The 144,179-nt window shown below is 35.9% G+C and overlaps 2 protein-coding genes, 1 long non-coding RNA gene and 1 other non-coding gene across 10 annotated transcripts; 2 read left to right on the forward strand and 2 right to left on the reverse strand.

The window, feature by feature from the left end:
- Positions 1–25,874: 25,874 nt before the first annotated feature.
- Positions 25,875–27,625, forward strand: LOC136209999 (zinc finger protein SHOOT GRAVITROPISM 5-like). The gene is made up of 3 exons (XM_066001657.1): positions 25,875–26,141; positions 26,219–26,618; positions 26,808–27,625. The coding sequence occupies exons 1-3, from the start codon at positions 26,051–26,053 to the stop codon at positions 27,502–27,504; spliced, it is 1,188 nt and encodes a 395-aa protein (XP_065857729.1). The 5' UTR covers positions 25,875–26,050; the 3' UTR covers positions 27,505–27,625.
- Positions 27,626–64,715: 37,090 nt separating this feature from the next.
- LOC136210156 (small nucleolar RNA R71) lies at positions 64,716–64,822 on the forward strand. The gene has a single exon (XR_010677864.1). It is a non-coding gene; the product is annotated as a small nucleolar RNA R71 (small nucleolar RNA).
- A 14,536-nt stretch (positions 64,823–79,358) lies between these two features.
- LOC136209064 (uncharacterized) lies at positions 79,359–110,952 on the reverse strand. Of its 7 annotated transcripts, none has more exons than XR_010677382.1 (7): positions 110,591–110,952; positions 110,284–110,419; positions 109,179–109,261; positions 109,021–109,105; positions 104,985–105,117; positions 104,644–104,738; positions 79,359–79,812 (listed from the first exon to the last, which is right to left on the reverse strand). It is a non-coding gene; the product is annotated as an uncharacterized lncRNA (long non-coding RNA). The 7 variants fall into 7 exon arrangements; XR_010677381.1 differs by lacking the exon at positions 79,359–79,812 and adding an exon at positions 100,874–101,197; XR_010677380.1 differs by lacking the exon at positions 79,359–79,812 and adding an exon at positions 104,280–104,525.
- Positions 110,953–130,627: 19,675 nt separating this feature from the next.
- LOC136209888 (CASP-like protein 4D1) lies at positions 130,628–131,320 on the reverse strand. The gene is made up of 2 exons (XM_066001510.1): positions 131,012–131,320; positions 130,628–130,938 (listed from the first exon to the last, which is right to left on the reverse strand). The coding sequence occupies exons 1-2, from the start codon at positions 131,279–131,281 to the stop codon at positions 130,678–130,680; spliced, it is 531 nt and encodes a 176-aa protein (XP_065857582.1). The 5' UTR covers positions 131,282–131,320; the 3' UTR covers positions 130,628–130,677.
- Between the last annotated feature and the right edge of the window lie 12,859 nt (positions 131,321–144,179).

The raw sequence follows: 144,179 nt of genomic DNA on the forward strand, positions 1-144,179 counted from the left end.
TGACTTTAAATTCTCGAGTTAAAATACGTTATAAATTAGAAGGATTAATACCGATATTTGTTAAAATCTCATATAAAAGTAGTAGAATAGTTTAAATATAAAATTAGGACGAATATACTTCTAGTAGTTAACGATTCTAATAGTAATTCGGTTTAGAATTTTTGTTCGGTGATCGAAAGTAGTCTGATAAGAATAATTACTTTTATCGATATTAAATTTTATCGGTACAATATTTTGAGCTGTTTAATTCTTAGAGTTCGATTAAATTATGAATCGATGATTTTATACGAATTTTTAACAATTTTAGTTATATTAAAAGATTATTTGTTTTTAAGGATTGTGATTATTTTTGCGAAAATAGTTATTTGAAGTCAAATGGTTTTATGATTATGGAATAAATTGGAAGTTTGATTGTGAAAAGAGACTTAAGCATATTGTGATTTTTATATCCATCTAGAGTGATCCGGACGGGTGGTTTGATATTTGTAGACCATGTACAGTGAGGAACGTGGCCTGTGTACACAGTGTAAAGACCTAGTCGGGTATTGGCAGCGAAGTGTGGGGTAAGACCAATACGGGATTAGGCAAGGTTAAAGAGACGTCTCGACTATGTGATTCTTGATATGTGTGGTTATGGATTGATATATAAGGGGAGGAACTCTAGAATGGATATAAGGTTTTATGTTATCGGTTGTGAGTTGATTTTGATATAAGGTTTTACGTTTGATTAATTACGAGTTTGATTGATTACGAATTTGGTTTGATAAAGCGTTTGTTTGATAAAGCCTCGGTTTGATAAAACGTTGTTCGATTTGATTCGTTTCGATAAAACGTTGTTCGATTTGATTCGTTTTGATAAAAAGTTGTTCGATTGGATTCGTTTTGATAAAATGATTCATACATATAAAGATTATAACAAAGTAAAATATCTAAATAAAATAATATTATTGTGTCATTCAACGTGTGAATAAGTTAAGAGAACTACCTAAGTTAAGAGAACTACCTAAAATAGGTAGAACTACGTGGCTTTGATTCCTGGTTTAAATATTAAAAGAAGTTCGGGATACGTAGGAAGCTTGATAGAATTATCAAGTTCAAGTCAAATAATTAATAAAACTTTAGGTAGTCTATTAAATTTTTATCTATTAGAAGATCGGTTCGGTTTTCAGGTTGTTCGAAGTTCGTTATCCTATTTTCCTTTCATACCCGATGCCGTTTAGGGTTGGGTGTGACAGATTGACTTGTGGAAGATTGGTTTTTTTTGTGTGTTTTAATTCAGAAATGTATTGGTTATTCAAGATATGGATTGACGTTAGGCACAAATGTAAACATATTATGAGTATTGGTCTCCAATAAAATTAAAACCATTGATATACAGAATTTAATCTTCATATTTTAGAATGTTTCTGTATTCAGGTATAAAAACCAGAAATTCAAACGAAGAAGAAGGCATAAAGTGACATTTTAATTTTTAAAAATGTCATCTAAACAGCAATAAAAAGACATTAAAATTAATGTTTCTGTCACATGAAAAAAAATCCTTTGATATGATTGATTAAGACGTGTGCCATCTAAACAGGCTATAACGGTAGAAATTATTATACGAACTGTCATCTCAAATTAAATATGCCAATTTCCCACACGCTAACCTAACGGTTTTAATTGTAAAATTGTCATTTGATGACATTAAAGGTGACGACAGTAATAAATAAGCTGCATTGTAACAAGGGTAAAATGACAGTAAGAAAATTAGCTAATGTCATGTGTGATGACGAAACATGACAGAACCTGACCGTCGTCTGAAGGTGCAATAGACGGCAGCGAGCCCCGTGACAGATTTATATCTCGCGGGACGACGGTTTTTAACCATCGTCTGAAGAGGGTTTTGGCGTAGTGTCCACTTCTTCAGCTCTCTTCGTAGCATTCATTTTGGCTCACAGGTATCGATGATCTGGCGTGTTGCCGCTGTCACTTGCATCTGGTTAATCTGGCATTGCAGGAATGAAGCAATCTTTAAGGAAGTTTCTCCTTCTATTCAGCACTCGAAGATCACCGTCTTTCGAATGATTTAAGAGTCCTTTGCCACTTCTAAAGGTTTTTGCTCTTCACGGAGAGATGATGTTATCTTATCCCGTCTTCTGGCTTCTCCTAGGCCGCCTCCGGCTCCCAACATTATACCGATCCATTGGCTTAAACCTCCTCCGAGATAGATTAAAGTCAATGTGGACGGCTCTACTTTTGGCACTCCAGGCGAGGCAGGAGCGGAAGGTATTTTTCGCAACTATCATGGATTTCCCAAAGGTTGTTTTGCGTTTTCTACCCCTCATTCTTTTGCTTATATCACTGAATTGGGAGCCGTTATTTTTTCAATTGAACTTGCTTGGGAGAAAAATTGGTATCAGCTTTGGGTTGAGTCAGACTCAATGTATGTTGTTAATCTGCTTAGACATCATTCTATGGATGTTCCTTGGAGTATTCGTCAAGAATGATTGCATTGTCTCAGCATTTGCTCTAGGATGAACATTCTTTTTTCACACATCTTTAGGGAAGGAAATAGAGTTGCTGATGCACTAGCAAAGTTTGGAGTCTCTTCCTCAGTGATCAATTGGTGGCCTTCAGCTCCTGCTTTTTGCCACAGGTTTATCAATGATGATATTTGTAGTATTTCTCACTTGCGTTTTTCTTGACTTTCCTAAATTTTTCTCCTCCCCCTTCTTTTTGTTTGTTCTCCTTCCTCTTCTTTTGTTCAAACACTCATTTTTTGTTTATTAATATAATGCGGGTTTGTCAGTTCTTGGGCCACGGGTGCTCACCCCGCTCAAGTTCTTTCTCGTCCCAATTTCTATAAAAAAAAATCTATGTCTTCAATTTCATTTTTGTTTTTTAGTATTTAATATAGTATTTTCAAATTTATATTAGTTATATTATTTAGAAAATAATTCTAATTCTTATATTCTTCCAACAGAATGAATTTGTGTACCAATTGTTTCAAATCAGTGTACCGATTTTTCCAACAGAATAGTTATATTGTTCCAACAGAATACTTATATTGTTCCAACAATATATTCCAACACATGGTGCTGAAAGGTATGACCAAAAAGTGTTCAGAAAATTATCAAAAAATTCTAAAATATTTAAAATATCATTTTAAGAAACTTTAATTCTTGGCTCAAAATGAGATTCCTTACAGTTTTGACCCAATAAATTGTTGAAGCATGTAAAATGGATAAAGTTAAGAAAATGTTTTTATTGGGACTGAACCGTAAGAAATCTTGCTTCGACCTAAGAATTAACGTTTTTCCCAATAATGTTTTACATTTTCTGGAATTTTTTGAGAATTTTTTGAGTACTTTCGATTTTCTCACCGAAAAACGCCCACATAATCACCGGATTCCGTTTATTTGGGACTAAACTGTAAGGAATCTCACTTTGAGTCAATAATTAAAGTTTCTCAGAATGATGTTTTACATTTTCTAGAATTTTTTGACAATTTTCTGGACATTTATTTCTCACAGAAAAACAGATCCCCAGATTCTGTTCACTGGAATTTTTTTTACCTGAGCTTCTGGGATCTTAAAATGACCGTCTAATTAAGACGAGTCCAATGGTATAAAAGTTTCTAAACAACGAGGTTGGAAAAGTCGGGAAAATACATTTAAAAAAAGAAATAACACAATTTTTCTTTCCTTTTATTTACAAATTTGCCACCTCTCCCTGGTTAATTATAAAATTGGTCATTGTCACACGATAAGGCTTGTCACACCAAAATAAATCTGTCACACCGTATCTCTTCTATATATATATATATATATATATATATATATATATGTTTTAAAACAGTTTCAAAACAATTTTCAGAATATCAAAAACTTTTAAATTTTCTATTTTATCTTTTAGATTTAATAAAACCAAAATATTTATTCATCTAACTATAAAACCTTAATTTTGTTTCGATGATTATTAAACAAATTAATTAGGAACTTTGCATAATCAGTTTTAATTATCAAGTAATCAAAACTTACTTATATTTGGATTAATTATACAAACCAATTTATTAATTAACCTAATAATAAATAGTCATTCAATCTGATTGAAAAAACTTTTATTTTCACATATGAAATAACAGATTAACATAGGCTCTGATACCAATGTAGGAAAATAGACAAGACTATGCGAAGCAGAATAATAAATTTTTTATCGATTTTATCTATTTCCCTTTTCCAAGATCTGTTAATTGTTATTTCATACAAAGAGGGATAGAATGAAATACCTTGTCTGACGAACTATCTACAGTTGCAAACGAAGTGCCCACAACTTCTTAGATTTAATCCGTGAGCCAGAACGATTTGATTAACACAGAAAAGAAGAACTGTTAGTAATCAACCTTAATAATAGCAATCGCAATGACTGCCTCTAAAGGAATCGATACAAGATCAAAGAGAGAGTAAGAAATATTATAAATTAGCCGGGATGATTTCGGAACGATTGCTCTAGCCACCTTCTTAGTGTTGGCCGAAATTCCTAGAGTGAGGCTCTATTTATAGACTCCTCTAACCCTAACCCTAGTTGTATTGTTTAATTAATTAATTAATTAGAATTCAATTCGGAATAGAATTACTAATTAGATAATTAAATAAATACTTAATTATTAACTAAATAATAACTAATTATATTTAGATAATAACACTAATCTAATTAGTTATTTAATTTTGGTTAGGGATAATTAATTAGAGTTATAATCACATTAAAATCTCTAATTAATATTATCAGATAATATTTTAATTTAATTCACAACTATAATCTAATTATAATTATTAATCAAATTAATTATCCCTAATAATACACTAAATTTCGGCCCATGCAGTGTTGTCCCACTAATTACAGTTTCGTCCTTTGGTTCCAAGTCCCATATGCGACCCATTAGGTCGTTATTGCTACTAGTCGTATATATCCTTTCAAATAAATTCATCCTGATTAATTCCAACATATATATAACGGAATATCGTCGCGAGATGTTACCAGCAGAACCTATGATATTCCCCTAGAGCAAATAAGAAGTCAGGTTGATAACTGACGTTAACCTTTCCGCATTAGGTGCAGTATAATTTGATCCTTCATTAACTATATGCTTTTGGTCAATTTGTTATAACCATGGAACGTGTCAAGGTTACATATAACGAAGAGTCTGTTTTACTTGTAAATGTTGAATTTACTCTGAAAGATAAGTTAAGTGAAATTTTAAGTTCTACTCTTAATTGTATCACCTTGCAAGGATTTCAGTCAATTCACCATAAGCGACCATTTAGATATATCTCCCACTTATCATGAGTGACGAATGCTCAATCTAACATTAACTATTCTGCAATTACTTTATGTGATATCCAACCCTGCTCTCACACACCCCAGGCACTCACCTGTAGTGGATCGTATTCGCACAGAATCAAAGTATCACACTCCATAATCCAGAATCACTGATTAATGAATGTTTGAGTCTGAGGATTAGTTATACCTACTAATACCAATGAGAGGAACAGTTGACATATTAGATAAATAAATCCATACTGTTATCTCAAGTTGGGTCCCAATCCTAATGAACTCCTTCACCGGATCCATGTAACTGTCTAGATATCTCTATATCTAAAGCTTGTGAGATCAGCTCTCTGTCTCGATAGAAAACACTGTTACATACAAGTCTCAATAGTAATATGCCAACCCCTATAACATATCACTTGACTTGGGTTGATTTTAAGTTTATTGATCTATTATAAAGTACAGTCTCACTTCATGCTTGTATAAACACTATATAACCACTTAAACAAACTTAGGATTACTTTCTTTGTGAAAGATTAGTGCCTTTATATATAGTTACATTTTAATGCTATATATCTGATTAAACAAATGACGAAATAAACAATTTATTCATTAATATTTATATCCTAAAACAATTGTCTTTAGGACACTAAACTCCAACACTGCCAAGACCAGAAATCCTCTTGGCCATGAAGCTTGAGTCTAAACGTTGCAAAGCATCAGCAGGTGCAGCTAGCCTAGGCTGAGGGGTTCTAACTATAGAGCCCTACACCAACAAATACCAAGATCAGAAAAGTAGGCAAGTGCAAAACACAAAGAAAGTTACTAAAAAATTCATAAATTGTACCTTGAGATCAGATGGAGTGCATGTGGAGTCAGTGCATAGGTTAGAGGTAGATCTGAAGTCTTTGACATCGAGCTGTTTGACAGTAGTTGGAGTTTGAAGCGCAGAGTCTTTACTCCCTCTTTTTCCCTTTCCTTTTGGCTCACGGGTCCCAACGTCTGCCAAAGGAAATATGGAAGTAAAGAACAAATACATAGTCAGAAATTGAAGAGCAAGTAAGAAAAGGGCTTACCAGGTCCCATGGCCATAACGACACTAATCCACGAGCTGCAGCCTCCTCAGACTGGACTTCAGCCTCTTCTGCTTCTTCCTCTTCTCAGTCATCATGAGTCTCAATATCAACATCCATATCTTCAACTTTCTCATCAGACGGCTCATCCTCAGCCACAACATCGTCAGAATCATTGACCTCATCATCTGATAGATCGATATAGATCCTAGCCTTGGACTCAGACGTAGGCTAAGAAGTCATTCTCTTCGACTTATGGCTCGGAGTAGACTTAGAAGAAGCTTTAACCTTTGTTCTCTTTGATTGTCGTGTGGTCTGCTCCACCTTGATTTTTCATTTTTAGGTGGGAACTCTGGCTACAGGCTCAATTGACAATGGAGAAAGTAAGGATTAAAGAAAAGATAGGAAAAAGCTATGAAAAGAAGGGAGAGAAAAGAGAACTTACTACCTAGATTAGTTGGGATCAGCCTGCTGTACAAGCCAGACCAATAGAATTCAAGTTTATGGTGGATGGTCTCTTGGTTTCTCTTACACGGAAACACTAAATTGGACAAGGGGGGAAACAACATTGCACTTTGGTGGTCCACATCCTCTAAGCTCACCTTGGAATGAATGGCACCTTAAGGGAGAAAAGAACGGGGTATAGCTGTCCTCAGTTGGGTGAGCCCGAACTGTCTCGACCACAGAGTGGGGAAGTAGCCCTCAAAGTAAGGGTAAGTCCCTGTTCCAAGCATTGCATCCTTATGAGTGCCAACTTGCAGATAGCTCTGGTGGAGGAAGATTTTCCAGATATAGGGACCAACAGTATCAGAGTCTTTCAAATAAAAGTTCCAAGCACTTTTGGGCAGATCCTCAAGAGATTTATCAAAGACAAGATAATCTGAATTGGACATCTTCAGAGTATGAAAGAAATGCTTGGCCTCCACAGTCTCAAGAGAACTCTCATAAAGAGCTACCCTCATCCCAGCAAAACCATCATGTAAAGGACTATCTCCTACCAGAGTTGGAAAGTAGGAGAACAACCATAACTGCAAAATCCATACTGCTCCACTCAACTTGGCAAACGACTCGCCTGCAAAGGATTGATAAATTTGGTGATACACAGAACCAAGCAGAATCTTCCCCAAGGCAAACGAAGCTCCTGAGGCCAGAGATTTTGCCATTGGTAAGGAATCCAAGGTAGGCATTCCTCCCTAGGGAAACAACACGAACTTGTTCAGTAAGACCCACTAAAACACCACATGTTCCTCCCCAGTAGGAGCTTTAGTTGCAGGCAAAGAGGCATAGGCAGTGATCATTTTGTGGTAATTAAAGGGAGCTACATTGAAGTCCTTGTATTCTTCTGAAGTGATCTGGCAAGGAACGTCTGGGCCAACCACGGGCTGGTGAGTTAGAGCTATAATGTCTCAGAGAGTTATAGACATCGGGCCGCCAGGGAAAATAAAAGAGGTACAATGGCAGGACCACATTGACAACGTTTCAAGCACCAGTCCTTTAGAAAAGGAAATCTGCTAAACAGTCAGCTTAATAAAGTCAGAGATGTGCTGCCTTTCCCATTGAGCACCAAACACCGGCCTCAATCATTTGATCTAGTCAGACCAAAGAGAAATGTAGCGGCCAGGTCTTGTTCTTGCCCCTACTAGGAGGATGGTTAAGCTCCCTAAAAGCTAACAATTCTTGGTCTGAAGCCAAGGGATAAGAGAAATATGGCAATGCAGTGGTGGAGGGCAGTTGGTTATAGTGTACAAGGTCTGCTGCAAACGGGGAAAATAAACCCTAAACTCAGTAAAGAAAAAACCAAAAGAGAAGAGCCAAAGAAAGAAAGCAAGCAGAGAAGAGAAAAAACTCACAAGAGCCAGTATGAGGAGTAGGAGTAGAGGAAGATTTCGCCATCACTGAAGGGAGGCTAAACGCATGCAAACAAGGATCAATGTAGGGAAATCCAAAGCCAAAGTTTAGAAAAGAGAAAAAGAAAACAAACAAGAAGCTTACTAGGGATAAGAAAATCGCGTGAGAAAAGAAGAGGTTGAGTTTCTTCACGAAAGAAAGATGGAGTAGTGATCCTCAGACGGGGAGAATTAAAAGAAATAGGAAGAGAGCTGAAGAGTTTGTAAACGGTTAGAATTGTATTAATGGGAGAGTTATATCTAGTGTAGGAGTAATAAGTGGGTCAGAAAAGTTATGGATTTGAAAAGGCTGACAGATCATTATCACCAGCCGCCAGGAGTGCGAAAAGAAGAAGGGTAAAGACGTCCATGTATCAGCTCTATGTTCTAGAACTAATACCCGAGGGGGCAATTGTTACCCCTACAATTATGTGGGAACTAATTGAAAGAGATCAACGTAGAAAAAGTTCCAAACAGAGAAAGAGCTGGAGAACACCGCTCAACCAGAACTATTCGCAAGAAACAGAGCAGGCTGACCGAAATGATAGAGGAAGTAGAGTTTAGGAGAAAGCAGTAGCACATCCCACGAACCAAAGCTAGAAGATCTTGAAAGCAGGAGAACGTGGGTAAGAGGGAATGTGGGTAGTTAATGGAGAAACATAACCCATCGCACAAAGGAACCAACTGAAGGAACGTGGGTTAGTGGGAGCAAGAACATGGGCATGACAGTTATTAGCACTAGCAAGCCACATTATTTAGAGAAGAGAAGAAGCAAGAAACAGGATCCAACTCAAACCAATTCAACAAAATGAAATCAAATCAAACCCAATCCTAATGGAATTCAAACAATTCTCACATTACGGACTTTAGCTATTCTACAGCCCTAGTTTATTCATTTTGATTTAACTTTCAACTTGTAAGTTCTAGCTCTAGTCTCTCAGGTATGTCAACAAACTCACTCAATACAATATAAGCAACGTTTTTCCCTTTGAATTATCTCTTTTGCAACATCTAAGTGTAGTCATAATCAGTCTTCTAGATTCCACTGCGAACTTTAAGCACTTTTATGTCCTTTAAGCTTTTTACACTTTCATTTGATTAGAAGTTAGATCCAATTCATAGCTCTTTTTATACTTTTTTGACAAAGCTACTGGCACGCTCACAATTCGATACAATCCACACAAGAAAGGCACCAAATAGTTTGTTAACAGAGTTGATGAGATAATCACAATCTTCCTCAGCAACTTGGAGATGCACGTAGAATTCTCGCACAAGTCTTGGGTAAACTATGCTCGGAAGAGCAAAGAATTTATCCCACTGTTGCTGAGTTATCCATCTATAGAAAGGCTCAACATTTCTTAGAAAGTCAGTAGAGAAGTAACGTGATTTATGAATCACACGATTTTTCACCATATGCAGTTCTGGATAAACTGTGGTAGGTGTGTATTTGACTAAGATTCTTAGTTTTTTTTATCTTTTTAGGTTTCTGCATGTTCTTTATTGTCCCTAGTTGATTTTTCAAGAATTTGATATTGACGAGAATCCTCATTATCAACTTCTTGTTCCTCAAGAGATGAGGAATTATGTTCAGAGGATAGAAGTTCTTATTCCTCTAAGTTGCTGGAGGAGTTTCTATCATCTTCGATCGACATTGTTGTTTGAAGAGAAAAGCTTAAAGAACTTGATTTGCAGAATTTAAGAGAGAGAGAGAGAGAGAGAGAGAGAGAGAATAAGAGTAGAAATTTCAGGTGTAAAGAGAAAAAGGGGAAATTTAGTCTCTTTTTATAGGCAAGGTTAGGGCAGATGAAAGGCCAGAATTTGAAAAGTCTGAATTAGAGCCATTAATGGCCTAGTTTCTGACATTAATATAATGACGACGCATGCGGTTTAGCCAAAATTAATGATGAAGGTGATGTCATCCTAGTCAGTAAGTTAACTACACGTGCTAACCCTAGATGACGTGGTATTTTATTCAGAGGAGACATAACATGTAAGCAAGTTATCATTCAGAAGCATGCATATAGCTCAGAATTACTGAGAGGATTGAACATACCTATTGATTCTCTCAGAGCATAGAATTGCTCTCGTTTCAGAGGCTTGGTGAAGATATCTGCAAGTTATTCTTCTTAAGGTACATAGATCAATTTAATTTCACCCTTAAGTGTATGATCTATGATGAAGTAATGTCTTATGCTGACATGCTTCATCCTGCTATGTTGGATTGGATTCTTGGATAGATCAATAGCACTCTTGTTATCACACATGACATCAATAGTCTTTGTCTTCAATCCAAAATCTTCTAGCTGCTGCTTGATCTAGAGGACTTAAGCAACACAGCTGCCAACAACAATGTACTCAGCTTCTGTGGTTGACAGGGCTACAGAGGATTGCTTATTGCTGAACCAAGATACTAAGCTGCTTCCGAGAAAGTGACATCCTCCGAAAGTACTTTTTTGTTCAAGCTTATCCCGTCCATAGTCAGCATATGTGTATCCCAGAAGAGTGAACTTAGAGTTATTGGGATACCAAAGACCTGCATTCACAGAACCTTGCAAATACCTAAGGATTCTTTTCACTGATATGTAGTGAGATTCCTTAGGATTAGATTGATATCTAGCACAAGAGCATACTAAGACTTGAATATCTGGCATGCTAGTAGTGAGATAGAGTAAGGAGCCAATCACACCTCTATATAATTTGCTGTCTGCTAACTTACCGGACTCATCTACTGAGAGCAATGTGTCAGTACTCATAGGTGTGGAAATTGACTTGCAATTTTCCATGTCATACTTCTTCAATATCTCATTGGCATATTTGGTTTGGCCAATAAAGATTCCGTTCTTGCCTTGTTTAATTTTAAGTCCAAGAAAGAAGCTAAGTTTTCCCACCATGGACATTTCAAATTATGTTTGCATTTGCTTGCTAAATTCCCTACACAGTGTCTCACCAGTAGCACCAAAAATTATATCATCAACATATACTTGTGCCAAAAGGGTATCTTTATCATTCTTCTTAATAAATAAGGTTATATCGGATTTGCCTCTGACATAGTTTTTAGTCAGAAGGAAGCTAGTTATGCGTTCATACCAAGCACGTGGTGCTTGTTTCAATCCATACAGAGCCTTTTTGAGTTTATAAACATGATTTGGAAGCTTGGTGTCTTCAAAACCAGGAGATTGATTTATATATACCTCTTTATTTATAATCACATTGAGGAATGTACTTTTCACATCCATTTGAAATAGTTTAAAGTTCATAAAACTTGCATAAGCACATAAGATACGAATAACTTCTAACCTTGCTACTGGAGCAAAAGTTTCTCCATAGTCAATACATTCCTGTTGACTGTATCCTTGTGCAACTAGTCTGGTTTTGTTCCTTATCACGTTTCCTTCTTCATCTAACTTGTTTCGGAAGACCCATCTAGTTCCAATTGTTTTCTTGTTATTTGGCAGAGGGACTAAGTCCCACACATCGTTCCTTTTGAACTGGTCTAACTCTTCTTGCATACCAATCATCTAGTATTGAAGTTCTTTGGTTCTATATTTGATACAAATGCTACATTGTTCAGTAGCTTGAGTTGACTTCTGGTCCTCACTCCATTTTGGATAGTGCCCAAGATGTTTTCCACAGAGTGTTCTCTGGGAAATCTCACTTCTCTAGGCAGAGGGTTTTCTTCAGCTGCTGGTGTTTCAACAATCTCTGCTGGAGCAATTTTGTCAGTAAAAATAATCTCCGAGTCAAGTTTACCTTCTGACATTCCAGTGGAAGGGAGCTCAGTAGCTTGAATGTACTCAGTAGGTATAGAGATTGGGTCTTCATCTTCTTTGCTTCTGAGTTTACCCACAGGGTCAGTCTCATCGAATTCCACATGTACTGATTCCTCAAGTACATGGGTTCTCTTATAGAAAATTTTATAGCTTTTGTTGTTTATTGAGTAGCCAAGAAAGATGGTTTCATCAGCCTTTGAATCAAACTTTGCAAGATTGTCTTTAGTATTTAAAATAAAGCATTTACAACCAAAACCTCGGAAGTATCCTATCTTAGGCTTTCTCCCTTTCCATAGTTCATAGGGAGTTTTCTTCAGTATAGGTCTGACTAGAGTCCTATTGAGAATGTAACACGCGGTGTTAACAGCTTCTCCCTAAAAATACTTCGGAAGCTTATTTTCACTCAGCATTGTTTTGGCCATTTCAACTAATGTTCTGTTCTTCCTTTCAACTACCTCATTCTGTTGAGGAGTTCTAGGAGCAAAAAAGTTATGGTCAATGCCTTCTAGTATCACAAAATTTATTAAACATTTGGTTTTTGAATTCTCCACCATTATCACTTCTGATATGAGCAATTTTCAAGTCATTTTCATTTTGACTCCTTTTACAGAGGGTTGAAAATGTCTCGAAATTTTTCATCCTTGCTATTAAGCAAGATGACCCATGTATATCGAGAAAAATCATATACCACTACAAGTGTAAATCTTCTTCCGCCTAAGCTCAGAGGCTGTACATGCCCAAAAAGATCTAGGTGCAGTAGTTCCAGAGGACGTTTGGTTGATACTAGGTTGTTGTTTTTAAAATATTTCATAGTCTATTTTCCAACTTGACAAGCATTGCACAATTGATTCTTTTCAAATTTCAGAGTTGGCAATCCTTCAACTAATTGCTTTCTTGCTAATTTGTCCAGAAGGTCCATGCTTACATGACCAAGACTTCTGTGCCATAGCTAGAAATTTTCTTCCTTTGAGACAAGACAGATTTCTTTTGAAAACTTGTTTTCTAAATTCAGCATGAAAACAGTGTCTATCTTAGGAGCAGTAAGGATAAGAGAGTTTGCCTTACTGTCTATAATTTGACATCCAGAGGCATCAAAGATAACCCTTCCGTCTTTGTCACAGAGCTGAGCCACGCTCAATAGGTTAAACTTCAGGCCTCTGATTAGGGAGACTTTATCAATAGCAAGATTCGTTCAGATGGATCCAGAGCCTACTATTCTTCCTTTCTTGTTATCTTCAAACTTATAGTACCACCTCTTTTATGTTCAAGTGTGATGAATTGAGTTTCATCACTAGTCACATGCCTTGAGCATGCGCTGTCAATATACCACATTTTTTACCTCTGTGCACATCTCAAGCCAATCTGTTACAATATCAAGGTTTCTTAGGTACCCAAGTCTTTTGGGTCCTTTGGGGCTAGTCTTCACAGGTTTGATATTTTCATGTTTGGTATAGTCATTCCTATGCCAACAATCCTTGGTGGGGTGGCCATATTTTCCACAGAAGTCACATTGGACATTCTTCTGTGGTTTCCATCCTTTCCTATTGGAAGAGTTGCTTCCATAGTACTTGCAATGATGACTATACAGATTCGGAGTTAGATGACTCTGAATCGATGTGATATCACTCAAAAGGCTTTTAGACTCTTTGTGAACTTCAGAGACAAACTTATGCATGATCTTTAAATTCTCATCTTGCCCAGTGTTATCTTGAAGGAGATGTCAGATGTCGGAAAGTTTGAGTTCCTCGATCTAATTACATCTTCTATTGAGTGCCTTGATTTTGTTATTACACTTTTTAACAAGTGTATAGACATTACAGGGGGTATTAATCATTTCCTTTCTAAAGACATGAAGAGTCATTACCTCAAGATTCTGAGTTTCATTCTCAGAGGCAATTGATGGTTCTCCTTCATCTGCACCTTCCTCTTCTGTCTCATTTTCCATGAGGCACACATGTGCTGTCTCAGCAGCCTCTGCTTCTGAAGAAGAAGACTCATCAATGTCGCTCTAAGTGGCTATCATAGCCTTCTTTTGAGACTTCTTATCCTTCTACAGAACTGGACAATTTGACTTGATGTGTCCAGGTTGATGGCACTCAAAGCAGGTGAGTGGTTTTGAAGAGTCCTTCCGCGTTTTGCTTTTACCATGTTCTTTTTTTGGTCTCTCAGACCTTCCATATGGCTTTTTGTACTGATCACTCTTTCAAAACATTTGTTTCATCTTCCGAGTGAACATTGCCATTTCTTCATCTTCAGTAGTGCTGTCCTCTGACGAATCAGCCTTAAGCACTATTGACTTTTGCTTCTTATCTTTTGACTTCTCTTTGGCTTTGAAAATTTTCATTGAAATTTCGTGAGCCAGAAGGGATCCAATCAGCTCATCATACTTATCTTTTGTTAAGTCTTGAGCTTCTTCAATGGTTGTTCTCCTTGCCTGCTAACCCTTCGAAAGGCTTCTAAGGATCTTTTTGACTTGTTCTTCCTCTAAGAAGATCTTTCCAAGTATTTTGAGTTCATTGATGATGTTGGTGAATCTAGCATTCATGTCAGATATGCCTTCACTTTCCTTCATCTCAAGGAGTTCATGAAGTCTCATATTCTGATTGACTTTGGACTCTTTGACTTTGCTGATACCTTCATAGGTGACTTCCAGCTTATCCCATATTCCTTTGCTGACTCGCATCCTGAGATTTTGTTGAACTCTGTAGCATCTAGAGCATAATGAAGCATATTGATAGCTGAAGCGTTATTCTGAAGCTTCTTCAAGTTATCCTCTGACCACTTATCTTCAGTTTTTAGAGTCTTAGCTCAACTGTTTCATAAGGTTCAAATGGGCCTTTCACTATTGCCAGCCATGCACTCTCATGTTCCGCGATTGGATAAAAAAATTCATTCTGTTTTTCCAGAATGTATAGTTTGATCCAAAGAACAATAGCGGTCTGGTTATTGACATCCTTTAGGAAGGATTTGAGTAGTCTCTTTTCCCGGAAGGATACATGTGCTATTTATTGCCATTAGGGATATGGCTCAAGATAATTATATCTTAATTTACAGAGCTTTAGGCTTTGATACCACTTGTTGGTCCCTTGTGAGATATAATCTAGTTCCAAAAGGGGGGTGAATGGAACTATTAATAAATTTAAAGCTTTATAAATTTTCTCATAATTAATTTGATAGCACACGGCATTCAGAATCAGAGGCAAGCTTAATTAACTATTTTGAATAGAAGCTAAGCTTGATTCTGCTTCTGGATTTAAACATTTAGGCTGCACAACTGGGTGCAGCCTCTGTGTGACTTGATTAAGTATGCTATTGAGTACAATAGTCAGAATCACAAGTTATATAATTTACGCACAAAAGCAAGCAATATAATTATATCAAAACGAAAGGGTTAGAGAGATTGCTATGCAGTGATTTATCCTGGTCCGACCTTCTTCCTACATGTAGTCCCCAGAGTACCTTCCTCTGAGTTTTAATCCACTAGCGAACTCTTTCAACAGGTAGAGTACAAACCTTTATAATAGATATAGAGCCTCTGTAAAGTACCTTTATTTACACTCAACACTCAACTATATATTCTCCTCTCTTCATGTCTACTTATAACCGAAGCAAATAAAAGAGCTTCTGAACTTTCTACGCTATTGATAATTTTTGTTCTAACTTAGAACACAATGAGTGAACTTAGAACTTTTACACAAATGAATACAATGAGTGTGTATATGATCTTGCTTTGCTTTTGGAACTTCAATAACGATTCTTTTTGAATTCAGCGTTGATGATAGTCGGCAAATGTAGCAAATGATGGGGCTTTCACTTTGAAGGCTGGTTGTTTCAAATTTAAAAATAACAGTTGGAGGGAAATGGCTATTCTGTCCCTTTTATCCTCAGAGCCCAGTGTCCTAAGCCAATTGTATTCCTTCTCTTTTCCATTATTTTATCTGAGATGCCACGCTTCTAATCTTTAATAGAGGCAGCCTATCTGTCTAACCAAATCATGCAAAGATTCCAGGTTGACCAGGGGACAAGTCGGCTAGAGCTTATGAATCTTTCTTTATTTAGTTATACATTGTCAGTTGCATAGAATCAACGTCTGATCTTGTCTTTTGTGCCTTGATCTTCTGTCCTCCGAATAAGTCTTCTCTTGAGGCATGGCTTTGAGCTTCTGGATCCTTCTTGCTATTAGGCTGAAGTTGATCCATGGGCCTTTGATCCATCTCTTAAGGCCTTTGATTATTTCTTTTAATCTTACACTTAATTTATCAAAACACTTAACAAACACATTAGTCCAAATAAATCAACATTTTAATTTCAATGTGTTATTAATTATGGGAATATTTGTTTCCTTTAATATTTTTTTCATAATCAAAATTAGTGTGGAAATGTGTTTGAAAAAAGTATACAGTGGAAAGATGAGAAACTTGTTGGTCCATCAAGGCATCAGGTGTTTTCCATGGCGAAACAATATGCAAATCCTTTTGTGGTTGAATTGAGCAAGAAGATGGATGTTCTAATGGCTAAGATGGGCCTCAATCAACCCACGCCTGCACCTTTCTATGTGCATTGTGGCGGTGACCACCACAGAAAGGACTACCAAGCCTGGAGTCCCTTCATCGGAGATGGTATGGAAAATGTAAGTTATGTTAAGGGACGACAAAGGTATAATCAAAACCCGAACTCTTATAATTCTTACAATAATAATTGGAGGAGACCTCAACACCGGAACCTTTCATATGGTAATTCTAACCAAAATGTGTTGAGGCCTCCTAGTGGGTTCATCAATGAGCATAGGGAATAAGGACTCGATATGTCCCCATACCAGCAACAGACTTAAGCTCCTTCACAACCTTCGGGTTTCACAAGATGAAGTGTTGACACTTCTGAAGGAAATGTCAACTAGGCTTGCAAATAATGAAGGCTTTTGCAAGGACTTGAGCAATCAGGGTTCTCTTCTAAGCACCATAGAGAAGAGCACAAAAACCCTAAGAAAAAAGTAGGTAAAAAGGGGTAAGAAAGTCGGTTTTTCCCGACTCTGTATAATGCTTGTTCCAACTTTTATTTTTTCTTTTAAATAATTTTATTTTTGTTATTTTAATTGTGATTTAATTTTAAAATAAATACATATAATATATTTTTTCGGGCCGAGGGGCAGAATTTCTACCAGATAGCTCGGTGAGCTGGCCTGCGGAAGCTCAGCTCGGCATGCTGAGAACTCAACTCACTGAGTTGAGCTTAGGGAATCACTTTGGGATTCCCAAATTTTCCCATTAGATTTAAAAACAAAAATTAAGATGGAAAAATGGGTATTTCACACACTCTTCCATCTTCTTCCTCATTCTCTTCTTATTTCTTTTGCTCTCTCTCCATCTCTCTCTCCAACCCTTCAAATCCATAACCCTCCAAATCTCCAAACCTCCAAAATTCACCAAAATCAAGTTTTGAGGTATGGATCTTCACTAATTTTACTTGTTATGCATGAATCTAACTTTTATTTTTGAAATTTGGTTTTTAGCATAACCCTAACTTTTCTTCATCTTCAATTTGTGTTCTTCCTCCATTTTTGTTAGAAAAAGCTTCAATGGGTAGGAAATCAGGAGCCTCTGAAGGAAAATGTAAGCAAGTTGTTGAGGAAGGTAATATGGCATAAAAGGTAGAATTTATCCCTTCATTCAGAAATAAATTTAAGACTCCTTTTGATTTGATTTACGAGGAAGAGGGTAAAATGTTTAAATACTTTTCTGCTTTACCCTTTGCCCATATACATGTGTTTGATTTCGCCTATTTGGGTACCTTAGGACTATACAAGGTTGTTCGACACATCCTTAGATTTCAAGGGTGGTTCAAATTGGACACAAAGAAAGTGATTGCTTATCGCATTACTCTATAGTTCTTAAGTACTCTAAAAAGGGATAAATTAATAAATGGCTCAGCTTACACTCTTTGATTATAGGGCCATTTTTTCAATCATTTGCAAGATAATTGGATAGCTGCCCTTATAGGGGTAGAAAATGAAAGTGGTGCTAGGCTTAGCTGGCCTGACAAAATGGATACTAAGAAGGCGTGGCTTGAGCTCACAGGTCGTGATGACTTTAATGCGAATAACGCTAGTCCCAGGTCCCTACTCGACCCAGTCCTTAATTTAATCCATAAATTTATAGCTTTTAACTTGCTTGGGAAGAAGGAGAGCAACAAGATCAATGAAACAGAGGTATTTATGTTGTGATATGTATCTAAGAAATTAAGAACTGACAGTGTGGATGCGATTTTTACTTGCTTTATTGAAATGCTAAGTAAAAAGCGCAAATACATTAGTTTGGGCTACTTTGTGACAAATTTTGTTAAAATCTTTTTCGGAACAATGCATTTTGAGGAAAATGACCCACGTCTACCTACTGTCTTTTTTAAGGACTTTCTTGGAAAGTCTACCTTTAAAATTGTTTTGCAAAAATCTAGGCAAATAGAGGCCAAAGAAAGCAGTCAGTCCCGAAAGCAGGCCCAGAAACCACCACAACATGTAAAGGAAGAGGAAGTAGAGGAAGAGGAAGTAGAAGAAAAGGAAGAAGGGCACCATGACGAAGATAAAGGTGGGGCTGAACCATCGATTCAGGACCAATTGCAGTCCATGAACGCTATGATGCTTGAGATGAGAAATTTGGATTTTAACAAATATGAGTTGGTCCGCACCATGGACCAACACATTTCCAGACTCAAGCACGTGGCAGAAGACTACTATCACCGTCATGACCTGCAGTGGACTTGGCCCCCAACTGATCAGTGAGTTACCTTCTCCATCCTAAGTCTTTACGTTTTGCACTTTAATTTTATAAATGGCAATGTTGGGACTTATTGCAGATTTAAGTGTGAGGAGGAGGGGTAGACAAGCTCACAAAAATAAATTTTTATTTTTATGCGTCGTGTCTAGTTTTATTTTTTTGTTTGTATTTTTAGCTTTTACTTACATGTGTTTTGGTATCCCCATGCATTTGTATGATTTCCCTGTCTTTTGAGTCATGTCTGTAAATAAATCCCAAAACCACGCCCTTCTTCCGAGGTTAAAATTTGTTATTTGTCCTTGAGAATTGAGGATCAGGCTTAACTTTTGCATGCTAGCTAGTTTAAGTGTAAGACACAATATTTGTATCTGTAAAAGCATAAGCTAAGATTGAAATTAGACCCTACTTTGAATAAAATGCTAAATTCATTGCGTTGGTATGATAAGTTAAGAATTGAAGACATGTGATTTTTTAGACTTGACCTTGGGAAAACCAGTAGCACAAAATTTACCCCAACGAATTGTGAGTTGTATTTGAGCCTAAGAGTGAACATCAAAAATCTCTTTATCTTGACAATTTTGTGTATGCTTTGACTTGTGAGAAGTTATAGATTTTGCACTAAATATCGAGTTAAGTCTATATGCCTTGATTTGAAACAGTAAACAATGAAGAGTCTCTTTAGAATTGAACTTTTTTTATCTTATTTTTCTCTTTTTCAACTCCTCTAGGAAGCCTAGTTGAGCCTTAATTTTTCTATTTTTGATTTCTTTCTCACCCAATTTTTTTTTGCAAACTTTTATTAAGTTTGTTTTAGCACTTTTCTTGATTTTGGCATTTACCTTTTAAAAGTAAGTAAGAACGCTAAAAAAATAAACGAGCACGTCTTTTCAATAAAATACCAATTCTTCGATCTAAACTTCAAAATTCATGGGACACCCCGTTACTTTATATGATCGGTCTTGATCATACACACAAAAAAGAGAAAAACTATAAAAAGAAATATGTTATTCAGTTTCAATAAATGCTCGTTTCCTTTATTTATAACTTGTTACTTTTATACCATCCTTGTTGTTTTTAGTGCTAAAGTCTTAACCCAATTTAAACCTCTTAACCTACCCTTAACCTTAACCTCATTACAACTCAACTTTGAGACTGTTTTTTATATTGTTAGAGTTAAGTAGCAAAGTAGATGTACTCGGATGAACATACAAACTCACCATAACTTTAAGCAAGTACAAAAGCTGGGAGTAAAAACACTTAGCCACCTAAATATTACGTGTAATTGAGCGAACACCTATTGGTGAGGTGTTTATTCGGTTATCCCTTGAGCTCGTTTAACTAACATGTCTCCTTTTTCTTAAAAGTATGACCTATGTCTATATTTTCTCTTTGAATATATGTGATTACAACTGCTTGTATTGTTTCAGACGTTTGGTCAAACCATGAGGTTTTCTAGTTTAGTTAGTCACTTACGGGTTTGATCTTTAGTTTACTTATGGACAAGTAAAGTTTTAAGTGTGAAAAGGTTTGATAGGAGTGAAAAACTCCTATCTTTTAGTACAGTTTTTGGGATATTTTATACTAACTCTAATAAGTTAATATCAATTTCATATGTTTTATTTCACTTTTGTCAATTATTAATTTTTTATTTTCCTTTTTAGCATTTTGTCACTTTCATGTGTTATTTGTGTCATTTTTAATAACATAATGCAAAATTAAGTGTTCACCTAAATTTTCTGTAATCTTTAAGCTAATTGATTCACCAAATATCAAAACGAATTGATTTGGCATTTACAGACTTGGTTTAGTGAATCAATTTGGCCTTAGAACTAATGATTTTTAGAGTTGAGTGTGATTTTGCAGGTCAAGACGAGAGGGGCAAGACCATCCAAATCATAAAAGGAAAAATTCACGTTAAAGGACCTCTTGTAGGCCAGCTCGGTGAGCTAGCCCTTTGTTTGGCTGGAAAAGCCAGCCTGGGGCCCGACTTGGTGAGTTGGCCACCAGGCTGGCTTTTGCCAGCTAGCAAGTCCAGCTCGACAAACTGGACATGCGAAACAGTCTTAATTGATTGGTTCAATCCACTTTTAAGTGGGATTCAGCCTATTACTCCCCTTTTGAATTCCTATAACGTTAACTTAGGCATTTTTAGGTTTATTTGGCCTATAAAAAAGGCTTGTAATTTGATTTGTAAATCATCCATTGTCATTTGTGTAAACTTTCTACTCCTTGAGAATTCATCTTCTTCTACCCCGTCTGCCATTAAAGCACCAAAAAGCTTCATCCATCTCCGCTTCAAGGATTCTCAAGTCTCTTCCTCCAAGTTCAGAAATACGATTGTTTGAGTCGACGGGTTCCAAAAGGGATTTTTACCCTATTTAAGCTCTATTTACTTTTAGATCCTTCTAGGAATTCTAAATTGGTTGTATCGGTGACAATTACCCTTCATCTTTAATACAAAGCTCAATTTGATTTACAATTCTTTTATTGATCTTTCTGTTTATGTTTATGTTTCTGCTTAATTGTGTTAAATTATTCAAAAGTCCAGATAATTACTTGGTTCATATTGTGAGTCTAAATTCGGCTATCTATACTAAAAACTATAAATATTGACAACATCATAGTAAGCAAACCAAATTCTTGAACCTTAGACCTAGTTACAGAGGAATTGCGTGCTAGGAACTTTAGAAGGATAAGTCGGTTTAACCACCTTAAGTTTATACAACTCAAATTAGGTCCTTAGTTATATTTGTTTAGCAATTGAAATTCAGTATTATCATATCATTCCATATAATTCTAGGAGCTATGAATTTTCTTTGGATCAACCTTGGAGTAGAATAACTTAGAACAAACCCAAAGTCAATTAACTATTGCCTAAATAACGATCCAACACCTAATAGTCTAGTACTTGTGGTATAAATCCTATGGATTCGGTACCTGGACTTTCCAAATAATTATTTGATAACAATAGGGTATATTTATCCCTTAGTGAGTTTTTGAGCGTCAGCTCGAGGCACATCAAGCACCAAGGTCAAAAGTTGACACCTTGGCTTCAAATATCACTTAAGGGGGAGGCAACCTATGAGCATAGACTTTTTCCGACCCTTGTGATGAGATTATATTACCTGCACACAACCATTGTAGGTGGACCTCACGTCACGTTATATGGGAGCACGAGTCATGATCTGAACCATGACTTCTAATAAACCATATTTTCCTTTAAGGGTAGCCGATCGTCTACACCCATCGTCGATCAGTGACTGGTCTTTAATTCTTAAAACTTTGACGTTTCTTTGAAAAAAGGGTTGAAAACTGCCTCTTTTCCACGTCAGTAGCCGATCGACTACATGCGTCGCCGATCGGTAACCATCATAGCCGATCGGCTACTTAAGCGGTTTTCAGCAATTTTCTTTTTTAATTTTGGCAGTTCTCTACCCAAATCATATAGAAATAGGTAGAAAGCAATTGTGAAGGGCATGCCATTTTTATAGGATATAGAAAGCAAGAAAAAAAAAAGAGTAAGGGAGAATAGTGGTTTTGAGTGTAAATTATGAGGGGTCAGACATAAAAAGAGAGTAAACATATTGAATTGCATTCTAAAAAGATTCAATTCTTTCTTTTTCAAGTTTTTGAAGCACTATAAACATCAGTATATAGCGTTTGGGTCTAAATTCTATAACGCTGGTTACAAAACTCATTCCAAACACATTTAGAATCATTTGCTTGGATTTTTTTATTGCATTTCAACTTGATGTGTTTGGGTTCGGAATACTGCTTGGATTTCTGTTTGTTTGTGCTCGGAAGTCTGCTATACTTCAAACTGCATAACAGCCTAGAAGGTAATTTCCAAAGGGATTAATCCTTAGTTCATACAAAGATGGATTAAACATGTGTACCTTTTCTGTCGATCTATCTACCATTGCAAATGAAGTGCCCACTAACTTCTTAATCATATTTCACGAACAATGAAATCAATAAAAAAATAAAATAGTTAGTAATCAACCAATGAGTAGCAATCTAAATTGATTGCCTCTAAAGGAATCGACACGAGATCAAAGAGAGAGTAAACGAAAGAGTAATTAAGACGAGTGGAAGTTGAAATAATTTATTAGCCCCTTGATGTTGCCTGGCCGAAATTCATATGGGTAAGGGCCTATTTATAGTCTTCCAAATATTAACCATAATCACATTTGGTTAAATGACTTAATTAGAATCCTATTCTGAATAGCTTTACTAATAAATAAATAAATACAATTATTATCTTTATCTATATCTTAATATAAATAAATAATAATCCCAATACTAATTAGATATTTATTTATGTTAGGGATTTAATTAATTAGAGATATAATCACACTAAACCTTTTAATTAATATTATCACATAATCATATAATTTAATTATAACTATAATATAATTTTTTTTGGTAGCAACAGGAAAGGAAACTATAATATAATTTATAATTATCAATTAAATCATTTTATCCTTAACACATGTATATTTCGGCCCATATGCTTCTTTTTTCTTAATTACCATTTTATCCTCCAACTCCAAGTCCTATGTGCGACCTAATAGGTTCTTACCGCTGCTAGCCATATATATTTATTGGAATTAATTCAACCTAATTAATTTCAACTAAATGTATAACGGAATGAATTCGAAGAATGTTACTGGTAGAACCATAGACATTCCCCCAAAGCGATAAGAATCCATGTTGATACTAATGTTTACCTTTCCGTATTATTAGGTCCATTATAATTCGATCCTTCATCGGCTATATCTTTAGACGAATCCGTAACTATGGAATATGTCAAGTTACATATAATGAGACGTTTGTTTGACTTGTCCAAGTAGAATTAACTCTGAATAGATAGGTTAAGTGACATCTCCATTTCTATTCTTAACCCTATCACCTTGCAAGGATGTCCAGTTAATTATCCACAAGAGGCCATGGATATATCTCCTATCTATCAGGAGTGGCGAATGCTCAACCTAACATTAACTACCCTGCAACTACTTTATGTGATACCCAACGCATGCCTCACACACCCTAGAGTGCCCTGTATAGTGGATCGCGTTTGGACAGAGTCAAAGCACCACACTCCGTAGTCCATAATCACTAATTAATATTTATTTGAGTCCGAAGATTACTTATACCTACTAATACAATTTGAGATGAAACATGTGACATTAGATAAATCCATCCATCCTGTTATCTGAAGTCGGGTCCCCAATCCTAATGAACTCCTTCACCGGATCCATGTAGCTGTATAGATATCCAAATATCTAAAGCTTGTGAGATCATCTCTCTATTAACAATAAAAGACACTATTACGTGCAAGGCTCAACAGTACTATGTTAATCCTATAAACATATTACTTGACTTGGGGTTGTTTTAAGTTTATTGGTTTATTATAAAGTTGAGTCTCACTTCATACTTGTATGAATACGTTATGATCACTTAAACAAACTTGAGATTTCTTTTATTTAACTTAATTAGTTCTGATAAAAAATAATTGTCTTTATATAGTTAAACATACTATATCTTATAAAACAAATGATAATGAATGATTCATTTACAAATAGTTTATATCCTATAATAATTATCTTTAGGACACTAAACCTAACAATATATGTATTCATGTGAAATCAATCTCGGGTTATAAGAGTATTTTGGGTATTTCAGAAAAATATTAAATTGATTAGAACCGATAAACTATTTGTGGACATAATTACTATGTTGTTGTGTTAGATTAATAGGCTTTGTCTAAATCCTATATGATCGAGTCCAACACTGTAGAATAAATTTGAAAGACGAGCCCCAATTGTCCTGCAACTAACGTTTATTTGTTTTAGAAGTTCAATAGTTTCATTAGGATTAGATTTGATGTATAAGGTTATTTGTCCATTTGATTGAAATGTAATTTATTTAATCTTTCCGTATTTATTTATTACTTTCCCACGGTATAAATGATATAAACGGAAAATGATTTAGATTATAAATGGTATTCTAACGAAAGACAATTCTACGAGTTTATCAATCAAACCCTTAGAACGTTTTAATTCACGAACCCAACTTTGAAAATATGACATAGTGTGAACCTGTATGTCATCGAACATATGTTCCCAGATATTAATCTCGGGTGGCGACTTTCGATATAATAAAATTAGTTCGAAAACATGATAAAAACACACTAATAAACAAATAGACATGCACCGGAGGGATACACCACGTGTTGTCATTAAAAACGTTAAGTGACGGTGTAATATTAAACACAGAATCGTTTTTGCTGAAACGAAACCATAAAAAAGGATAATCGGGTTCCGTGGGCGCTCATAGTGTTAAAAAAGATCAAAGTTTTACCTAATAAATTAATAGGTAAATAAAAGATGAAAAGTGGAATTGGAAGGAAAGGGAAGATGAAGCATAAAGAAAAACACAAAGAGATGTAGGAAAAAGGCTTAATGCATATTTACGCCCTTAAACTTGGCATGTTTTATCTAATGGCACTTCGAACTTTTAAAATAACCTATCATACACCTATATTTGGCTTTAAAAATCTATTACACACCTATACTTGGCTCATTCGGACCTCCTACACACAAAATCGTTGATCTTTCGTCTTTAACGAACGAGGTGGTATGCGTGTTATAGAAAAGAAGAAAAGCGCGGGAGTTCGTTCGGTATGCCACCTCATATGTCAAAGACGAAAAATCAACGATTTTGTGTGTAGGAGGTCCGAATGAGTCAACTATAGGTGTGCGATAAGTTTTTAAAGATAACTATAAGTGTGCGATAGGTTTTTAAAGGCAACTATAGGTGTGTGATAGGTTATTTGAAAGTTCAGGGTGCCATTAGACAAAACTTGTGAAGTTTAGGTGTGTATATATGTATTAAGCCTAGGAAAAAGGAAAAAGTAAAAAAGAGAGATTGGTAAAAAAGAAAGGAAGGGTGAGGTGACGTGTAAGAGAGGTGTGGGCTGTAGTTATTCATGCAAATTACAGTGTGATATGAATAATGAGTGTTTGTTTTGTTGTGTAGAGGATGTTTTTTTGTTTGTTCTCTCTCTATAAAACTGGTTGCATAAAAGAGAAAGAGAAAGAGAAAGAGAAGAAAAGCTTAAACAAAGTTGTGTTGCAGAAAGCAAGAGGAAACCTTTATTTCTTTTGTTATCCATCCACGTTCTTTCTGACTTTAAAGCTGAATAACCCCACTACTCTACTCACTTTCACAACATATACATGCTTCACAACTCTCCTTCTCCTTCTCCTTCTGATCCCTTCCCTAATGGCATCTCCAACAAAAGGAAAAGAAAACCTGCGGGAACTCCTGGTATATATATATAATTCCCTTTCCCATCCCCTTAATTTCATATTGATTCCTCTTCTAATTATTGTTTTTATATGTAGATCCAGATGCAGAGGTTGTCTCTCTATCTCCACGGACTTTGCTTGAATCAGATAGATATGTTTGTGAGATCTGTAACCAAGGGTTTCAAAGAGATCAGAACCTTCAAATGCATAGAAGAAGGCATAAAGTCCCTTGGAAATTGTTGAAAAGAGAAACTCAACTAGTTAAGAAGAGAGTTTATGTTTGTCCTGAACCCAGCTGTTTGCACCATCATCCTTGTCATGCTCTAGGAGATCTCGTCGGAATTAAAAAACATTTTCGGAGAAAACATAGCAATCACAAGCAGTGGGTTTGCGACAAGTGCTCTAAAGGTTATGCTGTTCAATCTGATTACAAAGCTCATCTCAAAACTTGTGGTACTAGAGGTCATTCTTGCGACTGTGGTCGAGTCTTCTCCAGGTTCACTAACCCTAATTTCTTTCTTTTATTTAATACTCAATTAGTCATATGACAATATCTATTAATTAATTTAATATGTTAAACCTAGTCCAACATATATATATATATATGCATAATCAATAGAATGTTTCTTATGAACCCTACACTCCAACAATAGTATATTGAAGTTGATTTGGTAATTAACTTCAGGGTTGAAAGCTTCATTGAACACCAAGATGCTTGCACAGTAAGGCGAAGTCAGCCGGAATTACAAGCATTACAGCCTGCCTGCTCTTCTAGAACAGCTTCAAGCACTAGCCCTTCAAGTGACGCCAATTTCAGCATCACCCCTTTGCCTGCAATGCCCATTCGGACTGAACCTGTTTTTTTATACTCATCTTCTGATAGAAATCATGCTTCTACTTCCACTCACAATCACAATCACAATCTTGAACTTCAACTCCTACCATCTTCGGAAACTAATTTGAAGCTTTCAATAGGCTCGGATTTGGATGCAAATAGTAATGATATTCCTAATCCCAATCCTAGTGTTGAAGCAGCCAAAATGAAGGAGTTTGCTAGTGAGCAATTGAGATTAGCTATGGCTGAAAAGGCTTATGCTGAGGAAGCTAGACAACAAGCAAAGAGACAACTCGAAATTGCAGAACTCGAATTTGCAAATGCAAAACGGATTAGGCAACAAGCGCAGGTTGAACTCGAGAAAGCTCATGCTTTAAGAGATCAAGCTACAAAGAAAATCACTTGTACCATTTTGCAAATCACTTGCCAAGCTTGCAAGCAACATTTTCAAGCACCTGCTCCGCCCCCATTGCCTTCCGATGAGACCTCACTCGCCATGAGTTACATGTCCTCAGCTACAACTGAAGGGGAAGGAGAAGGAGAATGATATGATATGATAGTCTTTCATTTCTTTTTGCTTCTTCTTTTTAAATATTCCTAAGTTAATTAATTAACCAATTAATGTTGTCATATCTGTTAATTAATTAATGTGGTGAATATGTTTCTTATATCTTTATTTGTTCTAAAAGAAAAAAAAAAGAAAAAAAAAGGAGACACCATCATTGGTTTTTATAATAATACTAGTCCAGTCCATGTGCTGCATTATATACATGAAGATTCCCCGGAAGAGAGAAAATGATGAACATCCCATTCCTATACTCAATTATAGTCAAAACAACTTAATTTCAATTTTCTTCTTGCATCAGAGACAATAACATCTCATGATATTCTCCTTGGTACATATAGAAAAAAAAAACACTCATTCTTTTTTTTTTTTTGAATCTCTTATGTTGATATCTTATAATTATTGTTAGAAATACCAAAAAGAAACAATATATATTAGCATAAACTTAAAATAAGATTACATCTAGAGTTTGAATATAAGTAAATTAATTTATTAATGATATTTTAGATAGATTAGTGTTTAAAAAATCGGTACCGGTCTAAAATTGACAAGTCTTTCCTATTTTTCCCTTGCGCGGCGCCTAAGTGGCGATTCGAACAAATATATATATATATATATTCTATTTTTTATTTGCTTTATTATAATTCAATTTTGAATATTATCGCATGATTGTCGGTGTTTGTGTTTATTATTTTTTAGATAGTTGATTTCAATTGGATTCTCTACTTATTTCTATAATATGATTTAAGATTTAAAGACATTGTTTCATTAATTTTTAATAAATTGTATTACTTACATACATTATTTTAGTTGTTTAAGTTGTTTCAGAGAAATTAGTGTTAAAATGTTATTATTGACATATTTTTGGAGTTATGAATTAAATCGTTTTATATTTGTTATTTTAATTTAATTGTATGTATATAAAAAAAATATAAAAATAGAAATTGCCATGAATCTCAGACTAATCTAAGAGTAATTTCGAAGAAGAGTGTCCGCCCAACTAACAAGTGTTGTTGTTGCATAGAATTAATTAATGGGATGATTGGATTCATGGGCAACACCGTGAGAAGTTTGGTTGTTTGAAAGATTTAGTTGTAAAATTGAATTTTGTACATGGTGAGTTTCCTCTTTAATCACTACTTCCTCATAGCGACATCATATCATAACTTGGACTGGACATGTGACCGTTGGTTTACAATTGAGTATGTATAATGATGAGATGAGATGAGACTTTAATTAATATTCTAAATACAAACAAGCTGTCATATACACCTTTTTCCTTTCGCTCATTTATAAACATATACCCTTTTTAATTAATTAACCCAAAGATTACAATAAGGATGGAAAGTGCACAAATACTCACATCTTCATGCTCCACTTATTACAAATTTAACGCATCTTATTGCGTGAACTGTTTATTAATAACTCATTTTTTTATATTAATTAATTATATTTATTTGAAATTTTTTTAATATAAAGCTACATAGTTTTCAAACTTATAAAACTAAAATTTAGATAAAACTAGTTCGTTTTACATTTCTTTGTTTATGAAAATACTATTATTAAAAAAAATCGAACCAAATTTACTCACGAACATGTTCATGAACAATATAATCAAACTTCCTGAATCTACAATTAAGCCTATTTCCGAGCTTTTAAACCAATTTTCAAATCGTTTATAAATCGAACTGAATAGTGAGAAATGGATAAATTTAGTCATAAATCATTTGGAGGCTCTTCAATATTGTGATTTTAATGTTAAAGTTGTGATCTTTCATTAAGTGGAAATTAGTTAAGTGGAGTTAAAATAGAAAGAATTAAAAGGATGATAGGGTATGGAATTTAGTAAAAAAAGAAAGGGAAATGTCAAATGTCAAATGTCATATTAATTAGAGTGTGTCCCCAATAAAAACGCCATGGTTTTCAGTGCCACAGTTGAAATGGTTAACGACAGGCACTCGTCCCTCTCAACAAACAGTACCTACTTTCTTTCATTAAGGCCTTCATTGTTCTTTCTTTCGTCTCCAAATCTTTTATTTATATTCTACTTTTAAGATTATACTCTACACGTTACTCAAATTCAACAAGCCTCCTTTTTTTATAATATAAACTTTACTCTATATATACACATTAACTTTTTTTAAAAAATAAAAATATATCAACAAAATAATATTAAAAATATATCAATAAAATAACATTAATATCCAGAAAAATAATATTTAATAGTCTTAGTTTTTTCCTTTAAATTTAATTTTTCTTTAAAAATTGACATAAAATTTAAGATCGGTTTTTTAAAAGGGCCATATAGATTCGTTTGGAGCCGTCTATGTGCGCATATATGGCTAAATCGGTAAAACGATTTAGATCGCTCGATTTAAGAAAAATCAAAACTATTTGTGGAAATTCCTACCTAAAACAAGCGGTTGTCTTGACCGATTTTTAAAACATTATCAATTGTATGCATAAAACTTTCTAAAGTATTAATTAAAAAATGTCTGTCGAATGTGGTATTATCCAATAAATGAATAAATCATTAATAGAAAAAACAAGAAAAGCTAGCTTCAAAAAAAAAATGAAATATGAAGAAAGGAAAAAGGGTTATAAGAGTTTTCTCCATAGCCTTTGGCTTTGGTTGATCTTTCTATCGGGACCACGTGCTACTCTTTCCCCTCCCCACCTTTCAACGCAGCTTCCTTTTTTGTAGAGGTGGCAAAATGACACACGACCCGATTACACGACACGAACACGACACGGATTTTTAGTGTTAGTGTTGAGCTTAATAGGTAATGGGTCATTTTTGAGTTGACACGAAACTGACACGCTAATTTTTGGGTTGGGTTAGTGTTGATATGTGAACCCGAAAACGACACGAAATGACACGGATATTGAAAATTATTGTTATATTCTCTCATGTTTTTTATGTCACTTTATTAATAAAGATAATAAAATTATAATTATTAATTGCAAATATTAATTTGAATTTCCTAAATTGTTATAAACACATTACATAACCCTCTAACATGATATTATCGAACTTTTCGATAATTATTGTTAGCATACTAATCTAAAAATGATATAAAATGTTTAAAAACAGTACCAAATCTTCTTATATTTTTAAGAGTTATTATTAATATATACGCATAACAAAATTACATGTAACCCGAAAACACGACACGAAATCGACACTAACCCGAATAGGTTAACACGACTTTGACACGAAAGTTTTTGGATTGGGTTTGGGTTTACTCTTTTTGACACGAACCCGAAATGACACGACACGAACACGACTCGAACACGATAATTGCCAGGTCTACTTTTTTGTCCACTATGATTTTAACTATTCATGGCACTTTTGTTATTTTTCCTCTCATCCAAGGTTTTGTTTCTCTCCTTTCTCACAGTTTTATTAATTATTATCACAATTTATTGATTGATGCATGTACTTGAGGAGATGAATACATTCTCAACCCATCTTTCCTGATTTCTCTCCCACCCTCTTTCTGTATAAATATGTGTGAGAGACTGATTTATAGACATAATTAATTCATTCATTTTCGATAATTAACAAATTATTGAGTGTAGACAGAAACGAATTTGTACGGTGCAATACGAATTCATATTACAGAGGGTTGTTTTATCTTAGAGGCCACCAGAAATTACACTGCTTGCAATTTTCCGACAGTTCCGCGAACGTCTTAAAGAAAGCGACTTAGTCCGCGACTTTGCCCATTTCTTTTTGTTCGGTCTTTTGTTGTTTTACCAGTTCCAGTTCCAACAATTTTAAGACGATTCAATTACTGCTGATATGGCTACCGAACAATCAAATGGGATTGCTGAAATCAACAAGTCATTCCGGTTTGAAGGTGCTCACTTCCAAAGGTGGAGAAAGAAGATGTTGTTCTACCTCACCACGAAAAAGTGGCTTCTATTCTGAGTTCTGAGAAGTCTGTTGTTCGTGAATATGCTACTGGTGCTGATGTTCGTGCTGACATTCGTGCTGCTGAAAAATGGACAGAAACGGATTTTCTGTGCAAAAATTATATCCTCAATGGGTTAGCAGATGACTTGTATCACTACTATACTGCTGAAAAAAAAACTGCCAAAGAAATTTGGGAAGCTCTGCAGAGGAAGTATGACACAGAGGACGCTGGGTCGAAAAAAGATGATGTCAGTCGCTACCTCAAATTTCAGATGACTGATGACAAATCAGTGGAGTTTCAATCTCATGAATTACAAAAAATAGCACAAGAAATTATTTCAGAAGGTATGCCTCTAAATGATCAATTTCAAGTTGCTGTGATTATTAACAAATTGTCTCCTTCCTGGAAAGATTTTAAAAATATTTTGAGGCACAAACAAAAGAATTTTCAATGGAAAATCTGATTACTCGCATCTGAATTGAAGAGGAAGCTCGAAAAAAAGATTTAAAAGAAGAAGTGCTTATTGTTTCCAATAACACCAAAAGATCCACTGTTATTCTGAAACCTGTTCAAAAAAATTAAGAATCAGAACCGCAAACCAATCCAAACCCGCAAGACCCGAGTTAATCTGAATTGGAACTTTCAAAGGAACCAAAATAGGCCACAACAACAGACACCTAGAAATGATGCTGCTTTCCTCTGCTTTAATTGTGGGAAACCAGGTCATATGTACAGGAATAGGCCAAACACTACTCCTAGTGTTAACCTGACTGAATAGCAACATAATTTTGTTGTAATGATTTTTTAGACCAGCCTCATAGGTGGATCAGATGGGTGGTATGTAGACACGGGTGCTTTTCGCCATGTTTGCTATGATAGAAGTATGTTCAAAACATACACTGCTGTGACCGAAGATAAGAAAGTGATGTTGGGTGATTCCCATACCACTATTGTTGCTGGAATTAGTAATGTGGAATTGAACTTCACATCTGGAAAAACCCTAACTTTGAAGGATGTGATGCATAATCTAGAAATGAGAAAAAATTTGATTTCGGGCTATCTTCTCAACAAGGCTGGTTTCACACAGACTATATGGGCAGATTTATTTACTTTGACTAAGAACAATGTGTTTGTAGGAAAGGGTTATGCAACTGAAGGCATGTTTAAGTTGAATGTTGAGATTAATAAAGTGAATATTTCTGTTTACACCTTGTGTACTTTTAATGTTTGGCATGCGCGCTTTTGTCATCTTAATAAGTGTATCATTAAGAACATGAGTAACCTAGGATTAATTCCAAAGTTGAATTTAAATGAGTTTCTTAAATGTGATTATTGTAGTCAGGTAAAAATCACAAAAACACCTCATAAATCTGTTATTAGGAATTCTGAACCTCTAGAGTTAATTCATTTTGATATATGTGAATTAGATGGAAAGTTGACTAGAAATGACAAGCATTATTTTATAACCTTTATTGATGATTGTTCTGACTTTACTTTTTTTTATTTGATGAAAAATAAAAGTGAAGCGTTTGACATGTTTAAATTGTTCATAGTTGAAATAGAAAATCAATGCAATAGGAAAGTTAAGAGACTTCGTAGTGATAGAGGCACAGAATATGGTTCTAGCTTATTTATTGATTTTTATAAATCACATGGTATTATACATGAAACCACTACACCTTATTCACCAGAAATGAACGGAAAGGCTGAAAGGATAAATAGGACACTTACCGAGTCTGTAGTAGCTACTATGCTTAGTTTTAGGTGCTGCCTCACATTGGTGGGGAGAAATTTTATTGACTGCTTGCTATGTGTTCAATAGGGTCCCTAAGTCAAAAAGCAAAATCTCCCCTTATGAGATCTTGAAAAATAAAACACATAGCCTATCCTATTTTAGAACTTGGGGTTGTTTGGCTTATGTTAGGATTCCTGACCATAAGAGAGTCAAACTTACTAGTAGGGCTTATGAATGTGTATTTATTGGATATGCTGTGAATAGCAAAATATATAGGTTCTATGATCTGAATGCACATGTTATTTTGGAGTCAAATGATGCTGACTTTTACGAAGATAGATTTCCTTTTAAATTGAGAAATAGTGGGGGTGCATCATCTAGTAACATGCCTGCTGTTTGACCTGTAGTGCAAAAGGAGAGTGAGGAATCTGAACCTAGGAGAAGTAAGAGGCCTGGAGTCTCTAAAGACTTTGGTTCTGACTTTTATGCATTCACAGTAGAAGAGGATCCACTTACTATTCAAGAAGCATGGCGATTAACCCTACTTATCCTTCTGTGGTTTCTAGTTTGTGATTCCCTTGTAAGGCCGAAACTAGCTCTAAGGCTCAGTAATTTGGGCTTAATCATCTATAAGGTCGTCAATCTTATAGGCTCTGACTAGGTCAGATTCAGCTCGCAATATGTGCCAACTCAATTTTTGGATTTATGAATGAGTTAAACCAATCAAACAAACCGTAAGACAAAGATGAAATCAATAAACCAATTGAGCAAAAAAAAACTATAATATTATTAAAGGTGAAGAGTATTGTCACGAAGATACAATGAGCCTAGGATTCATAACATGGATCAGAGGCAAATAGAATATAAAAGAGAAAGAAAATCCCTTTCAGGGAACCTGTCTACCAATGCAGGCGTCTTCCTAGGCCTTAAGGATGAACTTTAAATAATCCTCGGTGAACGGAGCTTCAGATGATCTTTAATGGAGGTTGAAGGAGATGGAGGAGGTGGAGAGGATTCTTCAAGGGGGAAGGCTAGGGTTTTTACAATAATGAAAAGATATCTAATTTACAAGATAGAAGTTCTATTTATAGTTGTGGTTCGGGCCCCGTATTTGACCTAATTTGTTTCCTTTTACAGGTGGGAAGAGTGGGGACCGATCGTGGTATCATAGGGCCGGGAATCAGTCACAGGTCAGTTCACCGATCTGGGTGAGCTAGCTCAGCGAGCTAGCCCCCTACTGCCAGCTCACCGAGCTGGCAACTCCCATCTCGTCGGTCAGCTCGTCGCACTGGTAGTGCCAGCTCGCCAAGCTGGCCTAAAAAGGCCAGTTTCGACGAGCAAAACATGCCCAAACGCCCCGCGTGACTGTCGCATGTCCCTAAGATGCGATTTTCACCCGAACTCGTTCTTATTTTGACCTGCACACGCACGTAAACTCCAAATGACATTAGTTTCGAGGCTAAATTGACCCACCAATCGCTTGTTTTGAGTAAACACTCTGTTTGGTGCAACTTTTGATGGATCATTTAGCCATAAAAGATAATTGAAAGTTAACATACATGCTAGTTTGGCGATATTTGCCCAAAAACGATAAAAAAAACGAGCTTAAACCACAAAAGTAAATAGAACATATACAAATTCTAACTAACACAAACAAATGCATATAAATGCGAGAATTGCTCGCTTATTAGCGAAAAAGTAAACTAAAATCGTCCTAAAACCATACCTAAAGATAGGGTTTTTTGACCCCTATCAACGTTCCCTCCATCGAAGAAGCTCTTCATTATGATACTTTGAAGGATGCTTCTAAGGTCATATACAGGCTTCATTTGTCTCGGCTGAAGGTCCAAAAGCTTCGCTAGTTGGAAAAGGCGAGACTTTAGAGACTCATGCTAACAACGGTAAGGATGTCATGGTGATTACTTCGCCAACTACGGATGCAAGGATGCGCAAGACTCAACTGCCTCCTGAAATGTTGTTGTAAAAATTATTTTTTGTAATAGGAAAGAATCTATTTCCTTTTCTCTATTATAATAGTACAATTTCTCCTTTTATAAATCCGCTCCTTATTTTGCATATGCTTGTGTCTCAAAGTTTTCTCTTTTATTTTGCAGATGCTTGTATCCCAAAGTCTGCTCTTTATTTGGCATGTGTTTGCATTTCTGAGTCTATTTTTAGGATAGATGGCCAACCTTGTCCTTTTTTTATCTTCCTATCTTTGAGGAAGTGTTTTAGCCTCACGGGCTTTGTCTTTCTATATTTGAGGAAGAAGATTCGCCTCGAGAGTTTTTTATGTCATCTTCCTATCTTTGAGGAAGATGGTTTGTCTCAAGGGCTTTTTCATGTTATCCTCCTATCTTTGAGGAAGATGATTCACCTTAAGGGTTTTTATGTTATCTTCCTATATTTGAGGAAGATGATTCGCCTCAAGGGCTTTGCTGTTGCCTCCCCTCGTTGGGAAGAAAATATTCATATTTCTGTCAAATGTAAAGAAGACCATCGTAAAAGGAAAGGACATTTATCAATATAATTTGTCTCAATACTTAGATATTTGTCTTTTGGGGAGCCTCATTAAAACCTGAGTAGGAAAAACCCTACTTAAGGAAAAAGAGTGCTCCAAACTTTGTTACATTCATTTCTAATAGTATTTATGGAGATTCTGAATGTTCCAGGTCCGTGATACTTGTTGTCCTTCATGTCTTCAAGCTTGAATATGGCGGGTCCTATCTTGGAGAGGATACGATAAGGGCTGCTCCAAGTCACTCCCAGTTTTCCTTTTCCTTCTGTAGACTGGATTTTCTTAGCCTTTCGGAATACCAAATCTCATTCGTTTAACTCCACCAACTTGGCATGTTTATTGTGGCAGGCTGCTGCTTGTAGGCGGTTATACATGAAGGAAAATAGACAAACACAGGCACAACGGAAATATAAATTTTTTACCTATTTCCCTTAACCCAATATCCATTAAACGTTATTTCATGTAAAGAGGGATAAAACGTAATACCTTAATTGTCGATCTATCTACAATTGCAAACGAAGTACCCAAAACTCTTAATCCCGAGTTTCATGAGCACACACAAAACAAACAAGTAAAGGATTAGAATACAACCAATGAATAGCAATCAAAGAAGATTGCCTCTAATAAATCAACATGAGAACAAGGATAGAGAACACGAAGATAGAAATTAGTCGAATGCAGATAAGAAGAATTTTCTTCCTTCTGGGTTGTGGTGGCCGAAATCCTCAACTAATGAGGGGGGGGGGGTTATAAATATTGTTTTCAATTCCAATCCGTAGTTAGATTAGGTTAAAACACTTAACTAGAGTCATAATCAAAATAGCACTTCTAATTAGATAATATGAATATTATCTATATTTATATCTATATCTATATCTAATATAAATAATATTTACATTATTTATTTGAGTTGGGATAATATTTTCCAATTAGAGGTATAATCAAATTAAATCACCTAACTAATTTTATCCTAAAATTAATTTAATCATAATTATAATCTAATAATTATAATTATTTAAATAAATAAATTAAACATAATTAATATACATCTAATATGTATATTTCGCCCCCCTCTCTCCATTCAATAATTACTATTTCACCCCCTTTTGGTTCAAGTCTCATATGTGACCCATTTGGTTCTTATTGCTGCCAGCTGTATATATTTGTTAAATTAATTTCCAAAATTACATTCAACCTATTGTATATCGGAATGAGTGCGCGAACTGTGAATAGCAGAAGCGTAAACATTCCCCCAAAGCCATAAGAAGATAGGTTGATTCCGTCGTTGACCTTTCCGCATTAGGTCCAGTATAATTCGATCATTCACCAGCTATATCCTTGAACGAATCTTGTAACTATGGATAGTGTCAAGTTGCATATAATGAGACGTTTATTTTACTTGTTCAGGTAGAGTTAACTCTGAATAGATAGATTAAATGAAATCTCCATTTCGACTCTTAATCTATCACATTGCAAGGATTTAGAGTCAAGTCTCCACAAGCGATCCGGGATATATCTCCCATTTATCAGGAGTGATGAATGCTCAATCTAATATTAACTATTCCGTAATTACTTTGTGTGATTCCCAACGCTTGCCCCACACAACCCAAGATCCTTCCTGTTATGGATCGTGTTTGAACAGAGTCAAAGCATCACACTCCATAATCCAGAATCACTAATTAATATTTATTTGAGTCTGAGGATTACTTATACCTACTAATACCAATGTGATAAACAAGTGACATAGGATGAATCCATCCATCCCGTTATCTCAAGTCGGGTCCCCAATCCTAATGAACTCCTTCACCGGATCCATATAATTGTCTAGATATCTTCATATCTAAAGCTTGTAAGATCAGCTCTCTATGCATAACAGAAGACACTATTACATGCAAGTCTTAACAGTATTATGTTAATCCCATAAACATATTACTTGACTTGGGGTGGTTTTAAGTTTATTAGTTTATTATAAGGTTTGGTCTCACTTCATGCTTGTATGAACACTTTATAATCACTTTAAATAAACTTCAGGATTTTCTTTTATTTGACTTAATTAGTTCTAAAAGATGAATGCCTTTATATATTTAAACATACTATATCTTATTAAAACAACTGATATAAAAGAACAATTCATTTAAAATATTTATATCCTAAAACAATTGTCTATATGACATAAAACCCAACATTTTCCCACTTGGACTAAAGCCAATTGTTTCTGAAACTAATCCCTGAAGAATTCAAATGACGATCATGAAATATTTGGGTTAAGGGCTTTGTCAACGGATATGCAACGTTGTCTTCGGTGGGCACACTTTCTATTCTCACATCTCCTCTGGCAACAATCTCCCTAACAAGGTGGTATCGCTTAAGGTAATGCTTGGATGCATTATGAGACCGTGGTTCCTTTGCTTGTGCAATGGCTCCATTGTTATCACATTATAGAGTAATGGGATTTACAATGTCAAGCACCACTCCTAGTTCAGTCACGAACTTTCTAATCCAAACCGCTTCCTTTGTTACCTCCGCAGCTGCGATGTACTCAGATTTGGTCGTAGAGAAGGCTACACTTCCCTTCTTGGAACTCTTCCAACTGACCGCGCCCCCATTCAGAATAAACATGCATCCTGACTGGGATTTAAAATTATTTTCATCTGTAAGATGACTGGCATCTAAAAATCCTTCTATTTTCAGTTCCCCTTCTCCATACACTAGGAACATGTATTTAGTCCTTCTCAAGTATTTAAGAATGTTCTTGACAACATTCCAGTGATCATCACCTGGATTTCCCTGATAGTGACTTGTCATGCTCAATGCCAACGCACGCTACATCGGGCCTAGTGCATAACATAACATACATAATCGAATTGATCACACTGGCGTAGGGAACTACAACCATGCGTCTCTTATCATCTTCTATTTTAAGACATTGATGATTGTTTAACTTCATCCCATGTCGTATGGGTAAGTTACCTCTCTTCGATTCAAGCATGTTAAACCGCTTTAACACCTTCTCAATGTATGTAGCTTGTGAAAGACCAAACAGTCTTCTTGATCTATGTCTATAGATCGTAATCCTTAAGATATAAGTTGTTTCTCCTAAGTCTTTCATAATGAAGTTACCAGATAACCAAACTTTCACCGATTGTAGCATAGCTACATCATTTCCCATCAGTAGTCTGTCATCCACATATAGTTTGAGAAACACGACCAAGCTCCCATTGATCTTCTTGTAAACACAAACCTCTTTGCAGTTTTGCTCGAAACCAAATTGTTTTATGGTTTCATCAAAACGCTTGTTCCAGCTCCTAGACGCTTGCTTTATTGGGGTTTAGTGTCCTATAGACAATTGTTCTAGGATAAATTCAATGTAAATGAAGTGTTCTTTATATCAGTTGTTTTAATGAGATATGGTTTCATAACTGTATAAAGGCAATCCCTTTTAAGAACTAAATAAAGTCTAATAAAAGGAAATCCATAAGTTTGTTTAAAGTGATTATAAAGTGTTCATACAAGCATGAAGTGAGACGAAACTTTATAATAAACTAATAAACTTAAAACCACCCTAAGTCAAGTAATATGTTTAGGATTGACATATCACTGTTGAGACTTGCATGTAACAATGTCTTCTGTCCCGATAGAAAGCTGATCTCACAAGCTTCATATATACAGATATCTGGACAGTTACGTGGATCCAATGAAAAGGAGTTCATTAGGATTGGGGACCCGAATTGAGATAACAGGATGGGTAGATTCATCCTTGTCACATGTTCATCTCATTGGTATTAATAGGTATAAGTAATCCTCAGACTCAAAGGAATGTTAATTGGTCATTCTGGATTACGGAATGTGATACTTTGATCCTATTGTAACACGATCCTTAATAGAGATGACTCTGGGGTGTGAACGGCAGACGTTGGGTATCACAGGAAGTAATTGCAGGATAATTATACATTGGATTCAACATTTATCACTCCCGATAAATGGGAGATACATCCATGGATCTCTTGTGGAAGACTCGACTCTAAATCCTTGCAAGGTGATAGCTTAAGACTTGAAATACAGATTTCACTTAACCTATCTAATTGGAGTTGACTCGGCCTGTACAAGTAAAACGAACGTCTCGCTATATGTGACTTGACATTATCCATAGTCATAAGATTCAGTTCAAGGATGTAGCTGATAAAAGGTTGAATTATACCGTAACTAATACAGAAAGGTCAACGACAGAATCAACCTGTCTTCTTATAGCTCTGGGGGAATGTTTCGGATTTGCTAATCACATTTCGCGTACTCATTCCGTTATGTAAAGATTAAATATAATTCTGTGAAAATTAATTTAATAGTTATATACGGCTAGAAGCAATAAGAACCTAATGGGTCACACATAAGACTTGGAGCCCAAAAGAGAAACAGATGTTAATTAATTGATGGAAGCCCAACTGAGCCCAATAGGGCCCAGTAACTAAAGGGGGGGGGCGAAATTTATGTATTAAATACATAAATAATTAATTTGATTTTATCAATCCTAATTAGATTAGGATTATGAATTAAATTAATAAAAGGATAATTAAATTAGGAGTTTTAATGAGATTAAAGTTACTCCTATTAAATACATAAATAATTAATTTGATTTTATCAATCCTTAGAAACTACCCTCTTCGCCCTAAATCGAGTACCAACTAAATCCGCTAATTCCACACCATATGAATTGTTCGTTGGTAGGAAACCCGTGTTCTCATTCATGAGAGTATGGGGTTGTTCAACATTTCTCAAACGCATTGCGTCCGACAAACTAGATTCTAAATCTGACAAATGTTTCTTCATTGGATATCCCAGGGAAACCGTAGGGTATTACTTCTATCATCAGAAAGTAATAGTATCCAAGCACGCAACCTTCTTGGAGAAAGAGTTTCTCGAAGAAACCGAAAAGGGAAGCATGATTGAACTTGACAAAGTTCAAGAAGAAGAAACACCGACTAAAACAACAGAAGCGGTTGAGGTACCCGAAACAGTCCCATTAGATGAGACTCTAGTACCACCTATTCGTAGATCACAAAGAGTTCGTGAACTCCCAGTTAGATATGGTTTTCTAGTGGGAGATGATGACGAGGTTCCCGTGTTAGACGACGAACCCGAAAACTACGAAGAGGCTCTTACTAGTCCAGATTCTAAAGCATGGCTCGAGGCCATGGATTCTGAGATGGATTCCACGTACACCAACCAAGTGTGGACTTTGGTTGATCCACCCGAAGGGATAAAACTCATTGGGTGCAGGTGGATCTTCAAAAAGAAGACTGACATGGATGGAAAGGTTAGCACCTACAAAGCTAGGTTAGTAGCGAAAGGATATCGTCAGAAGCAAGGAATTGATTATGACGAAACTTTCTCTCCTGTGGCTATGTCCAAATCAATTAGAATAATGCTTGCTATTGCCGCTCACTATGATTATGAGATTTGGCAAATGGATGTGAAAACAGCTTCCTAAACGAAAACCTGCTTGAGGATGTATACATGATGCAACCTAAAGGTTTCATATCAAAGGATGCAAACAAAGTTTGCAAACTTCAGAGATCCATTTATGGACTCAAGCAAGCATCTAGAAGCTGGAACAAGCGTTTTGACGAAACCATAAAACAATTTGGTTTCGAACAAAATTGCGAAGAAGCTTACATTTACAAGAAAGCAAGTGGGAGCTCTGTAGCATTTCTGATATTATATGTGGATGATATATTATTAATGGGAAATGACATAGCTCTACTACAGTCGGTTAAAGTATGGTTATCAGGTAACTTCTCCATAAAAGACCTTAGTGAGGCAGCTTATATACTTGGTATAAAGATCTACAGAGATAGATCAAGAAGACTGCTTGGTCTTTCACAAGCTACATACATTGAAAAGGTGCTAAAGCGGTTTAGCATGCTTGAATCGAAACGAGGTAAGTTACCCATGGTACATGGAGTAAAGTTAAACAATCATCAATGTCCTAAAACCAAAGATGATAAGAAGCGCATGGCTGTAATCCCGTACGCCAGCGCAATCGGTTCGATTATGTATGCTATACTATGCACTAGACCTGACGTAGCGTTCGCGTTAAGTTTGACGAGTCGTTACCAATCAAGAACATCCTTAAGTACTTGAGAAGAACTAAGGACATGTTTCTAGTGTACGGAGAAGGGGATCTGAAAATAGAAGGATTTTGAGATGCCAGTCATCTCACAGACGAAAACGATTTTAAATCCCAATCAGGATACCTGTTTATCTTGAATGGGGGCGCGGTCAGTTGGAAGAGTTCCAAGCAGGGAAGCGTAGCTTTCTCTATGACAGAGTCAGAGTATATCGCTGCTGCGGAAGCAACAAAGGAAGCGGTTTGGATTAGAAAGTTCATTACAGAACTTGGTGTGGTGCCTGACATTGTAAATCCCATTACACTGTACTGTGATAACAATGGAGCCATTGCGCAAGCAAAGGAACCACGGTCTCATAATGCATCCAAGCATTACCTGAAGCGATACCACATTATAAGAGAAATTGTGGCAAGAGGAGATGTGAGAATAGAAAGAGTACCTACAGAGGACAACGTTGCAGATCCGTTGACAAAGCCCTTAACCTAGAAAGTACATGAGCATCATCTTAGTTCTACTGGGATAAGTTGTAGAAACAATTGGCTTTAGTCCAAGTGGGAGTATGTTGGGGTTTAGTGTCCTATAGACAATTGTTCTAGGATAAACTCAATGTAAATGAAGTGTTCTTTATATCAGTTGTTTTAATGAGATATGGTTTTCATAACTGTATAAAGGCAATCCCTTTTAAGAACTAAATAAAGTCTAATAAAAGGAAATCCATAAGTTTGTTTAAAGTGATTATAAAGTGTTCATACAAGCATGAAGTGAGACGAAACTTTATAATAAACTAATAAACTTAAAACCACCCCAAGTCAAGTAATATGTTTAGGATTGACATATCACTGTTGAGACTTGCATGTAACAATGTCTTCTGTCCCGATAGAAAGCTGATCTCACAAGCTTCATATATACATATATCTGGACAGTTACGTGGATCTAATGAAAAGGAGTTCATTATGATTGGGGACCCGAATTGAGATAACAGGATGGGTAGATTCATCCTTGTCACCTGTTCATCTCATTGGTATTAATAGGTATAAGTAATCCTCAGACTCAAAGGAATGTTAATTGGTCATTCTGGATTACGGAATGTGATACTTTGATCCTGTTGTAACACGATCCTTAACAGAGATGACTCTGGGGTGTGAACGACAGACGTTGAGTATCACAAGAAGTAATTACAGGATAATTATACATTGGATTCAACATTTATCACTCCCGATAAATGGGAGATACATCCATGGATCGCTTGTGGAAGACTCGACTCTAAATCCTTGCAAGGTGATAGCTTAAGACTTGAAATACAGATTTCACTTAACCTATCTAATTGGAGTTGACTCGGCCTGTACAAGTAAAACGAACGTCTCGCTATATGTGACTTGACATTATCCATAGTCATAAAATTCATTTCAAGGATGTAGCTGATAAAGGATTGAATTATACCGTAACTAATACAGAAAAGTCAACGACAGAATCAACATGTCTTCTTATAGCTCTGGGGGAATGTTTCGGATTTGCTAGTCACATTTCGCGTACTCATTCCGTTATGTAAAGATTAAATATAATTCTGTGAAAATTAATTTAATAGTTATATACGGCTAGAAGCAATAAGAACCTAATGGGTCACACATAAGACTTGGAGCCCAAAAGAGAAACAGATGTTAATTAATTGATGGAAGCCCAACTGAGCCCAATAGGGCCCAGTAACTAAAGGGGGGGGGGGAATTTATGTATTAAATACATAAATAATTAATTTGATTTTATCAATCCTAATTAGATTAGGATTATGAATTAAATTAATAAAAGGATAATTAAATTAGGAGTTTTAATGAGATTAAAATTACTCCTATTATTATCCAATAAGGTTATTATTATTATCTTTATATTTAGATATATTAATAGATAATAATTAAGAATTCTATTCCGAATTAAATTCTTATTCAGTAACCTAATTCTATCTAACTAGGGTTTAGATACAAGAGATTATAAATACCCCCCCTAGTGTGATTTTCGAAACACACAAGCAATCCAGGAGAGAGAATTTTCGACCCCCTAGCCGAGGACGAGATATTCACCGCTTCCTACCGATTCAATTGATTTTCATCTCTTTCTTTTATTCCTTGATCTTGTGTTGATTTGTTAGAGGCAATATATTCTTGATTGCTTTTCATACGGTTGATATCTAACTTGATTTGGGTTGTGTTTTGTCTTGTGCTTGGGAACTCGGAGTAAGAGTTGTGGGCACTTCGATTGCAATGGTAGATAGATCTTCATTAAGGTATTTCCTTCTATCCCTCTTTATATGAAATAACGATTAACGGATCTTAGGTTAATGGAAAAAGGTTAAATTTTTTATATTTCCGCTGCGATACGTTAGCCTTTAATTCCATCATGCTTGAGTCCATAAATGGATCTCTGAAGTTTGGAAACTTTAGTTGCATCTTTTGATGTAAAACCTTTAGGTTGCATTATATATACATCCTCAAGTAAATTTCCGTTTAGGAAAGCTGTTTTCACATCCATTTGCCAAATCTTATAATCAAAATGAGCGGCAATAGCAAGCATAATTCTGATTGATTTGGGACATGGCTATTGGAGAGAAAGTTTCGTTATAGTCAACCCCTTGTCTTTGACGATATTCTTTCGCTACTAACCTAGCTTTATAGGTACTAACCTTTCCATCCATGTCTGTCTTCTTGTTGAGGATCCACCTGCACCCAATGGGTTTATCCCTTTGGGTGGATCAACCAAAGTCCACATTTGGTTGGTGTACATGGAGTCCATTTCAGAATTCATGGCTTCAAGTCAAGCTTTGGATTCTGGACTAGTAAGAGCCTCTTCATAGTTCTCGGGTTTGTCGTCTAATACAGGAACCTCTTCATCGTCTCCCACTAAAAAACCATATCTAACTGGGAGTTCACGAATTCTTTGAGACCTACGAGTGGGCAGTGACACTTGTGTCTCATCTAATGAAATAGATTCGGGTTCCACCACCTCTTCCGTAGTTTCAATAGATGTTTCTTCTTGAACTTCTTCAAGTTTAATTATGCTTCCAGTGCGTGTTTCTTCCAGAAACTCTTTCGTTAGAAACACTGCATTTCAAGATACGATTACTTTCTGATCATCTGGATGATAGAAGTAATACCATATAGTTTCCTTAGGATATCCAATGAAGAAACATTTATCAGATTTAAAGTCCAACTTATCTGATACTATGCGTTTGACATGTGCTGAACATTCCCATATTCTTATAAAAGAGAAAACATGATTCTTTCCAACGAACAATTCGAATGGAGTAGAATTGGCGGATTTGGTGGGTACTCGATTTAGGGTAAATAGAGCAGTTTCCAAGGCATAGCCCCATAACGTATTTGGAAGAGATGCGTTGCTCATCATGGATCATACCATATCTAATAAGGTAGATTTCTCCTTTTAGATACACCATTGTGCTGTGGTGTATAAGGAGGTGTCCATTGTGAGCATATTTCACATTTAGTTAGATAATTCAGAAAATCATCTAAAAGATATTCTCCACCTCGATCTCATCGAAGTATCTTAATAGTCTTCCCTGTTTGATTTTCTACTTCATTCTTGAAGCATTTTAACTTCTCAAAAGCTTCTGACTTATGATTCATCAAATAGATATAACCATATCTAGTATGATCATCTATGAAGCTTATGAAGTATCTGAATCCTCCTCTTGCTTGGACTGATATAGAACCACATACATCTGAATGTACTAATCCTAGAGTGTCAGATACACGCTCACCTTTATTGCTAAATGGTGTCTTTATCATCTTTCCTTCTAAACAAGACTCACATGTCCCCATTGATTCACAGTCAATTGAATCTATAAGCTCATCTTGATGTAGCTTAAGCATGCGTCTTTTGTTTATATTGCCTAGGCGACAATGCCACAAGTAAGTTGAATTATCTAGCTTATGTCTTTTGGTATCAATTGTGAAAACAGAAATTTTATCATTCAAAACATAAATCCCATTTAATGATATTCCTGAAAAATAGAAAATACCGTTTCTATAAAATTCACAACCATTGTTCTTAATTGAAATATTAAAACCATCATCCACAAGACAGCTAATAGAAATAATGTTATGAGACATCTCAGGAACGTATAAACAGTTCCTCAATTCTACTACAAGTCCAGATGGTAGGTCTAAAACATAATCTCCAATTGTGAGTGAAACAACTCTTGCTCTGTTTCCTACTCGCAAATTTATGTCTCCTTTCTTCAAGTCCCTAGTCTGTCTTAGTTCCTGCATATTTGTACAAATATGAGATCCACATCCGGTATCTAATACCCAAGACTCAGATTGTGAAATTGTATTTATTTCAACATAGAAAATATTAGAGGTAGAAGCACCGTCCTTTCCCTTCTTGAGAGAAGCTAACCACTCCTTACAGTTCCTCTTCCAGTGCCCGTATTTACCACAGAAGTGGCATTCCTCTTTGGGCTTCTTCACTTACTTCCCTTTGGCTTGGGTTGGTGGTGTGTAAAATATGGACGCTAGCAAGTGCACTAGGTCATGTATAATATTTGGTAAGACCAAGTGTCGTATTCCACAGGGATTGGACTTTAGTGAGAAGAACAAGTTACCTTAGGTGTTAGATACAATTCTTGAGTGGGTGAATAATGTGAACTTTAACACAAACAAAAGCAAAACGAGAATTAAGATAAATGAATCCAAGATGAACAAACACAGATCTAGCCATACGCCTAACGAATAACTGTGCCTAACTTTTATCGTTAAATGAAGTAGATCTATTTTCCTGAGTTGGGTCTCTCCCTCATCGGTCACTAAGGTCCGGTGTCCCATTTCCAAAGATTCTAAGTAAGTGATATTAACCAAGTGTCATTGTGCTAACATACAAAACAACATTAAGCAACATGAAGCATTCATAAAAAAACCCCAATATGTGGTAGTTTTTGTATCCGTCCACTACAACATATGCCAATTAGCTGTTTCTATTACGTCGGAGCACCGTCGTGCCATCTTCGGTAACTATAAAATAGACTCGATCTTAATCTATTCTTTAAGCATGCTAATAACACTCAATCATGGATAGAAACACTTCATTCATTGATAAAAGATACTTACAGTCGCCGTTTAAATGGCTGGCTAGGCCTATAGAAGAACTACTCACTCATTGTCACGAGTGAACAACTTGTTCCTCCCAAAAACATTCTTTTGACAGAAAATAAAAACAGAGAATAAAACTAGTGGTGGCGGTAATACCAAGATACCTATTACAATAATATTCCTCCTATTTATACTCCTTTTACATCAACCCTAATTACAAGGGTAAAGAGTCACAAAAAGGTAAAAACAAGGACAAGTAAACAATCCTCCTACACTTGGCGCAAGATGGAAAGTTGTCTTGCTTTCCACGTTTATCTCTCTTTCTCTCTCCTGTAGCTTGCTCGAACCGCGCGTTTATCCGTTTCCTTCCAAATGACCCGTTAATGCCGTTGTTTAAGCTGTTCTGTTCTACTGAAAGGCTGTTCGTGAGGATTCTTGCTTCGAACTGTAATTTCTGCCTGTTTCTTCCATTTCTGGTTGAAAACTAAGACTTTGAAGCTCTTTTCCATGAGTGACCATCCTTAATTATTTGCTCTTTTTACTAGCATCAAATTACCCCCAATTTAAGCTTTTGCTTGTCCTCAAGCAACACATCAATATTAAATGGAGGAACAGGCAGAATTATCACAAACAAATGAACAGCTAAGTAAATGCAGTTAATGTTTCTCTAATGATTGTAATATTCATATGATGAGTAATTAAGCTGATACAACTAGCTAGTGAAACCCCTGATCCAAAATTAATTATTTTCCTAGTACTTCTGGGATTTCGCTCATCTCTCACAGTGTTTGCTCTTTGTTTGTAGGGTGTTTAAGTCACTCGACAACTATGCATACGAAGAATAAGTTTTGACCTGCCTTTTTGTCCCACAGATACTCGAAATTTCTCTTGGCACCTCGGAATCCTTACAAGGGTGAGGGGTGGTTTGAATGGTGGAATGGTTGGAAATTATGATTGGGGCAGGTGTTTTATGGTGAATGGATAAGTTTAGCTTGGAGAGCTGACCTGTTTTTGTTTCTAGGCTTTCCTGTTTCATTTTCCTTTTGAATGCTGTAAAGGGGAAAGTGTTTCGCTGTTTGTTTTTCTTCTTTAGTGAATGTGTCCCCTTTGACAGGTTTTGGGAAACAGGGCCTCTTTCTTTTACTAACCAGCCTCCAGCTATAGATGTTCGTATGGGTGTTTGGGGTGGATGATTGGATGTTCATCCTATTATGCCAAGATTCATTTCTTTCTACTGAAGGGCAAACAAGGTAAAATCTAACGTACCTAAAATACGCAAAGCCCACTCTTCAATAATGTTATTGCAATAATATACAAGATTTAGGCACAATCCTCACTGGTTGTTTGTACTTAGCCAACAATTAACCTGATCAGGGACTTCACAAATTAATTAATGAACCTTAACTACTCATCATCGAATCATCACATTGTCACAAAGATAACAAAAATTTCAAGGTAACTTAACTATTCTAAGTTTGGTCAATTCAACCCAAAATGAATATGAATGGATGAGTGGCGGGTGAAGCGCACAAGGTGATTATGGTGTTTGTGCTTTTTTTTTCCTTTTGTGGTGTGGTGCTGATGTGAAACGAGGACCAGGCAAAAATTAAAAGTGGGAATAAAATAACAGAGCATGACAAAATAGCATAGCAAAATTAAATAGCCAAATAGTTTCTAAGACACTGTTCTCCTACATCCAACTTAACCAAAACATTGTCCTCAATGTAAGACAATTGGGTAAGAGACAGGCGCCAACAGCATCGCGTGAAAACAACAGCAGCAGCCAGCCGAACAAAGGATAGAGAGAAAGAGACTGAGACATTTACACTGTTGGGGACTTGGAGGACTCGGCCTCCTCATCGGCATTAGGTTTTGCAGCAGAAGGTATGGGTCCTTCTTCAATTGGTTCATTTTTGATAGAGCTCTTCTGTGATTCATCAGATACATGAGGCTTTGGTGCGGAATGGTTGTTGCCTTCTAGAATGGCTATTATGGCTCGTAAGATCTCCACTTCTTGCTCGTAGGAATTAATTCGCTGTTCCATCACATGCATATTGATAAGGACGGTCTCCATGCTCATCCGAGCAGCAATGCAGTAAATTTTTTCATCATCACCGGTTGGTGGTTGTTTTGGAATGGAGCGTATGGGGGTGACATGAACAGGTTCTGGCATGGAGTCTTCGGATCGTCGTCTTTTGGATAGACCAGGTGCGTCTTTGTCCTTTTTCTTGAGTTGCTCCACTTCTCGCCATAGGTACCAAACTCCTTTGATATCGCAACAGATTTCAATCCGCTTCATCACCTGCAAGTTCAATGGTTCCATAACTGGACCAAGGGTTAGTGTAGTGATTTTGGGATCGAAAAACCCCAAGTTCTAGTAATGGTGGTTATGAATGGTCCATAGAACAGGCCAGTGACATTCTTCTTCTGTTGTAGTGAGGCAGTGTACTTAGCAAAATAATACCCCACATTCAGCGGCTTCCGGTCTCGTAAAAAGGCTAGCGCAAACAGGTCAACGGATGATACTGTTGCTTGATGGACCCTGCCAAAAAGTGAACCAGCGAGTATACGGTGCAAATATTTTAGTGAATAGTTCTCGATACCTGAGGCATTGGATGAACTGGGGTTATAATCAGTGTGACCAGTGATTGCATGCCAAAAGGCATTAGCGTCGAATTCCTGGGGGATCTCTCTGTGCGCCGATAGGTAAGGCTCTTCTTCAAGTTTGGTTTGGTCGACCAGGCCAAGGAAAATGTTCATTTTGTTGATGGAGCAGTTCATGTGGTTCCCCATGAGCCGAAATTGGTAGCGCTTGTGATGATTAGGGTCAGTGTACTTGACGTCGCGTTGGAAGGTGGAAATGAACTCCATTGTGAGTTCGTGGTATGTGAACTCCACGATGGCCAGAAATTTAGCCAGATTAGCGCCTTCAATCATTTGCTTGACCTCTGCGTCAAGACCTACCTCTCGCAGACTTTCCCAGCAGATTTGTCTGGTGGCGCACAGCTCCGTGTTTTGGAAAGTTTCGTAATTAGTTTGCTCAATCTCATCGGAGAAGGTAAGGAGCTGCTTGTGTTGGAAATTAGGCTAAGGTATAGCAGCGGAAATATAAAAATTTTAACCTATTTCCATTAACCCTAGGATCCGTTAATCGTTATTTCATATAAAGAGGGATAAGAAGAATTACCTTTTGATGATCAATCTACCGTTGTTAATGAAGTGCCCACAACTCTTCTCCGAGTTCCCAAGCACAAAATAAAACACAGGAAGATTAAGTTAGAATCAACCGTTGAATAGCAACCAAAGTAGATTGCCTCTAATTAATCAACACAAGATCAAGGATAAAAGAAATAGATGAAATCAATTGATCGGAAGGAAGTCGTAGAAAATCTCGTCCTCGAACTGGGGGTCGAAAATTCTCTCTCTTGCACTATAGTAGATTTCGAAAATCACTCTAGGGATTTTAGATTGTCTTAGCCGAAATTCCTATATAGGGGGGTATTTATAATCTCTTGTATCTAATCCCTAGTTAGATAGAATTAGGTTACTGAATAGGAATTCAATTCGGAATAGAATTCCTAATTATTATCTCATTATATATCTAATATATTAAGGATAATAATAATAACCTTATTGGATAATAATAGGAGTATTATAATCTAATTAAAACTCCTAACTTATTTATCTTTTAATTAATTTAATTCATAATCCTAATCTAATTAGGATTGATTAAAATCAAATTAATCATTCATGTATTATACATGAATTTCGACCCCCCTATGGTCCATGGGCCTCATTGGGCTCAATTGGGCTTCCATCAATTAATTAACATCTATCTCTCTTTTAGGTTCCAAGTCTTATGTGTGACCCATTAGGTTCCTATTACTTCTGGCCGTATGCAACTATTAAATTAATTTTCAAAGAATTATATTTAATCTTTGCATAACGGAATGATGTACAGAGTATGTGATTAGCAAGTCCGTAATCATTCCCCCAGAGCCATAAGAAGACAGGTTGATTCTGTCGTTAACCTTTCCGTATTAGTTACAGTATAATTCGATCCTTTATCAACTACATCCTTGAACTGAATCTTATGACTATGGATGATGTCAAGTCACATATAGCGAGACGTTCGTTTTACTTGTACAGGCCGAGTCAACTCAAATAGATAGGTTAAATGAAATCTGTATTTCAAGTCTTAAGCTATCACCTTGCAAGGATTTAGAGTCGAGTCTTCCACAAGCGATCCTTGGATGTATCTCCCATTTATCGAGAGTGATAAATGCTCAATCCAATGTATAACTATCCTGAAATTACCTCCTATGACACCCAACCTTTGCTGTTCACACCCCAGAGTGATCTCTGTTAAGGATCGTGTTACAACAGGATCAAAGTCTCACATTTAGTAATTCAGAATGACCAATTAACATTCCTTTGAGTCTGAGGATTAGTTATACCTATTAATACCAATGAGATGAACAGGTGACAAGGATGAATCTACCCATCTTGTTATCTCAAATCGGATCCCCAATCCTAATGAACTCCCTTTCATTGGATCCACGTAACTGTCCAGATATCTGTATATATGAAGCTTGTGAGATCAGCTTTCTGTCGGACAGAAGACATTGTTACATGCAAGTCTCAACAGTGATATGTCAATCATAGGCATATCACTTGACTTGGGGTGGTTTTAAGTTTATTAGTTTATCATAAAGTTTAGTCTCACTTCATGCTTGTATGAACACTTTATGATCACTTTAAACAAACTTACGGATTTCCTTTTATTAGACTTTATTTAGTTCGTAAAAGGGATTGCCTTTATATAGTTATAAAACATATATCTCATTAAAACAAATGATATAAAGAACACTTCATTTACATTAAGTCCGTATCCTAGAACAATTGTCTATAGGACACTAAACCCCAACATACTCCCACTTGGACTAAAGCCAATTGTTTCTAAAACTTATCCCAGTAGAAGTTAGATGACGATCATGTAATCTCTGGGTTAAGGGCTTTGTCAACGGATCTGCAACGTTGTCCTCTGTAGGTACTCTTTCTATTCTCACATCTCCTCTAGCCACAATCTCTCTTACGATGTGGTATCGCTTTAGGTAATGCTTGGATGCATTATGAGACCGTGGTTCCTTTGCTTGCACAATGGCTCCATTGTTATCATAGTACAGTGTAATGGGATTGACAATGTCAGGCACCACACCAAGTTCTGTAATGAACTTTCTAATCCAAACTGCTTCCTTTGCTGCTTCCGTAGCAGCGATATACTCTGACTCGGTCGTAGAGAAAGCTACGCTTCCAACTGACCGCACCCCCATTCAAGATAAACAGGTATCCTGATTGGGATTTAAAATCATTCTCATCTGTGAGATGACTTGCGTCTGAAAATCCTTCTATTTTCAGATCACCTTCTCCGTACACTAGGAACATATCTTTAGTTCTTCTCAAGTACTTAAGAATGTTCTTGACGGCAATCCAATGCTTGTCTCCCAGATTTCCTTGGTAATGACTTGTTATACTTAACGCGAACGCTACGTCAGGTCTAGTGCATAGCATAGCATACATAATCGAACCGATTGCGCTGGCGTACGGGACTACAGCCATGCGTCTTTTGTCATCATCGGTTTTAGGACATTGATGATTGTTTAACTTTACTCCATGTAGCATGGGTAAGTTACCTCGTTTCGATTCAAGCATGCTAAACCGATTTAGCACCTTTTCAATGTATGTAGCCTGTGAAAGACCAAGCAGTCTTCTCGATCCATCTCTGTAGATCTTTATACCAAGTATATAAGATGCTTCACCAAGGTCTTTCATTGAGAAGTTACCAGATAACCATACTTTTACCGACTGTAGTAGAGCAATGTCATTTCCCATTAATAATATATCATCCACATATAGTATGAGAAATGCTATAGAGCTCCCACTTGCTTTCTTGTAAATGCAAGCTTCTTCGCAATTTTGTTCGAAACCAAATTGTTTTATGGTTTCGTCAAAACGCTTATTCCAGCTTCTCGATGCTTGCTTGAGTCCATAAATGGATCTCTGAAGTTTGAAAACTTTGTTTGCATCCTTTGATATGAAACCTTCAGGTTGCATCATATATACATCCTCAAGCAGGTTTCCGTTTAGGAAAGCTGTTTTCACATCCATTTGCCAAATCTCATAATCGTAGTGAGCGGCAATAGCAAGCATGATTCTGATTGATTTGGACATAGCCACAGGAGAGAAAGTTTCGTCATAATCAATTCCTTGCTTCTGACGATATCCTTTCGCTACTAACCTAGCTTTGTAGGTGCTAACCTTTCCATCCACGTCAGTCTTCTTTTTGAAGATCCACCTGCACCCAATGGGTTTTATCCCTTCGGGTGGATCAACCAAAGTCCAAACTTGGTTAGTATACATGGAATCCATTTCAGAATCCATGGCCTCAAGCCATGCTTTAGAATCTGGACTAGTAAGAGCCTCTTCGTAGTTTTCGGGTTCGTCGTCTAACATGGGAACCTCATTATCATCTCCCACTAGAAAACCATATCTAACTGGGAGTTCACGAAGTCTTTGTGATCTATGAATAGGTGGCACTGGAGTCTCATCTAATGGGACTTCTTCGGGTACCTCAACTGCCTCTGTTGTTTCAGTCGGTGTTTCTTCTTCTTGAACTTCGTCAAGTTCAATCATGCTTCCCTTTTGTGTTTCTTCGAGAAACTCTTTCTCCAAGAAGGTTGCGTGCTTGGATACTATTACTTTCTGATCATCTGGATGATAGAAGTAATATCTCATAGTTTCCTTAGGGTATCTAATGAAGAAACATTTATCAGATTTCGAATCTAGTTTGTCGGACGCAATGCGTTTGACAAATTCTGAACAACCCCATACTCTCATAAATGAAAACACGGGTTTCCTACCAACGAACAATTCATATGGTGTGGAACTAGCGGATTTAGTTGGTACTCGATTTAGGGTGAAGAGGGCAGTTTCTAAGGCATGGCCCCAGAATGTCTTTGGAAGTAAGGCCATGCTCATCATGGATCGTACCATATCTAGTAGGGTACGGTTTCTCCTCTCGGATACACCATTGTGTTGTGGTGTATAGGGAGGTGTCCATTGTGAGCATATCCCACATTCAGTTAGATAATTTAGAAAATCATCTGAAAGATATTCGCCACCTCGATCAGATCGAAGCGTCTTTATTTTCTTTCCTAATTGATTTTCTACTTCATTCTTGAAGCATTTGAATTTCTCAAAAGCTTCTGATTTGTGCTTCATCAAGTAGATGTAACCATATCGGATATGGTCATCTATGAAGCTTATGAAGAATCTGAATCCTCCTCTTGCTTGGACTGACATAGGACCGCATACATCTGAATGAATAAGTCCTAGAGTGTTTGATACACGCTCACCTTTATTGCTAAAGGGTGTCTTTGTCATTTTACCTTTTAAACATGATTCGCATGTTTCCAATGATTCGGGATCGATTGGATCTATAAGCCCATCTGAATGTAGCTTTAGCATGCGTCTCTTGTTTATATAGCCTAAACGACAATGCCACAAGTAAGTTGAATTATCTAGCTTATGTCTTTTGGTATCAATTGCGAAAACAGAAATTTTGTCATCCAACACATAAATCCCATTTTGTGATATTCCTGAGAAATAGAAAATCGAATCTCTATAAAAATCGCAATGTTTGTCTTTTATTGAAATATGAAAACCGTCGTCAACTAGACGGCTAATAGAAATAATGTTACGAGAAATTTAAGGAACGTATAAACAATTCCTTAATTCTATTACAAGCCCAGAGGGCAAATTCAAAACATAATCTCCAATTGCGAGGGCGGCAACTCTTGCTCCATTTCCTACTCGCAAGTTTATGCTTCCTTTCTTTAGTTCCTTAGTCTGTTTTAGCTCCTGCATATTTGTACAAATATGAGATCCACATCCGGTATCAAGTACCCAAGATTCAGACTGTGAAATTGTATTTATTTCAATATAAAACATACCAGATGTTGAAGCACCGCCATTTCCCTTCTTGAGGGAGGCTAGGTACTCCTTGCAGTTCATCTTCCAATGCCCGTCTTTACCACAGAAGTGGCACTCTCCTTTGGGCTTCTTCACTTCCTTTCCCTTAGTTTTGTTGGGCACGACTTTCTTACCTTTCTTGGGATATTTAGGATTGGGAGAATTCCCTTTCCTCTTCTTTGATCTCTCTATGACAAGAGCCGGTATGGCTTTGTCTTTCTTCATATTGGGCTCAACTGACTTGAGCATATTTGCAAGCTCTTCAAGAGAGGTTTTCAAGTCATTCATCTGATAGTTCATGATGAACTGTGAATAACTCTCTGGGAGGGATTGAAGAATTAAGTCTATGCTTAATTCGTTATCCATCACAAATCCAATACTAGAAAGTTTGGTAATGTAGCCAATCATCTTGACACAATGTGTCATGACAGATGTGCCCTCTTGCATCCTACAACGATATATCAACTTGGATATCTCGTAGCGTTCGCACCTGGTCTGTTTCCCAAACAATTCCCTTAGGTGCATGATGATGGAATAGGCATCCATTTCCTTATGTTGCCTTTGTAATTCCGGTGTCATCGATGCAAGTATGATGCATCCGGCATGATCATCATCAGCCTTGTGCTTCTGCTAAACATCAATTTCCTCAATGGGAGCATCATCAGCAGGGACATGGGGTAGCGATGTATCAAGTACATACCCTATTTTATCGAACTTCAAAACGATTTTGAGGTTACGAAACCAGTCGGTGAAGTTTGAACCATTCAATTTGTTATCGGTAAGAATGTTTTGCAGATTGGTTTTAGTCATGATTTTAAGAGTGTGTTTAATTAAACTTGAGAGTGAGAAAGAGTAAACATATGTCATTCATTTGCTTAAAGTATATCAATCTAAAATTATAGGCCTTTTAGTTTATTTTAGATTGCTCCCACTATTTTGCCAAATTAATAGCCCTCCATATTAATTTGAAGAATTTCACAAATCCTTTAGTGAGCTAGGATCCTAACTCATGAGATTTCGCCTTGAGTTTACTCAACAAGCTAGTCTCATTCGTTAGGTAGATTCATGTAATCAATCACATCTTTAATGTGATTCCTAGGTTATTGGGTTACTAACCACATTAGTAACTAATATGCTATTCATATTAATCCCAACCATATTGCCCATTAGTTTATGACAACATGAGTTTACTCATCCAATTATCATAATCTAATTTAAGTATTACCCCATATTCATGAAAAATGATTTTCGATAATTCAGGTGTTACCGTAAGACCCCGAGCTTGAGTTTACTCAACAACCCAAAGGCCCTCAGTACTGCCGGCTGAATTATAATATTAGGGAGGGGCAACCGATTTTAATAACTTGTTTATTTACTTAACTTTTTAACGAGGGATTTTTATTTTAAGTCTCATAATCTAACTTAGTCTTGATTTGCTTTAGCATATATCAGACACATACATTGGCGTTATGGACATATCATCTAAATTATTCCGTCGAGCCAGAGACGGAATAAAAGGCCAGGCCTAGGGAAATACTAACTATTACATATTTCTCTTTAGGTCCTCCGTCTTCTCCATGACGCCTTGAAATTACATATTAATTTCTATACTACTAAAAGAAAACTTCAATTGAATTGAAGGGAATCAGATGAGAGTAGAAATTGCAATAGATAGTAGAAAGGCAGGACGCGCAGGCCCTATTTCAAAAATACCAAAAGACTAAAAGAGGGTCCAAATATGTCCATAACTCCAAACATGCATAGACCCAATTAAATAAATTTAATTGGTTGATTACATAACTATTTTATGTAATATTTAGGTTTATCACATTAACTTATTAAATTAACTTTCATCCAATTTTACTTCTAATAGTTTCGTATCTTTATATTAATACTTAGATTAATATAACTATACAAAAGGTCAATTATGCACGTCCCAATTATTTTGATTTCAATTCATTTAATATTTTGATTTACAAATTGGTAAAACAAACTTTTAAACAAATTTTCATTCGATAATCAAAACAGAAAACTATCAATTTCCGAAACATATATATTTAAAATATATTTAAAACTAATTTTAACTAATTAAAATTAAGTGGGTTTCGGGCCGGGACCCGGGGTCGGGCTGCTGCCGTTTGGCAGCAGCCCTCTGGCGGCTGAAACGCCGCTGCCTTGCGGCAGCGGCGGCCAGACGCCGCACGCGGCTGCTGCCGCGAGGCAGCAGCCGCGCGGCAGTGGCTAGTCGCGCCGCAGGCGCGACCCGAGCCGCTGTCGTATTTATTTATTTATTTTTAAATAATTTTAAATATACATATATCAGTTTTAAAACAGTTTTAAAACGATTTTAGAAAATAGGAAAAACTACTATAGATTTCTGTTTTATCTTTAGAATTAATAAAACTGAGTTTATCAAATAAAACTAATAGATTTTGTTATGATGATTATCAACCAAAATAATTAGGAACATACGCATAATCTATTTTAATTAACAATTAATTAAAACTTATTTATCTTTAGAATTAATTAATCAAAACAATTTGTTAATTAATCCTAACTATAAATATTTATTCAATCCTATTGAAAAACTTCTAAATTTTCATATATGAAATAACGGATTTAACGATGGCTCTGATACCACTGTTGGAAATTAGGCTAAGGTATAGCAACGGAAATATAAAAATTTTAACCTATTTCCATTAACCCTAGGATCCGTTAATCGTTATTTCATATAAAGAGGGATAAGAAGAATTACCTTTTGATGATCAATCTACCGTTGTTAATGAAGTGCCCACAACTCTTCTCCGAGTTCCCAAGCACAAAATAAAACACAGGAAGATTAAGTTAGAATCAACAATTGAATAGCAACCAAAGTAGATTGCCTCTAATTAATCAATACAAGATCAAGGATAAAAGAAATAGATGAAATCAATTGATCGGAAGGAAGCCGTAGAAAATCTCGTCCTCGAACTGGGGGTCGAAAATTCTCTCTCTTGCACTATAGTAGATTTAGAAAATCACTCTAGGGATTTTAGCTTGTCTTGGCCGAAATTCCTATATAGGGGGGTATTTATAATCTCTTGTATCTAATCCCTAGTTAGATAGAATTAGGTTACTGAATAGGAATTCAATTCGGAATAGAATTCCTAATTATTATCTCATTATATATCTAATATATTAAGGATAATAATAATAACCTTATTGGATAATAATAGGAGTATTATAATCTAATTAAAACTCCTAACTTATTTATCTTTTAATTAATTTAATTCATAATCCTAATCTAATTAGGAATGATTAAAATCAAATTAATCATTCATGTATTATACATGAATTTCGACCCCCCTATGGTCCATGGGCCTCATTGGGCTCAATTGGGCTTCCATCAATTAATTAACATCTATCTCTCTTTTAGGTTCCAAGTCTTATGTGTGACCCATTAGGTTCCTATTACTTCTGGCCGTATGCAACTATTAAATTAATTTTCAAAGAATTATATTTAATCTTTGCATAACGGAATGATGTACAGAGTATGTGATTAGCAAGTCCGTAATCATTCCCCCAGAGCCATAAGAAGACAGGTTGATTCTGTCGTTAACCTTTCCGTATTAGTTACAGTATAATTCGATCCTTTATCAACTACATCCTTGAACTGAATCTTATGACTATGGATGATGTCAAGTCACATATAGCGAGACGTTCGTTTTACTTGTACAGGCCGAGTCAACTCAAATAGATAGGTTAAATGAAATCTGTATTTCAAGTCTTAAGCTATCACCTTGCAAGGATTTAGAGTCGAGTCTTCCACAAGCGATCCTTGGATGTATCTCCCATTTATCGGGAGTGATAAATGCTCAATCCAATGTATAACTATCCTGAAATTACCTCCTATGACACCCAACCTTTGCTGTTCACACCCTAGAGTCATCTCTGTTAAGGATCGTGTTACAACAGGATCAAAGTCTCACATTTAGTAATTCAGAATGACCAATTAACATTCCTTTGAGTCTGAGGATTAGTTATACCTATTAATACCAATGAGATGAACAGATGACAAGGATGAATCTACCCATCTTGTTATCTCAAATCGGATCCCCAATCCTAATGAACTCCCTTTCATTGGATCCACGTAACTGTCCAGATATCTATATATATGAAGCTTGTGAGACCAGCTTTCTATCGGACAGAAGACATTGGTACATGCAAGTCTCATCAGTGATATGTCAATCCTGGGCATATCACTTGACTTGGGTTGGTTTTAAGTTTATTAGTTTATCATAAAGTTTAGTCTCACTTCATGCTTGTATGAACACTTTATGATCACTTTAAACAAACTTACGGATTTCCTTTTATTCGACTTTATTTAGTTCATAAAAGGGATTGCCTTTATATAGTTATAAAACATATATCTCATTAAAACAAATGATATAAAGAACACTTCATTTACATTAAGTCCGTATCTTAGAACAATTGTCTATAGGACACTAAACCCCAACAGCTTGGAGAGGACAAGAGAGTTTTGGGTACTAGAGCTTACATCTTGTTTCTTTTCTTTGCCCTTGGTGGCGGTGGCGGACCTTGTGTTCTTTCATGCCATGGCGGATTATCAACAGGCGGTTAGTGATTTTCGAGGTTAGGAAAAGTGTGGGTTTAGTAAAAAGGTGAGACCTTTATACAAGATGGATAAGGGTAGTGAACTGTCAAGTATGGTTGCAACCGTTTGGACCAATCACTTTTCTTATTCCACCGTGAGAATAGGGAATCAAATGGCCATGTTTGGAAAGAGGGGTAGCCACATCAATGCTTGTGACCGTTGAGCCTGAGGGCCTGCCGTCTGACAAATCTGCATTAAAGGACAAGACGGCTAGGGTGGTGGTTGTCTCGCGTGTGGTGCGGGTTGGTGAGAGGAATGATTGTTCATACTTCCCTATGTACTTAGACACTTGTTTATTCAAAAAGGGAACTAAAATAGGAAAGGTTAGCATAAAGAAAAATAAATTGAAAATTGACTATGTTGCAGAATGTAAAATTAAACTATATTAAGAAAGAAATCTAAATTTTATTTACCCCCAACTTTTTGATTTGTCATGGGTTATTTAAGTAATGGGTGACACCCACTGTTCCGGGAGGTTCATGAGCCAAGTAAGGCTTGAGACGTTGTCCATTAACTTTGAATATTTCGCCATTGGTGTTCTGGATTTGTATCGCCCCATGAGAAAATATGCGGTGGATGGTGAACGGGCCAAACCATCGCGAGTGAAGTTTACCAGGGAACATGCGCAAGCGTGAATTGTAAAGGAGGACTCGTTCGCCCTCTTGAAAGTGCTTGTCTTGAATACGCTGATCATGCCACTTTTTTGTCCGTTCCTTATATTTGAGAGCGTTTTCATAGGCGAACAGTCTGAATTCATCCATCTCGTTCAATTGAGCACACCTGTTCTGCTTAATATCTTGATCATCAAAATTTAGAAATGTTAGTGCCCAGTATGCCCTATGTTCTAACTCAACAGGGAGGTGGCAAGCTTTTCCGAACAAGAGTCGAAAAGGGGACATCCCTATGGGTGTTTTATAGGCTATTCGGTAAGCCCACACTGCATTATCGAGTTTCAAAGACCAGTCCTTTCGTGAAGAATTAACTGTTTTCTCTAAAATTCGCTTCAGCTCCCTGTTGGATAGTTCAACATGTCCGCTCGTTTGGGGGTGGTATGGTGTAGCTATACGATGTGTGACACCATATTTCTAAAGTAGTTTTTCAAATAGTTGGTTACAGAAATGAGTACCTTGATCACTTATGATGGACCTTGGTACTCCAGATCTTGTGAACAACTGTTTTAAAAATTTAATCACTACCTTTGCATCATTTGAAGGATACGTGCATGCTTCCACCCATTTACTCACGTAATCCACTGCGACCAGGATATACTGATTCCCAAAGGAGATGGGGAATGGTCCCATGAAGTCGATGCCCCATACATCAAAAATTTCGCAAACAACAATGTTGTGTAGAGGCATGGCGTTTCGGGCAGAAATGTTGCCTGTACGTTGACAGTCATTGCATCGTTGAACGAACTGTTGGGCATCTTTGTATATGGTGGGAAAAAAAAAACCTGCTTGAAACACCTTCACAGCTGTTCGATTGGCCCCAAAATGTCCACCTGATTCCGCGGCGTGGCATTTGTGCAAGATCTCCATTCCTTCTTCCTTGGTCACACATCTTCGCAGGAGCTGGTCTGCACACAATTTAAATAGGTAAGGTTCCTCCCAAATGTAATATTTAAGTTCATAATAAAACTTGCGTTTTCGATTCGTAGAGTATCGAAAAGGTTTTATTTTGCAAGCCAAGAAATTTGCAATGTCAGCAAACCAGGGGAGCGTGGAGATTGCAAACATTTTTCATCAGGAAAATGGTCGAGGATCTTGGGTTGTTCGATTTCCGTGGTTGCTTGTATTCTGGATAAGTGATCAGCTGCTAGATTTTCGGATCCCTTTTTGTCCTTGATCTCTAAATCGAACTCTTGTAGAAGTAACATCCATTGTACTAGGCATGGTTTAGTGTCCTTTTTGGCGAACAAGTATTTCAATGCAGAATGGTCGGTATAAACAGTTACTCTGGAAAGTACAAGGTAGGGGCGAAACTTATCGAATGCATAGACCACTGCAAGCAACTCTTTTTCTGCGGTTGTGTAATTCTGTTGAGCTTCATTCAGAGTTTTGCTTGCATAGTGTATGGGCTTAAACTGCTTGTTAATTTGTTGTCCAAGAATAGCCCCTACACTGAGATCACTGGCATCGTACATATCGAATGGTGCATCCCAATCTGGTGCGGTGAGTATAGGTGCATGTGTTAACAGCTCTTTAATATGTTCGAATGCTTGCCTGCACTTGTCGGTGAAGATGAAGTCAGCCTCCTTATGTAGTAGTGCGGAGAGTGGTTGTGCGATTTTTGAGAAATCCTTGATGAACCGTCTATAGAAACCAGCGTGTCCCAAATTTTTTTGAATATCCTTGACCGTTTTGGGCGCAGGTAGTTTCTCGATTACTTCCACTTTAGCCTTGTCAACTTCCAAGCCTTTGCTTGATATTTTATGTCCAAGTACAATGCCCCCTGTCACCATAAAATGGAACTTTTCCCAATTTAGGACTAGCTGTGTTTCCGTGCACCTTTCCAGAACAGCTTCTAAGTTTTCTAAACAGACTTCGAAGGATGTGCCGTAGATAGAAAAATCATCCATGAATATTTCAACTGGTTTCTCAATCATATCATGGAATATGGCCATCATACATCTCTGAAATGTTGCTGGAGCATTGCACAACCCAAATGGCATACGTTTGTACACGAAAGTCCCATACGGACAGGTGAACGTGGTATTTTATTGGTCTTTGGTGCAGATGTGAATCTGGTTGTACCCTGAATATCCATCCAGGAAGCAATAAAATTAATAACCAGCTAGTCTCTCCAACATCTAATCAATAAACGATAACGAAAAGTGATCCTTTCTTATTGCTTCGTTGAGCTTCCTGTAGTCAATGCACATTCGCCATCTTGTGATTGTTCTGGTGGGGATGAGCTTGTTTTTGTCGTTTCTGACTATAGTGGTTCCGCCTTTCTTAGGAACAACTTGGATAGGGCTGGTCCACATACTATCGGAAATAGAGTAAATGATTCCTGCCTCGATGAGCTTGATCACTTCTGCCTTCACAACTTCTTTCATGTGCGGGTTTAGCCTTCTTTGCGGTTGCACAATTGGTCGATGATCTTCTTCCATTAAAATTTTGTGCATACAAATTATCGGGCTGATTCCCTTTATATCTTCTATTTTCCATGCTAGAGCCGTCTTGTGCCTTCTTAGGATGGTAAGCAATTGCTCCTTCTGGTCCTTTGTCAATGTTGCTGAAATAATCACTGGTCTACTATTTGGTGGATCCAGAAATGCATATTTTAGATGATCGGGGAGCTGTTTCAGTTCAGGGCATCTTTCTTCATTTCCCCTTTCGAGGTCTATGTCAGGGAGAGTATCCTGTTCTTCTTCATGGTTTGTGCCTTCAGTATTAATTCCCTCTTGGTTGAGATCAAACAATTGTTCCTCCTCTTTATGTTTCTCCATATCAAATTGTTCCTGCAAGAAAAGATTATCGTCTTGCGTATCAAGGAAATAACATGAATCATCAGAAACTGATGCATAACGAACAGCTTCATGCATCTTAAACACTACTTCTTCATTATTGATTTTCAGAACGAGCTGTCCTTTGTATACATCAATGACAGTTCTTCCTGTAGCTAGAAAAGGTCATCCCAAGATTATTGGAACTTCCAAATCTTCTGCAATATCCATTATGACAAAATCAACAGGCAATATGAAATTTCCGACTTTAACCAAGACATCTTCGATTATACCCTTAGGGTATCGAATTGATCGATCCGCTAGCTAGACCGTGACCTTAGTTAGTCTTGGTTCTCCTAAACCTAATTGCATATAAATTGAATATGGCATAAGATTAATGCTAGCTCCTAGATCACATAAAGCATTTTGAATAGTGAGTGTTCCTATTGAACAAGGTATAGAAAAACTCCCTGGATCCTTGAGCTTCTTTGGAAGTTGCTGTTTGGCTTGTAAGATTGATGAGCTATCCCTGTTTAGTTGCACCATGGCTACACTTTCCAATTTCTTTTTGTTGGTCAGCAGATCCTTCAAGAATTTGACATACATGGGAATTTCAGATAGGGCTTCGATGAACGGTATATTGATATGCAACTTCATCAATTGTTCCAGAAAGCTCTTGTGTCTCTTCTCACAATTCTGCTGCTTCAGGTGTTCTGGGTATGGAACTCTTGGTTCATAGTGACATGCGCCTGGTTCATCTTCAATCACCTGTTTATCTTTCCTATGTTGAGGCGCAGGTGTTTGATCATTGAACTTCGCTCCATCTTCTTTATCCGCAATAGATTTTTCACCACTGTCCCTTACCTCTTTACCTCCCCTTAGTATGATAACATTGACTTCTTCTTTTGGGTTAGTCACAGTGTTGTTTGGAAGGGCACCTTTCTCCTTAGAAGATATAGCCGTGGCAAATTGCTGGATTTGAGTCTTGAGATTCTTTATGGACGATTGTGTCTGCTTCATAAACTGCATCATCATGGACTCTAGATCAGGCTTTCCTTCTTGTTGAGCATTTGATTGCCGCTGATATTTTTGGTTAGATGAGCTGTCGTGTTGCGATGGATATGATGTTCGTGGGTGCTCTTGTCTGTAAGGCTGCTGCATAGCTAGTTGCCTCTGATTATCCTGCCAAGAAAAATTCGGATGACTTCTCCACCCTAGGTTATATGTGTTCAAATAGGGATTCGGTGGTTGGCGAGCAATGAAATCACACTATTCCTGCATCGATGCACCTGGTTTAGTTCCTGGGCAATCTATGGGTTGATGGGGTCCACTGCAAAAATCATAACCATCGGGTGATAGGATCTCCATAGGGGCAGAGAGCTGCGTGTTGACTACTGAGACGTTCATCTTTCCCATCGTTTTGACCGATTGTTCCATTTGTGAGGATAATTTGGTTATTGCCTCACTGTTTGCATCATGCGTGACTCTCTTTCCATGACCTCTCACCGAGTGCCAGTTATAACTAGTATTGACCACTCTTTCAATTAGCTCATACAATGCTTGAGGTTCAAGTTCCTCCGGATTCCCATTGGCAACTGATTCAATTTGTATCGTGTATGCGTTGGTCACTCCATTATAGAAGTTTTGCACTTGCATCCACATGGGTATGCCATGATTCAGTATTCTTCTCAACAGTTCTTTATATCTTTCCCATGCTTCATATAAGGATTCATCCTCTTCTTGAAAAAAATGTGAGACTTCATTCCTCAACTTTATTGCTTGTCTGGAAGGGAAATGTTTCATCAAAAATAGGGTAGCCATCTCCTCCCAGTTCGTGATAGATCCTGGTTGTAGATTCTTCAACCAATTCTTCGTCTTATCCTTCAAGGAAAAAGGGAACAGTTTGAGCCGGATAACCTCATCGCTACCGTTTCTATGAGTACGGAATGTGTTGCACATCGTGACAAAGTCTTGGATGTGAGCATTTGGATCTTCATTTGGGTATCCCCCAAACTGCATAGCTGTTTGTAACATCTGAATCATTGAAGCCTTCACTTCAAACATGCGATTGCCTTCATTTGGTATTGCATGATGAATGGCCTTCAGTGGATGGTCTAGAGTATCCTTCATCCACAACCTCTTGTTACCATTATTGTTATTTTCGTATCCATCATGACCTTCCTCATGATTCTCATCCTGTCTCTGATTTGGTATTTCGATCTCGCGATCCATTCTGATGCGTCTAGCCTGCCTAAGTAGTCTTCTCCTTCTTCTGTATGTTCTCTCTATCTCAACGTCTATAGGAAGGATAGGAATACCTGCTCTTCACATACAAAACTAGCAATCGAAAACCAAAAACTAGACAAACAGATGGTTATCAGGTAACAAAATAAGCATACGTATTCTTCAAAACTTAAGTTAAACAATCCCCGGCAATGGCGCCAAAAACTTGGTGTGTAAAATATGGACGCTAGCAAGTGCACTAGGTCATGTATAGTATTTGGTAAGACCAAGTGTCGTATTCCACAGGGATTGGACTTTAGTGAGAAGAACAAGTTCCCTTAGGTGTTAGATACAATTCTTGAGTGGGTGAATAATGTGAACTTTAACACAAACAAAAGCAAAACGAGAATTAAGATAAATGAATCCAAGATGAACAAACACAGATCTAGCCATACGCCTAACGAAAAACTGTGCCTAACTTTTATCGTTAAATGAAGTAGATCTATTTTCCTGAGTTGGGTCTCTCCCTCATCGGTCACTAAGGTCCGGTGTCCCATTTTCAAAGATTCTAAGTAAGTGATATTAACCAAGTGTCCTTGTGCTAACATACAAACAAGCATTAAGCAACAAGAAGCATTCATAAAGAAACCCCAATATGTGGTAGTTTTCGTATCCGTCCACTACAACATATGCCGATTAGCTGTTTCCATTACGTCGGAGCACCGTCGTGCCATCTTCGGTAACTATAAAATAGACTCGATCTTAATCTATTCTTTAAGCATGCTAATAACACTCAATCATGGATAGAAACACTTCATTCATTGATAAAAGATACTTACAGTCGCCGTTTAAATGGCTGGCTAGGCCTGCAGAAGAACTACTCACTCATTGTCATGAGTGAACAGTTTGTTCCTCCCAAAAACTTTCTTTTGACAGAAAATAAAAACAGAGAATAAAACTAGTGGTGGCGGTAATACCGAGATACCTATTACAATAATATTCCTCCTATTTATACTCCCTTTACATCAACCCTAATTACAAGGGTAAAGAGTCATAAAAAGGTAAAAACAAGGACAAGTAAACAATCCTCCTACACTTGGCGCAAGATGGAAAGTTGTCTTGCATTCCACGTTTATCTCTCTTTCTCTCTCCTATAGCTTGCTCGACCCGCGCGTTTATCCGTTTCCTTCCAAATGACCTGTTAATGCCGTTGTTTAAGCTGTTCTGTTCTACTGAAAGGCTGTTCGTGAGGATTCCTGATTCGAACTGTAATTTCTGCCTGTTTCTTCCATTTCTGGTTGAAAACTAAGTCTTTGAAGCTCTTTTCCATGAGTGATCATCCTCAATTATTAATTAAAAACCGTTGCCAAAGACCACCAATGGCATCCGTTTTTTATTAAAACCGATGCCATAAGTGATCTTTGGCAACGGTTTTAATTAGAAACCGTTGCCAAAATTAAGATTTTTGGCGTCGGTTTTACAACCGATGTTAGGCATTGGCGTCGCTAATTATGGCAACGCTTTTAAAACCGACGCTTAGTGTCAAAATATACCGTTGCCAAATGTTGTTTCTGTACTAGTGATACATCGAGACGTTCATTTTACTTGTTTAGGTAGAGTTAACTCTAAATAGATAGATTAAGTGAAAACTCCATTTCGACTCTTAATCTATCAGCTTGCAAGGATTTAGAGTTAAGTCTCCACAAGTGATCATGGATACATCTCCCATTTATCAGGAGTGATGAATGCTCAATCTAATATTAACTATTCTGCAATTACTTTGTGTGATACCCAACGCCTTCCCGCACACACCTTATGATCCTTCCTGTTATGGACCGTGTTTGAACAGAGTCAAAGCATCACACTCCATAATCCAAAATCACTAATTAATATTCATTTGAGTCTGAGGATTACTTATACCTACTAATACCAATGTGATAAATAGGTGACATAGGATAAATTCATCCATCCTCTTATCACAAGCCGGGTCCCCAATCCTAATGAACTCCTTCACCGGATCCATGTAATTGTCTAGATATCTCCATATCTAAAGCTTGTGAGATCGGCTCTTTGTTTATAACAGAAGACATTATTACATGCAAGTCTCAACAGTATTATGTTAATCCCTATGTAAACATATTACTTAACTTGGGATGGTTTTAAGTTTATTAGTTTATTATAAGGTTTGGTCTCAATTCATGCTTGTATGAATACTTTATAATCACTTTAAATAAAATTCAGGATTTTCTTTTATTTGACTTAATTAGTTCTTAAAAGATGAATGCCTTTATATAGTTAAAACAAACTATATTTTATTAAAACAACTGATATAAAAGAACAATTCATTGAAAATGTTTATATCCTAAAACAATTGTCTATAGGACATAAAACCCCAACATAGTTGCCTTGGAATCATCTGACAAGATATTCCAGTTAGCATCACTAAACCTTCAAGGACTGCTCTTTTAAGGTATCTCATGACCTTTTCAATAACATTCCAATGCTCAACACTAGGTCTACTAGTAAATCTTCATAATAATCTCACGACATAAGCTATGTTGGGTCTAGTACAATAAGTGGCATATCAGAGACTGCCAATTATGCTAGCATACTCTGATTGTCTTACACTGTCTCTAGTGTTCTAAAAACGTTTTACACTAGGTTCATAAAGTGTGCATGTAGGTTTATGATGTAGGTCGTTTGGTAGGTGTATATATATGGATGGGTGGATGTGGTAATATAAGTATAAGATGTGTTACGTGTGTGTGCTTTAAACTCTACTAGATGCTACTGCTTAGGGGCAAGTGTACCCTGTCGTATCAAGTAATAATCCGGTTAAGACCAGGTATTGAATCCGCGGGGTTTATAACCACAAGTATTAAACTACTCGGTTCTATTTGTTATCTAAGCGGTGTATACTTTAGGTTGGTTTGGGTGACGACTACAAACTACTCCTAAACGATTGGTGAGACAGATTTATATAACCGAAACTTTAAAGAAGTGATACGGGTGGCGATAAGTTATAAATATAATAAACAAAGACTCTGAATATTTACGATTGATGATTTACGCTTACAAAGATGACTACGTGTAGACCGACCGACCCGTGAAGTGCTTAGACTACGTGATTCCTCCTAAAGGCGTGTCTAATGCTGGGGATCAAAAACTAGGGCCCATAAGTTCTGTGGCTTGTCAATTCCTATGGTTTCCGGTGCATCATTTCCGGTAGGGCAGCACCTATATGGTTCCCTAAAGATAACCCGCAAAGGGCGCCGGTAATCGTGCCCCCCTACACAATAATCAATTACAAATATCAAAACAAGTAGTAAATATCAACACGTATAGAGAAACAGAAATTGCAAATCATATATTATAAATATGGAACGCGTAAATGTGGAATACAACCAAGCCTAGTACATAGGAAGAGTACAAGCTAATTAGCAAGTAGAAAGGGAAGAATCGGCCCTTGGAACTAGCTCACCAGACTCAAGGCCGTCTCTTAGGTCTTGGAGGTGGAACTCTCGAGCTTGGTGGAAGAGGATGGAACGGAACTTCGATAGAGTGACGGGATAAGTGAACAAGCTCTCAAGGTGGTAGAGTTTAGTTACATAAAATCTGAATGAAGAAATGAGTGCTAATCACTCTTATTTATACACATCAAGTTCGGGGGTAAAATCATAAATACACAAGTTACAAGTAAGAATTCACATTTGCAATGCAGGTTTCACATGGCACGCCCCGCGTGGAAGGGAGGACGCCCCGCGTGTCTGCCATTTACCCATCCCATTAAAGCTTTCTCTTACACGTGGACTGATTTCAAAGGAGTTGACTCAACCATGCTCCGCGTAGACCGGAGTACGCCCCGCGTGGTTGAGCTCGTAGAACTTAATATTGAAGCATTTCTCTTATGCGCCCCGCGTGTATATAGGAACGCCCCGCGTGGTTGAGCTCCTGGAACAAATGTCACTCTTTCATACCTTGCACGCCCCACGTGCTTTGCTCTACGCCCCGCGTGGTAGGTGTTGACTGTGTGGGAACGCGTGGGTTGACTGCCGTGACTTAGTGGGAATTGCTCTACGCCCCGCGTGTAGTATTCCACGCCCCGCGTACTTACTGAATTATCAATTGTTCATTCTTAACCCGTACCTGCAAAATACGACTTCCAAGAACCGAATTAGCTTGATGTTTTATTTTTCTGAAATTAATCAAAAATAAAGGAAATTCATTAAAAGCATAAGTTTTATTTTATTTTATTATTTATTTGAAAACACACTTATTTTTGTAATTAAACTTGATTATTAGCTCAAAATTAATCCGTAAATCACGCTAAAAGATAGGGACAAAATGTCCCTATCAACCTCCTCGGACTTTAAAGTTTTACTTGTCCTCAAGTAAAGGAAGTCGAAAGACAGGGGATTGAGACAATTAAGAAAGAAACCTCCGGTTGGTTTAACCAAGTGTGTGATTTCAAAACTAAGGTTTTACAAAACGTTTTCAATGAGCACTTACGTAAGCGGATGAGTGGCCAAACTTATTTGAAACCTTCATGATCAAACTTAATAGGCAATATTAACGGGGATTGATTATCTTTTGAGAACTCAATTGTACCTCACCAAGGTATTTTACTCTTTACGCTCAATTTTTGGTGGGTTGGTGTTTGTACGCTCTTCTTTGTACTTACTCAAGGTCATCTCAAGTTTTCATGTTCATCCGAGTTTTTCCACCTATTTTATGATCGGGCAATATTAAAAATGAATCCGGAGGGGGGTTGTAATGTAGGCGGGCTTTTTAGTGGTAAGTGGTTAATATTAGGAACTCGAGTCCGAATACCGATTTTGGTGATTGCATCATCTTTTTATTGTTTTGTCCTAGCAAGCACGAAAGACAGATTTTGAAATTGCTCAAATGGAGCTTGAGAATGCCTATTTTGCTCTCTATTTTTGCTTTATTTATTTTTCTTTTCTTTTTTATTCGAGGGCGGCACAAAAAATATTTCAAAGATTATTTGCGCTTTCTTGCTAGAGTAGCTTGTTTCGGGTCTTTTTGATGCATTTGACTTTGGTATTCGAACAAGAGGAAAAAGGGTTACGTGTTAAAAGGGTGTTAGCAAAGAAGTGGGTTAATACGCTCGAGGGGGCTTCCTAGAGGTTTATGAAAACGAAGAAAAAACTAATTAAGAAAGACTTAGCCTAAGTGGGTTCGTTTTATCATCTATTTCCCTTTTTACCAAAACAAATGTACTTAACTCGGTATTTGATGCAAACTCTATGAATTGAGTGAAGCAAAAGCCCTCAAAATGTTGTGAAGAAAAATAGAGGTCTCGTACGAACTCTTTTAGGCTCAAAATTCCTCACATGAATTTTGGGTTTATTTGTGTACTTTCTGTTGGTCCCGTATAACGTGACAAGGTTAGTTCCAAGGGGGGGGGGGAATAAGAACTAATTAAAATTTTGTCTGTTAAGGCTGACTTCTTTTCTTTGAGAAAAACATTTACACAGCGGCGCTAAGTAGTTTTAAGACACAAGCTTAGTCAACTGGTGACTAAGTCTGTTTCTTTCCTTGAGTCAGGAGATAGCACTTGAGACTATTCCTGAACTCAGCTTCTTAGTGCACTTAACTCAGCGTGAGTTCGTTACTTAGTCAGTTTTATAGCAAGCAATATATAAAGGAGTTTAAAGGTTAGAAATATGTTACTCAGCAGACATATCCTGGTTTGGCCTCTCCGCCTACCTCCAGTCCCCGGAACTCGTTCCGAGCTTTTTGAATCCTCTACTGAGCTCTTTAAAGGTAGAGCACGAAACCTTTTACAACAGAAGCTGAGTATACAAGAGTACATTCCTCTATTCCTCTACTCACTCCTATAACTACCGATGAGTACTATAACCGAGTACTCAGCTTCTCCTTTCTATTCTTCTATAAATGATAAGTGTTTGTCCTAAACAACAATTGCTAAGACACCTTAGATGAATAAAATCACTCTAGACTTTTACACAATGATTGGAATTGGTATAATATTTGCTTTGCTTTTCTCACAGAACTTCAAGTATGAATTTGGTCAGCGTTTCGACTTGATTGAAGATCTGCATCGAATGAAGCATTTGAAAGGCCTATTTGTAGTGACACTTCAAGCACCGGTGATTTCGAAATTCGAAATAACCGTTGGAGGCTAACGGCTTCCTGTCGCTTTCACTCAGGACGTGCTCAGTGTCGTTGGGCAATGAGATTCTTGTATCTTCTGTCTATGGCAGTGCTCAGCAGCTTTTCGTCAGATGAACAGAATGTTTTGACATTTATAGTAAAGTCTTCTAGACAGCTTACTGCGTCTTCTGAGCTTTACCCAAAGTAGAAATACTTTGTCTCTAAGTTGGTTCTGTTCTGCCGCTGACCTGACTACCTTGTCGCTTAACTCAGCAGCTTCATCTTGAAGCTATTTGGTCGAAGGCTTCTCGATCCTTCTTCATGCTGATCTGGCGTTTTACTTGATACGACTGCATTTTGTCTTCCTGGGCCGTGAGGTCTTGATCTGTTGACTTGGGCTTGACTTCCTCTTATGGGCCTTTAGGCTTTTTTATCTTAATGTCTTATAAATCAATTAACTCAACATTGAACAAACACATTAGTGTGAATAAATCAAAGCATTTAAATTTAATGTGTTAGAATATTTTTATCATTCACATAAATAATTTTGTCAAATCAAAATCATATGGAAAGGTGTTTCAACACTTTCAAGTTCTCGTAAAATTTTGCAAAATCCCGTCTTTATTGCCTTTTTAAATTTCACTATAGAGGTAACTCGTGGGTTAAGACTCAATGCTTTTGTTAAGTGCAAATCTCGACTATGCATAAACTCCCTAGCTTCGAAATCAAGACTTAAATTTCTTAATTAGATCAATCCTTTGTATTTTAACGTTTTTACTTTTAAGGACAAATAATGGAACTTTTAATTAATTTCTGAGGGAGGTGATGTGTCTGGAGAATTTTGAACCAATAAATTAGTTTAATTATTTTGTTTATTTTTATTTTTATTTTTGTTTTTGTTTTTATTTTTGTTTTTGTTTTTGTTAGTGCAAAACAAACTCTAGTGCGGGGTTGCACGGCTCTCCGCATGACTAAAAAGACGTTAATTCCAAAAACGTCTCAAAGTAAGACAAAACAAAAATAAAAACATAAAATAAAAGGATTATTGTATGTTAACAAGGTCCCTACAGATCTATTTTCACGCGGGGCGTATTGGTGAGTACGCTCCGCGTGAAATGCCTTTTATCACATTTCTCCTGGTAGAGACTCTTTCACGCGATGCGTATTGGCGGGTACGCTCCGTGTGAACTTTGGCTAAAGAGGGATTTGGTTTTTCTGCTTAAAACAACGAAAAATGAAATAAAAAAAGAGGTTCAAGAAACGCAAACCGGTGCTACGTTTATAGTCAGAGTAGCTCGACTTTCTTGTGAGTGCTTAGGGAGCTTGTAAATAAATGGTTTCGTCATGAAGCGGGAGGGCTCCTCCTCGGTAGATTTTCAATCGGTGGCCATTTACCTTTTGAATTGTATTGTCGGGACTTTGGATTTCCACGACCCCGGATGGATATGCGTTGATGACCGTGTGTGCTCCCGACCACCAGCTGTTTAACTTCTTAGGGAACAGTCGAAGGCGAGAATTATATAAGAGGACTTGATCCTCTTTGTGGAATTCCCGAATCTGCACGTGCTTGTCGTGCCATTTTTTCGTACGCTCCTTGTAAAGCCTTGCATTTTCGTATGACCCTAAACGGAGCTCGTCGAGGACATTAAGCTGAAGGAGGCGATGTTCCCCTATAACCTGCGCATCAAAATTTAAAAACTTCAAAGCCCAATATGCCTTGTGTTCTAATTCTACTAGTGATTGGCATGCTTTGCCGAAAACCAATCTGTAGGGTGACATCCCGATAGGCATTTTGAACGCCGTTCGGTAAGCCCAAAGAGCGTCATCGAGCTTTAGGCTCCAATCTTTTTTAGAGGCGCTAACCATTTTTTCTAAAATGCGTTTTAATTCCCGGTTAGATACCTCAACTTGCCCACTAGTTTGCGGGTGGTAGGGTGTGGATACTCGTTGTGCAACCCCGTATTTATGTAAAAGTTGGTCGAATTGCCGGTTGCAAAAATGGGAGCCCCCGTCACTAATGATAGCCCGAGGGGTCCCGAACTGAGTAAAAATGTTTTTCTTAATAAATTGTCCTACCGCCTTGGAATCATTTGAGGGTAGAGCCACATCCTCCACTCATTTGGAGACGTAGTCAACAACCACTAGAATGTAGGCGTTGTTATGCGACTTAGGGAAAGGTCCCATGAAGTCTATCCCCCAAACGTTGAAAAGTTCACAAACTAGGATCCCCTGTTGGAGCATTTCATTTTTATGGGAAATGTTCCCGCTCCGTTGACAAGGGTCACATGATTTGACGAAGTCTTGGGAATCATTGGACATGGTGGGCCAATAAAAGCCGCATTGCAAGACTTTTGCCATAGTTCGACTTGGGCCAAAATGGCCCCCCGGCTCTTGGGTGTGACACATTTTCAATACATGGTTTACCTCCTCCTCTGGTATGCATCTACGAATAATATTATCAGTACAAGATTTAAATAAAAATGGTTCTTCCTAAAAGTAACTTTTAGCATCTTGAAATAATTTCTTACGTTGCTCGTAGGTAAGGTGAGGGGGAAGAAAATTACCAGCCTTGTAGTTTGCCATGTCGGCATACCAAGGTAGAGGGGTTGCCTCATAAAGTGTCTCATCCGGAAAGGTTTCATTGATCTCCACGAGTTCCGGAGATTCGGCTTCCTCGTTTTGCAATCGGGAAAGGTGGTCAGCCACAACATTCTCTATTCTTTTCTTATCTTTTATTTCAATGTCAAATTCTTAGAGAAGGAGAATCCACTGTTCTAACTGAGGTTTGGGATCTTGCTTGGTCATTAGATACTTAAGAGCTGCGTGGTCAGGGTACATGATAATTTTTGATAATACAAGATATGATCTAAATTTATCAAAAACAAAAACTACCGCAAGCATCTCTTTTTCCGTGCTTGAATAATTTTGCTGGGCCTCGTTGAGAGTTTTACTTGAATATAAGATTGGGCAGAAAATCTTGTCCACCCTTTGGCTCAAACAAGCACCTACTGCCAAATCGCTAGCATCGCACATTAGTTCGAATGGGAGGTCCTAATTTGGTTTTACCATGACGGGTGCGTTGATTAATTTCTCTTTAAGCGTATTAAATGCGTTTAAGCACTCAGAAGAAAATTTAAACTCTACATCCTTTAGGAGTAATTGTGTCAAAGGGGGTGGCTATTTTGGAGAAGTACTTAATGAACCTCCTGTAGAAACCCGCGTGACCCAAGAAACTTCGGATTCCTTTCACATTAATTGGTGGGGGCAATTTTTCAATTACCTCAATCTTGGCCGGATCGACCGCGATTCCCTCCTCGGACACTTTGTATCCCAATACTATACAATCTCGTACCATAAATTGACACTTTTCCCAACTAAGTGCGAGATTAGTGTCCTCACATCGTTGAAGGACTCTATTGAGATTGTTTAGACAACTTTCAAAGGACGACTCGAAACCCGAAAAGTCATCCATAAAGACTTCCATGAAGTCTTCTATCATGTCGGAGAAGATAGTCATCATGCACCTTTGAAAGGTGGCGGGGGGGCATTACAAAGTCCAAATGGCATCCGTCTATATGCAAACATCCCATAAGGACAAGTGAACGTTGTTTTTTCTTGATCTGAAGGATCAACGAGGATTTGCATATATCCGGATAATCCATCTAGAGTACAAAAGAATTGGTGTCCTGCCATCCTTTCCAATATTTGGTCAATAAATGGTAAGGGAAAATGATCTTTGCGGGTGGCTTCGTTAAGTTTCCTATAATCTATGAATACCCGCCACCCCGTTACCTTTCTTGTGGGGATTAGTTCCCCTTGATCATTTTCCGTTACCGTCCAGACTCACCCATTGGCTATCGGAGATAGGAAATATTATACCTGCGTCGAGGAGTTTGATTACCTCAGCTTTCACCAGCTCTTTTATGTTTGGGTTGAGTCATCGTTGAGGTTGCACAGAGGGTTTGACTTCCTCCTCCATAAAAATGCGGTGTGTGCAAATGGTGGGGCTAATTCCTTTGATATCATGAATGGTCCACCCAAATGCTCCTTTGTGCTTTTGCAACACTGCGACCAAGGCCTCCTCCATTTCTTCTGTCAAAAGGGAATATATAACAATGGGTAAGAAATTACGAGGTTGTAAGAAAAATATTTCAAATTAGGGGGCAAGGGTTTAAGTTCCAAAGTCGGGGGTTCTTCTAGAGACGACTTTGGCTTAGCTTTACTATCCCGGTCCAAACCCTCGAATCGATTCCTTGCCCACAAACATTGTTCTATCTTGGAGGAGTATTCGAAGGGCTTATTCAATGGCTCCTCATCCATGTGCTCGGCATTACTTAAACCCGAAGATGTTTCTATGTATGACCTATCACACAATTCTTCAACAAACATATCAATAGCATCCATAGAATTTAAAAATTTGCAATCTTCCATGGCATTAGAGGGAAATTTCATGGAATCGTAAACATTGAACTCTACCTCTTCATCTTGCAACCGTAGTATGAGTTTACCTTTATGGACGTCTATGAGAGTTCGTCCGGTTGCGAGAAATGGTCTACCTAAGAGGATAGGTACCGAATCGTCCTCCGCCATGTCGAGCACTACAAAGTCGGCGGGGAAGATGAATTTATCCACCTTTATAAGGACGTCCTCTACTACTGCTTTTGGTCGGGCGATTGATCTATCGGCCAATTGGAACGTCATATTGGTAGGCTTTGGTTCTCCCAATCCGAGCTTCCTGAAAATGGACAAAGGCATTAGATTAATACTAGCACCTAAGTCACACAAAGCCCTACTAAATTCAACATCCCCAATTGTGCATGGAATGGAGAAGCTCCCTAAGTCTTTGAGCTTAGGTGGGAGTTTATTCGTTATTATCGCGGAACATTCTTCCGTTAGCGCTACCGTTTCATTTTACTCTAACTTCCTCTTTTTGGCAAGTATCTCTTTAAGAAACTTTGTGTAGGCGGGCATTTGTTCTAATGCCTCCGTGGTGTGTTAAATACGGACGCTAGCAAGTGTACTAGGTCGTCTGTAGTGTTGGAAAGACCAAGTGTCGTATTCCACAAGGATTGAGATGGAAGTTATGTGAAATATTACCTTAAACAGATGTTCGAATTTGTGAAATATATTTGAGGTTGGTTTTGTGATATTTCTATACTAATAAAACAGTAAGTAAATGCATAAAATAAAAATAACAAGATTAGCACAAACTCAGAACAGTTAACTTCTCGAACAACCGTTTCATTAATAGAAGCATACATAAAGTTCCTGGTTCAGGTCTCTCCCTCGTTTATCACTAAGGTCCGGTGTCCCATTTCCAAAGATTCTAAGTAAGTAAGACTAACCAAGTGTCTTTGCGTTAATCTCACAAACAAGCATTAAGTAACAGGAAGCATTCATAATGAAACCCCAATATGTGGTAGTTTTCGTGTCCGTCCACTACGACATATGCCGATTAGCTATTTCCATTACGTTAGAGCACCGTCATGCCATCTTCGGTAACTATAATATAGATTGGATCCTAATCTATTCTTTAAGCATACTAATAATAACCATTCAGAGATAAACCTGCTTCATTAATAAAAACAACATACTCACAATCACCATTAGAGGTTGGCCAAGCTTGCTAAGATGGTTGTTCCCTCATTTTCATGCGGGAACAACCTCGAACACCATAAAAGAAGCTCCTTAAATGGAGGCTGGAAATATATTGATAAGATGGTATGGTGGCTCCTTACAAAGAAGAAATATGAATCTATTTATACTAAATAAAGTTCATCTATGTTAAAAGGGTAAAACTGTCAAACAACTGTTTAAATCAGAAAAAGCAATTATTCCTAGCCATTAGATTACATACATGTGTTAGGATGGTGACAAGTGGTGGATTACAGCTGTATAGCACTTCTCATCTCTCTTATCCTTTGTAGATCCGCGTGTCAACCCGTTTACCCACTTTTTGACCCGAATCGGAACGACGAACAACTCTTCGATACTTTTGCACAACTGTTCGATCCTTTCGCACAACTGTTCGATCCGTTCGCACAGCTGTTCTATCAGAATTGATATTTGCAGACGCTGGATCTGCGTATAAGTCCATTTACCCACTTTTTGACCCGAATTTGGATGGAAACAGGCTGTTCGATCTTTCTGCTCAACTGTTTGCTTGACTTTGGCTGTTTTGTCAGAATAGCTATTTTCAGCTTGGATTTGGCTACAAACTTGGTCTTTTATGCTCTTCTTCATGAATGTTCTAGCCAATAAATCTTTGTCCAATATACTCGTATCACTCCGCAAACATAATGTTAATATGAAGTTGCTTAAAGATTTCTAAGAACTTACTGTATTGCTGATCCAACTTTCCTTCTTTAATCTTTGAGGGAATGGGAGCTTTGTTACATAAGTCCCGATTGGATCACTAATATTTTTGTTATTATCCGAGGAAGTTGAAATTTTTGGATCCGAACCGGGGTTGCTTACCTCTTCCAGTTTGTTACTTACCTTTAGAGCGGGTTGTATCACCTTTGGAACCGGTGGTTCCAAAGCCTTACCACTTCGGAGTGTTATTGCTCGTGCGGATTCCCAACCCTTTGGGTGCAGGTTTTGTCCGGTGTTTATCGGGGGAGACCCTTGTCTCCCCTCTTGTTGTTGGCAATTCAGTTGGGCCACTTGTTGCCCCAAATCCCTGTAAAAAGCTTCAGTATCAGCAAGACGGGAAGATATTTCCTTAATGAGATTAATTACCGTAGAGTCTTGCATGTTGCTAAGAGGTAGAAAGGGTTGTCCCTCGTGGGAGTTGGGAAATGGACCAAAAGTATTAAAAGAAAAATAAAGAAGAAAATATGAACAAGAAAGAATGTTGTTAGTATATAAACAATTTATACAGAGAGAATGCTTAGACTAACAATAAAAAGTTTTGGTCTAATATTGCAAGAAAATATAAATCCCCGGCAACAGCGCCAAAAACTTGATGTAGGTCGTCTGGTAGGTGTATATATGTGGATGGGTGGATGTGGTAATATAAGTATAAGATGTGTTACGTGTGTGTGCTTTAAACTCTACTAGACGCTACTACATAGGGGCAAGTGTACCCCGTCGTATCAAGTAATAATCCGACTAAGATCGGGTATCGAATCCGCGGGATTTATTACCACAAGTATTAAACTACTCGGTTCTATTCGTTATCTAAGCGGTGAATACTTTAGGTTGGTTTGGGTGACGACTACAAACTACTCCTAAACTATGGTGAGACAGATTTATATAACCGAAACTCTAAAGAAGTGATACGGGTGGCGATAAGTTATAAATATAATAAACAAAGACTCTAAATATTTACGATTGATGATTTACTCTTGCAAACACGACTACGTGGAGACCGACCGACCCGTGAAGTACTTAGACTACGTGATTCCTCCTAAAGGCGTGTCTAATGCTGGGAATCAGAAACTAGGACCCATGAGTTCCGTGGCTTATCGATTCCTACGATTTCCGGTGCGTCACTTCCGGTAGGGCAGCACCTATATGGTTCCCTAAAGATAACCCGCAAAAGGCACCGGTAATCGTGTCCCCATACACAATAATTAATTACAAATATCAAAACAGGTAGTAAATATCAACACGTATAGAGAAACAGAAATTGCAAATCATATATTATAAATATGGAACGCGTAAATGTGGAATACAACCAAGCCTAGTACATAGGAAGAGTACAAGCTAATTAGCAAGTAGAAAGGGAAGAATCGGCGCTTGGAACTAACTAACCGGACTCAAGGTTGTCTCTTAGGTCTTGGAGGTCGAACTCTCGAGCTTGGTGGAAGAGGATGGAACGGAACTTCGACGGAGTGACGGGATAAGTGAACAAGCTCTCAAGGTGGTAGAGTTTAGTTACATAAAATTTGAATAAAGAAATGAGTGTTAATCACTCTTATTTATACACATCAAGTTCGAGGGTAAAATCGTAAATACATATGTTACAAGTAAGAATTCACATTTGCAATGCAGGTTTCACATGGCACGCCTCGCGTGGAAGGGAGGACGCCCCGCGTGTCTGCCATTTACCCATCCCGTTGAAGCTTTCTCTTACGCGTGGACTGATTTTAAAGGAGTTGACTCAACCATGCTTCGCGTAGACCGAAGTACGCCCCGTGTGGTTGAGCTCTTGGAACTTAATATTGAAGCATTTCTCTTGTATGCCCCCCGTGTATCTGGGGACGCCCCGCGTGGTTGAGCTCCTAGAACAAATATCACTATTTCATACCTTGCACGCCTCGCGTGGTAGGTGTTGACTGTGTGGGAATGCGTGGGTTGACTGTCGTGACTTAGTGGGGATTGCTCTATGCCCCGCATGTAGTATTCCACGCCCCGCGTACTTACTGAATTATCAATTGTTCATTCTTAACCCGTACCTGCAAAATACGACTTCCGAGAACCGAATTAGCTTGATGTTTTATTTTTCTGAAATTAATCAAAAATAACAGAAATTCATTAAAAGCATAAGTTTTATTTTATTTTATTATTTATTTGAAAACACAATTATTTTTGTAATTAAACTTAATTATTAGCTCAAAATTAATCCGTAAATTACGCTAAAAGATAGGGACAAAACGTGGGTAAATTACATACGTGGTGTACAATTTTTACTCGTAATCACACTTTGGTGTACAACCAAAATTTTGTAACACTAAACTATACAACCTTTTAGTGACCTCCCACTAAAGTGTACAACAGGTAATTTTGACCGGTCAACGCCTGGTCAACACGCCACCTCATCACTTTTAACCTCCTAACAAATAAAATGGATCCCACCTAATACTAAATAACTAATTTGCCCTTAATTATATTTTCTTTATTTTTTTTATTTTTTTTAATATTAATTCTTTTCTCTCTCTCACCTCCGTGAAAAACGTTTGCTATCTCTCACCTCCATGCCTACAACACCGAAAACATTTTTGCATCATATCAGAAATCCTAAAGAAAAAATCAATCCTAAAAAACTCCCTAATCAATCCACTCTCATGATCCCTAGTGCCATTTCTATTGAAAAGAAAACTCCGGAGACGGAGCGACTGAATACATTTCTCCGCGAATCTGAATCTGTAAATGGTAATGTCCGAGGCCGGTTTGAGAAGATGATAACGGAAGCACATGATAGTGTTTGTGAGGCTATTGAGGCTGCTGATGGAGTCGGCAAATTCAAGAGGAGATGATGAACGACGGAGAAGATGAACGGCGGAAGGGAGAGAGATGAATGGTAGAAGGGAGAGAGAAAATGGTGGAACGAAAAAATGAATTCCAACCCTTGATTTTCAATCTTAATTTCAAGTTTAATCCAAATATTATAATCTATTTTATGTTTGAGTTTATGGTTTTTCTATATTTTTGGTTTTTACAGTTTATGGTTTTTCTGGATTCAACAGAGAAGAAGAAGAAGGAGCCAGTGGAAGAGGTTTCCCGCGGAAGGGAGAGAGAGAAAAGAATTAATATTAAAAAAAAGTAAAAAATAAAAGAAAATATAATTAAGGGTAAATTAGTCATTTATCATTAAGTGGGATCCATTTTATTTGTTAGGAGGTCAAAAGTGATGAGGTGGAGCGTTGATCAGGCGTTGACCAGTCAAAATTACCTACTGTACACTTTAGTGGGAGGTCACTAAAAGGTTGTACAGTTTAGTGTGACAAAATTTTGGTTGTACAACAAAGTGTGATTACGGGTAAAGGTTGTACACCACGTATGTAATTTACCTTTGTCCCTATCAGTTTACATTCAAAGTAACTATATTTCTTTAGAATCTTCTCAATGCAGTGAGATTGATCTAAAGAGGTTCCATTTCCAGACCTAGTTATCTTGATGCCAAGAATTCCATTTGCTTCTCCTAGATCTTTCATGTTAAAGTTTTCACACAACATAGACTTCGCAGAATTCATAACATAAATATTAGATCAAAAAATAAGCAAGTCATCAACATATAAGCATATAATGGTGCAAACACCATTTTCATATCTATAGTAGAAGCATTTATCACTTTCATTCACCTTGAAGCCATTTGAAATAACCAGATTATCAAAATTTTCATGTTATTGCTTAGGTGCTTGATTTAGGCCATAGAAAGACTTATCTAACTTACACACTTTATGGGCTTGATCAAAGATTTTAAAGACCTCAAGTTGATCCATATAGACCTCTTCTTCTAATTCACCATTCAAAAACACAATTTTAACATCCATTTGGTGTATCACATGATTGTGTACAGAAGCAATAACAATCAAAACACTATTAGATGTAATTCTAGTAACGGGTGAATAAGTGTCAAAGAAATCTACATTTTCTCTTTATCTAAAGACTTTAAGCTACAAGGCGAGCCTTATATTTATCAAATGAACCATCATGTTTCAGTTTCTCTTTAAGGATCCATTTACAACCTATTAGTTTGCAACCTGGTGGTAAGTCTTGTTGGGGTTTAGTGTCCTTTAGACAATTGTTGTAGAATATAAACCAGTTGTAAATGAATCGTTCATTATCATTTCTTTTATAAGATATAGTATGTTTAACTATATAAAGGCATTTATCTTTTATAAGAACTAATTAAGTTAAATAAAAGAAATCCCAAAGTTTATTTAAGTGATCATAAAGCGTTCATACAAGCATAAAGTGAGACTAAACTTTATAATAAGCTAATAAACTTAAAACAACCCCAAGTCAAGTAATATGTTTATGGGATTAACATAATGATAGCTCCCATTTGTATAGGGTTTTTAGGATCATTTTAGCTCGTTTTTGCTTTATTTCCTTTTAATTTTATTATCGTTTTGTTATCTTTTAGTTAAAATTAGTAATTTCCGTTATTTTTGGTATTTTCTGTGTTTTCAGGTGTTTTTATGCCTATTTGAGCATTTCTGAACCAGACCCAAGCCTATTGGAGCATTTCCGGATTATTCAGGGACCGTCAGAGCACTTTTGGGATTCATCAGGGACCATTGGAGCACTTTTCGGAAGGCTAGGGACCTAAATAAATAAAAGCCGGAGCAAAATTGCCCATTTAGGACCTGTCTAGTCGAGACACTGCATGTCTCGTCGAGACAGACCCTCGTCTCGTAGAGACACTCCTTGTCTCGACGAGACAAGGCGGGGAAAGGCGCACCAGTGCCTTCCCCCTTGCTGGAATGCGCGAATCGGGCCCTAAAAGCCCATTAAAACACTTTGTAATTTTCCTTTTTTACCCTTGAGGCATTAGGGTTTCCTCCCTAACTCTATAAATAGGGAGCTAATCCTAATCCTTGAGGGGGGATTAGCCATTCAATAAATCAGAGAGCCGCTAGGGCTTTCTCTCCTCCACTATGTAGGTTTATATTTTCGTTTAGATTAGATTTTCTGCTTTCTAGATTAGGTTTATTTCTGTTTTGTCTTTTCTTATTGAAGAACAATTGACGGGAGAAGCTCCTCATCTTCTATTTTTAGTAATCAGAATCGACAAGCGGATTTTGTATTTCTATCTCTCCCTCTTACCTTTTCCTTTTATATTTAATTGAAGCTTTTTCCATTATTCATATATGCCCATTGCTCTGATTGGTTTGTCTATTTACTGACCCCCATCTAATTTGGGATGGGGATGAAATTGATTGTATGAATATGTATGATTAGGGACCTAGGACCTTTGATTGATCAGTTTATGCATGCTTAATGCCTAGAAATTGTTAGGAACAGGATTTATGCTAGAATGAACATTGATAATGATCAACTAGCCTGTTTATGTATATAATGTGCTTAATGCATGTGACCCTGACATTAAATAGGATTATAGATAGATGAGAACCTGACCACGGAATCGTCTATACCGAATTTGTATTAACCTGACTTCGCTAGAGACCACTAGGAATAAGGCTTTGTGGCTGGGCTACGGCTTTAGCCTTAGTTGTCAATAAACCTAATGCTTTGCATGACTTAGGGTATATGCCTAATCAAGCCGTCACCCGAATGCATGTGAATAGGAAGGACGCATACTGATCACATTAGTCTATCACTTAGGACAATTACCTTCAATCATTGGTAAAACATAAATCTGAACTCCCTAAACCCATACATAGGATTTAATCAAAGGATTCCTCAGCCTAGATTGTGCCATCCGTTTATTCACCTACTACCCTGTCAATTGTTCACCTTATTTTGTTATGTTATTGTTTTAATTCAATTAGTTAATTATCAAAAACCCAAACTATCGTTCAACCCTCTAAACAATTAGATCACTCTAGGTAGATTTACTAATTATAACAAATAGTCTTTGTGGTTCGATCTCGTGCTTACCACAATATTACTTGTTGCGATAAAATACACTTGTCCTATTAAATGTTATATATTTTACGAGCATCAAGTTTTTGGCGCCGTTGCCGGGGACTATTTCGTTTATAATTAGATTAAATTTGCCGATAACTATTTTATTTATAATTAGATTAAATCTATAAATACCCGACAACACCACCATCAAGTTTTTGTTTGATGGCTGTTGCGGGTACTATTTCGATTATAATCTGTGTAAATTGAATAGGTTGAAATAATGGTTTAGATTTGCATATATATATATATATATAAAAAATTTCTCGTGTTGCCTCGTCGAGCCAATGTTCATCTCGACGAGACGCACCCGGGAAAAAAAATTTAAATTAAAAAAAAAAATTCACGTGTCGTCTCGTCGAGACACTGTTCATCTCGATGAGACGCACCCGAAAAAAAAATTAAACGTTTTTTCTTTTTCTTTTCTTTTGATTTCTCTATTTGTTTTCTTTTTTTTTCTATTGACAGAACCCTCTAATCGGAATACTCACCGACGCCAGATTGATTTTCAGGACTGCAGCTTGGATTTGAAAATTTAGCATCAGAAATTCGGGGTTGGATTAACAGCCACCCCTGAGGGAGTTTTTCTATCCTATTTTTTTTTCTGCACTTTATGTTTTGCTTTTATGTAATGATGGAAGTAAATACATGTTGTAAGTGTTGGGAGGAGATACTAGGATATGATGATTTTTTATTCTGCCTTTTGCATGTTTTTAATTTTTTGTTTTTAAATTTTTCTATATTAGGTTGCACGTTTTTGTTTTAATTTTAGGATTTCATGCTTTCTGTTTTTGTTTGCTTTTTATTTTGATTCTAGGAATAAAAAGAATCCTAGGCAGTTGAATTTGATACATTTAGCTATCCCGCAATACAGTTGACAATGCGCTTAAAAATTTGCAGATTCTAAATGAAATTTATGCATGCGAAAAATCTTGAACAACGTTTGAGTCTCCAAAGAGTATTATTTGCCTAAAATTGACATGGAACGGAACGTTAGTTGAGACTAGGATTGATACAAATAACCCTTCAATTGTGAGTTAGAGCCGTAAAGATCAATATTTTAGACTCATGCTTAGGAACAATTGATCTTTTAGGTGTGGGATTACATTTATTGTCTTTGTGCTCATAGGAATTGCATCCAATACTGGTTGAATTTTGTGTTTTTATTAAACTTGAAATGATTAGGCAACCTAGGTATAGCCCTTTGTGAAATTTAGCTTATTTCTTTGTTTAGCCAAAATCCATTAACAAATCCACTAGATAAGCCCATTTTGAGCCTATATTTCCCCTTTTCTTTGATCAACCCTGTTACACACCTTAGCCTTCTTAAATATCCTTTCTCACCCAAGTTAATTGACTCAATTTAGTCTTGATAAATCCTTAGACACACACATCCTTCAAATTCCTGCTAGCAATCATTAAAAGGTTGTAATTTTAATAGAAAAAGCAACTTGTGCCCAATGAATTTCCCTCTTTTTCCCCTCTATTAAAAAAATAAAAAATAAAAAAATAAATAGAGGAAAGGATAAAAGATGTGTTTATACCATAGTTGCTTCCCGAATTCATAAAAACAACCTTGAGGTTCAACCTTCATATACTTAGCAGATAACGTGTCCCTTTTGGATTCTAACTTGCTTGAGGACAATCAAGATTTAAGTGTTGGAAGGTGGTTGATAGCTCCCCAATGCTGAAAATGTGTCCTTTTTGTAAAAATTTTAACTATTTGAGTCATTAACTTTTTGCCTATAAATTCCCTTTTTCTTACCTTAACCTTTAGCCCACGTTACAACCCTTAAAGACCTATGATTTTGTTTAATTTTAATGCATTAATTTTGACCGGATGGATGATGCAATCCCAACGTGACCACTTTGTGCAATAAAATGTAGAGCATTTCCAAAAAAAAAAAATTTACACCCAAACACTTGAGCGTTAGAGTAACCACTTGTGAGCTATCAATTTTAGTCATTTTCTTTCGTTTTCATGAAGTGTTGATCGATAAAACCAAATATAATCAGTTTTGTAGACTCGTGTGAGGTTTATTATGTTTTTAATTGCAAAATGAGTAGTCTGAACTGTTGTGGATAATATAAAGTGCAGTAGATTCTTGTTTTTGTAAGGGAGCTATTTGTTGATTTTTCTCTGTTTTGAATTCTATCTTGCTTGGGGACAAGCAAGATTCAAGTGTGGGGATGTTGATAGCTCCCATTTGTATAGGGTTTTTAGGATCATTTTAGCTCGTTTTTGCTTTATTTCCTTTTAATTTTATTATTGTTTTGTTATCTTTTAGTTAAAATTAGTAATTTCCGTTATTTTTGGCATTTTCTGTGTTTTCAGGTGTTTTTAGGCCTATTTGAGCATTTCCGAACTAGACCCAAACCTATTAGAGCATTTTTGGATTATTCAGGGACCGTTAGAGCACTTTTGGGATTCATCAGGGACCATTAGAGCACTTTTCGGAAGAACAAGGACCTAAACAGATAAAAGCCGGAGCAAAATTGCCCCAATTAGGACATGTCTCGTCGAGACACTACATGTCTCATCGAGACAGGCCCTCGTCTCGTCGAGACACTCCTTGTCTCGACGAGACGAGCGCCTTTCCCCCTTGCTGGAATGCGCGGATCGGGCCCTAAAAGCCCATTAAAACACTTTGTAATTTTCCTTTTTTACCCTTGAGGCACTAGGGTTTCCTCCCTAACTCTATAAATAGGGAGCTAATCCTAATCCTTGAGGGGGGATTAGCCATTCAATAAATCAGAGAGCCGCTAGGGCTTTCTCTCCTCCACTATGTAGGTTTATATTTTCGTTTAGATTAGATTTCCCGCTTTCTAGATTAGGTTTATTTCTGTTTTGTCTTTTCTTATTGAAGAACAATTGATGGGAGAAGCTCCTCATCTTGTATTTTTGTAATCAGAATCGACAAGTGTGTTTTGGATTTCTATCTCTCCCTCTTATCTTTTCCTTTTATATTTAATTGAAGCTTTTTCCATTATTCATATATGCCCATTGCTCTGATTGGTTTGTCTATGAACTGATCTCCATCTAATTTGGGATGAGGATGAAATTAATTGTATGAATATGTATGATTAGGGATCTAGGACCTTTGATTGATCAGTTTATGCATGCTTAATGCCTAGAAATTGTTAGGAACAAGATTTATGCTAGAATGAACATTGATAATGATCAACTAGTCTGTTTATGTATATAATGTGCTTAATGCCTGTGACCCTTACAATAAATAGGATTATAGATAGATGAGAACCTGATCACGGAATTGTCTATACCGAATTTGTATTAACCTGACTTCGCTAGAGACCACTAGGAATGAGGCTTTGTGGCTGGGCTACGGCTTTAGCCTTAGTTGTCAATAAACCTAATGCTTTGCATGACCTAGGGTATATGCCTAATCAAGCCGTCACCCGAATGCATGTGAATAGGAAGGACGAATACTGATCACATTAGTCTTTCACTTAGGACAATTACCTTCAATAATTGGTAAAACATAAATCTGAACTCCCTAAACCCATACATAGGATTTAATCAAAGGATTCCTCAGCCTAGATTGTGTCATCCATTAATTCACCTTCTACCCTGTCAATTGTTCACCTTATTTTGTTATGTTATTGTTTTAATTCAATTAGTTAATTATCAAAAACCCAAACTATCATTCAACGCTCTAAACAATTAGATCACTCTAGGTAGATTTACTAATTATAACAAATAGTTTTTGTGGTTCGATCTCATGTAGCATAATATTACTTGTTGTGATAGGATACACTTGACCTATTAAATGTTATATATTTTACGAGCATGAAGTTTTTGGCGCCGTTGCCGGGAACTATTTCGTTTATAATTAGATTAAATTTGTTGAAAACTATTTTATTTATAATTAGATGAAATATATAAATACCCGACAATACCACCATCAAGTTTTTGTTGGATGAATGTTGTCGGGTACTATTTCGATTATAATCTGTGTAAATTGAGTAGGTTGAAATAATGGTTTAGATTTGCATATATATAAAAAAAATTGGGTTTTTCGTGTCGTCTCGTCGAGACACATGTCTGTCTCGACGAGATGTAAAAAAAATTTAATTTAAAAAAAAACAATTTTCTGTGTCGCCTCGTCGAGACACTGTTCATCTCGATGAGACGCACCCGAAAAAAAACATTTCTTTCTTTTTCTTTTCTTTTGATTTCTCTATTCTTATGTTTGTTTTCTTTTTTTTTTCTATTGGCAGAACCCTCTAATCGGAATACTCACTGACGCCGGATTGATTTTGAGGACTGCAGCTTGGATTTGAAAATTTAGCATCGAAAATTCGGGGTTGGATTGACAGCCACCCCTGAGGGAGTTTTTTTATCCTATTTCGTTTCTGCACTTTATGTTTTGCTTTTATGTAATGATGGAAGTAAATGCATGTTGTAAGTATTGGGAGGAGATACTAGGATATGATGATTTTTTATTCTGCCTTTTGCATGTTTTTAATTTTGTTTTTAAATTTTTCTATATTAGGTTGCACGTTTTTGTTTTAATTTTAGGATTTCATGCTTTCTGTTTTTGTTTGCTTTTTATTTTGATTCTAGGAATAAAAAGAATCCTAGGCAGTTGAATTTGATACATTTAGCTATCCCGCAATACAGTTGACAATGCGCTTAAAAATTTGCACATTCTAAATGAAATTTATGCATGAGAAAAATCTTGAACAACGTTTGAGTCTCCAAAGAGTATTATTTGCCTAAAATTGACATGGAACAGAACGTTAGTTGAGGCTAGGATTGATACAAATAACCCTTCAATTGTGAGTTAGAGTCGTAAAGATCAATATTTTAGACTCATGATTAGGAACAATTGATCTCTTAGGTGTGGGATTACATTTATTGTCTTTGTGCTCATAGGAATTGCATCCAATACTGGTTGAATTTTATGTTTTTATTAAACTTTAAATGATTTTTCTTGGCGCAACGGTAAAACGTTGTTGCCGTGTGACCAGAGGTCACGGGTTCGAGTCTTAGGAGCGGCCTCTTGCCAATTAAATTGGCAAGGGAAGGCTTGCCCCCAATACACCCTTGTGGTGGGACCCCTCCCCGGACCCTCGCTCAGCGGGGACGCGTAATGCGACCGGGCCGCCCTTTTATTAAACTTTAAATGATTAGGCAACCTAGGTATAGCCCTTTGTGAAATTTAGCATATTTCTTTGTTTAGCCAAGATCCCTTAACAATCCACTAGATAAGCCCCTTTGAGCCTATATTTCCCCTTTTCTTTGATTATCCCTGTTACACACCTTAGCCTTCTTAAATATCCTTTCTCACCCAAGTTAATTGATTCAATTTAGTCTTGATAAATCCTTAGACACACACATCCTTCAAATTCCTGCTAGCAATCATTAAAATGTTGTAATTTTAATAGAAAAAGCAACCTGTGACCAATGAATTTCCCTCTTTTTCCCCTCTATTAAAAAAAAGAAAAGAAATAAATAGAGGAAAGGATAAAAGATGTGTTTATACCATAGTTGCTTCCCAAATTCACAAAAACAAACTTGAGGTTCAACCTTCATATACTTAGCAGATAATGTGTCCCTTTTGAATTCTGACTTGCTTGAGGACAAGCAAGATCTAAGTGTGGGGAGGTGGTTGATAGCTCCCCAATGCTGAAAATGTGTCCTTTTTGCAAAAAATTTAACTATTTGAGTCATTAACTTTTTGCCTATAAATTCCCTTTTTCCTACCCTAACCTTTAGCCCACGTTACAACTCTTAAAGACCTATAATTTTGTTTAATTTTAATGCATTAATTTTGACCGGATGGATGATGCAATCCCAACGTGACCACTTTGTGCAATAAAATGTAGAGCGTTTCCAAAATTTTTTTTACACCCAAACACTTGCGCGTTAGAGTGACCACTTGTGAGCTATCAATTTTAGTCATTTTCTTTCGTTTTCATGAAGTGTTGATCGATAAAACCAAATTAATCAGTTTTGGAGACTCGTGTGAGGTTTATTATGTTTTTAATTGCAAAATGAGTAGTCTGAACTGTTGTGGATAATATAAAGTGCAGTAGATTCTTGTTTTTGTAAGGGAGCTATATGTTGATTTTTCTCTGTTTTGAATTCTATCTTGTTTGGGGACAAGCAAGATTCAAGTGTGGGGATGTTGATAGCTCCCATTTGTATAGGGTTTTTAGGATCATTTTAGCTCGTTTTTGCTTTATTTCCTTTTAATTTTATTATCGTTTTGTTATCTTTTAGTTAAAATTAGTAATTTCCATTATTTTTGGCATTTTCTGTGTTTTCAGGTGTTTTAGGCCTATTTGAGCATTTCCGAACCAGACCCGAGCCTATTGGAGCATTTTCATATTATTCAAGGACCGTCAGAGCACTTTTAGGATTCATCAGGGACCATTAGAGCACTTTTCGGAAGCCCAATGACCTAAACAGATAAAAGTCGGAGCAAAATTGCCCCATTTAGGACCTGTCTCATTGAGACACTACATGTCTCATCCAGAAAGGCCCTTGTCTCGTCGAGACACTCCTTGTCTCGACGAGACGAGGCGGGGAAAGGCGCACCAGCGCCTCCCCCCTTGCTGGAATGCGCGGATCGGGCCCTAAAAGCCCATTAAAACACTTTGTAATTTTCCTTTTTTACCCTTGAGGCATTAGGGTTTCCTCCCTAACTCTATAAATAGGGAGTTAATCCTAATCCTTGAGGGGGGATTAGCCATTCAATAAATCAGAGAGCCGCTAGGGCTTTCTCTCCTCCACTATGTAGGTTTATATTTCCGTTTAGATTAGATTTCCTACTTTCCAGATTAGGTTTATTTTTGTTTTGTCTTTTCTTATTGAAGAACAATTGATGGAAGAAGCTCATCATCTTCTATATTTGTAATCAGAATCGACTAGCGGGTTTTGGATTTCTATCTCTCCCTCTTATCTTTTCCTTTTATATTTAATTGAAGCTTTTTCCATTATTCATATATACTCATTGCTCTGATTGGTTTGTCTATGAACTGATCCCCATCCAATTTGGGATGGGGATGAAATTGATTGTATGAATATGTATGATTAGGGATCTAGGACCTTTGATTGATCAGTTTAGGCATGCTTAATGCCTAGAAATTGTTAGAAATAGGATTTATGCTAGAATGAACATTGATAATGATCAACTAGCCTGTTTATGTATATAATGTGCTTAATGCATGTGAACCTGACATTAAATAGGATTATAGATAGATGAGAACCTGACCATAGAATCGTCTATACCGAATTTGTATTAACCTGACTTCGCTAGAGACCACTAGGAATGAGGCTTTGTGGCTGGGCTACGGCTTTAGCCTTAGTTGTCAATAAACCTAATGCTTTGCATGACCTAGGGTATATGCCTAATCAAGCCGTCACTCGAATGCATGTGAATAGGAAGGACGAATACTGATCACATTAGTCTTTCACTTAGGTCAATTACCTTCAATCATTGGTAAAACATAAATCTGAACTCCCTAAACCCATACATAGGATTTAATCAAAGTATTCCTCAGCCTAGATTGTGCCATCCATTAATTCACCTTCTACCCTGTCAATTGTTCACCTTAGTTTGTTATGTTATTGTTTTAATTCAATTAGTTAATTATCAAAAACCCAAACTATCATTCAACCCTCTAAACAATTAGATCACTCTAGGTAGATTTCCTAGTTATAACAAATAGTCTTTGTGGTTCGATCTCGTGCTTAGCACAATATTACTTGTTGCGATATGATACACTTGTCCTATTAAATGCTATATATTTTACGAGCATCACATAATACTGTTGAGACTTGCATGTAATAATGTCTTCTATTGTGAACAGAGAGTTGATCTTATAAGCTTTAGGTATTCAGATATCTAGGCAGTTACGTTGATCCGGTGAAGGAGTTCATTAGGATTGGGGTACCCGACTTGAGATAACAAGATGGATGGATTTATCTAATATCACATGTTTCATCTTAAATGGTATTAGTAGGTATAAGTAATCCTCGGACTCAAATAAATATTAATTAATGATTCTGGATTATGGAGTGTGATGATTTGACTATGTGCGAGCACGACCACTACATGGGGGACTCTAAGGTGTGTGAGAACATGCGTTGGGTATCACATAAAGTAATTACAAGATAGTTAATGTTAGATTGAGCATTCAGCACTCCTGATAATGGGAGATATATCCATGGCCTCTTGTGGAGAATTAACTGGAAATCCTTGCAAGGTTATATGGTTAAGAGTAGAAATGGAGATTTGATTTAACCTATCTATTCAGAGTTAATTCTACCTGGACAAGTAAAACAGATGTCTCATTATATGTAACTTGACACATTGGATAGTTACAGATTCGTCTAAGGATATAATTGATAAATGATCGAATTATATTGGACCTAATATAGAAAGGTAAATGTTGGAATCAACCGACTTCTTATCGCTCTAGGGGAATGTGACAATTCTGCCAATAACAGTCTGTGCACTCATTCTGTTATATGTTTAGTTTAAATTGGTTTGGTTAAATTAATTTAAATAAACATATACGGCTAGCTGCGGTAAGAATCTAATGGGTCACACATAGAATTAAGACCGAAGGATGTAATGGTAATTTTGAGAGGGAGGACTATCATGGGACGAAATTTATATAGGGGAATTAAGTTGGATTAATTAATTAAATTAGACGGTTATAATTAGATTATATTTGTGGTTAGATTAATTAAAGGATAATGTTAATTAGATAGTATAATGTGATTATATGTCTAAATTATTATCCTAACTTAATTAAGAATTCTAATGGGATTAGAATTAGAATTATTAATTATATTTGTATTAGATATAGATAATATTAATCAATCATTTTTATTATCTAATTAGAAAACCTAATGAGATTAGAAATCTAATTACCTAAACCTAATGGGATTAGGGTTAAGAAAATAAAAGGCTATAAATACCCCTCCCTCCCCTATGCATAATTCGGCTAACCAAATTCCAAGAGAGAAAAATTATTTTCGTCCCTCATTCGATAAATTTCTTCACCTGTTCCATTGATTTCTTAGTTCGTGTGGATACCGTTAGAGACAATCTACACTTGGTTGCTTTATTGGTTGATTACTAACGTTTCAGTTTTGTTTTTGTTTGTGCTCGTGATTGACGGTGATATCCTCATGGGAACTTTGTTTGCAACGGTACATAGTTTGTCAACCAAGATACACATGTTTAATCCCTCTTTATATGAAATAACGATTAACAGATCTTGATAAAAGAGAAATAGATAAAATTTTATAATCTTGATGTGCTTATGCTTGTCTATTTTCCTTCAAGTCTACTAAGTGCCAAGTTTTATTTGACTCTAGTGAGTTAATTGCATTATTGATGCCTTTTTGCCATAAATCAGCATCTAAGGAGGTTAATGTTTCTTGAAGGGTAAGTGGATCCTTCTTTACTGTGAATGCATAAAAGTTAGGACCAAAGTCTTTAGAGACTTTAGGTCTCTTACTCCTTATATGTTCAGATTCCTCACTCTCTTCATGCTCTATAGGTATAACGACATGCATGTTGTTAGATGATGTACCCCCACTATTTCTCAATTTGAAAGGAAATCTATCTTCATAAAAGTTAGCATCATTTGATTCCAAAATAACATTGTTGGGGTTTAGTGTCCTATAGTCAATTGTTCTAGGATATAAACCAGCTGTAAATGAATTATTCTTTATATTATTTGTTTTAATAAGATATGGTTTTCAAACTATATAAAGGCAATTACTTTTAAGAACTAAATAAGTCTAAATAAAAGGAAATCCCTAAGTTTATTTAAAGTGATTATAAAGTGTTCATACAAGCATGAAGTGAGACAAAACATTATAATAAACTAATAAACATAAAACCATCCCAAGTCAAGTAATATGTTTTGAATAAGGATTGACATAATACTGTAGAGACTTGCATGTAACAATGTTTTCTGTCGAGACAGAGAGCTGATCTCACAAGCTTCAGATATGTAGATATCTGGACAGTTACATGGATCTAGTGAAAGAGTTTATTAGGATCGGGGACCCGACTTGAGATAACAGGATGGATGGATTTATCATTTGTCACATGTTCATCACATTGGCACTAATAGGTATAAGTAATCCTCAGACTCAAAGGAATGTTAATTAGTGATTCTGGATTATGGAATGTGATGTTTTGACTATGTTCAAACACGGTCCATAACAAAGATGACTCTGGGGTGTGTGTGGGCAGGCGTTGGGCATCACAGGAAGTAATTGCAGGATAGTTAACATTGGATTGAGCATTTGTCACTCCTGATAAATTGGAGATACTGATAAGCCCAAAATATACCCAAAATATCATTAATAATTACGTTAGTTTTCTATGGTGCAAGGTACTTAATTATTTGGTAAAATGAAAAAATGAGCTAAAACGGAGCAAAAACGAGAGGAAAATCGCATTTACGAGCTAAAAGGACGTGCAAATTCAGACGACCGATACGAGGAGTTGGAAAGCAGTCGAGAACGGGAACAAAAACCCGTTTCGCGACCGAGATTCCCAATATCTCGGTCGTGACATACTCACTTCAGCATCGAAAATACACTTTCGTTCAGCAAACTCCTTCAGGCCCATGTCGCGACTGAGATTCCAGAATCTCGGTAGCAGTAGCGAAGTTTTCAGCACTGATTTCACATGTTTTAATTCCAAACAACGTGACTGTTCGTCCAGATAGAAGCGACTATTCACCAAAAGATACGACCCTTCAAACACACCTTTTGGAACATTATAAATAGATGTAGAAATTGAGAATTCATGTTGTTGAAGTTGGTTTAGATTGTTGTTCTAATTTATGTTAGTTTTGTTACACAAACTTGTTATAAAGTTACAAGTTGTGTAAATAGTTTGAGATACAATATGTAGTTCTTATAGTTTAGAGTTCGAGTATTGTTCGAAGATGAGTTTACACTCTGATAGTGGATTCATCTATCTCTATTTTGAGGATTCAGTGAGAAGAATTAGCGGCTGAAGCGCCCCAGGGTCTGACAAGCCTACGAAGTTTGAGGAAAGGATTGACAACCCGGAACTCAAATTATTTAAAATGCTATCCAAGTTTCTTCTTCTATGTTAACTTGATTCGATTCATAATAAATTAATAAGATATCTTTTCAATGCGATTTATTTCTACTGTTGTTATTTTCGAGTCCGATATATTCTCTAAAGTAATAAACCGATGTTTTCAATAAAAACCTTTTTACACAAATTATATTTCAATGGAAACTTTGTTGAACACTTAAAAGAATTAGGATTTATGGTTGATATGATCGATAGCTCGGCTTATCAAACATTGAACACCAATTTGATTAAGGTAGCAATCTGTTCTGGCCGTAGAAAGATTGTTTGCAGTTCGAAGCCCAGTAATTGAATTAATCGATAAATTGTTACATCTTAATAATCTTATCAAACTTATAAGTTGCTTTCTTGCTTTGTGTATACAAGTCTTGAATTCTACTTGTTCCTAAACATAATTTCTGCATTTGTAATCCAAACTATTGACAGAATTAGATTCTGAATCACAACTATTTATTCCATTTTAAACCATTAACAATTTCCTATAAACCTTGAGAAAACGAATGTAATCAAGACAATATATCAAATTATCATACGTTCCCTGTGGGATCGATATTTTATTACTACAAGCGAAACCGTGCACTTGCGGAATTCGCCAAACAAGTTTTTGGCGCCATTACGGGGGAACAGTGTTGATAATTTGATTTTTATTGTTTTATTTTATTCCGAATCTTGGTTTATAATTTATATATTTATTTATTTTATAGTTTTTATTTATTTATTGAGGATGGTCATTAGGACTAAATCCTCGTTGTTATTTAACGTTTGTATTTAGATGTTTGCAGATAAACAGAAAAAGAAATCCAAGCTTTTTCAAAGATAAATTGGAGATTTGATCATCAGTACAAATTCACAGAAGGAGTCTACGGAAAAGAAATTCGGCTAGCAGATACATTATAGAAGAGAATGGAAATTTTTCAAGAAAATTGTATATCAGGTTTCGCAACTGCAGTACCAGGAACAAGACAGATGATTTTCCCAGGAAAAAAAATTTAACTCTTTCCAAACACCTTTAACTCTTTTCTATAAACTTAACCCTTCTCTTTGTAAAAAAATTATTCAATTCCTACATTAAACCCAAATAATTTCTTCTTTTATCATATCATTTCCTTAAATACCTACATCTATCTCTCTAAGAAACAACAGAATCATCACCAGTAAGTTTGGCGTCGGTTGATCGATATCTCTTCTCAGACAGATATATCAGCAAGTAAGAATGAGGAATACAGTCATTGAAGTTATCTTATCCGCCAGGAAGGAATTGCCTACTTTTACCATAGTTTCAACAGTTTCGGTTCATGTGCGTAGTTTTTGTTCGTGCACAGAACTAGAAGTTCGGGCATTCAACCAGAATCATTAGATCCCTAAAATTGAGAAAACGCTAAAAAAAATTTGCACAGTTGGGGATACAGTTTTACTTTTCAATTCCCGATTGTTTGTTTCCATGCAAGTTAAAACGGACGGGACCATTATTTAAAACCGGTCCAGTTAATTGATTTTGTCCATGATTTTGATTCTCCTTGAGGATTCTTAAGGATTATCACATTTTTAGTTTTTAGTTTTTCGTGTTTTAATTTTTACATTTCATAGTTAGTTCATTTTACACATTAGTCTTTAGTTTAGTTAGATTAACAATGATTTTTGATCATTGAAAGATACCAAAAAAATTTGTTATGTATCTTAATTATTTTTAATAAATTAGAACAAGTGTCTTTAGATTTAAAAAAAATTATTAAAGTTTCTGTTTGTATAGAGATTTAAAAAAAAAATCTACAGTGACTTTTGTTTGATGATTTTAAGTTTCTGCTCATGCAGAGATTATTAAAATCTCTATAGAGATTTTTATTTTTCAGCCTTAGAGTAAAATCTCCGCAGAGATTATTAAAATCTCAACTGAGATTCTTGTTTTAAAGTCTTTAGGAATTTCTGCTCATGCAGAGATTTTTAAAATCTCTACTGAGATTTTTAAAAATCTCTATAGAGATAAGGGATGGACTGGCGAAGCTCTCCATGCCAATTGGCAAGGGCGCGTCGCGATCGAGATTATTAATTCTCGATCGCGACACACATAGTTTTCAGAGACGAAAATCATTTTCTTTCCTTTTTCTTAAGCATTAATTTCGAATTTTAATTTTAATTTTTCACCAAAAGACACTTTTTCAATTTTTAATAGTCATGATTTTTTGGTTTGAACTTTCCAAATTAAAAGCTTGACCTATTTTAATTTTAATTCTCAGAATTTCTGAAGTCTCTATTTTTATTAATCAGTTTTAAAACACCAAAAATTCTTTCAATTAATGAAGACAAAGATTAGATTTGTTTTGTTGTGTTTAGAATGTTCTGTAAATATGTTTCTATATTTTAGTTTGCATATATTAAATTTTTGTGGTTGTGTATATATGTTCCAATGTTCATAAACTCATATATTTTATTCATTTTAGTTTAGGGAAAGCCCTTAAGGCTAACCTTTAATTTAATTTTTAGTTTTGTTTTTGAGTTTTTACAGATTTAAAATATCATTACAGGAACATTAGTGCAAGAAGAAATAATTTTTATAAGTTGAAAATGTAAAAATACAAGTTTTTGGCCTACAACACGAAAATCTCTGTAGAGATTTCCAAAATCTCTAGACGACCAGCAAGCAGGCAAGCCAGGAAGAAAAGAACTCCCCTCTACCTAGTGCGTGTCGTGACCGAGATTTTGAGAATCTCTGTCGCGACTTTCTGTTTTTCAGCCGAAAATTGCTTAAAATTTCACTTTTTCCCTTATTCTTTTCTGTTTAAAACACATTTTCTTTTTCCACATCATATCACCTTTCATTTATATCAATTTTTCACCTACCCAACACACTTCTTTTTCCATAAAATATTTTTTATTTTTCTCCACCTTTTTACTCTTTTCCCAAACACAAACTCCATAATCTAGCTCTCCATTTTTCTATCTTTTTCACAATTTTTCTATTTTTCTCTCTTAAAGTTCGAAATTTTATACATCATGCCTAGATATAACAAGGTTTCCTCTACCTCTAACAATCATTTGCATGTTGAATATGGATCCATTCGACATTACTTCAAATGAGGAAGGGAAGTGGTGCAAGCATTTTTATGGGCATAACGCATAGTGAAGCAGACATTATTGACTTTTTGGTTACTCTTTCCTATGCTAAAAAAGAATAAGAGGATTACATTTTGGAATTTGGGTACAATTTATGAAGTTGGGGTGAGGAGATGAATATTTGGTTTGGCTTTCCTACACAAAATTTTTGTGATAAGCCTAAACAATTTTCAAACCAATCCGGTCTGGACATGTTTGACGAATTTGGATGGATTTAATCCCAAGAACACTTCTAGCAAGCTCATTAAGGATAATTGTATTCTCTATTTTCATATATTTTTATTCTATTTTCTTTTTGGGCGTGTTGATGGGTAGAAGGTTCGAAGCCAATGTTTGTTTGTCATAGATTGCATTTTTAAATGGATTGGTGGTAGATAACGTTGGAAAACTTTTTGACAATTTAAACTGTATCTCCGTTTCAACCAATAAGCAAGTACATATGGGTACTTTGATTATGTGTATTGTTTTGGATGTTACTTGTAGTTTGGAGCAGTTTCAATCACTTCCTAATGACGATTATGAAGGAAAATAGGCTAACGTATAGCAGCGGAAATATAAAAATTTTAACCTATTTCCATTAACCCCAAGATCCGTTAATCGTTATTTCATATAAAGAGGGATAAAAGAAATACCTTTTAAAAGTTCTATCTACCGTTGCAAACGAAGTGCCCACAACTCTTACTTCGAGTTCCCGAGCACAAAACAAAACAATGGAAGATCAAGTTAGAATCAACCGTTTATAACAACCAAAGTAGACTGTCTCTAATTAATCAACACAAGATCAAGGATAAAGAGAAAGAGATGAAAATCAATTGAACGGAAGGAAGCGGTAGAAAATCTCGTTCTCGAGCAAGGGGGGTCGAAATTCTCTCTCTTGAATTGCTTAGGGTTTTTCGAAAAATAGCATATGGAGGGTATTTATAATCTCTTGTATCTAATCCCTAGTTAGATAGAATTAGGTTATTGAATAAGAATTTAATTCGGAATAGAATTCCTAATTATTATCTATTAATATATCTAAATATAAAAGATAATAATAACAACCTTATTGGATAATAATAGGAGTAATTTAATCTAATTAAAACTCCTAATTTATTTATCCTTTAATTAATTTAATTCATAAATCCTAATCTAATTAGGATTGATAAAATCAAACTAATTATTTATGTATTAATATACATAAATCGCCCCCCTAGTAATTAGGCCTTATTGGGCTCAGTTGGGCTTCCGTCAATTAATTAACATTTGCCTCTCTTTTGGGTTCCAAGTCTTATGTATGACCCATTAGGTTCTTATTGCTTCTAGCCGTATGCAACTATTAAATTAATTTTCAAAGAATTATATTTAATCTTTGCATAATGGAATGATGTACAAAGTATGTGATTAGCAAGTCCGTAATCATTCCCCCAGAGCTATATGAAGATAGGTTGATTCTGTCGCTGACCTTTTCGTATTAGTTACGGTATAATTCGATCTTTTATCAACTACGTCCTTGAACTAAATCTTATGACTATGGATAATGTCAAGTCACATATAGCGAGACGTTCGTTTTACTTGTACAGGTCGAGTCAACTCCAATTAGATAGGTTAAGAGAAATCTGCATTTCAATCTTAAGCTATCACCTTGCAAGGATTTAGAGTCAAGTCTTCCACAAGCGATCCATGGACATATCTCCCATTTATCGGGAGTGATAAATGCTCACCAATGTATAACTATCCGGTAATTACTTCCTGTGATACCCAACGTCTGCTGTTCACACCCCAGAGCCATCTCTGTTAAGGATCGTGTTACAACAGGATCAAAGCGTCACATTCCGTAATACAGAATGACCAATTAACATTCCTTTGAGTCTGAGGATTATTTATACCTATTAATACCAATGAGATGAACAGGTGACAATGATGAATCTACCCATCCTGTTATCTCAAGTCGGGTCCCCAATCCTAATGAACTTCTTTTCATCGGATCCATGTAACTGTCCAGATATCTGTATATATGAAGCTTGTGAGATCAGCTTTCTGTCGGGACAGAAGACATTGTTACATGCAAGTCTCAACAGTGATATGTCAATCCTAAACATATTACTTGACTTGGGGTGGTTTTAAGTTTATTAGTTTATTATAAAGTTTCGTCTCACTTCATGCTTGTATGAACACTTTATAATCACTTTAAACAAACTTACGGATTTCCTTTTATTAGACTTTATTTAGTTCTTAAAAGGGATTGCCTTTATATAGTTATAAAACATATATCTCATTAAAACAAACGATATAAAGAACACTTCATTTACATTAAGTTTGTATCCTAGAACAATTGTCTATAGGACACTAAACCCCAACAGATTATTTTCCGATGTTGGTACTTCGAGTTCACATGGGCAAGGTATTCAAGAGGAGGAAAATGAGGAAGCAGATGTTGGTGAGGATGAGGAAAGGCACGAAGATGAGGCACCATGTGAGGACGTCGGGGCTAATGTAGATGAAGTTGTGGGTTGGCAACGAGTTTTGGATCAAGTATACAGATATTGGCGCATTCCCGCAATAAGCAAACAACAAGTTTTTGGCACAAATAAATGCCAACAATAGACATATAAACTTAAGCTTCGATGAGGTAGATGAACACATCAATAATTTGCAGAAGGAACATAAATCCACTCGTCGACGGTCATTATCATATTTCCGCCGCCTAGGAGTCGAGTCGACGCGGTCTCCATATTTTTACTTACAAATTCTCCTTCACATTTAGATTTTATCTTTCCTTACTTTTTAGTCCATTTCTATTTTTATTTTTCATATTTTATAAATTGTTCTAGGATATAAACCAGCTGTAAATGAATTGTTCTTTATATCATTTGTTTTAATAAGATATGGTTTTCAAACTATATAAAGGCAATTACTTTTAAGAACTAAATAAGTCTAAATAAAAGGAAATCCCTAAGTTTATTTAAAGTGATTATAAAGTGTTCATACAAGCATGAAATGAGACAAAAAATTATAATAAACTAATAAACTTAAAACCACCTCAAGTCAAGTAACATGTTTTGAATAAGGATTGACATAATACTGTAGAGACTTGTATGTAACAATGTTTTCTGTCGAGAAAGATAGCTGATCTCACAAGCTTCAGATATGCAAATATCTGGACAGTTACATGGATCCAGTGAAGGAGTTCACTAGGATCGGGGACCCGATTTGAGATAACAGGATGGATGGATTTATCCTTTGTCACCTGTTCATCACATTTGTATAAATAGGTATAAGTAATCCTCAAACTTAAAGGAATGTTAATTAGTGATTCTGGATTATGGAATGTGATGCTTTGACTCTGTTCAAACATGATCCATAACATAGATGACTCTAGGGTGTGTGCAGGCAGGCGTTGGGTATCACAGGAAGTAATTGCATGATCATTAACATTGGATTGAGCATTTGTCACTCCTGATAAATGGGAGATACGTCCAAGGATCGCTTGTGGAAGACTTGACTCTAAATCCTTGCAAGGTGATGGCTTAAGACTTGAAATATAGATTTCACTTAACCTATCTATTTGGAGTTAACTCGGCCTGTAAAAGTAAAACGAACGTCTCGCTATATGTGACTTGACATAATCCATAGTCATAAGATTTTGTTCATGGATGTAGTTGATAAAGGATCGAATTATACTGTAACTAATACGGAAAGGTCAACGACGGAATCAACCTGTTTTCTTATAACTCTGGGGAAATGTTTACAGTTCTGTCTATCACAGTCCTCACACTCATTCTGTTATACAAAGATTAAATGTAATTTTGGGAAATTAATTTAATGGTTGTGTACGTCTAGTAGTAATAAGAACCTAATGGGTCACACATAAGACTTGGAACCAAAAAGAGAAATGGATACTAATTAATTGATGGAAGCCTAACTAAGTCCACTAAGACCCAAATAAAGGAAGGGGGCGAATTTGATGTGTATTAGACACATGAGGAATTAATTTAATTTTGACAATTTCAATTAGATTATAATTGTAGATTAAATTAATTATGGGATAAATTAATTAGAAGGTTTATTGTGATTAAATTACTTCTAGTTATTATCCTATTAAATAACTTAATATTATCTTATAATTAATATTTGGATATAATTATAGATAATAATAAATAAGAGTTTTATTCCAGATACAACTCTTAATTAGTAACCCAATTCTATCTAACTAGGGTTTAGATACAAGAGGTTATAAATACCCCCTCCCACTACATAATTCGGCCAACCTAGTCCATCTCGAGGAGAGAGAAATTTTGACCCCTACCATAGAGGATGATATTTCCACCGCTTGCTTCCATTCAATTGGTTTTATCTCTTTCTCTTTATCCTTGATCTTGTGCTGATTTGCTAGAGGCAATCTATTTTGATTGCTATTCATTGCTTGAGATTCTAACTTGTTTGATCTTGTGTTTTCGTTTGTGCTCATGAATTCGGAACTAGAGTTGAGGGCACTTCGCTAGCATAGTAGATAGTTCTTCTAAAAGGTATTTCCTTCTATCATTCCTTGTATGAAATAACGATTAACGGATCTTGGTTTAAGGAAATAGGTTAAAAAATTTATATTTCCGCTGCAAAACGTCTGCCTATTTCCCTTCAGTGATATCCGAGCCTGCGTTAAATCCGTTATTTCATATATGGAAATAAAAGGTTTTTCAATCAGATTGAATGAATATTTATTGTTAGGTTAATTAATAAAATTGTTCTGATTAATTAATCTAAAGATAAAAGAGTTTTGATTACCTCATAATTAAAATTGATTATGCAAAAGTTCCTGATTAATTTGGTTGATAATCATTATAACAAAGACTAATGGTTTTATGGCTAGATTAATAAAAGTTGTTTTAAAATCGTTTTAAATTATATATATATATATATATATATATATATTTATTTATATAAAAAAAAAGGGACAACAGTGATGCTCGCAAAATATATAGCAATTAATAGGACAAGTGTATCCTATCGCAACAAGTATCCTAATCAGTTTATTTAATCGGTAAATCTATCTATTTAGCAAGGTTGATAAGCAATTAGGTTGTAAACCAAGAAATTAAACTATTAACTAAGGAAAGCGGTAAACAGAACAAGCCACATGGTGGATTGTGATTTATGGTAGTTACAACCTAGAACGGGGAATTCATTGGTTAATTCCTAAGAATGGGTTTAAAGGGTTCAGGTTTAAGCTCTACTAATGATTGAAGGTAATTATCCTAACGTGAAGGACAAATGTGATCAATATTCGTCTATCCTATTCACATGCATTCTGGTGACGGCTTGATTAGGCATATACCCTAGGTCATGCAAAACATTAGGTCTTCTGACAATTAAGACTAAAGCCGTAGCCCAGTCACAAAGCCTCATTCCTAGTGGTCTCTAGCGAAGTCAGATTAACACAGATTCCATAAAGATGATTCCGTGGTCAGGTTTTCATCTATCTATAATCCTATCTAAGTCAGGTTCACATGCATTAAGCACATTATTTACATTAAACAGGCTAGTTGATCATCATCGATTCTCATTCTAGCATTAATCCTATTCCTGACATTAGCTAGGCATTAAGCATGCATAATCTGATCAAATCAAAAGCGAATACATTAAACCCTAACCCTAAACATACATAATCATTCAACCAATTTCATCCCCACCCTAGATTGGGGGGATTAGCTCATAAACAAACACTAGTACAAAAATGCTTACTTGTGTCGCACTTTTTCAGATTGTTGTGTCGCACTTTTGTGCGACACAACAGGGGTGCGACACAAGAACTTTGCATCGCTCTTGAGAGCGACACAAGCTACTCATCTGTTGTGTCGCACTTGTCATGCGCGCGATACAATAGAGCGATAACTCTTGTGACGCGCTTCTAGAGTGCGCGACACAACATATGATAATTCTTGTGACGCACTCCAAGAGTGTGCGACACAAGCTTCCCCATTAATCTGGTACACTTTGTATCGCTACTTCCTCACGCGCGACGCAAAATATTGATATTTTTTTAAAAAAAAATTTCCAGCATCTAGCATAAAATTTATAATCAAAATTTACTTGATTCTACATGATATTATAGAATATACACATAAAACTACAAGTAGCATTAAAATTATTATAATGATTTGGATTGAAGGGAGCTACTATACAATGCATCATTGCTCATTAAAAAAACATTCAAATAACTATATACGGTAACTAATTAATTCAATTTCTACAACTCAATGTCAATCAATAATACTATAATAATTTTGCATACATAGAAATGTAGAATGCTTCACAAATTCATGCAAATAGACTAGAAAAATTGAAATCCTTTCTCTATGTTGAAAACAGGAAATTGGTGGTGTAAACAAGTTTTGGCCACACATCCTAATAGTTCTCGATTCTCAAACTCAAAAATTTATGATCCCAGGTGCCAACATTCTAATCCTTTATATAGGAGTTCGTAAGGAAATTAGATAGAGATGATCTAATCAATGTTGTCCAAGTTCATGGCAATGAAATTAATTCACCAACGTTCTTGCTAGGCTGCTAATTTAATACTGAAAACACCACATTTCAGAATTGCAGATATGTTTCATAATACTGAGAAGCAACACAAGGGTCCTCAATACACAGAGATGAGAATAAACTCAATCAAAAAGACAAGGCTAGACTTACTTCTTGTGCCTGAGTAGGTGATGCAACCTTCCCTGTTCCAATTGCCCACACAGGCTCATAGGCCAGAACAACATCTGTCCAGTCCTTTACCCGCTCTGTCATCAAAGTAAAGTATAGAACTAATTTAAGAAATTTAAAAGCATTTTAAGATAATGGATATACTGATGCATAAGAAAACATTCAAATTACATCCTTATATATATATATATATATATATATATATATATATATATATATATTTGATAGACTTTTATATTATTCATATGCGTGAAAAAACTTGCAAAAGATTAACATAAAATATGTTAACTACCAACGCTGAAAAATACAATCAGAATGCTTACCAGCTATGGCTTTGATTTGTGCAGCAACAACATCCAAAGTAGACCCTGCTTCACGCTGCTCCAAAGTCTCACCAACGCAAGCTATAACTTTCAAACCTTTGGAAAGTGCATATGCAACTTTATCTCCAACAAACTAAAATGAAAATGCTTACATGATCAGAAACTAAGTAGGCAAGTGCAAATCTTGATTGATGAGCAAAAAGCAAGCACTTATGAAGAGGCACTCATCAGCATATCAAGTACTAGAACCTTTTAGGATAGCCTACTCATTTGACTCGCCCAAAATAAGTCTTCTTTCAGAGTGACCAAGGATAACCCAATGAATAATGAAAGGGATAATATACCAAAATAAGCATATGGTTTTCAGGGAAGTACCAATTTAGACTCAACGTACAAAATAGCACCAATATAGGCTTAACATTTAAAAAATGGTAAATAATTTATTAGTCCCCTAGTTTTTACCTAACACTGTTTAGTCCCCCTATTTTGAAAAACACATTATAAGGTCCCTAGCTTTTGCCAGTATTAACCCTTTGGTCCTTTTGTGTAGTTTTTTTAGACTTGTAATCGTTATATTTTAGCATAAACAGATATATATAAATAATAGAGTAACATGGTCAACTTGTATTGTACCGCAGTTGTCTTAAAAGCTAAGATATGTTCGGTTAAAAATCTAAAAAAAGGGGTAAAAGGACCACAAGGTTAATATTGGCAAAAGATAGGGACCTTAAAATGTGTTTTTCAAAATAGGGGGACTAAACAGTGTGTTAGGTAAAAACTAGGGGACTAATAAATTATTTACCCTTTAAAAAATAGTACCAATTTAGGCTTCGATAATGGAACGAGACACGTCTTTGATATTATTCCGTTAAGTTCTGTCAATTGTACGTAGTGGGAGAAATCAAAACTTAACGGAGTAATAGGAAGGAATAATGTGTCTAATCCGTTATCGAGGCCTAAATTGATACCTTTTTTAAACCTTAAACTTATATTGGTGCTATTTTGTACGTGGAGCCTAAATTGATACTTCCCAAAAAACCATAAACCTATTTTGTACCTTATCCCATACTGAAACAAGTCCTTTACTAAAATAAAGAAAGCCATTATTTAGGAGGCTGAAAAGAATACAAAAAAAAGTCCGCTTTAACTGGCTGATTGAAAGAAAAAAAAAAAGAAATTTGAAATTATTCAGCATAATCGAGTGTTGCATGGTGGGAAAAAAATCTGCTGTCCCTTACATGGTGTCTCCTTCCCTGTCCCCCAATCAATTAATTACATGTGTTAAATTTATCCTAATCAGAATTTAGACTTATTAAAACTCTTAACCAAAATTAACTCTAGTTAACTATGCTTCTAAACCAAATTTAACGATGCACGATCTCTGTCTATCGCTGGAGCCTTCTTCTTCTTCTGATTGTTTGAATTCTGCAAACACCATTTTGCTTTGATTGAAAACAAAGACGTATGCCATTTTTCATCTGCTCCTAAAATCAATAATTCGGAAGAGAAAAAGAAAGAAATTAGAAGAGAAAGACCTAATCCTGAATTTTCATGATTGTTTTATTCATTGTTGAACCTTCAATATATAAATAAGAGAATTAATTAGAAGTCACTTATGCAAGACAATATATGTTCATACACGAATATGTTCAGGTAATTTACAAATTTAAAGCACAAATACAACACCTGAAACCAAATTCTATATATTTGTAATTTACCGCAAAAGTTAAACCAAAGCTCAAATACAAACACACACAATTTACTCCAATTCCCTAAAGCAATCTCAAAACTTAAAACTCAAAATCAAAATCAGACCCAGTTCAGAAAGAGGAGAAAAGATAACTACTCACAGACCAAGATTAGTAAAAAACACAATTAAGAACACAGTTGAGCTACCTAAACGATTGCAGAGGATAAAAACATAGATTCCATTAAGATAATAAATAAAAATTTGGGAAATAACAACGAATATTGAGTTTACCAGGTTATGAAGCCATTAATGATGCACGGGAACAGATTGAAAATCAATGTCCAAATCTCATGATATTCTTGCAATTGCTGCTAGAGATGTTGTCTTCTGGTATACATCTGTTTTTTAATACATACACAATCTCTCAAGTTGGTCATCGAACTGATTGTCATTGGAATTTAGAAAACTAGTTAACTTAAACTTGTTTGAAGTGATATGAACTTCAACTTGGTCAAATTTCCATTTGCTATGCCACTTAGAATTTAGGAAGTTAATTATGTTAATTTAAGCAATTTGAAGAGGCTAACCGGTCGGTTTAAAGTTAGAGGGGTCATTAGAGTTTTCGGGACATGTTTGAAAGGGATTTATTAGGATTTTAACTCTTTAAACTTGTTTAAAGTTACTTATTAGCCTTCTTATTCATAAAAGAAAAAATACAGCACATATTTAGTTTCAGTTTTTCCAAGTCAGTATGAAAAACTACACTTGAATTTGCTAGAAAGCATTAATGAAGCCAAGTAGAATAATGATTGAAATATGCAAGTATGCATATGCATGAGAGAACAAATAGAACAGCCAGTAGAGATATGAATGTTGTATTTTAGATGCATTTTTATGATGTAGTGTTTTTGTTTCTTTTCGTAACAACATTAATCTTATCATGCAGCTTAGAGACGAATTTTGAGTTATTTTCTCATTGTTATTTGCTAAATTTTCCATTTAGGATCTGGAATGGATTTAATGAACTTGAGTTGTAGTTAATAGAATGGGAAATGAGACATTCCTTAGGAAAATGGATAAATTTTGAGATTGAGGAATCTGAAACTGGTTTTTAAAATGGGAAATATAACATGTTTTTGAATTTACTATTAGGTGATGTGGAATGTCATTATTGATGCTATAATCCTTGCACTACACACCAACCCGTCATTCAAGAACGAAATGACCAATAGTGAAGTACGAAGTGAAAGAGCTTAGACCCGGGACTGCATAACAGAGCCAGTAACAAAAGGCTCAAATGTTTCAAGCAATGATTTAGCCAGCTTGGTATCCAATTGAATCCGAAATTCTCAATATCAAAAAGAAAAAATGGGCATCACAGATGTATTTAACACCTGCAACCGTTGATTTGTCTGTGAATTTCACTTATAATCAAACTAAATTCAACAAGTAATCAATTGTACAAAAAAGAAATAGATACAAGAAGAAGAGAAGCAGAAGGAACTGTTGGCTTTATTCTTCTGCATTATGCAGAACAAATTTCACTACATAATGATTAATTGATCACCTACGAACATGTCTAGCAGTTGCATTTTCTGGCAAAATCAAAGCAAGATAGCAACTTTGGGCATGATAGAATCATATAAGTGCAAAAGCAAAAAAAAAAAAGTGCAACAGATACAAGTGAGAACGAATAAAAGTAATTAGAGTTAACAAAAAAGTTTCATAATTAAACCAGAAAACATGGACTAGAATACTGAGATAAACTTCAGTTTTTCAATGTGATTAAATTTCACAAAAACAAAAATTTAAAACTAATGTAAAAATCTAATATTTTCCCTTCTTTTTTCAACCTCTCTTGATTACAACATCTGCAAGATAATTTTTCCTTCTTCTATCCTCCTTTTCTCAACAAACAAACAAAAAAAAAATAACCAGAAAATTAGGTTAGGAATTACCTCATTTTCTCTTCTAATTTCTTTCTCTTTCTCTTCCAATTACTGATTTTGGGAGCAGATGAAAAATGGCACATGTCTCTATTTTCAATCAAAGCGAAATGATGTTTGCATAATTCAAACAACAGAAGAAGAAGGCTCCAGCGATAGACAGAGATCATGCATCGTTAAATTTGGTTTAGAAGCATAGTTAACCAGAGTTAATTTTGGTTAAGAGTTTTAATAAGTCTAAATGCTGATTAGGATAAATTTAACACATGTAATTAATTGATTGGGGGACAGGGAAGGAGACACCATATAAGGGACAACAGATTTTTTCCCTGCATGGTGTTATCATTAAAATACAAAAAAACCAAAACTTATTTCCTCAATGAAGTATGTCAAATTATACCTTTCCCAAACATAAGATTACAGTGATTCGTGTCGTGCCTTCAACCGCCTTTCTTCGCAGACTTGATAATTTCAATGAACTCAGGCTGATCACAAAGTAAGGAAAAACACTTACAAAGTTTAATGCATTATAAATTTAACAACCATCCAATTACTTACCTTCAGAGAGGCTCCACCAACCAAAAAATCATCAACATCAGGTTGTGCAGCCAAATCCTTGCAGTTTGCATCACTCACTGACCCTGAAATGCAAAAACAATTAAATATAACACAGAATCACCTATCTTATCATATCAAATTCTATTAACAAATTCACTTGGTTTTAGAAAAAATTGTGTTAGGAATTAATAATTAATTAAGCTTAAAAGCTTAGTTTTGCTCCACAGGTTAATGTAAAGCAAGCAATTAAGTATAAAATTGAGATTCTATTAGTGAAGAAGAATCTTATTAGTTCAATTGTAGATGTAGATGGATATAAAACACAAAATCAAGGTAGTATATATGGGGGGCAAGACGAATAATTGAGCAATCAGGATTTTTGTTCTTTAAGAAAAAAAGAGAAATGATGCTGCCAGAGAAAGCCATGGTTAAAGGGTTTTTTGATATAGTAGTATTTATGAGTATTTTGATGACAAAGACGAGGTTGAGGAGCTGTGTCAGTTAGAGAGTATATAATGTTCTAAATAATTTGCAGCTTGATCCACTGAATTTTACCTTTTCCTATCCCAAAGAAATTTCAAGGCACTATGCGAGAGGGTATTATCCCAGAGAAATACACAAAATACAGGATAAGTATGGACTATGAAATGACCTCAACTTGATTAGGGGTATTATTCTTCCCTTTGCAATCAACTAGAGAGGGTATTATAGTTTAGGTGTCTTGGCTTTGATAAGGAAATAGGGTCACCTTAAAGAATGACACAATTTGGCCACATTGAAGAATTTCATAAATATACAGAAGTAGAAACGACTATAAAGCAGTCCAAAACAAAGTTCAAAGGCTCAATACAACAAAAATTGAATAGTTTAGGCACTGCATCAGTGTCTCAACATCAGTGATTCTACAACTTTACTAATTGTACGAGTTCACTAAATAGGCAAACAATCAAAATCTAAGAGCACTCAAAATCAAATGAAACCCAAATCGCAGAATATAATTGAACCAATTATGCACAAACACTCAAAATCTAAGAGCACTCAAAATAACACTCAAAATCAAACGAAGTCGCAGAAAAAAATGAACCACTAATTGGCAAATACCCACCTCAATCATTTACCTCTTTTCTGTTAACAGGATGAGGACCAATTGAGTTATGGCACACATACATACTATATTGCCTCTGCTGCCGAAAAGCCACTCTTGACAGTCGATCAGCTCCTTAAGGCAAAGGGATCAAACTCTGAAATCGGAAATTGCGAACATCAATGATGAGTATATTATAATACACAGAACATAAAACCCATATAATACACAGAAATCAGAACAAATGAAACTCATATGATAAACAAAACCAAAAGAACGAACAACAAGGTCGAAACCTAGAAGACGGAACATGTATAATAAACAAAACCTCTGCATGTTAGGAAGAAAATCGAGTGGACCTCAGGATGGCCTGAAAATGCCTCCACGATAACCGACTGATCATTGGAAAGCCGAGAACGGTCCATTAGAACCTCCAGAAACCCAAATCGGAGTAATTAAACTCTAAGAAACCCATCTCAGGTTAGGAAAATGGAGTCTCATCTTCGTTAACCCGTACAAAGGGACGATCGAAACAGAGACCAAGGGAGAGAGAGTGCGAAGGAAAAAGAGAGAGGGGGAGAAAGAGGCGGCCGAAAAGAGGTAGGGTACTTCTGGAAGCCATGGATGAGAGTTTGAAAGCTCTTGATTCATGATGTTGAAGGATGAAGAGGAAGAGAAGAGGCGGCCGGAAGGAGGGGCTGCCAAATGATCCTAACCTAATTGAGAATATATAATAGGCTTTTTATTCTTTTAAGCCTTCTTATTTTGTTTATTTAGGTTTAGTCCCTGCTAATCTAATTTTTGTTCAAATCAACCCCTTCCCATTCTATAATTTAGTCCCCCATTGATTTATATAATTACGAATCTGAACCTGTTTACTTTGTCTCCCGTACCTAATTGTTTGAGTTAAGCTTAATTAGGTCGTTCCATGTTTTAATCATGTACCTAATTGTTTGAATTAAGCTTAATTAGGTCGTTCCACATAGTAGTTTGAATTAGTTGTGTCGCACTTTTAAAAAGGAGCGACACAAAGATTACACACTCCTTGTGTCGCTTTTATAAAAGCGTGTCACAAAGATAACACACTCCTTGTGTCGCTTTGGTAAAGGCGCGTCACAAGTTTGCTTTTGTGTCACACTGTAAGACAGGCGATACAAGAAGTAACTCATTTGTGACGCACGTTCTTCAAGCATGACACAAGTGATGACACAGAATACTTAGTTGTGTCGCATTTACAGAACGCGCGACACTAGTTACTCTATTGTGTCGCTTTATCTTCAAGCGCGACACAAGAGGTGCGACACAAGTGAGCGTTTCTGTACTAGTGAAACTAATAAATATAATCATGCAATTGGGAATAAACGAAGGCATACTTTGATTAAATGTAAATAAAGATAAAAGGAAAGAGAAAGAATTTCTAAAACCTGTTGTCTGATTACAGTATAAACAATGTAGGTTGATCCTCCACCCTTTAAGCTGTTCTTCAAAGAATAAAAGCTAACTACAAGAACTGAATCGAAAACTAAAAGCTGAAAATATGTTTAAAGTAGCTATCAATCTAAAAACTGTCTAATCTCCCCGAAGAACTGAGTTGAGCTTCTATTTATAGACATAGGCAGAAAACCTAGGTCTCCGTGGGTACAAAAGTCTTTTCCCGCACTTAATTAGGTATTTTAGGATCAACAATTCGAGATTCCAGCAGGGGAGAGGCGTTTTGGCGCCTCTCCCACCTTGTCTCGTCGAGACGAGTGTCCGTCTCGTCGAGACAGCTCTATGTCTCGACGAGACAACCTGGTGTCTCGATGAGACATGCATCTAAGTGGGGCAGGAAGTCCGGTTTTTTTCTTTGTTTTGGTCCTTGAGCTTCCGAAATTTGCTATAATGGTCCCTGATGAATCCCAAAAGTCCTCCGACGGTCCCTGAATTGTCCGGAAATGCTCCAAAAGGCTCGGGTCTGGTTCGGAAATGCTCAAATAGGCCTAAAAACACCTGAAAACACAGAAAATGCCATAAATAATGGAAATTACTAATTTTAATTAAAAGATAACAAAACGATACTAAAACTAAATGGAAATAAGGCAAAAACGAACTAAAATGATCCTAAAAACCCTATAAAAATGGAAGCTATCAAGCAGCTCGGGTTGCGCCGCGAGGCAACAACCCGAACTACTGTTCGACGGCTGCTGCCTCACGGCAGCAACCAAGGTGCGACTGGCCAACGCTGTCGCAATGATACTGCCAAACGGCAGCAGCTAATTAGGGTCGGGCCCTTTATGGGCCTGGCCCGACGGTATATGTATTTTAAAAATCATTTTTAAAATAAAAGACTTTTAAATACATTTATATATATATATATACGTTTTAGAAATAAATAGTTTTCTGTTTTTTTATTATCAAATAAAATGAATTTATTTAAAAGTTTGTTTTACTTAATATTTGATATATGTAATTCAAAGTGTTAAATGAATTATACAAATTAATTGGGATATGCATAATGTAATTTTTGTATAGTTATACTAATCTAATATGTAATTGTTATAGTTTGATTAGATTAGATATAAGGGACCTTATAATTAATGGAATTAAAATTGGATGATAGTTAATTTGAAAAGTTAATGTGATTAACCTAAATATTACATAAATAATTTATGTAATCAACCAATTAAATTTATTTAATTGAGTCTATGCATGTTTGGAGTTATGGACATATTTGGACCATCTATTTAGTCTTTTGGTATTTTTGGAAAATAGGGCCTGCGTGTCCTGCCTATCTACTATCTATTGTAATTTCTCCTCTCATCTAATTCCCTTCAAATTAGTTGAAGTTTTCTTTAGTAGTATAGAAATTGATTTTGATGTAATTTTAAGGCGCCAAGGAGAAGACGGAGGACCTAAAGAGAAATATATAATAGTTAGTATTTTCCTAGGTTTGACCTTTTATTCCGTTTCTGGCTCAACGGAATAATTTAGATAATATGTCCATAACTACCAATGTAAATTGTATGTGTCTGATGTATGCTAAAGCAAATCAAGACTAGGTTACATTATGAGACTTAAAATAAAAATCCATCACTAATTAAAAGTTAAGTAAATAAGCAATTTATTAAAATCGGTTGCCCCTCCCTAATATTATAATTCAACCGGCAGTATCTGGGGACTTTGGGTTGTTGAGCAAACTCAAGCTCGGGTCTTATGGGTAACACCTGGATTATTGAAAATTGTTTTCACGAATATGGGGTAATACTTAAATTAGATTATGATAATTGGATGAGCAAAATCATGTTGTTATAAACTAATGGGCAATATAGTTGGGATTAATATGAGTGCATATTAGTTACTAATGTGGTTAGTAACCCAATAACCTAGGAATCACATTGTTGATGTGATCGATTACATGAATCTACCTAACAAATGGGATTAGCTTGTTGAGCAAACTCAATGTGAAATTTCAAGAGTTAGGATCCTAGCTCACTAAAGGATTTGTGAAATTCTTCAAATTAATATGGAGGGCTATTAATTTGGCAAAATAGTAGGAGCAATTTAAAATAAAAATTAAAAGTCCTATAATTTTAAATTGATATACTTTAAAGCAAATGAATAACATACGTTTACTCTTTCTCACTCTCAGGTTAAATTAAAACACACTCCTAAAATCATGACTAAAACCAATCTACAAAATATTCTTACCGATAACAAGTTGAACGGTTCAAACTTCACCGACTGGTATCGCAACCTCAAAATCGTTTTGAAGTTCGATAAAATAGGGTATGTACTTGATACATCGATACCCCCTACCCGAGCTGATGATGCTCCCATCGAAGATATCGATGCTTACCAGAAGCATAAGTCCGATGACGATCACACGGGATGCATCATACTTGCATCAATGACACCGGAATTGCAAAGGTAACATGAGGAGATGGATGCCTATTCCAATGTCGCGCACCTGAAATAGTTGTTTAGGAAACAAACTCGTTGCGAACGCTACGAGATATCGAAACTGTTATGCAGGATGCAAGAAGGCACATCTTTGATGACACATTGTGTCAAGATGATTGGCTATATTACCAAACTTTCGAATATTGGATTTGCGATGGATCATGAACTAAGTGTCGACTTACTTCTTCAATCCTTCCTAGAGAGTTATTCACAGTTCATCATGAACTACCAAATGAATGACTTATAGACGACTCTTGAAGAGCTTGCTAATATGCTCAAGGCTGTTGAGCGGAATATGAAGAAAGATAAGGTAATACCCGCACTTATCATTGAGGGATCAAAGAAGAGGAAAGGGAACCCTCCCAATCCAAGACATCCCAAGAAGGGCAAGAGAGCCATGCCAACAAAAGCTAAGGGGAAGCAAGTGAAGAAGCCCAAAGGAGAGTGCCACTTCTGTGGTAAAGACAGGCATTGGAGAAGGAATTGCAAGGAGTACCTAGCCTCCCTCAAGAAGGGAAAAGACGGTGCTTCTACATCTGGTATGTTCTATATTGAAATAAATACAATTTCATAGTCTGAATCTTGTGTATATTAGATACCGGATGTGGATCTTATATTTGTACAAATATGCCGGAACTAAGGCAGACTAGGGAATTGAAGAAGGGAGACATAAATTTGCGAGTTGGGAATGGAGCAAGAGTTGCAGCGCTCGCAATTGGAGATTATGTTTTAAATTTGCCCTTTAAGCTAGTAATAGAATTAAGGAACTGTTCCAAAGATGTCTAGAAACATTATTTCTATTAGCTGTCTTGTTGATGATGGCTTTAATATTTCGATAAAGAACAAAGTTTGTGAGTTTTATAGAAATGGGATTTTCTATTTTTTAGGAATATCATTAAATGGGATTTATGTTTTAGATGATAAGATTTTTGTTTTCACAATTGATACCAAAAGACATAAGCTAGATAATTCAACTTACTTGTGGCATTGTCGTTTAGGCCATATAAACAAAAGACGCATGCTTAAGCTACATCAAGATGGGCTTATAGATTCAGTTGATTATGAATCAATGGAAACATGCGAAGCATGTTTAAAAGGAAAAATGACAAAGACGCCCTTTAGCAATAAATATGAGCGTGTATCAGACACTCTAGGATTAATACATTCAGATGTATGTGGTCCTATGTCAGTCCAAGCAAGAGGAGGATTCAGATACTTCATTAGCTTCATAGATGACCATTCTAGATATGGTTATGTTTATTTGATGAAGCACAAGTCAGAAGCTTTTGAGAAATTCAAATGCTTCAAGAATGAAGTAGAAAATCAAACAGGAAAGAAAATTAAGATACTTCGATCATATCGAGGTGGTGAATATCTTTCAGATGATTTTTTAAATTATCTAACTGAATGTGGGATTTGCTCATAAATGGACACCTCCTTTTACACCACAACATAATGGTGTATCCGAAAGGAGAAACTGTACCTTATTGGATATGGTACGATCCATGATGAGCACAACATTACTTCCAAAGATGTTCTAGGGCTATGCCTTAGAAACTGCCCTGTTTACCCTAAATCGAGTACCAACTAAATCCGCCAGTTCCACACCATATGAATTGTTCATTGGTAGGAAACCTATTTTCTCATTTATGAGAATATGGGGTTGTTCAGCATTTGTCAAACGTGTAGCATCAGATAAACTGGATGCTAAATCTGATAAGTGTTTTTTTATAGGATACCCCAAGGAAACTTTGGGGTATTACTTCTATCATCCAAATGATCAGAAAGAAATATTATCCAAACATGCTGTGTTTCTAGAGAAAGAGTTTCTTAAAGGAACACAAATTGGAAGCATAATTGAACTTGAGGAAGTTCAAGAAGAAACACCAGCTGAAACAACAGAGGCGATTGACGAACCCGAGACAGTCCCATTAGATGAGACTCAAGTGCCATTACCTACTCGTAGATCACACAGAGTTCGTGAACTCCCACTTAGATATGGTTTTCTAGTGGGAGATGATGATGAGGTTCCCGTGTTAGACGACAAACCCGAGAACTACGAAGAGGCTCTCACCAGTCCAGATTCCAAAGCATAGCTTGAGGCCATGAATTCTAAAATGGATTCCATGTATACCAACCAAGTGTGGACTTTGGTTGATCCACCCGAAGGGATAAAACCCATTGGGTGCAGGTGGATCTTCAAGAAGAAGACAGACATGGATGGAAAGGTTAGCACCTATAAAGCTAGGTTAGCAGCGAAAGGATACCGTCGGAAACAAGGAGTTGATTATGACGAAACTTTCTGAAGGGAAATAGGCAAACGTTTGGCAGCGGAAATATAAATTTTTTACCTATTTCCTTTTTCCAAGATCCGTTAATCATTATTTCATATAAAGATGGATTGAATATAAATACCTTTATGACGATCAATCTACCGTTGCAAACGAAGTGCCCACAACTTCAAAAGAGATGGAAACTGTCTACCAATCCGCCCCTACCCGAACAGAAATTCCAGACCTCCGAACGATAATCCCAATGGTGCAAACAAGGAAGAATGTGTCTAGAAGCTCATGTCCAAAAATCATGACGATCTGAAGGTTCAATCTCCGGGAATCGACGAAATCGTGAACTGACCCGATGTAGGAGGAGCAAAATGAATTTCTCCTTTTGTATGTCTTTTCTACTTTCATGAACATAACAAAACATATAAGTAAACGATTAGAACTCAACCAAGTAATAACAATCAAGATAGATTGCCTCCAATTAATCAACACAAGATCAAGGAGAAAGAGGAAGAGATAAAATCAATCGAATGGAAGCAATCGATGGAATTCCGTCCTCTAGTGTAGGGGTCGAAAATCTCAGTCTGCAGGGGAGATTAGGGTTGGCCGAAATTTGCAATGGGATGGGGTATATTTAACCTCTTGTATTTAAACCCTAGTTAGATAGAATTAGGTTACCTATTAAGAGTTATATTCAGAATAATACTCTTGTTATTATTATCTATAATTATATCTAAATATATAAAGATAATATTAACTTATTTAGTAGGATAATAATTAGAAGTAATTTAATCTCAATAAACATTCTAATAGGAGTAGGATCGTGGGTCTCCAGCCGCTTCTTGATCATTTAATCTCACTTATTTTAGGCACCTAAAGGGTGTTAGCAAGCTCTTCTTAAATTGTATCGGATCCCTAACAATAATACTTATCTTTCATTAACGGAGTTTGAAAGTACACTACCTCATAAATATTAGGATTAATATTCTTCAATGGGCGTAAAGATAAAATAAAAACTAATTTGTACTTTGTCCGGACAAAATAATAGCTTTGAAAAGGGATAAATTACACCCATGGCCACTTAACTTTATTTATTTTAATATTGTGGCAACTGAATTTCAAGTCTTAACGGTATTGTCACTGAATTTTACATTTTTTAACATCGGTGGTCATTCAACTTTAACTAACTCCTCAAAATAACCGTGAACGACCTCAAAATGAAAATATTCAAGAATTAAAGTTGTTCAGAACGACAGTTACCATGGAGCCGTATTTTTTATTTTCCAAACTCACATTTTTTGAGCTTTCTCGCTCTAAAAATTCACTATCTCTTCCAACTAAACAACACCTAAATAACCTGAAAACGAAAATTTTCAAGAATTAAAGTTACTTATAATATAATTAACTATTCAAATTTTTTTATTTTGAGTTCGGTAACGATCTTTTTGGGACATTGAGTGACCACCGATATTAAAAAGTATAAAATTCAATAATTATATTATTAAAATTTAAAATTTAATGACTACAGTATTAAAATTGGTAAAGTTGACTGGTACGAGTGTTTACTCCTTTGAAAGAGTTTGAAAAGTTAAGGAAATATAGAAGAAAATGTGACTATGTGAAGACGTCCTAGTCCTAAAGTTTGATTGATGGAGGAGAAAATCTCATCACGTGTAATCCAACAAGGGGAAGAGATGGAAAGGAATTACCCTACCTTTAACAAAACTACATCCATATCACTTTCTTATATATATGGACAAATATATCCTTGTCCTCCCTTCTCAATTGCAATGATGGGACTCTTCCTTCTTTTAGGAATTCTTTTTTATTTGAAAACAACCCTTATATATTAATTTATAAAATCAAAATTAACTAACACACCACACGGAATATGACTTGAATTGAATTGTCTCTATAATACGATTATGCAACAAAAACTTCATCTTTACATGAATGTTTAGCCACCATTAATTATAGCGATTCAATTTGGACTTTTCCTTTGCTTCATTTATTAAACAGAGTCTTGATAGTGGTATATATATATATATATATATTGTTTTCCAAATTTATATGTGAATGATAAATATTGAATTTCAAAAGTTGTCACCAAGAAGCTGAAGCTTAGTCAACCCTAAGTTCATGAGGATCTTGAGATAGTAAAAAACTAGAAAAGTTAATCCTAGGATCACTGACCAACCATCTTCTCTAACTAAAGAAGATATCTAAGAGATAAAGGAACACTACGAATGGTTGGAGACGATGATCGTTTCTTTTTCGAAATCAACTGAGAGAGCCCACAATCCCCATTCCCCATTAAAATTAGGAGTTTTCACCCAATTCCTAGATTGGGAAATGACCTTTCCACTCCATGATGGTGTTGTTTCGGTTTTACAAGAAATCAACATCTGCCCTTGCCAAATCACCCCTAATGCCCGATTGGAACTCCTCAGTTTCAACGAAGTCTGTAGAGACTTTCGTATTGTTCTGACCGGATCCTTATTTCGGCGGTATTGGCGTCCTACCAAGAAGGACGATGAGGATATGATATATTGGACCAATTATAAACAAACGAAAGCCTTTTATTAGAGACAAAGTTCAAAGTCACAAGGACTTTAAACCGAAGTGGTTATGGATTGAACGAAATGGAATCAACCCAAACAACCCTTATGTCTTAGGCTTTCCTTTTGCCACAAGATGGAATATAGATCCGAAGTCATCTCAGAATTGGAAGCCGAAACAAGCTTTGACAGTAGACAAAGAGGCCGCAAGAGAGAAAATTGAGGCCTTTTATTCTGTTTCTGGCTCAACAGAATAATTTAAATAATATGTCCATGACCGCCAATGGTAATTGTTTGTGTCTGATATATGCTAAAGCAAATCAAGACTATGGTAGTTTATGAGACTTTAAAATAAATCCCTCACTAAATAAAATTTAAGTCTATAAATAAGTTATAAATCAGTTTCCACTCCTAATATTATAATTCGGTCGGGCTTATGTGGGGGTCTTAGGGTTGTTGAGTAAACTCAAGCTTGGGGCTCAATGGATAACACCCGGATTATTGAAAAATGTTTTTATGAATATAAGGTTAACGACTTAAACTAGCCTAGAATAATTGGATGAGTAAACTCATGTTATTCGAGTCTAGTGGGTAATAATATTAAAATGTATTAGTTACTAATATGGTTAGTAACCCAACAACCTAGGAATCATATAGTTGATTTGATTGATTACACAAATCTACCTATCAAATGGAACTAGCTTGTTGAGTAAACTGAAGGTGAAATTTCATGAGATAGCATCCTAGCTCATTAAAGGGTTTGTGAAAATTATTCGAATCAATGTAGAGGGTTATTAATTTGGTAAAATAGTGAGATCAATTTACACACACAAAATCCTATGTTTAAATTATATACTTAAAATAAATGAATAACATTCGTCACTCTATCTCACTCTCAAGTTAAAGTAAATACTCTGAATCATCATATCGAAAATGGATCTACACAATATTTTAATCGATAACAAATTCCATAAGTTCAAATTTCACCGATTAGTTTTGCAAACTCAAAATAGTTTTGAAGTTTCGAAATGATTGGGTATGTATTAGATACACAGATACCCACCATCAAAATTGTTTTGAAGTTCGGAAAAGATTGTGTATGTATTAAGATACACTGATACCGAATGTCCCTGTTGATGATGCTCTTATTGAGGAGATTGATGTTTACCGGAAGCATCAATCAGATGACAAACATAAAGGATGCATCCTACTTGCAGCAATGACCCCTGAGTTACACTGACAAACATAAGAAACATGGACGTGTATTCTATGGTTCTCCACTTGAAGGGACTGTTTTGGAAACAGACTCGATGCAAACGCTATGAGATAGCGAAGTTGTTGTTTCGCTCCAAGATGCAAGAAGGTTCTCTTATTGTGGCACATTGTGTCAAGACGATTGGTTACATCACCAAGGTTTCTTGTATTGGATTGTGATGGATAATGAATTAAATGTCGACTTAGTTCTACAGTCCCTCCTAGAAAGGTATTCATAGTTCATCATGAACTGTTAGATGAATAACTTAGAGACCTCTCTACAAGAGCTCTTGAATATGCTCAAGTCAGTTGAGCCCAATCTTAAGAAAGAGAAAGTGATGTCTGCACTTGTTATTGAGGGATCTCACAAGAGGAAAGGGAAGTTTCCCAATCCTAAAGATTCCAAGAAGAACAAAGGCATTAACTAAGTCAATAAAAGCAAGAAGCCGAAAGGGAATGCCACCAATGTGGTAAAGAAGGGAATTAGAAGAGTAACTGTAAGAAGTACTTAGACTCTCTCTAGAAGAAGGGCCAGGATGGTGCTTTTACATTTGGAATTAAAATGATAGATAATTCAACTTACTTATGGTAATGTCACCTAGGCCATATAAGCGAGAAACACATGTCTAAGTTGCATCAAGATGGGCTTATAGACTCAGTTGGTTTTGAAACAATAGGCACATGTAAGTCTTGTTTAAAGGAAAGATCACCAAGACACACTTTAGCAATAAAGGAGAACGTGTATCAAACATTCTAGGACTAATACATTCAAATGTATGTTGTCATATGTAAACGCAAGTAAAAAGAAAGGTCTAGTTACTTCAATAGATTCATAAGATAATCATACCAGATTTTGATTCATTTGTTTGATGAAGCATAAGTCAGAAGCTTTTTAGAAAGTTCAAATGCTTCAAAAATGAAGTAGAAAACCAAACAGGAAAGACTATTAAAGAACTTCGATTGGATCGAGGCGGAGAATATCTTTCAGATGATTTCCTGAATTATCTAAACAAATGTGGGATTCTCTCATAATGGACTCCTCCATATACACCACACACAACAGTGAATCTGAAAGGAGAAATTATACTCTATTAGATATAGTACGATCCAAGATGAGCACAACCTCTCTTCCAAAGATGTTCTAGAGATACACCTTAGAAACCGCCTTATTTACCTTGAACTGAGTATCCAGCAAATCCGCCAGTCCTACTCCATTTGAATTGTTCATTGGAAAGAGACCTAGTTTCTCTTTCATGAGAATTTAGGGGTGTTTAGCATATGTTAAATGGATAACATCAGATAAGTTAGATCCTAAATTTGATAGATACTTTTTCATTGGATATCTAAAAGGGATAGTAGGATATTACTTCTATCATCCAGATGATCAGAAAGTAATAGTATCCAAACACGCAGTACTTCTAGAGAAAGATTGTCTCCTAGAAACATAAGTAGGAAGCGTGATTAAACTTGATGAAGTTCAAAGAGAGGGATCAGCTGAAACAACGGAAGTGATGGTGGAACCTGAATCTGTCTCACAGGATGAGACATTGGTGACATTGTTGACTCGTAGGTCTATTCGAGTTCGTCAAATCCTAAAGAAATTTGGATTTCTAGTGGGAGATAGTGGAACCCGAATTTGTCACAAGATGATAAACATGTAACACTACTACGTCGTAGGTCTGGTTGAGTTTGTCAAATCCCAAAGAGATTTGGATTTCTAGTGGGAGACGACAAAGAGGTTCCCATTTTAGAGGACGAACCTACGACTTATGAGGTGGCTCTTGTAACCCTATACATGTAAACTAGTGGGAGCTCGATTGTTTACCTACTATTATATGTCGATGATATTCTACTAATGGAAACAACATAGCTATCCTGTAATTGGTGAAAATTTTGGTTATTGGATAAAATTCTCCATAATAAATTTAGGAGAAGCATCTTATATCTTAAGGATTAAGATCTATGGAGATAGATTGAGAAGTTTGCTTGACACCTCCCAGTCTACATACATTGACAAAGTGCTAAAGGAGTTTTGCACTAGACCTGACATCCCTTTTTCTTTAAGTATGACAAAGTCGATTATATCTCAATCCGAGTGATGGTTGTTGGTCCCGTGTAATGTGACAATGTTAGTTCCAAGGTGGGGGGGGGTTAGGAACTATTTAAAATTTTCACGTTAAGGTTGACTTATATTTTTAGCTAAGACTTTTTCTAAGTCCTTTAGCATAGTGATGCTGAGTAAGATCAGAGGCAGGCTTAGTCAACTGCTAACTAAAACTGCTTCTATCGTGAGTCAGAAGATAGCACTAAAGTCTATTCCTGAACTCATCTCTCAGATCGCTCAACTCAGCTTATGTTCTTTTTAACATTTTACTAGGCAATACACAACAAGCAATATAAAGGAGTAAATGGTTAGAAAGATATTACTCAACACACTTATCCTGGTTCGGCCTTCTTGCCTATGTCCAGTCCCCGGAATCCTTCCGAGCTTTTTGAATCCACTACTGAGCTCTTTCAGGTAGAGCACAAACCTTTTACAATAGTCATTGAGTATACAAGAGTACCTTTCTCTATTCTTCTACTCAATACTATCTCTACTACTGAGTGCTATAATCGAGCAACTCAATATCTCCTTTCTAAACTCTAGAAATGATAAAATGTTTGTTCTAACAAATTCAAGAACACTTTAGATGAATTAAGAATCTAGGCTTTTACACAAGAATGAGAATTGGTGTAAGATTTGCTTTGCTTTTCAAGACAGAAACTTCGAGTTGCTATTTGGTCAGCGTTTCGACTTAGTGAAGATCTACATCAAATGAAGCATTTGAGAGGACTATTTATAGTGATAGCTAAGACTTCAGTCATTTCGAATTTCGAAATAACCGTTGGAGGGAAACGGCTTCATGTCGCTTTCGCTCGGTCAATGTTCAACGTCTTCGGCCAATAAGAACGTTGCATCTTCTGTCTTCGTCAGAGATCAGTTGCTTTTGCTCAGGTTCGATAGAGTGTCTCCACATTTTCGGCAAAGTCTTCCAGACAGCTTTCTGCTTCGTCTGAACATTTCCCAAAGTGGAAAGACTTTGTCTCCAAGTTATTCAGGCCAGCTGCTGACCTGACTTCCTTGTCTGTTTGACTCAGCAGCTTCTGCAAGAAGCAATTGAGAACTTCCTTCTCGATTATTCTAACTGTCAGGCTGAGCTTTGTTCTGCTGGCCACAAGGCTTGTATATGTTGACTGGGCTTTGACCTTCTCTTGTGGGCTTTTGGGCCTTGATCTTTTAATGTCTTTAGTTCTTATAAATTAATTATCTAAACATTGAACAAACACATTAGTATGAATAAATCAAAGCATTTAAATTTAATGTGTTGGAATATTTTACTATGGGAATTTAAACATAATTTAAATAGTTTTGTCAAATCAAAATCATGTGGAAATATGTTTCAACAATGGTTATTGGATTGTTGTCAAGAACATTCTTAAGTACTTAAAATGACTAAAGATATGTTTCGAGTATATGGAGATGATAATTTGAAAGTTGGAGACTTTTAGATACAAGTAGACCTCGGCATGGGCCGGGCCTCTCGGGCTTTTAATAAAACCTGACAAGCCCAAGCCCAGCCCAAGCCCACACTAATTAGAGTCGGGCTCGAGCCTAAAAAAGGAATCCCAAGCCCGCCCTCCCAAGCCCATATCTATATTAAAAAAAATTCAATTAAAATGAAATACGAACTTGTTTCATAAATTGGATTCATATAAAATGGCGAGTTTATATATTGGGCTATATTACAAAACAATTTATGAATCCAAAAAACATTACAAAACAGAACAGCCTAAAACTTCTAATTGGGCTATATTACTTATTAAATATTATATATAAATATAATTTATAAATGTATATATAGAGAACGGGCAGGGCCGGGCTAGGCCCAACAGGTATTTATATAGCCCAAGCCCGCCCATTTTCTAGCCGGGTTTATTTGGGCTTGGGCCGACCGAGTCTGATACCAATTTTATGTGTCCAGGCCCGGTTAAATGGGCATGGGCTCGGTCCGGGCGGGCGGGCGGGCTCATCAGCCCATGCCGAGGTCTAGATACAAGTCATCAAATAGATAAAAATTATTTCACAAAATACAAGTTTATTCTGGACAGAGGTATGGTTAGCTAGAATAGTTCTGAGCAGGAAACCATAGCCGAGCCAAGATCAAACTAGAGTATATAGCAGCTTCAAAAGCAGCTAAAAAAAATAAAGGGAGCTTGGAAAGAAAGTTCATTACTGAACTATGCGTGGTACCTAACTTTGTTCATGGGATTGACAATAGTGTTGTTGCACAAGCTAAGGACCTGCGGTCTCTTAATACGTCCAAACACTACTTTAGTCGTTACTATCTCTTTCGAGACATAAACAACTATAGTAGATGTGAGAATTAAAAGAGTCCTCATCAAGGACAATCTTATATATCCATTTAAATAATGCTTTACCCCATAAGGTTCATGATCATCATGCGAACGCTTATGGGAATGTTTTGGAAACAATTGGCTTTAGTCCAAGTGGGAGAATGTTGGGATTTATGTCCTATAGACAATTGTTTTAGGATATAAATATTTGTAAAAGAATTGTTCCTTTAATTATTTGTTTTACAAGATATAGCATGTTTAATTATATAAAGGCATTAATCTTTTATCATGACTAATTAAGTTAAATAAAAGCAATCCCAAGTTTATTTGAGCAATTATAAAGTGTTCATGCAAGCATGAAATGAGACTATATTTTATAATAAGTCAATAAACTTAAAACAACCCCAAGTCAAGTAATATGTTCATGGGATTAATATACTGCTGTTGAGACTTGCATGTAATAATGTCTTCTGTTGTGAACAGAGAGCTGATCTCACAAGCTTTAGATATGGAGATATCTAAGCAATTGCATGGATCTGGTGAAGGAGTTCATTAGGATTGGAGACCCGACTAAAGATAACAGGATGGATAGATTTATCTAGTGTCACTTGTTGGCCTCATTGGTATTAGTAGGTATAAGTAATCCTCAGACTCAAATAAACACTAATTAGTGATTTTGGATTATGGAGTGTGATACTTAAACTCTGTTTAAACATGATCCATTACAAGGATGACTCTGGGGTGTGTGCGAGCAGACATTGGGTATCACATAAAGTAATTACAGGGTAGTTAATGTTAGATTGAGCATTCGTCACTCCTGATAAATATGAGATATTTCCAAGGGCCTCTTGTGGAGAATTAACTGAAATCCTTGCAAGGTGATATGGTTAAGAGTAGAAATGGAGATTTCACTTAGTTTATCCTTTTAGAGTTAATTCCTACATAGACAAGTAAAATAGACGTCTCGCTATATGTAACTTGACATGTTCCATAGCCTAAATATATTGATTTATTTATTGATAGATTTGGGTTCATTACCCATCCCTTAGAGGTTAGAGAAATCCATTATTGCTATTTAGATAGCCTTCAATTAAATATTAAACATTTATTTAATTTAAACATGTTTGATAACGATTATTTTTGAACAATTTAAAATCACTTGTTTTGATAAGTTAAAAGATTTAAATTCAAATTTTAAACAATTTCAACTAATATTTTTAATATTTATCAAACAGTTCCATCATTTAATACTTTCAGAAAAACCGTAAGGCTTCACAAAATTAATGGTAAAACATAAAATTCGATTTCCAAACCGAAAAAGTTAAATCGATAGATTAGTGTATAGTTTTTTATATTAAAAATTGATGATTAAATGAAATCGGAAAATTTACTGATTCTATATAAACAAAATTTTAATTATTCACATGTAAATATGCATATTTATATTTAATTTTTAAATAAAAATTATTTAAAAACAAATTCATTTGTAAACTTTTTTAATATTTTTATTTAATATTTACATAATTATATTAATTTTAAAGTGAATAATTATAGAATGCAAATATTTCTTCGACCAAAATATAAGTTAATCAATATATAGTTAACCGATTTTAGTGGAATGGTTAATATTTCTTTGTTAATAAACAAGTTGATAAATCATGTATACACGTATGAATAAGGTTTTCAAATTGTTGAAAATGCAAATTTCGAGTACTGAAGAAATAAATAACCTTATGTTAAATGAAGATTTTTGTTTAAATGCAATTTTACTAGTCATTGCCAATGTAGGTTGGTCTGAGTGGTAATCAATTGAATATCTGATTGTCAAACTTTAGCCCTTATTAGTAGATAATCTATAAATTCCACTTCAAATCATCATCAAGATTTATGGGTTGCTTTAATTTTAGAAATGAGTACATCTACTCTTACCAAATTTTTAGTAACAAAAAAAAAACTTTACTACTAATTGGGAGTTTGATGTGGTTAAAATAAAAGATAAATATCGATGGTTCAATCCATCAAAATGAACCACGAGGTGTTAGGATTTTTTTTTTTTTTTGCGTTAAAACCAATATTATGAAAACTTAACATGATCGGTCGGTTCGACCGCGAACAGGTCATTTCTCCCATCTTTATTGGTAGATAATTTGTAAATTTCATTTTAAATCCTTATTAAGGTCTGTGATTTTTCCTAACCTTAAAAATAGATAGCCTTATCCTTACCTATTTTGTAACAATTTTTTCTTTTGCTAGTAGTTGGCAGTTTATATGGTTAAAATAAAAGATAAATATTGATGGTTCAATCCATCAAAATGAACCATGAGGTCTCATGATGCTTTTTGCGTTAAAACCAGCGTCATAAAAATTGGATCACATAGAACCGACTTGTTTGACCGTGTAGAGTCTCTGACCCGAGTAATGTTGGTTTTTTTTGTCCAATAAATCACACTGAACCGTTTAAACCGGTCTAGTTGAGCTGTTCGATCCGGTTAGTTTTTAACTCATGTTTAATAATAAAAAAAAATGTAGAAAATAGGATTCAAACTTAGCCCCCAAATATTATTAGAAACATCTTATACTAAATTAGCTTTCCACTTGTGACTAATAACAACAATATAAGTTTATATGTGATACTAATATTTAAACAATAAATTTTTTAATATTATTTAGTATTTATATTTTTATATTTCGATAAATTTTGTTAAAATTTAATTTATCTTTATAATATAAAAAAGTTTACTTAGTATTTATTTTTTAAATATACACACGAAATAAAATTTAAAAGTTTAGTAAATTTTATAATTTAATTTAAAAGTCTAGTAAATTTCATAATATATATATATATGTATATATATATATGTATATGTATATATATGGGCGTATACATGGGTATCGGGCCTTTCCTGCGGCTAGAACCATCATGACCAGTGGTAGTTCCAGCCCCTGGCTCTACAAAATTTAAGGATTAAGGTGCTAAATTGGTGATTTGATTAAACTTTGATTAGATATTTGATAAATTGAACATGTGACCTAGAATTTTGATTTAGTATTTGATAAATTGGTCTGGTTAGGGGCAGTTCCAGGTCCCTGACTCCAAGACATATTAATAGAGTATTGGTTTAGTACCGCCAAGATGGTCCGAGAAGTGGTAGATCCTTCATAAATCGAAATTTCTAATTTTTTTTTGCCTAGTAGGCCCTTCTAAATCCAAATTTCAAATTATTTTGGTCTGTTAGGCCCTCTGAAATGCAAATTTCTAATTTTGTTTTTGCATGTTAGGCCCTCACTAAATCCAAATTTTTTATTTTTTTTACATGTTAAGAATCTAAGGACCTGTTTGATAATCAGTTTCAACACTTAAATTAACATGTTAAGTGCCTCTTAGGTTTAAGATTATTTGATAACACAATTTAAATATTCAGTTAAGTCACAAAATCACTTATTCTGGTAAGTTAAAAGATTTAACTTGAAATTTTAAGTTTAACATTATTAACTAGTATTTTTAAATTCAGTACTTATTTTTAGTATTTATCAAACACTTATATCATTTACTACTTTCACCATTTATAATATTCAACACTTAATTTTAACTTAGATATAAAAAAATTGAGCAAGTTCAATTTAGCACACAAAAAAAAAAATAGTACGCACGTGCAAAATCGGCTTTCCCAACTGACCAATTTTATATTCACCACTAATTATTTTATGATATCATCTGATTTAATCGATTTGAATCAAGGTTGTAAAAAATGATAGGCGCTAGTCGGACGGACATGCCCCTCGATGATTAATCGGGGATTAATCGGATTTGTATTTTTATAATTTTTATTTATTAATCAACGAATTATTATATAAATTCAATTAAAATATGTATTATACTATCGGAAAAAAATAATATAAAATTATTTAATATAGAAAAACATGTATATTTGGAACATATATATTTAAAAATGTGCAAATATCAATATTTTAATAACAATATCATTATTGAAACAACTCAAAAGTGAATTATAATAAAGAAAAAAATAAATTCACGATATAAAATACTTTTCTTCATCGTAGATTAGACGACGCCTAGGCGGTCTAGGCGGCGTCGAGGTGGTCTAGACGGAGTCCAAGCGGCTAAAATGCTTAGGAACAAAAAAAAAGTATAGAAAGACTAATCGGAAAAAATCGAGACGGATTCTTAATTTCGAATGCCTAAACGAAGTCTAGACATTCAAAACGGCATTCGTTTTGAATAGTGATTTGAATGAATCAACATGTTGAATCCACTAACATTATCCATTTTTTTTATATTACTATGCAATATTAATTGATCAACTTTTGAACACATGTGGAACTGGATTTTTCGACCGTTAATTTCGAGGTTATGAAATATTAATCTATTTGTTTTTTTTTTTTTATGAAAAATATTAATCTATTTTTAGGTAGGCAGATAAATGGTTAATTTTTAGATTGATTTGGTCAAGCATAAACCTGAATTGTCATAACCAATGTAAAACCTAATTTGCTTGTCCTAATTTCCTTTTTCCTATTTGAAAAATGCTCGGTTTGGCCTTTATATTTTTTTTAGGTAACAATTTAACAAATATATATGATAGATTTTTTTATCCCGATCGTGTTTTCATACAAAATAAAAGACATGAGTGGCTGATGGTAAATTCTTTGATATCTAAGTTAGTATCTTTCTTAAGAGTAGAGAAGCAACAAAAATAGAGAAATTGTATAAAAATATAATTGAGAACTTCATAACTCTATCTTTTATAGTCCCCTTTATAGTTCTAATTAGGGTATGATTTCACTGGTGTTTAGGACCTAATGTTATTAGTTAATCACTGCACCAATTTGATGTAGGTAAAAGATGAGGAGGAAGTTCCTAGGTGAGTGACTCATGGAGGCAAATCTTGCAATAAGAGAAGAAACGAGGGCCATAAATTAATTGCCACATGCAATTTGATGGGTTAGGATAAACAAACAACAACAACAAAGCCTTAGTCCCGAAATGATTCGGGGTCGGCTAACATGAACCATCATATAAAACCGTCAAATCAAGTCGTGTCAGCGACACAAATTCGCTCCCTCCACTCCGTCCTATCCACTACCATATTTTCCTCAATTCCCAGTAAATTCATATCACTCTCGATCACCCTCCTCCAAGTTTGCTTAGGTCTTCCCCTACCCCTCACCACTACATCCCTTTGCCACTCTTCGGTTCTCCTAACCGGCGCATCAAGCGCTCTACGTCTCACATGGCCAAACCACCTTAGTCGGTTTTCTCTCATTTTATTCTCAATAGATGTGACCCCTACTTTTGTCCTAATTATTTCATTACTCACCCGATCCTTCCTCGTATGACCACACATCCATCTCAGCATACGCATCTCCGCCACCGACATCTTATGGGTGTGGCAGTGTTTCACTGCCCAACATTCCGTACCATATAACAATGTTGGTCTAATTGCCGTCCGGTAGAATTTTCCCTTCAATCTATTAGGCATGCCGGGGTCACAAAGGAAACCGTAGCACTATTCCACTTCGACCAACCAGCTTTAATCCTATGAGCAACATCTCCATCTACTTCTCCATCCGTTTGGATAATAGATCCTAAATACCGGAAGCAATCCGAGTCCTGAACAACTCTCCCATCTAGGGTGATTGTCCGTGCCTCCCTTCTCCTATGACCGCTAAACTTATACTCCAAATATTCTGTCTTACTTCGGCTCAACTTAAAGCCTCTAGATTATAGAGTTTGTCTCCATGGTTCCAACTTCCTCTCCATTCATTCTTTCGTCTCATCAACCAACACAATATCATCTGCAAACAGCATGCACCATGGTATACCATCTTGAAGTGAACTTGTTAGTTCATCCATAACGATGGCAAAAAGAAATGGGCTTTGATGGAATAAAAAGAAATATATTATTTTTAGAGGTTGAGGTTGATGGAATACAAATTAGACTAAAACAAAATAATCAATAAATATATCATTTGAAGAAGAAGCCTCTAGTAGTTGTTGATCGGTTGATGGAAGAGAAGATAGAAAGTAATGCCAAGCAAAAGCAAGCAACAAGTAGAAGAGCTGTTGAAATGTTAACTTTGTCGAGAAATTTGAGATTGTTGGATTTCTCAACATCTATTCCTGGAACATCTGCGAAAAACTCTGCCAATTGTTTAACTATTTTTCTTAGCTCCAAGGAAACTGCAAAACCAGCTCCAACTCCACTCGCCATTAGCAACACAACTATCTGTTATAATAACAAATCTTTAGATGATATAGGATGTTGATAATAATAAAAAAGAAAAAGGGAGAATGTGAACCTGATCTCCTAAGAAGTGAAAAGTTGGAATAAGCTTTTTGGGGTTATAAGCATAGTATGTTGCGAATGGTAATTGGATAAGTGCATAGAGACATCCAATTGCAGCCGTTGAAAGAAGATATCTAAAGGCAATGAAACTTTTGAAACTTGTTTTGGTGCCGTCGAGAGAAGTGAAGTGGTTCGTCACCAACACAACTACTGAACCACCTGATGCCCCAACAGTTACCAACCAAACCCCAACACACCCTATCCTTACACTCTTTGCTGCCATCTTTTCTAATTTCACCTCCTCCTTCACCTTCACCTTCACCTTCATTTTATACCCAACTTCATTATTCTTATTTCGGCATTTTTTGCCTCATTTACCTCTTTGTATTTTTGTTTTTTCTTTTTACACCAATATAACAAGGCAAAATTATAAAATTGGATCAATTTGGAGGTCCATTTACATATTTAAGCCAATTACATAATATATTACATATCTAGATTATTTCATTTGTGACTTTCCAAAATATCATACATAAATATAACAACTTAGAAGTTTCTTACTATTTTTTTTTCTTTCTCTCTTCGTTTGCAAACTCAAAGGCACCACTAAAAATCATATTTGTGTATCTATTGTATTTCTGATATTTCTTTCGATTGGTTTTAAGGTTCTACGATTTCTTTAGTATGTTATACGTTTTGTCTAAGATACCACTTCGCGCACATGGGTTTGCTTCGCAGTTATCACAAACTGCGAAGCAAACTCATATTCGCAAAGTAGTATTTCCCTTCGCAGTTTTGCTCAGGCTTTGCAGTTTACGATAAATGCAAACTAGTATCTTTTGCTATTTGTCTAAAATATACACAAGTAAACAACATGTATAACCAAAACAAGCATCAAACCAAAACAATAGCAAACTTGTATAACCAAACAACATCAAAACAAAACATTATCAAAATTTACAACAAGATTGCAACAATAATTCAACAAGAGTCATATCACTGTCGTTTGGAATACTAAACCTTAAACCCTTGTATAACCAAACAACATGAAAACAAAACATTATCATAATTTACAATAAGATTACAACAATAATTCAACAAGAGTCGCATCACTGTCGTTTGGAATACAACTAAACCCTAAACCCCAAACTAAATGCTTCCCTAGTGATCCGTTCTTGGATCACTGATAAGTAGACGAGGCCGATTGAAGGAAGTTTGAATCTAATTAGTGAATGTACCAAGGGTATGCCTTCCAGCAACGGCATGAGCACCAGTGTCTTACCCTAAACCCAAAACGTCAACATTTGTTCTAGTTAATTTGATCTTCACCTTCTTCATCAGATCCTAATCACCTCTCACTGTGATTGATGCCTTTGTATTCAAGTTAAACTTATACTTGAATTTGATGCCTTTATATTCAACCATCACAAAATTTAGTCATTTTAGGGAAATAATGAAAGAAACGCTTCGCAGTAAGCAAAATTGCAAAGCCTGTGAAAGGAAATACAACTTGACAAACATGAGTTTGCTTCGCGGTTTGCGAAAACCGGGAAGCAAACTCATCACGCGAAGTCATTTTCTAGAGAAAATACAACTTCGGTACATGAGTTTGCTTCGCGGGTTTCGCAAACTCATTATGTGCAGTCGTTTTCTGAAAAAATGACCTTCATACTATCATTTTGAACTATCTTTAAGTTCCATTTCTCAAAATATAGCTAAAAAACGAAAAAGCACAACTGAAGCATAAACTAAAAGCGCACAAACAGCTAACACGAAAATATAAAACCCTAAAACATTGAAATCAGAGAAATAGAGTAGATACTTACCTTCTTTCCGCCTTTTGCAATTGAAATCGACAATAAACAATATGATAAACGTAGAAAAAATCGTTTCTGCAAAGAAAATGGTGCCTTCGAGTTCGCACAAGAAGAAAGAAACGAAGATAGGAAGAAGAAAGAGGAAGATGAAACGATGCCTTCGATTCGCACAAGAAAAAAGAAACGAAGAGATGAAGAAGAAAGAGAAAGATGAAACGATGTATTTGATTCGCCCAAGAAGAAAAAAAACGACGAGAGGAAGAAGAAATATGAAGATGAAACGATTTCGGTATTTTGGAAAAGTTACAAATAAAATAGTCTAGATATGTAATGTGTTATGTAATTGGTTAAATATGTAAATGAGCCTCCAAATTGATCCAATTTGTTAATTTTCCCATATAACAAAGAAAATAATGCATCATTATTCCACCACATTACATATGTGGCCATTTATCTAATTCATTTCAAAGAACCTTATTCATTTTATCTACGTTTAAGTTCGAAATTAAGTTTTTATAGTTTTTCTATAGTCATATTGTTGGGCTTTGGAGACTAATAGATAGGCCCAACTTCACGATCCAACTACAGCGAAAATTATAACTTCAACGATTAGGGTTTCTTGAGGAGTATAAATATAGCCTCTTTCTTTGTAATCCGCATCTCGAAAATTATAGTAAATATCCTGACTTGGTAGTACCCCAGACGTAGTCATTCGAATTGAGTGACGAACTGGGTAAACAATTCTTGTGTGTTTGTTTGTGTTTCGTTTATCGTAATTGCATTAGTTCCTAATACATATCACATAAGGCTTCATAAAATTAATCTTAAAACAGAAAAACCGATTTCCAAACTGAAAATAAATTAACTTAAATCGATAGATTATTGTATGGTTTTTCATTTTAAAAATTGATGATTAAACTAAGCCGGAAAATTAACTGATTATATATAAATAAAATGTTAATAATTCGCATGTAAATATGCGTATTTATATTTAATTTTTAATTAAAAACTATTTAAAAAGAAATTTATTTATAAACTTTTTTTAAGCTATTTGTAAACTTTTTTAATTGAATTGATACTTTAATATTTTTATTTAATATTTAAATAATTATATATATTAATTTTAAAGTGAATAATTATAGAATGGAAACATGAGGTCTCATGATGTTTTTTTTGCATTAAAACATGTGTTATAAAAACCAAATCACACCGAACTGGCCTGTTCGACCGTGAACCGGTCAAGTTTTCGGTCTGACTAATGTTTTCGGTCAAGAGGGCAAGCCTTGGCGCAACGGTAAAACGTTGTTGCCGTGTGACCAGAGGTCACGGGTTCGAGTCTTAGGAGCGGCCTCTTGCCAATTAAATTGGCAAGGGAAGGCTTGCCCCCAATACACCCTTGTGGTGGGACCCCTCCCCGGACCCTCGCTCAGCGGGGACGCGTAATGCGACCGGGCCGCCCTTTTTTATGTCCAAGAAATTGGACTGAACTGCTTAAACCGATCAGGAAAACAGTAAATCAGTTTGATTTAGCAATCTGGTCCGGTTAGTTATTAATTGGACGATCTGGTTTTTCAAAAAACATTGGTTAAAACTAAAAAAAATCCTATTTAACAGCTATGGAACAAAGACCGACTCTTAGTTGGCAACATGCACGGTATTTTTAGTTTATTTATTTCTTGAATGTATCTAAATAACTAACATTGTCGGCAACATGCACGGTAGTTTTTTTTTCTCATTACTATGCAATATTAATTGTTGAACTTTTTTTTTTTTTGGTAGAATTAATTGTTGAACTTTTGAACATATGTGGAATTGGATTTTTCGTCCGTTAATTTCGAGGTTATGAAATATCAATCTATTTTTATGCAGGCAGATAAATGATTAAGTCTTAGATTGATTTGGTCAAGCATAGACCTGGATTCAGCAGCGGAGCTAGGGAGGGTCACGGAGAGTCGGCCGACCCTCCAGCCCTTAAAAAAACCCCACAGTAGGAGTGCTCTGTCTCCGGTTTTCATTGAAACCGTCATGGTTGGAAATCCCCCAACCATGGCGATGGAGAAGGACAAAGATGGGGGCTCAGCCCCCATTTGCACTTTTTTTCTTTTTTTAAGGGTTCAGTGTTCTAAAATGAAACCGTTTGAATTAGTATGTATTGAATTAGTATGTTTGTCCCTTAATTAAAAAGAATGTTTTGATGTTGCTGTTAATTAAAAATAATTGTTGTTTGATTTTGAGTTAAGTTTTTAATTTAAGGTTTTAAATTAGTTAGAGGTTTTGATTTTAGGGATTTTGATTAAATTGAATTGATAATGTGATAGTGAGAGCCTCTAATTGAATTGATGATATTTAGGGGTTTTGGTTTTAGGGTTCATTGAATTGATTGAAATTATTGAATTGAATGTAATATTTGAAGGGTTCAATTGAATTTATGATATTTAATTTAGGGATATTAATGAAACTGATAATCGGTTAAATTTGAGGGGTTTTCATCAGATTGAATACGTAATATATTAAACTTTAGGGGTCTAATTGAATTGATGATATTTATGTGTTTTGATTAAATTGAATTGGTAATATGTTTTTTTAAAGAATTGGTAAACTTTAGATGTTTAATTAAATTGATAATATTTAGGTCTTTTAATTAAATTGAATTGATAATATGTTAAACTTTTACGGGTTTAATTGAATTGAGAATATTTAGTTTAGAAATTTTAAAGGAACTGATAATATAAAAAAAATCTCCATGAAGTACTAACTTTTTAACTAAAACTTATAAAACTTTGGCAAAAAGTATCATTAGGCGTCTGATCTTTCGTTTTTTGGTTCATTAAGCCCTTCATCTTTTATTTGAATACATTAAGCCCCTGATCAATTATTTTTGACCTCATTAAGCCCTTGATGACCAAAAAGATTAATTTTGAATATAAAATTCGGTTAACAGACTATTATTCATTGTACCTACATTCGAAATTTGAAATTTTTAACTGTTTGAAAGCAGTTTTGGATGTGTAATTTTTCTATAGAAAAACTGCACAAACCTTAATTCAAACTGCAAAAAATATATATTTTTTAATAATTTCAAATACAGTTGAAGTTAATAACGTATTTTTAACAGAATTAGATGTTCACAACTTACTAATTTGGTCATCAAGGGCTTAATGAGATAAAAAAAATGATCAAGGGCTTAATGTATCCAAATAAAAGATCAAGGGCTTAATGAACCAAAAAAATAAAAGATTATGGACCTACTGATACTTTTTGCCTAAAACTTATAATATTTATATAAACTAACTTATACAACTTATAAAATTTGGAATTTGTTACCTTTGTAAACTAAATTCTCTGTTAAGTTAACATTTTAAACTAAAACTTATAAAAAAAACTTATTAATTCTCTATCAAGTTTATAAGACTAAAGTATAATTGTACATTATCAGAATATGGCATCGCGAAAGGTAATTTGTTATTTGTTAGACATTCGTTTTTTAGTATGGATAAAAAAATATGTACAATTTACATTTTGTAATATTTTTTATTTTTATAAATATGTTTAAGTAGCATTTAATTTTTTTTTCTCATACGGTCAAGCACTACTGATGTTTGGGTCTTGGCTCCGTCACTGCCTGGATTGTCATGACCAATGTAAAATCTAACTTGCTTGTCCATATTTTTTTTCCCGATTTGAAAAATGCTTGATTTGGCCTTTATTTTATTTTTTTAGAACAATTAAATAAATATGATAGATTTTCGGTATTCGGATCTCCGATTCTTCTTTCATATCTGATAGCTTCATGCAAAATAAGGGAGACATGAGTAGTCGGTGAAGAACTCTTTGATACATAAGTCAATATCTTTCTTAAGAACTCTTTTATAGTCCTCTTGTAGGTCTAATTAGGGTAGAATTTAACTCATATTTACGACCTAATGGCCTAATTGGAAGCTACCACCTGCACTGCGTCTTTAGGAACCCATCCATATTGGACTGACAAGGCGTGTGTGACTTACAATCGTTTTTATTAAAGTGTAAGATTTGGATCCTTTGACATCCGGATTTTGACGATCCAGCCCAAACATCTCTCAAAGGCCCAAATCAATAACTTCGCCAGTTATTGGAAGCCCCCCCCACCCCCCCCACCCCCACACACAAACACACAAGGGTACAAAACGCCTTTTAAGGATGAACTGATGCATCAGTTCCTTCGTGTAGCTACACATGCTACAAGCTGATGATAATGTTCTTTTAACATTCGGATATGTGAAATGTATACAACCAGTGTGGTAAGATAACCCAAAGGTCTTATACCACCCAAAAAAGTCTTTATAAATTATACCCATTTTCACTTTAAACTTTTAAATTGTCCTTTTCGACATAGAAAGATAGAGATAGCCCAATCTTCAGTCATTCTTATTTTTTCATCCTTTTTCCTTTGTCATCTGTAGCGGCAAACTTTTCCTTTCCCTCTATGTATTTCGACAAGCCTCACACTTTGCTTCTTTCGGTTTTTACACTTTGTGCTTTCTTTTGTTCTTTGCATTTCTCCATTTATACCTGACTTTTGGCCTTAGCATGACCCAAAATCTAGAAAAGTACCCTCACAAAAACCAATACACCGTCCATAGAACTAATATATTCTTATGCATCCCAGTCAGACGATAGAATCGACTCAAATAGTGGAACAACATCCTCAAGTGAACCAGTTGGTATTAGTGGCTTTGAACTAGTCAAATCTCTTCGTAAAGTCCGAAGGTGAACCCCCAAAGTCTGGAACATGCCTTCTGAGTTGACTATTAAGCATGTCACTGATATGTATACCACCTATCATTGGCTCAAAAAGATATCCTAGGACGGATGATCCTCCTGTTGGTCCCTTGTAAGGTTGCAAGTATAGTTCCAAGGGGGGGGGGGGGTTAGGAACTATTTAAACTTTTTCGCAATTAGGGCAGACTTCTTTTTCTAAAGAAAAAGATTTGAACAGCGGCGCTGAGTAAACAGCAAGATACTGGCTTAGTCAACAGGTGACTAGGTCAGTTTCTTAGCTTGAGTCAGGAGATAGCACTTAGAGTCTATTCCTGAGCTCAGACGTTCAACGCGCACAACTCAACTTGACCTCTTTACTTGGTCAGTTTTTGGTTATTTTAAGCAAGCAATATAAATAAGGAGTTAAAGGTAAGAAATACTTCACTCAGCAGATTTATCCAGGTTCGGCTTCTTCTAAGCCTACGTCCTGTCCCCGGAACACGTTCCGAGATTTCAAATCTCTACTGAGCTCTTTAAAGGTAGAGCCTCAAACCTTTTACAATATCAGCAACTGAGTATGACAAGAGTACCTTCCTCTATACTTCTACTCAATCCTAATCTCTCGCTGAGTACTAAAACCGAGTACTCAGCCTCTCCTTTCTATCTCTAGAAATGATAAGTGTTTTGTCCTATACAAAGATTTGCTAAGACACTTTAGACGATTGAAACAATCACTCTAGACTTTTACACAGATATAAGAAATGTAGTGTAAGAATTTGCTTTGCTTCTTTGCTTGCAGAACTTGTAGAAATTTGGTCAGCGTAACTGCTTGATCAAATTCTGTGTGTAATGAAGCTTGTGATGGCACTATTTATAGAGTCGTCTGGGCATCGGTCATTTTGAATTTCGAAATAACCGTTGGAGGGAAACGGCTATAGTCGTTGTCATCCTGACTTGCTCAGAGCTCTCGGCCAATCAAAATTGTGTATCTTCTGTCCTCGGTCAGCTCAGTAGACTGTCTCTCCTTTTATGGTAAAGTCAACTGGACAGCATACTGTGTCATCTGAACTTTGCCCAAAGAGAAAATACTTTGTCTGGAAGTTTTCCTTTGCCAGCTGCTGTCTTGTACGCTTTGTCGAGACTACTCAGCAGCTTCATCTTGAAGTTGTTCCCGAAGGTCTTCTAGATCCTTCCGTTTGCTGAGTTGCGTTTTGTTCAAAACGGCAACGTCTTGACATACGTGGGCCGAGTGTACTGAGTTGTTTGACTTGGGCCTTGGCTTCCGTATTGGGCTTGGGCCTTTTTATCCTTATGTCTTATAACAGTTTTAACTCAACATTGAACAAACACATTAGTAGGGATAAAATTGCAAGATCTGAAATTGATTCAATTTATCAACGTTAGGGATAAAATTGCTCTTGGCTACAAACATTAGGGGTAAAATTACACCATTTTAGACGCTAGATGTAAAATTGCTCCTGACCCAAAACGTTAGGGGTATTTCTGCACCTTAACCCAATGTAATAACATATGCAAGCACATACGAGGCGTTTGGTATTCTATTGGGACATGGATAAGGATAAAGGTTGGGATAGAAATAAGGATAAATAGTTGGGATAAGGATAAAAATATGATAGTCGAGAATTATTATTCAATGTTTGGTAGGTGTGATAGGGATAGAGATAAAATAATATATTTTACTATTTTAACCTTATTTAAACTACATAACATTAATTTGAGGGATAAGACGGACTTTTCCATCCTATTAAAATCACAGGAACTTATCCCACCTCCTTATACCACCCCCTTCTTGGGTATATGATTTGAGGGATAAGAGACTTATCCTTCGTCTGTCTCACTTTTCTATCTCCCAAACAAACACGAGATAACTTATCTCATGTTTTTTATTTCTATCTCACCTCCTATATCCCTCCTAACAAACATCGCGATAAGGTATACAAAACAGCTATAGTCCTACCTCCAACTTAAAAAATTGCATTGTCGCAAATGCAGCTAGTAAGAGGAGATAAGGGACTTTAGAATCAGATGGGTTACTAAAAGTGTATAAAGAGAGAGGGAGAGAGAGATCAAACTTGTCTTTATGAAGTAGGGCACCCTCCCATTCCTTCATTTTCTTTGGGATCTTTTCACCATTGTCATCTTGGGAAGCTGCTTGTATAGTCTCATCCACAAGTTCATTTTGCTGTAGAACATCTACTCGTCAATTTCTCTTTATTGATTAACCAACTATTGTTGCATTATCCACATCTCCATCATACTTAGCCGCACTACATGTTTGAAGAATAGGACGTCCTGATGATCATCAACTTGGGCTTCCTGGTACGTACGGTACGTTTTCAGATATGCATGGTGGTTACATCAATCTATGCCTTATGCTTCTTCGAACAGTTGGCATGTCCTCATCTTTCGCCTTTAGCTTTTATTTTTTTAATTTTAAGAGCAAAGTGAGAAAACTAACCCCCATCTTAAGAAAATTTTATTTTCTGATATGGAGGGTGATGTTTCGGGAATTTGCTCTTACAAATTCAATTTTATCAGTTTTTTTAACAATAAGAATTAATTCTCTATAAAAAAAAAAAAACAATAAGAATGAATTCCAACCGGTTAGGGATTGACATATATAATACAAAATGAAATATGTACAAAGTCTAACTTTCTCTTGCTGGGCTGTTCCGAGGCCTTAACAAGCAGGAATTGGTGTTTGTAGCGGACAACAATATCTTTGACTTAGGGTGGTTGAAAGCAATGGGTAACATCAATTGGGTTCATGGGTGAAATAGAGTTTGAGCCTCTGCCCATTTACTTTAAATATTTCTCCTTCGTCATTTGTAATCTTTATTGCATTGTGAGTGAATACCTTGTTCACAATGAATGGTCTCGACCATCTAGATTTTATTTTACCATAGAATAGTCTTAACATGGAGTTGTATAGGAGTACTTTTTGTCCTCCAAAGTATGTTAAGCTTTGATTCTTTTATCATTCCATTGATTAGTCTTTTCTTTTTAGTTCATGACATTCCCATAGGTGAACACCCTAAATTCTTCCATTTCATTTGACCAGCTCCTCATGTTCTCTCCTATTGCCTGCTTATCAAATTTCAAAAATATGAGAGCCCAAAAAGCTTTGCGCTCCATTTCCACATGTAAATTATATGCCTTGCCATAAAGTAAGCGGAAAGGAAACATACCAATTGGCATTTTATATGCAGTCCTGTAAGTCAATAATGCATTATCAAGTTTTAATTACTAGTCTTTCCTAGAGGAGTTCATAGTCTTTTCTATTATTTTTAAGCTCCATGTTCAATAATTCAACTTTTCCACTTGTCTGTGGGTGGATAGGGAGTTGCAATTATATGGGTCACCCTGAATTTGGTTAATAACTTCTCAAACTGTGCATTGTAGAAATGGGGTGCCCTTGTCACTGATAATAGGTCGGGGCATTCCACATCTTGCAAATAACTATTTGAGAAATTTAACCACTATTTTGGCATCATTTCCAGGAGAAGCAATTGATCTACCCATTTGCTGACATAATCAACAACAACTAATACACATTTATTGCCAAAAGTGTTTAGAAAATGGCCCCTGAAATCTATGCCCCATATGTCAAAAATTTCACAAACAACCATGTTGTTCAAGGGCATAGCATTATTTCCAGAGATATTACATGTTCTTTGGCACTCATTTCGTTCCTTCACAAACCATTATGCATCTATGTATATGGTAGGCCAGAAGAATCCAGCTTGGAACAACTTTGCGACTTTTCTGTTATTTGATTACTGAATTGTTTGATTTATTTTATATAGTAGTTCAACTATATAAAATGAAGGAAAATAGACAAGCCTTGACACAGTGGAAATATAATTTTTTTTATCTATTTATTTGTTTCCCCTTTTCCCAAGATCCGTTAATTGTTATTTCATATAAGAAGGGATTAAACAAGTGTAACTTTTCTGATGATCTATATATTGTTGCAAACGAAGTGCCCACAAACTTCTTAACCGTATTTCATGAACATTGAAATCAATAGAAAAGAAACCGGTTAGTAATCAACCAATGAATACAACAATAACAATAACAACAAAGCCTTAGTCCCGAAATGATTCGGGGTCGGCTAACATGAACCATCATATGAAACCGTGAAATCAAGTCGTGTCAGCGACACAAATTCGCTCCCTCCACTCCGTCCTATCCACTACCATATTTTCCTCAATTCCCAGTAAACTCATATCACTCTCAATCACCCTCCTCCAACTTTGCTTAGGTCTTCCCCTACCCCTCACCACTACATCCCTTTTCCACTCTTCGATTCTCCTAACCGGCGCATCAAGCGCTCTACGTCTCACATGGCCAAACCACCTTAGTCGGTTTTCTCTCATTTTATTCTCAATAGATGTGACTCCTACTTTTGTCCTAATTATTTCATTACTCACCCGATCCTTTCTCGTATGACCACACATCCATCTCAACATACGCATCTCCGCCACCGACATCTTATGGATGTGGCAGTGTTTCACTGCCCAACACTCTGTACCATATAACAATGATGGTCTAATTGCCGTCCGATAGAATTTCCCCTTCAATCTATTAGGCATGCCGGGGTCACAAAGGAAACCCGTAGCACTCTTACACTTTGACCAACCAGCTTTAATCCTACGAGCAACATCTCCATCTACTTCTCCATCCGTTTGGATAATAGATCCTAAATACCGGAAGCAATCCGAGGCCTGAACAACTCTCCCATCTAGGGTGATTGTCCCTGCCTCCCTACTCCAATGGCCGCTAAACTTACACTCCAAATATTCTGTCTTGCTTCGGCTCAACTGAAAACCTCTAGATTCTAGAGTTTGTCTCCATAGTTCCAACTTCCTCTCCACTCCTTCTTTCGTCTCATCAACCAACACAATATCATCTGCAAACAGCATGCACCATGGTATACCATCTTGAAGTGAACTTGTTAGTTCATCCATAACGATGGCAGTAATCAACCAATGAATAGCAGACTAAATTGATTACCTCTAAAGGAATCTACACGGGATCAAAGAGAGAGTAAACGAAAGAGTAATTAAGACGAGATGAAGTCGGAAGAAATCCTTAGCCACTTGATTATGCTTGGCCGAAATACCTATGGGTGGGGGACTATTTATAGTCTTCAAATCGTAACCCTAGTGTTAGATTCAATCATTTAATTGGAATCATTTTTCCGAATAGGATTACTAATTAGATAAATAAATAAATATATATCATTATCTTTATTTATATCTTAATATAAATAGAGAATAATCCTAATCGTAATTAGATATTTATTTATATCAGGGATTTATTTAGTTAGAGATATAATCACATTACATCTTCTAATTAACATTATCACATAATTTAATTATAACTATAAACTAATTCATAATTATCAATTAAATTATTTCATCCATAATACATGAAATTTGGCACATACACTTCATCTCCCCTAATTACAATTCTGTCCTCCGATTTCAAGTCCCGTGTGTGACCCAATAGGTTCTTACCGCTGCTAGCCGTATATATTTATTGGAATTAATTCAACCTGATTAATTTCAACTAAATATATAATGGATGAATTCGAGGACTGTTACTAGCAGAACTGTAGACATTTCCCTAGAGTGATGAGAAACCAGGTTGATACTGATGTTTATCTTTCCGCATTAGGTCCAGTATAATTCGGTCCTTCATCAGCTATATCCTTAGACGAATCTGTAACTATAGAATATGTCAAGTTACATATAATGAGACGTTTGTTTTTACTTGTTCATGTAGAATTAACTCTGAATAAATAGTTTAAAGTGAAATCTCCATTTCTACTATTAACCCTATCACGTTGCAAAGATTTCCAGTTAATTCTCCATAAGAGGCCATGTATATATCTCTTATCTATCAGGAGTGACAAATGCTCAATCTAACATTAACTACCATGTAATTACTTTATGTGATACCCAACACCTGCCTCACACACCCTAGAGTCCCCTCTATAGTGGATCGTGTTTGAACAGAGTCAAAGCACCACACTCCATAATCCAGAATCATTAATTAATGTTTATTTGAGTTTGACCTATTAATACCATTTGAGATGAAATAGGTGACATTCGAATAAATCCATCCATCTTGTTATCTCAAGTCGGGTCCCCAATCCTAATGAACTCCTTGACCGAATCCATAATTGTCTAGATATCTCCATATCTAAAGCTTATGAGATCAGTTGTTTGTTCACAACAGAAGACATTATTAGGTGTAAGTCTCAACAGCACTATGTTAATCTCATACACATATTACTTGACTTGGAGTTGTTTTAAGTTTATTGGGTTATTATAAAGTTTAGTCTCACATCTTGCTTGTATGAACACTTTATGATCACTTAATTAAACTTGAGATTTCTTTTATTTAACTTAATTAGTTCTGATAAAAGATTAATGCCTTTATGTAGTTAAACATACTATATCTTATAAAATAAATGATAATGAACAATTCATTTACAAATACTTTATATCCTATAACAATTGTCTATAGGACACTAAACCCCAACATAAAAGGCATATTATGTTTTATCATAACTAAACAGTTAGATAGAAGTAATCC

This window comes from Euphorbia lathyris, chromosome 10 (genome assembly GCF_963576675.1).
Source record: "Euphorbia lathyris chromosome 10, ddEupLath1.1, whole genome shotgun sequence".
In the NCBI taxonomy this organism is placed as follows: domain Eukaryota; kingdom Viridiplantae; phylum Streptophyta; class Magnoliopsida; order Malpighiales; family Euphorbiaceae; genus Euphorbia; species Euphorbia lathyris.

Coding starts and splice junctions, on each gene's coding strand:
- LOC136209999 (XM_066001657.1), top strand. CDS start 26,051: ATGCTTCACAACTCTCCTTCTCCTTCTCCTTCTGATCCCTTCCCTAAT. Junction 26,142..26,218: donor AAAACCTGCGGGAACTCCTG/GTATATATATAT, acceptor TTTTATATGTAG/ATCCAGATGCAGAGGTTGTC. Junction 26,619..26,807: donor TGTGGTCGAGTCTTCTCCAG/GTTCACTAACCC, acceptor AATTAACTTCAG/GGTTGAAAGCTTCATTGAAC.
- LOC136209888 (XM_066001510.1), bottom strand. CDS start 131,281: ATGGCAGCAAAGAGTGTAAGGATAGGGTGTGTTGGGGTTTGGTTGGTA. Junction 130,939..131,011: donor TTCACTTCTTAGGAGATCAG/GTTCACATTCTC, acceptor TTATTATAACAG/ATAGTTGTGTTGCTAATGGC.